This window comes from Ornithodoros turicata, chromosome 1 (assembly GCF_037126465.1).
Source record: "Ornithodoros turicata isolate Travis chromosome 1, ASM3712646v1, whole genome shotgun sequence".
Lineage (NCBI taxonomy): Eukaryota > Metazoa > Arthropoda > Arachnida > Ixodida > Argasidae > Ornithodoros > Ornithodoros turicata.
Window position 1 is genome coordinate 170,340,393 of NC_088201.1, and position 144,179 is coordinate 170,484,571.

At 47.2% G+C, this 144,179-nt stretch overlaps 3 protein-coding genes and 1 long non-coding RNA gene across 6 annotated transcripts; 3 read left to right on the top strand and 1 right to left on the bottom strand.

The window, feature by feature from the left end:
• The first annotated feature begins 5,538 nt into the window (after window positions 1-5,538).
• Window positions 5,539-6,746, top strand: LOC135389751 (tigger transposable element-derived protein 6-like). The gene is made up of 2 exons (XM_064619784.1): window positions 5,539-5,950; window positions 6,064-6,746. The coding sequence occupies exons 1-2, from the start codon at window positions 5,539-5,541 to the stop codon at window positions 6,744-6,746; spliced, it is 1,095 nt and encodes a 364-aa protein (XP_064475854.1).
• A 49,104-nt stretch (window positions 6,747-55,850) lies between these two features.
• On the top strand, window positions 55,851-56,327 carry LOC135389767 (histone-lysine N-methyltransferase SETMAR-like). The gene has a single exon (XM_064619799.1). It carries the CDS (start codon window positions 55,851-55,853, stop codon window positions 56,325-56,327), a length of 477 nt encoding a protein of 158 aa, XP_064475869.1.
• Window positions 56,328-62,651: 6,324 nt separating this feature from the next.
• On the bottom strand, window positions 62,652-117,143 carry LOC135372846 (uncharacterized). Of its 3 annotated transcripts, XM_064606305.1 has the most exons (10): window positions 116,973-117,143; window positions 114,360-114,585; window positions 100,280-100,407; window positions 98,889-99,014; window positions 86,520-86,624; window positions 80,157-80,273; window positions 77,555-77,668; window positions 76,993-77,118; window positions 69,828-69,968; window positions 62,652-62,937 (listed from the first exon to the last, which is right to left on the bottom strand). In XM_064606305.1, exons 1-10 carry the CDS (start codon window positions 117,082-117,084, stop codon window positions 62,738-62,740), a joined length of 1,395 nt encoding a protein of 464 aa, XP_064462375.1. In that variant the 5' UTR covers window positions 117,085-117,143; the 3' UTR covers window positions 62,652-62,737. The 3 variants fall into 3 exon arrangements, with proteins under 3 accessions (XP_064462375.1, XP_064462379.1, XP_064462378.1); XM_064606309.1 differs by lacking the exon at window positions 98,889-99,014; XM_064606308.1 differs by lacking the exon at window positions 77,555-77,668.
• An 8,655-nt stretch (window positions 117,144-125,798) lies between these two features.
• Window positions 125,799-126,542, top strand: LOC135372876 (uncharacterized). The gene is made up of 3 exons (XR_010416152.1): window positions 125,799-125,854; window positions 125,940-126,008; window positions 126,442-126,542. It is a non-coding gene; the product is annotated as an uncharacterized LOC135372876 (long non-coding RNA).
• The last annotated feature ends 17,637 nt before the right edge of the window (window positions 126,543-144,179 follow it).

Consider the following 144,179-nt stretch of genomic DNA (forward strand, 5'->3'; position numbering starts at 1 on the left):
GGAGTATTGAGCCTTGCGCTCGAATGCAATCTTTGAATTCGGATTACTCAAAGAAAAAAGGGATTCGAAAAGAAATATTTCGTAACTGAGATGTACTCTCCCTAGGTTTCACATAAAATCATAAGGTTACCCTGGGTTGAAATTCACTTTACAGTTCCTTTAAGAATAATTTTTGTTTCAATGTAAGTTTAACGTGCGACACTTTATCAGAGGCCTTACTAAGGTCTATAAAAATGGTGTGAACCTGAATACAGTCATTCGTGGCAGCTGCAAGAAAATGGGCGAACTCAAAGAGTTGCGTCGTTGTAGAAAAAGCACTACGAAAACTGTGCTAACGGGCCGACAAGATTTCATTGGACTTGTGGCGCCCCCGACAGATGACGACAATGCTGGCCGGCAGGACATCCGCCGCTGGGTGCGCTCCTGCGTACCCTGCCAGACCACTAAGATCCAGAGGCATACCGTTTCGCCTTTGTCTGCCTTCCTCCCACCCAGCGACCGGTTCACTAAGATCCACATAGATATCCTAGGGCCACTGCCTCCATCCAAAGGCCACCGATATATCCTCACCTGCGTCGACCGGTTCACGCGTTGGCCCGAAGCGACACCCATGACTGATTCTACAGCCCAGACCGTTGCGGCCACCTTCCTGGACACATGGGTTGTCCGTTTCGGTGTTCCCACCGAAGTCGTCACTGACCGTGGCCAGCAGTTTGAAAGTGCCCTCTTCAAGGCGTTCACCAAACTACTCGGAACCACCCGTCTGCGCACATCATCCTATCACCCCGCATGCAATGGTTTGGTCCAGCGTTTCCATCGTCACCTCAAGCAGGCCATCATGGCGCAAGACGGCCGCCATACCTGGACGGACAAGCTCCCCTTGGTCCTTCTGGGCATCAGGTCCGCCGTAAAATCCGACCTCGGCTGTTCCTCAGCAGAGTTAGTCTACGGCGTTCCCCTACGCCTTCCGGGTGAGGTGTTCACTCCCACAGTCGACCCTCCTCCGGACCCGTCCGCTTTCCTCACCGGCCTCCGCCAAGCTTTAGCTACTCTTCAGTTCACCCCCACACGCACAACTTCCGCAAAGACATCTTTCGTGCCTTCCGAGCTCCACACTGCATCACACGTTTTCCTGCGCACCGACCGGCTCCGTCGCGCCCTCGAGCCCGCCTACACCGGTCCTTACCTGGTCCTACGTCGATCGCCCAAGACCTTTCTTCTCGACGTCCGCGGGCGAGCCGAACCTGTCACTGTGGATCGTCTCAAGCCCGCATTTTTCGAGCACGAACCCACATCACTTCTCTCCGACGTCACCCCGTTTTCCCGCTCGCAGCCATCGGCTGCGCCCCGTGCCAGACAGTTTCTTGGGCGCCTGCACTCATTTCTACCCTCCTTCGTTCCTCCGGAGCTCTGAAGGGGGTGGGGCAGATGTGGCGCCCCCTACAGATGACGACAATGCTGGCCGGCTACTCTCGCGCACCAGTCTTGGCACGAGAATTAAATCATTCTTCGACCAACCTTCTACCCCGCTGGTTGTCTCTTTTCTTCCGGCTTGGAGATCCACAGACTTTCGATAATCGACAATGTACAATGTGTAATTATTTTACACAATGTCTAAATACAGATTAATGTCGAAATCATCATAGATACTTATCACGAGATCGCTTGCTACTTAGCCATCCTTTCGATATCTGCGTTTACATGAATACGACAGAATCGTATCGTATCGTATCGTAGTATCGTATCGACTTATCGCAACACATTCTCTGCGATGCGGCCACATCCCCACCGGTGGGGATTGGTGCGAGGAGGTGCCATAACGCGATACGATACTCTTCTTCCACATTCATGAAATCGTGGCTGATGATAAGGATCACTTTTATGAATTGCATGGCAGTCAACATGCTATCAAGAAAAAAAAGATAAAGATACTAGAAACAACGATAAATTAGCCGAGACAGGCTACAAACATGAACGACACAAACACGTAAGCCTCCAGCGACCAGAATCAGTGAAAATTTCCTGGATTCTTTGATTTAGGCGATTTCTTGGCTGTGTGGGGCCATTGCTTTCTGATAAATGGTAATTCGGAATTTCGGGACAGTGGCTGATGTTGTAGTCTTGTGTTGTCTCCCTAGCTGGGTTTCTCTAGCTGGGTTTCTAGCTGGTTAGCTAGCTACAGATTTCTCCACCGTATTAACGACACCAGCGGATGCCTCAACGACTGCGGTACACCGCAGTTTTGGCCAGAGCTTGACGGCCGAAATTCACCAAGACCGCCCAGCGGAGGTTATGGACCGCGACTTCACTCTAATCGAGCTAAAGACAGCGTTGAAGCTTGTGATTGTGGGCACATCCCCGGGACCAGATAACATCACTTACGCCGCACTGCGAAACCTTGACGGCCGGTCATTCCAAGCTCTCCTTCATGTTTATAATACGTGTTGGCAACAGGAATCCCTACCATCTACCTGGAAGGAGGCGTTAGCTGTTCCCGTCCTGTAGCCAGGGAAACCCCCAATTGCCCTGTCCTCTTTTCGCCAAGTGAGCCTGACAAGCTGCGTGGGAAAACTGATGGAGAGGATGGTTTTGCATCGTCTCGACTGGTGGCTCGATAAGGTGCGTTCCCTCACGAAATGGCAGGCTTTCGTCGCCTCCGAAGCTCAATGGATCCAGTCCTCGACCTCCTTTCTACAGTCCAACATGCTCGTGCACATCGGCGGATCGTTGTATCAGTTTTCCTCGACATCAAGCGCGCCTATGATACCGTCTCGCAGATTTGTGTGCTGCATGCCTTGCGCGTTTTTGGAGTATCTGGTCGGCTCTTCAGCTGGCTCCACGATTTCTTTACGAGCCGGACTGTCGCTGTCCGCATATCCCACGGTCACTGCCTTAAGCATCCTGTTTATCAAAGCACACCCCAAGGAAGTATTCTGAGTACTACACTCTTTAATGTGGTAATGACAGGCCTAAAATCGATAATTCTTCACAAAGTAGCATTCTCTGTGTGTGTCGATGACGTTGCCCTTTGGACAACTTGGTATGGACCTTTCGCCCGAGAAGTGCATCGAGCTCTCTTTCACCCGCAAGGCTATGAGAAATTTCCCTCTTTGGGTTGGTGCAAAAAAGCTCGACCTGGATGTTCCCACCCGTTCCTTGGTGTGGTCATGGACTCAGATCTGCGCTGGGCTTGCCACATTAAGCACCCTGAAACCAAAGTGCAGCGACGGCTTCCTGCTGTTCAACATCTTTCTGGCTTAGGATGGGGCTGTGATCAGCGCTCCCTTCTAGCCGTTCATGCGGCTTTGGTGAGGGCGGCTGCGCTTTACAGCCTCTAATCCTGCACAGGACTTTTACAACGTCGTTTGCCTGAAGCCTTCGTCGCTACCTTGGAGTTCCAAGAATGGCTGAAACACGGCAGGTCCTAGCTAAAGCTGGGGAACTCTCGGCGGAGGTTCTCCGTGAGCGTGAAACGCCTCGACAATTCCTACGTTTGCGTGCGCACATTCCCCGTCACTCCCCCCCTCCTCCACTCCCCCCACTCCTCAGGAAAATTCGATTCCGTCCTGAAAGTGATTTCCATCGCGTAGCGCAGAGGACACGCCATGCTCTCACTGGCTTCATAGCTAAGGACGTCACACTGCCGGACGCCCGCTTGTCTCTGCCTGTACCACCCACCTTCGTACGTCTTCCGGACCTCCAGGAACGAAGTGATCAGGTTCCCCCTCAAGTCCTTCGAGCCCAGTTTTATGCTTCAGTAGACGTGAAGTTTTCTAGCTCTGCCGCAGCATACACCGATTGCGCATCTTGAAATGCCTCGCATTCGTCATCTCGCCCGAAGACGCAGTGGAAGCACAGAAGCACAAGCAGTGGAAGCGCATCTTTGCCATACTTTTCTTTCTGCAGCGCATCGTTGATTTTACCCCGCGGGAATGGGTCGTGTTCACTGACTCTACACCTGCGCTGCAAGTAATTGAAAATTCTGGCACCCGAAGCGCATCCGCACCGTTGCTGGTGGATATATATGTTAATGGCTTACCATCTTGTCTACGAAGCAGGGCACAGGCTGGTTCTCCAATGGGTTCCAGCCCATTGCGGTGTCGAAGGGAATGCAGCACCGCAGAAGCATCTCTCTCGTCTCGGAGACGGACGCGTATTGTAGAGCACAGCACGGGCTCGGGCTTACGCGAAAACCCCAGCCCGTCCCGCCCGCAGTTTCGGCGAGTACAGCTTTCTTTTGTGGGCCTGGGCTGGGCTTGTGTTTGACCATTATGGGTCCGAGTCGGGCTCGGGCTCGTACATTGGCGGGCGTAGGACGGACTTGAGACTGTGTTACCCGTCTCTTAGTTACCCACGGTCAAATTTTACAGTCAGATACAATGGGCCGGGCTGGGCCGGGTAGCCCATAAATTTCTCGAGCTGGGGCCCGACTTGCGCTGTACACGGGCTAGGTATGCAGCCATCGGGCCGGGCCGCGTATTTCCAAAACCTGACCGATGCGGGACGGCGGCGGCGGCGGCAGCGGCAGAAAACCCTAAAAACCTGGTGCGTTGCTGTTAGCTACGCCATGGCGGCTGCTATGCTGGAAGGTCATGTTGGAGGTTCGGAGTGTTTACGTTTACGCTGATGGCTGATTAGCAGATAGATTTGTTTAGGGGTGTCGTTGATTGCGATAAGCAATGTGCATGTCCCTCTAACAGTTTATACTTTGCCTTTGCGAACATGAGACAACGGAGGGCCATTTTTTTCAGTGAAGTGTGTATGTCAGTGACGTTGTGCTGCAGCTTCGTGTTGTGGTGGCGTTTAGAAGGAAGAAAGCGAGATTTGCCTGCTCGAGGATGCCATGAATACGCAGTATTCGAAAAAGAAAGTGCGAACAGCGAAAAAACGAATAGCGGCTAAAGCTTTATTGAGTGTGAGCACCTTCGATGGAGTGTAACAGAGAGTGTAAGAGATGGTGGACGGCGGTGTGCAATCGGGTCCTGCGAACACATTCACATGGTGTCTTTTTTTCTTTCTGTGCAGCCATTGCACCACAATGAAAGATGCATATCATGGTGCAACACATATTCCTCGAGAAGTACACTCATGAGCACCAAATATTATAACATCAATGTGCTTTACATTCTATATTCGCACTCAAACCAATATTAGACTTCTAATATTAGAGACAGTCGACCCCCGTTTATCCGGACTTCATTTATCCGGACCCCGCAGTATCCGGACAAAAGGCACGGGAACGGATTTTCCTCCATGTATTTCGCCCTCGTTTATCCGGACTTCAGCTTCCGGACTCGGACAAGAATTCCAGGGAACGAAAGTCGAAAATTCTTGTAATCCAGCTTCAGTTATCCGGACTACCGCGAGTAAGAGGAGACGCTGACCCCGCTTCGTCACCCTTTTCCCTGTGTTGGGGTTATTGCCGTCACACGTCAGCGACCTACATTCCTTCGAAAGGGAGACAACCGTGCACGATTACCCCCTTTTCTATTTGTGTGCGTTGGGTCACGTTGACCAGTCGAGTCCTTTTGAGATATCATGAGCAACTCTCCCGTTCCAGAGGGGAGAACTCCAACTCGAGGGGTGTCGCCTGACCGCCCGCCCTGTGCACCGGAACGTCGAATAATAGGAATCAGCTTCGCTTGCAAGGCAGTGATATGCAAGAGGAAGAAGGACTACCCTTACCTGAAGTTGCCGGACATTCAACAGTGGGCAAAGTCTCAACTTGGTCTCGACATTCCGAAGTCTACGATGGCGGATATACTCAGCCGTTCGGACAAATGGCTTAGCGCAGACAAAGAAAACGTGAACGCCGTGCGGGAGCGTTCCGGACGTGAAGGAAAGCTGGAGGAAGCCCTTCTAACATGGTTCGGAGATCTTCGTTCTTGTGGGGCACCGGTTAACGACATGATGCTGATTGAGAAAGCCAAGATTTTCGGCGCAAGACTTGGTAAGTCATTCAGCTTTTTTTCGATGCTCAACAGGTGCTTCGCTGCACATCACGCTTTCCATCACAACCTTTAACGTACGCGCAATTTCATTGAGCACGTTCTGTTCTTATAGGTGTACCAGACGCGTTCCAGTCCTCCAGGGGCTGGCTGCACCGCTTCAAGCAGCCTCACGTAATTCGCCATTACACCACCCATAGAGAAGCTGCGTCTGTTGACGAGGCTGTCGTGGAAGCGGGGAAAACAGCGATGCGACGTACCTTGCAGAACTTCAACCGCGACGATACGTACAACATGGACGAAACCAGCCTGTTTTTCAAGTTGGGCCATTCATGTACGCTATCTACCCAAGCTGAACCAGCAACGAAAAAGTCTAAGGCACGAATCACCGTCGCTTCGATCTGCAATGCTTCAGGCACTGACAAGCGGAAGCCAATCGTCATCAACAACGCAGGACGTCCTCGCTGTTTCGGCAAGACATTTGATCCTTCTGTGTACTGTGATTACTACCACAACAAAGAGGCGTGGACGACTACTGGTGTACTCCAAACGATAGTCAACGACTTGGACCGTGACCTTCGCCGCAGCAATCGACGCGGTGTTTTGGTTTTGGACAACGCCACGTCTCACAACGCAACTGGACTAGAGCTCACCAACCTAGAGCTGTGTTTTCTACCAAAGAACACAACCAGTCACATCCAGCCACTAGACGCGTGCATCATCCGCTCATTCAAGTCGGCATACCGCAGGGACTTAGTCTCTCTTTCATCGAACGTGCCGAAGAAGGAAAGGAGATGACAGCGGATATTCTTGACGCCATCCGCATCGTGAATCGTGCATGGAGAACCGTTTAAGAATCTACCGTTGTGAATTGCTGGAATCACACCGGCATATTGGGAGCGCCTGCTGCTTATGGCCCGTTGGCCGATGAAGACATTCCCCTAGCTGAGCTGCGATACCTGATGTACAGGCTCACTGCGACTGCCGTAGATGATGCTGCGGTTTCTGACTATGTTGACGTTGATAAGGATGATATCACGTGTGCAGCTATGACTGATGACGATGTGATTGCTGCTGTTGCCTCCGGTGATGTGCAGCAAGGCGGTGCCGATGACGCTAGTGAGAAAGAAGGCCCCGTTGAGGAAGAAGCCCCGGTAGTGACCGTTGAACATGCGAGATCGGCATTAAGGACTGCACTGACATTTTTCGAGCAGCGCAACAACGTGACTCATGTCTATGCAATCAGCAAAAGTTTGCAGGAATTCAGTGCCTACACTACTATGAAACAGCTGTCATTGACGAGCTTTCTGTGTCTCAATTAAACTTTGCTCTGTTGGACGTTTCTCTTCGGTCGTTTCATATATCCGGATGCCCCGACATCTGGACGATTTCGCCGGGAACGGCACCGTCCGGATAAACGGGGGTTGACTGTAATAAGTTAATTATAATATTATAATTCTGTATCGAACGCAACCAAGTGGTCTGCGTCCAGTTTAGTCCATGATTGAAACATGTTTGAAATTCAATGAGAATTAGTTTAAAGGGGTTGGGACACTTTCATAGATGCGGTTCATTACATCATAAATGCATAGTAATGCATGTCACAATACTGTGAAAAGGAATTATTATTGTACATGTCATGCTTAGCGAGACACAAGTCCTTGAACACACTCATGAGCAAAGCGCAGACGTCAGAGAGCTCAGAGTCGCGTCCATTCTAACTAGCAGACTTACCTCCCGTGCGCTTCCTCACTAGCTGTGTTCTTTTTACCTACTGACCTAATGCAAGGAATACAACGGTCTCGCATTCTTTTTGTCATGCACTCACACTGCACGTGTGCGTCCCCATTCTTTTGGGGAAGTGCTGACCTAGTTCTGCATTAGTTCTCGATTTTCTTGCACGACGTATCCTGGTCGTGCAACGGAAGGATGCAGAAGTGCAGACAACAAGATGGAGGAGAGCACTTCGAATAGCGGCTGAAGCTTTATTGCGTGTGAGCACCTTCGATGGAGTGTGAAAACGTGAACGCGTGCGGGAGCGTTCACGTTTGTTGTCTGCACTTCGTTTGCGGCCAGCTGTTGTCGGATAACGGCAAGCATAGAATTCAAGATGGGCAGTATTTACTTGTGAAGTAAGATTTCTATGTGCTTCTTTTTAATTACTTGTCATGCGTCTTGCTCGCACAGTTAACGCAGAAGTAAACTTCCGATACGTATACGCTCGTCACCTGGCTCTTTCGTCACCTCCTTCTGTGTCACAAAACTGGTACAGTCTTCAAAAGGTAGAATGATGCAATCCGGATGAGCAACATGAGTGCACGTTGTGGAAAGGCTCTCGCTAGGACTTCTCATGTCCGTGCGAACCAGAACATTTATGTGCGGAAACAATTATTTGAGTGTTATTGTGAGCGTTTGCTCTGTTAAAAAGAGACTATATAAGGAAGGAAAATCTCCCGATAGCCGCTTATGAATTGTTAGTACAAACAAAGCGGAAGAAAACAGGCTGCAACACAGCCATGCTAACACACAAGAAAATGCTCTGTAGCAGACGAGAAGGTCTGCACTTTCTCATTCATTTTATGAGCCGGTAGTGTCACGTCAGTGCAACTGGTTCAGAACTGTGTCTACACCTGGCGTGCACTTAAGAACTGGCGAAGCACGAGTGCAGCACTTTTCCTTCAAAAAGAACACACCTACTGGCGGCGGCGAGAGCTGTGATGTCAGAGCCACATGAGTTTCGGTATTCGAGGTGCCCATTTTCTCCTCTCCTATTACCCTCTCCACTGGAACACTTTCAGTGCAGCTTCACAGCAATGCAAACAAAAGTCTTTTACGTTTATCTGGAATAACAAGGGGGTGACCTCTCACAGCACCTTTAACCCACATTTCATTGGCACTAATTCTGGCATCCCTTCTACTGTATTTGTGAATCCTGTAGGGAATGCACTACAAGGATTCACTAGAATTTTCATGGGGGTATGTTTGGATTCACTCTGGTGGGTGTAGCACACTAGTATGACAATGAGGAGACTTAAGAAGATGGGTTAACAATCACACTAGTTCTTTTTTTATTTCCGTGTTAGCACCGCGAAGCAACTGTGGCTATGAGCGGATGAGGACAGATGGAGAGAGGACAGCAGGAAGGAGTGGGGTACACTTGGGTTAGTATGCATCCTGGGCCGACTTCAAGGGGAACTGTGCCGACATTTGTCTGGAAAGTCTTCGGAAAACAGGAAAAACCAGTGACAGGATTCGAACCTGTGTCACCTCCCAGTCTCAGCGTGGAAAGCAATCAAACCACTATGCTGGTACATTCACACTTGTGAACTCGTAAACAGCAAGTGAACTCGAATCGCACTTGCACAAGGAATGTAACGTTTCTGAAACCGATTTTCTCTCACACTGATGCAGCATGTAAAGAAAGGGACTGATGGCATAGGTTGCTTGTGAACTCATTGGAGAGAACTACATGTGGCAATTGTGTTAGCGAGCCATTCTTTGTGCTCAGCCTCCTCTCAGGACGTTTCTTAGTATATAAGTGTGGTGTGCCAGTAAAATTTGTTGCTGTGTTTGAGAAATTGTTGTCAGTTAATGTTCCCCTGACTCGGGTCTCCTCGTAATCGTGAACCAGCTTGTCTGCGCCCCTTTCACTGTTATCGATTGCAGCCTAGTATGCAGGCTACTGCGCTATATTCTTACAGATTTTGGCAAAAAGTTAGAATTGTATCACAAAATTCTGCGCGATGCTCAAAGATTTCTGGGGGTGTGTCTGGGGGGGGGGGATGTCTATGCCACAGACAAGACACCAACAACTACTAACCTGGGGCTCTCTTTTTCATACAAATCTAATTCATTGTTGTGTAATAATTTTATTACATTGTCATGCAAGCTTTGTTTTATGACAAACTGCATGGAACTATTCTATTGAATGTATTCTGTATATCATTTGGAAGAAGCATGCTATGAATATAGCCAGTGCATGTACATTGTTCAAGAATACTACACATACACTTTCATTGAAAGAGAGAATTCCTGTAGGCCTGTAAATTTTAAAAAGCACTTTGATGCAGCATTTTGTCTCAGATACCTATGAAAAGGAAAAAAACTGAGATAACTTGGCTTAGAAGCACTTCCGTAGCTGGACTTACGCTGGATCAAAATCATCAGAGTGTACATCTTCTTCTTAGGGGGTGAGTGAGGTCAGTCAAAGTTCTTGACTTGCTACACTTAAAAAAAAAAAAGAAATACCGAAGGCACACTCGCTTTCACTCTGTCGCGCACCACTTCATACACATACAAAAAAAATATATATAAAAGAGAAAGTAAACATAGTCACACAGCACACTTTCACGCAAGTTTGTCAGGTTCGTCCGGTTCTTTCCGGTTGGTCACGTCACAGTTGGTTGAGTTTGCATTCTGTAAGGAAATGCAGCAGGAGTTTTGCTGCTTTCCGGCACTGTTGGTCGTTCGGCCAGGCACCAAGTATCTTTTCGATGTTGAAAGGGCGATTGTCCAGGTTATTGAGTCCTCTCTCCAACTCTCGAAGTGCCTTGTCGAAGAGGGGGCAGTGTTGCAGGATGTGCTCGTCGTCTTCTGGGATGTTGCAGTTCTGGCACATCGGGGAGCTGCTGATGTTGATGAGTGCTTTGGTCCTGTTGGTAAATGTCGTCCCAAGCCTTAGTCGGTGGATCCTGGCTGCATCCTTTCTGGGCAAGTTTCTGTGGCCTTTGTATCTGTGCGGGCCGTCGAGTTTTTGCAGCCGTGGGTGTCGCCAGTTTGGGTCTGTGATGAGCTTTGACATCTCCGCTGCCGCTGCTCGTTTCCCGGCTGCCCTGATGTCTGATTTCGTCAGCGGAATCATCGCCTGCTTGTCAAGGTTGTGTGCTTCTTTGGCAGCTTGGTCCGCCTTCTCGTTTCCTGGTATGTCAGCATGGCTGGGAATCCATTGCAAGTGGACGTGGTGGCCTGCTTTCATGAGTCTGGTGTGGCTTGCAAGTAGTTTAAGTACGTCGTTGGGGGTGTCCTTGGTAGACGGTATGGTGCTGACCGCTGCCCGAGAATCCGTGAAGATGGTTCATCTGTCTGGGTTGTGCCGTTTGATGTACTTCATGGCCGTGTAGATTCCGTGTAGCTCAGCTGATGTTGATGATGTTGCATGGCTGAGCTTGCTGGTGGTGGTTGTATCCAGGCGGGGGTCGTAGACGGCAGACGTTGTGCTGTCTCGGCTTACTGATCCGCCTGTGTACAAAGGACGGGAGGTGGCTTCCAGCGTGGTGAGCATCTCTAGAGCTAGCTGTCTTGCGGCTTCCGTGGCGATGTGGCTTGCGGCTTCCGTGGCTTTTTTGTTTATGCCTTTGATTGTGGTGACCGCGCTGGGCGGCCTTGTTTTCCAGGGAGGGATCTGGGGGTGCTGGTGACTTCGATGTCCAACGATGATGTGGTCCTTGGCTGCTGTGGTGGCCCGTCCGAGGGTGGAGGCGAAACGTTGCTCTGCTACCAGCGCCAGAGGGTGGTTTGCGTGTCTTCCTTGGTGTCTGAGGTGCAGTTTGACAACTTCCTGAACTTGGAGGGCTTCTATGGTGAGTGCATCTGCTTCCTCGATCAGCGCCGTTAGCGGGGTGTTGTTTGGCACGCCCAGTACCAGCTTGAGTCCAGCGCTGTGTATCCTTCGGAGTTTGTCCTGGTTGGTGCTGTGTAGTTCTTGAAGCAGTGGCAGGCTGTACGTGATGTGTGGAAGGACCAGGGCGGAGTAGAGCTGTTGAAGGATCTGTTTGCTCGAGCCCCAGTTGTATCCGCAGACAGCTCGCAGTGCATTGAGCATTGGTCTTGTCTTGTTGTTGATTTCTTCTACTTGCTTGTGCCAAGTGAACCCTTTGTCTAGGTGGATTCCCAGGAATTTATGGTGCGTCACTACTTGCACGTGGATGGGGTAGTTGTCGAATGGCCGTTTGGTGAAAGGAAGAAAGAATGTATTGGAGGGTGACACTTCCAGTCTATAGTCGCCCAGGTACGCTGTCACTGCGTCCATGGCTGACTGTAGACGCATCGTTAGCAGCCTGCGGTCAGTGTGAGAAGTCCACAGGCACAGATAATCTGCGTGCATGGATAGTTCGGTTTTTCCGGGCAGCACCGAAGGGAGGCACATCATTGTAACATTGAAAAGGGTGGGACTCAGTATCCCTCCTTGTGGCACTCCTCTTGTCACTAGGTGGTGGTCGCTTTGTCTGTCCGGGGTGTCAACGTAGATGTATCGGTCCGTCAGGTAGCTGTAGATGAAGTGGAGCAGCTTTCCACTGATCCCGATACGTTTCAGCGCCGTCAGGATTTTCGGGTGATGTACGTTGTCAAACGCACCGCTAACGTCCAGGAATATGGCCACAGATATCAGGCCCGCTTCGTTGTTGTGTTCCACGCTGCTGACGAGGTGTGCCACAGGGTCGATGGTGCTTATGTCGTTCCTGAAGCCAGTCATGTATTCCGGGTAGAGGCCGTTGCGTTCCAGGTACCACTGTAGCCTGCTGTGTACCATCTTCTCGAGCAGCTTCCCTATGCAGCTGCTGAGCGCTATGGGACGGAAGGAATCCAGGGTTGTGGATTGTTTTCCGGGTTTCAGGAGAGGCTTTATCCTAGATAGCTTTCATGACTGTGGTATTTCTCCTGTGTTCCAGATTTCGTTGAAGAGATGAAGGAGCCGGGAGAGCGCCTTGCAGCCAAGGTTCTTCATTGTTTGGTACGTCACGCCGTGCGAACCAGGGGCTGAGTGTGGTGGGCAGGAATCCAGGGCTTGTTGGAGCTCCAGCATGGTGAATTCTTCGTCAAGGGGATTCCCGGGTCGGAATTTCACGGTGATGGAGGCTGCTGGTGCAGGTGAGTCGTCATTTCTTGTCAGCTTTTCACAGTACTCGTCCGCCATCTCCTGGATTGGACGGTTGGTGGCGAGTGCCAGGGCTGTGAAGGGATGCTGCTGAGTAGCCGGTGTCGTTTCTTCCCGGATGCGGTCGAAGAGCTTCTTTGCTGCTGAGTGCTGTTGCAGGCTGTTGCAGAAGGATTGCCAATTTTTCTTGCGCAGTTTTTCGAAGAGGCGTTGGATTTGTCTTTGTATCCGCCTAGCTTCCCGGATGTCGGCTGGTAATTTGGTTCTTCTTGCTGTTCTTTCAGCGCGCCGTCGCACAGCACGGAGGCGCTCGTAGTCACCGTTTACATGCGGCACATTGGTGGGAACAGTGAACACATCTGTGGCCGCCGTCATTCCTTTCTGGATGGTTGTTGCAAGGTCGTTGACGTCTGTGTTGGCTAGGTCGGTATCCTCCAGCCATTTCGTGAACCGTCCCCAGTTTGTCTTGTGCACTTTGTGTTTGCGTCTTTTGTCTTGTTGGTCACATAAAGTTAACAGCACAGGCACATGGTCACTTCCGTGAGTTTCTATGTCTTTCACACAGGTAAAGGCACTGAGGAGGTTGCGGGATAAAATGGCTAGTTCCAGTATCGTCCCTGAGCGCGGATATGTCGGTTGTCCATCGTTGGCAACAAGTAGATCCAGTTCGTCCATTAGGGTTTCGACGTCGGCTCCCCGCTTATCCGTGGTTGCGGAGCCCCACATCGCATTGTGCGCGTTAAAGTCACCAATCACAATGTAGGGGCCAGGTAGTCTCTTCAGTTCACCAGTTAAAGGTCGCAAATCGATGGCTGTGCAAGGTTGCAGATACACACTCACTATGGTGATGTCCAGGCTGTGAATCCTTACTCCTGCGGCACAGGTTTCCCATGTATCGGTGCTGGTGGTAGAAGTCGTGCTGTGTGGGACTGAAGAATTGATTTGTAGCGCGGCTCGGCTGGGTCCTGTCGGCCTTGTTAACTCGTAGGTGAGGGATCCAGGCAGGGCGAAGTCTGCTGGAAGTCTTCCTTCACTGAGGCTGATCACAGGGAACTGATGGCGCTACACAAATTCACTGTAGTCTGGGATCTTGTTTCTCAGCCAACGGCAATTCCAGTGAAACACCGTGGCGAGTCCGTATCGTCGTGTCTGGTAGGCCATGATCGAGTTGGGCGAGAGCACTGGTTAGCTGGCTTTCTTGGGCCAGCATCGCACGAACTTCAGGAATGTCCCATGAGCCAGGTATAGCGGCGATGAGGGCCTTCAGTGTACTAAACAGAAGGGGCACCATCGATACAACGAACATTGCAGAGCTTACTGGCGCGGGCGCGATTGCTTGAATGCTTGGCGGGTTGTTTGCTTGCGTGTTGCCTGATTTCCTTTGTGGGACTGCTTGTGGCGGGGTGGTGGTAGCTGGGGCGTCTGGGGGGATATCCCAGACACTTTTTGGTGGTGGTGCTCGGGCTGCCTGGGCGCTGTTCCGTGGGTCCCTCTTTTCTTCACGGCGTTGCGTTGGTTTCCGCTGAGGAAGAGCAGGGAAGTCCGTTCTTGTGAGCTCCGGGGCTTTTGCGGCAGGTTGAGACGGCTTTTTTGGCTTTTGCAGCATGTCCGGGTTGATGGGACCGCTGGTTTCAGGCATGTCGTCGCTGGCGCGGCTTCTTACTGCTGCGATGGCTGCTCGGCGGGAAGGGCAGGCCTCGTAGCTGGCTGGGTGATTTCCTCTGCAGTTGGCACATCGCGTTTCGTGCCGTGTCGTACAGTCCTTGACAGCGTGGGGTCCACCACAGGCACGGCATCTGGCGTCACGGCGGCAGTGCTTTGCCACGTGGCCGAACCGTTGGCACTTGAAGCACTGGGTCGGACTGAAATGTTCCGTCACTCGGTAGGTGTTGAAACCGAGTGTGACACTGTTGGGCATGGGCCGGTCGCTGCGGAACATCAAGATGACAGTGTCAGTCGTGCGTTCCGTTGTTCTTCACGATGCGTCCTTCCGGTAGACTCGTTGACGACGGGCTTCGATGATGCCTTGTGTGCTGAGGTAATCCAACAGCTGTTCATCTGTGTATCGCGTTCTGACACCATTGATCTTGCCGATGTTCTTGGCGTAGGATTCCGGTATCCTCATCCACACTGCTATGTTGGCCACACAGGTGACTTGCATGAGATCTTTTGCAGCTTGCAGAGTGGCCACTGTCACAGTCACGCTGCCGTCCTGGTTGAATCTGTGACCTTTTATCCGCTCTTGCGTCGATCGCATCACGTCACTGGCAATCAGGTTGGGGTTAACGGCCTTGAGGGAGGCTGCTGGGCTCACAGGTTGCAACACAACTGGGATGCCTGCCTTTCGCGTCTTCTTGTAGATGACGGTGACGAAGGGTGTTGGGTCATCGTCGTCCACGTTGTCTTCCTTGGGCGGTGGAGAAGTGGCGTTGTTGACAGGCTCGGTGAAGGGGGCAGCGTCATAGAGATGTTGCACAGAGCAAACCGTGCTTGTGGTACTTGCGTTGCTCTCGGTTCGCGGCCGTTTCACAGGAGTAGAGGGCATAGTTCCTGGGAGGTCTCCGTTGACGCTCGGAGTTTTCGGGCGCGGCGGGTTGGTGGTTGCCTCCGTGGAGAGTAGTCCAAAAGGCGGTGGGTTCATGGTGACTCGCTGTAATCCACGTGGTAACACGGCACTACACACACGTGCACCAACCTTAGCTATGAAAAGAGCTGTTTTGCTTGAAAAGCGTGAAATTGGAGCTGGTCCGTAGAAACACTCAGGGCGCCTGCTGTTAGACGCGGAGAAGGAACAGCGCTGATAAATCAGCTGCTCTTTCCCTTGGCCTTGCCACCTTTTCCACGACCTGACATGATGCTGACGCTAGAGAGGTTAACGAGAGACTCCTGCAGAGAGACTGTAAGGAGTGTACATCCATTTCTCCCATATCGCTACGCTTGTGAAGCTGGTACGTGTATACGTATCAGCTTCACAAGGATACTGTCACTTAATTTTATTTAATTATTGGAAACTACCCTTGACTATTATAAGTTTCGGATGACTTGAATTGTCGATCCAGAATAACATTGTGTCAAGATCTATTTCGGAATAGTCAAAGTCGCATTTGATGTGGTCACGTGATACCCTCAACTTAGTTTTTACATTTCGCTGGGGTCACCACAGGTTGAGCCTTACCTGGAGCTCTCTGCTTCGTCAGCTAACATGTGATGTGTTATCCTTGTCAGAGAGGTAGAATGTACCCGATCAAAGGAACACATTACAAACTTTAAAAGCGATAAAACTCCCGTGCCGACAAACAAATAAAAGAACGACACAACACACAGCACAGTGCTGTGTCGTCCTTTCATTTGTTTCCCGGCACGGGGATTTTATCGCTTTTGAAGTGTGAAGTACCGAACAGCCCAATGTTTAAAGAAAGAAGGGAGAGGGTGCAGGCAAGTTGGTATAGAGTCATGATAAGGAAACCGCGAGACACGGAACAAGAGAATTTGGCGCCCGTCCTTCTTGTTCTGTGTCTCTGAGTCCCCTTCCATGAGCCCTATTTTTAAACATTTTTTACACATTACAAGTTACGGTGCTGTGCAAAAAAATTAAGTTACTAACAAGGTTAGAGGTAATCAAAAGTGAATGAATTACTTTGGAAAAGTAACTAGTTACCTTCAAGTTACTTGCTACTTGGTTGACGCATTTTAGTTCCTGACCTTTTTATAATTCAGATACTGATGTTGCAATGTATGATTCAAGTTGTTCTGCACTAGCTTCGATACAATGAATTCATGCCAATCTTCGATATAATAAAATAAACTGTGCCTTCATGTGCTTTCGTAGGTTTGCATTTCATGATTCTGGTTGTGCAATAAATTTCTTTAGTAGAGTACAAAGTAGACATGGAAATTTTAGATTCAGTGAATCATTAGGGAAACTAAGCAAGTCGTTTGTGCCCAAATCAAGCGACCGATTCTGCCGATTCAAAAAGCGAATGGGAAGAGAACTACAGAAACTTAGCAAATCGGACGAATCGTTCGTTTCCAAATGTATTCCATGTGGATTTGAGTAGCAACTGGACCGTGGTGGGATCATTCGCATGTTTTTTTGTAGTATATATGACGTGCCACTTTCACTACTACCCTACTTCCAGACTTTTTTTTCCCAGTTGAGGCGAACTACGTCGGTCACCGTGTCGTCAAAGCAGACGACGGCACAGTTGGGAGACTCGATCTAACGTTGATGAATCAGGATGATGTAAGAGGCAGTCTTACTTTCAAAAGGAATAACCACCCGCGTGCGGGTCTCTCTCGGCAGTTACCCAAACAGGAAACGACACAGGGATGAGCACTTCGCGTAGCTTTAATGCGCCCTGCATGTACACACAACTTTCTCACACGGACTAGATGTTCTGGCTGACTACACCTTCTGACTACATGGTTTAAGTAGTTAGAGATGTAGTTAAAATACATTGCAGTAGTTGAAGAAGTAGTTTTAACTACCTCCCCTGAAAAGTAGTTGAACTACTAGCTAAACTACTCTATCGTGAAGTAGTTAGTAGTTATAGTTAAACTACTGTAGAAGTAGTTAGTGGCCATCACTGCCAGTTACACCACCTCTTACCGGAAATCGGAGTGTGTGGTTCGAATCCCAGAGCTGATCTCTCTTATTGAACTGTCTTATGTTGTAAGATTGAGCTTGTGCAACAACAAGGAAGCAGAGTCAAGCTGTGCACAAATCTCCCATGCCATTGTAGAGGTAGAATGCAGCTTGTGTTACCCTGAGTTACTTTGACAAAGTAACGTGAAAAAGGAACAAGTTCCTCAAAAAGTACTGGAGCTGAAAAGCAACGAGTTAGGTTAAGAGCCTACACAGCTCGCCCTAACGGTCCCGCACTGTAGTCAGTTTATAACCAAACTCTAAATAAAGTCTGTCCTCCTCTCTAAAGAGTTACGAGAGAAAGTAGCCTATTAATCGGTTACCCCCAACGCTGACTCTTGTTGTTGTTATCATCCCGGAAAGAAGTCACATAATGGGCTAACAAGCCTCTATGTTCACACGTTTACTGGTCAAAACATAAGGATTAACTGAAAAAATATCCAATACAATTAAACTCACTTGACCTCATATCGAGCATATTCAAACCATCGTGTCACTATTTCCTCAGCTATGGCCTACCAGTGAGCTTCAGGACATCTAATGAAAGTAGGCCATCACCAAGTAGAGAGTAATCTCACAGAAGTATGGGCCTCAGATTACCAACTCGAAGTTATCTAGTGCATACTTCACTTCAGTGTAACTGGGTGTTTCATATGTTGTGCTCCCGTTATGTCCAAACAAAAAAGCTGCAACTTGTCAGACATGAAGACAGTGTAGATCTTATTCAGATGCCTGAGATCGTGTTCCAAATTTCTTTGGCACTCGTCTGCCTTGATGTAACAGTGGCCCTCACAACTTCAGTGTTGGGCAAATGTGTGCCTTGTCTTGAAGCTCTCTGTAGTGACACAGCACTTTTGCAGCGATAGAAAGAAATGTGATTCAATGAGCTGTATGAACTGAGAGTAATAAATTGTAGGATTGTGCGAAAACTGGAGAATGGTATGAACAGGGATTAGATGCCAGCAGTGATAGTCGTGCTACATTGTTCAGCACACCGCATGGAACAGTGCAGTGCATAGCAGGTTATCCCTGAATAAGTTAACATGGCAGTGCTGCAGTGGTAGCGGAGCTAGCACTCTCCTGCGTGATGTTCATTTACTGATAAGAGCAGATTATGAATAACTTTTACAGTCGACCCCTGTTTATCCGGACTTCATTTATCCGGATCCCGCGGTATCCGGACAAAAGACACGGGAACGGATTTTCCTCCATGTATTTTGTTCTCGTTTATCCGGACTTCAGCTTCCGGACTCGGACAAGAATTCCAGGGAACGAAAGTCGAAAATTCTTGTAATCCAGCTTCAGATATCCGGACTACCGTGAGTAAGAGGAGACGCTGACCCCGCTTTGTCACCCTTTTCGCTGTGTTGAGGTTATTCCCGTCACAGGTCAGGGATCTACATTCCTTCGTAGGGGAGACAACCGTGCACGATGACCCCCTTTTCTATTTGTGTGCGTTGGGTCACGTTGACCAGTCGAGTCATTGGGAAATGTCTCGAGCAACTGTCCGGTTCTAGAGGGAAAACTCCAACCCGAGCGCTTGCTGCTTACGGCCCGTTGGTAGATGAAGACATTCCCGTAGCTGAGCTGCGATGCAGTGGCTCTGATGCCCTGAAGCCCTGATGCAGAGGCACACTGCGACTGCCATGGATGATACTGCGGTTTCTGACTACGTTGACGTTGATAAGGATGATGACGCGTGTGCAGCTATGACTGATGACGGTGTGATTGCTGCTGTTGCCTCCGATGATGTGCAGCAAGACGGTGCCCATGACGCCAGTGACAAACAAGGCTCCGACATTGACACTTTGCGTCCGCACTGACATTCTTCGAGCAGCGCAACAGCGTGGCTCAACTCTATGCAATTAGCAAAAGTTTGCAGGAATCGAGTGCCTACACTACTATGTAACAGCTGTCATTGACGAGATTTCTGTGTTTTAATTAAACCTTGCTCTGTAGGACGTTTCTATTCGGTCGTTTCATTTATCCGGATGCCGCGGTATCCGGACGATTTCGCCGGGAACGGCACCGTCTGGATAAACGGGGGTCGGCTGTATTTTTATTTGGCAATACTGCGAGCCCGTCTCGGGCCCAAGCAGGTGTCATTACAATAATCAAAAGCTAGCACAATACACAACTACCAATGATGTAAAAAAAAAGAAAAAGAAGAATGGTTAGAAGCACAAGACTGAGTGTGCAGAGAACTTTCAGTGGTTGCAGCAAGCTTTGCATAGTGTACAATGCTAGTAGTAGATCAATGACAAACTAAGTTACCAGCTGAAATGATCTGATTGCTGCCTTTCCTCAGGTCATATCATAGCTACTGAAAGTATCCATCACAACGGTCAAATTAGCAACAGCAATGAGGATTATCTGCCACCTGTGGTGAGACAGAGTGGATGATCTTGATTTCAATGTTATTGTCAACACAGTGATGAAGACCAATACTTCACCAATGGAGTGCCCCGGCTGCTGGAAGTGGCGTGAAACTGGGAGATTTGGTTTCTTCATGATATCCGATCTACAACTGTTGAATCTGATTCTGAACGGGGTCTTCGTCTGTCCGATATATTGTGCATTGCAGGTGTTACATTGGGTAACGTATATGACATTAGCCGAGTTGCAATCAAAGTTTCCCATTACCTTTGCTTTGAATAGTGAGTTTTAATCTATGCATTAAATTACCCATTAAATAAATTAGTTTCTGTTAACTTTCCTGTAATCTGTCGTCCACGTCTTATTATCTTGCTTTTATTTATCTTTATTTATTTATTTATTTTTATATTCTTATTACCTTTATTTATCTCTATCTTTTGTTAGCTTTAGGAAAAGATATGCAGACAACATATTTTAGGGAAGTTAGGAACACTAGATTATTTGACAGGGAGACATTAACACACCATACTTAAGACGCTATTAACACGCTAAATGGAATAGGGTCGACGTTTTGACAGCGGGACGTATGCTGTCTTCGTCAGGATGAAGACAGTGCCACTTAATAATAACTCAAAGTTCTAAACTATAGCTTCAATTATAGCCATCCGTCGTGATGAATATACTATATTTATATCTACATTTTGAGAATCATCTTTTTATTGTATATGTGTTCGACTCATCCGATGCGAGTCCGTAGGTTCTCTCTCCCCGATTTTACCATACACTGTGTGAGCCATTTCTGGCGCTTTTTTTTAGCCAGTTCCCTCGTCTTGACCTTGGCTGGTATTCCTTATACTTCACATGTGAGAATGCACATGGGGAACATGTGGTTTCGTTTCCTGTTCCAGAGCGTACGTGCTTTTCACCTCTCTCCTTTTTTCCTATTTTCTTTTTTGTTATCCCCGCCTGTCTGTTTTCACGTCACCGCTGGTGCGTTACATAGATATGTCAGTTCTCAAAATGGACTAGGTTGAGTGCAATTGACTTGACAATTACGTGCATCGGACGCATCTGAACCCGAAACGCAATCCGGAGCGGAATCAAAGCGGGAGCGGAAGGGGAAGAGACGCCGAACAAGCTGCATGAGCGCACCTTGTTTGATGTATGCCGCTTTCAGCTTTACACTTTGCGTCATTTGAGCTCCTGCGATGACTGAGGGTAAAACGTTCGCTCACGTACAAGACGAAAATCCCAGCACAGAAGAACTGCAAGTTTTCCGCGCGGATTTGAACAACGAAGCGGACGCAACTGAATGGCTTCGACAGTACAGAATACGGACCAACACCTCGTGGATCGTGTACAAAGTCTCCAAGTCGTACGGTGAGCGTTCAAGGTAGGAATGAGATGGATGATGCACGAGGAAAACGTCTTCTCGAGTTCTGATTTCTTAAAACAGCAGCAGTATACCAATTTGCGTTCGACAGATAAGGAAACCTTGATAGTGAGCGGAAGGCGAACGCATTTCGTTGAATTGCACTTACACGAAACAGAACTAATAATCAACGACAAAAAGGGTTCGAAATGTATGTAAGATCGTATGCAGATGTATGTAAGATTACAGTGGATCGCACAGGTGCAGGAGGGCAACAGGCAGAGAGAAACAGCAGTGTTACAAAACATTTTGAGAGACAAGGGCCCAGTTAAACTGGCTCGCAATTGCTAAAGAGCAAGATATGCAGCAACAATACAATCTATAAGAAAAAGAAAAATGTGCGCCTTGCTAACGGGAGCCACAGACGGCCCCACAGGTATTCAGTCCTGGGACAGTGGAGACAAGACTCACAAAAATGTGTGTAATCATGGCAGAATGACAAAATATGTCCCAATGTAGGCAGTACGCATAATAGTGTGAACTACCAATTTTCTCTTTCCTTTTCCTTTTACAGGATGGTGTTCCATAAAATCTGGAAATGCCAGCATAACGAGAAAAACAAAAGTGAAAAAAGCAGAGCAACACGTTGCCAGGCAACAATTGATATAAAAATCAAGGTGGTTACGAAGAAGACTCAAAAGACGGATGCATTTCTTCGAAGCAACCCTGTTCTAGCTGGAGTGATAAAGTTCTTGCCCTCACACAACCACAGCAGAGAGTGTGCCGATGCTCTCCGTCAGCTTCGATGTGAGCCCGAGACGAAAGTGAAGTTTTTGTCGTACTTTGATGATGGGCTTACTCCTGCAGAAGCAATTAAGCTCCACGAGAGCAAGCTGAGCACGGAGGACAATGGTCCACTATTGTTGGCAAACAGTGCACTTAACCCTATGCCAAGAACTGTTTACCACTGGCATGATGTGTGGCGTAGAGACCACTTTGGCACTACTGTAGATCCCTTGGAGAAGCTTAAAGGTCAGCTATGCCGATATCCCAAATAGTCGAAACGGTTGTGATATTCTGAAAGCCCACATCCAGCTCTCCCCAAAATGCACCTTCATTCTCTCAATTCGGTACAGTACCATGTCAAAAAAATAGATAATTCATTCCGAAACACACATGGGCGCAGCCATTTTTATGACGTAGATGCACCCGAACGGGCATTGTGACGTGTACGCGCCTTCGTACTTGTCAGTGGATTTCAGCTACGGCTTCTCGCGGCTTCGCGTATCTGTGCTTGAAGATGGCGGACAGCCGGGTTCCACCGTTCCGCGATAAGTAAACAGTGCAGCAGCTGCGAACTCATTCGCGAACCAACCTCTGTGCGATGTTGTGACTGGAATTCGTCGTTTGTGTTTTGTGAGCACGTACAATTTGTATCAAGTCGAGTCTGCGTTAGCCCCTTTACAGCACTTGCCCATTGTAGAGACTGACGTTTCGACAGCCGTGTTAGCAAGAAAATGCCGACAGCGTTTTACTCCTGCAGGAAAAAATTGTGCTATGTATTTGAGAAACCGCATACTGCTATGGGACAAGTTTTACGTACGATTTATCAATGTGCAACAGCCTCGACGATGGTATGTAACGACGAGAGACGTAAAACGAAATACAAATCACATTTTAAACTTTTTGTGGGATTCTGTGCATTTTCCAGGAGCTTTCTTTGAATCACACCCCCACGCTGCGTTGTGTGGTACGCTACAAACTACTGCATTTTATGTCTAACATCTGGATATTGTTTGTAATGAGCACCGTCGCACAAAAACATGCACACGAAAGCTCCAGTAGCCATGTGGTTGCGCACTATGCAGACGCAAAAGAAGTACCAGAGCGCATATTGCCACTTAGAAATGGTGTTTTTAGAAATGTGGTGTCTGAAGAGTTAGGGCATAGCAAAGATCCTAGAAATCAGGTGCACCTTATCCTTCTGTAGAGTGCTCTTTCAATTCACAACCCAGCCCATGGGGTGTAAAAGTGTTAGAGGCAATTATGTTACTTGTCGTCCTGGGTGACATCACTGGCCAGCCTCGGAATTAATTCTGTGCTCAGGAATTATTGTACAAATCACTTTGTATGTAGGACATGATAAGCAATATGTAAGGTGCAACCTTGTCTGCAGCATTCTCGATGGCCTCTTACCTTTACAGTTAGAGACACGTTACCAAACCATTTAAAACGGGCACTCTTACAGAGGCCGTGTAACTTGAGTTTTTAATTTATAAAAATATAAGTGTACAATATGTAATATGAAATTTATATAAATTAAAAAATAGCATTTATAAAAAATAAATAAAAAGGCTTCATGGAAGCAATCCGTTAGCATACCCATTGCACATGAAGCAAATTATATATGCTTGGACATCATCTAATTAATCTTCTGAACCATATGTGTGGCTGCATACGAATTTTTTGATGCGCATGCTGTACCTTCCTATTCCTACATGTGCACACGAATAACAGTGAATCTATGTGAAGTGGCAAAAAGGAACGCTAGACTCTACCATCATTCTGCCCCTTTAACTTTTCCACATTTATGTCTGGTGAACAGGGAATATCTCACTAGAAAAGAAGACATTTGTGCACTTTTTGGCAAGCAAATAAATATATTTATTTACATTTCCCATCAATCAACAATGTTGTGACCTGGTGCAAATATTAATGACAACAAGGAAAGTACTTACAAATTATTCCTATGTGCTCAAATGCAGATATGACAATTCTGTTTTTGTACCTCAGCACAGTACAGTTTCAAAATTAACAAACTGCACAGCATCAGCAATCTTAAAGTAGCTCAAGAGGGGAATCACATAAAGCTCCAATAATAGACTGTGCAAACAAAGCTCCAAAAAACAAAGTACTTCAAGAAAAATCTGAATAATCTGTTGCCGTTGTGATATGTACTACTATGAACAGTTCATGAATGGAACATGTTACCTCATTGCATTGCCTCCATGTGAGCACTAGAACAGGCAGCTTTTTAGGTCGCTCTTTTCGTGTTTTTCTATTGTCTTTTTTGTTTTCTGTTTTTGCAATAGCAAGCATGGCCATAGTGAAACACAAGCAGCCAAGGACAGGATGAGACATCTGCAATGCGACTGCTAGTTCTAAACTGATATATTTATTAGCAGACTCTGGAATATACACATATATGCTGCTAAGCAAATGACAATTTAACCAATAGAATAACAGACAAGAAAAAAGGGTTATATATCTTCCCCTCTCCTCATTCTATTTCACAGGCAGCCCTAGTATCATTCTGAGTGTGTCCGTGCGTTCCCTTTGAGATAACGTATCTCGGACAGAAGCAAATCCAACAGCTTACACATGCAACTGTCTTGCATTTCTCTAACCACTTGTTGTTTAACCGCTGCCTTGAGCTGTGTGTTCTGGAAATTTATGCAGCATCCAGAGTCCCTGCAATGTGTATCCATGTTTCTCGAGGGCATCAAAAGTCTGTCCTTGGCTGCCTGTGTTTCACTATATCTCTCAGATACAAACTACCCCATTTCAACACAGCAGAAAACACAGATTTGTAAATAGCACCTGTTGATTGCACTGTACATATCCCCCATATAAAGGATCATAGTGGATACTACATCTCGTGCGATAATGTCAGGAACACAAGAAAGCTAGATTTGAAACCACTCTTACATCGTAGTAGTAGTATTTGTGTGAAGCTACGCAATTCCTGTCCTGCAAATAATTTAAACCATATGTTTCATCTGCCAGCGTGATGATCCCCTGAAAAGCAATTCACACTTGGCGGGAACTGCCGGTTCTGAAACCTATCCCTGACATGTGTAGCCATCAGGGAGGAAACCCAAGGGCTGCGGTGGAAAAGGCAAACACACATGGGCTATGTTCTCACTGTGTATCAGCTGCTCTGGCTACTAAGAAGAACATGGCTTGACATGATACGCCAACGAAAGCTAACCAATAAAATTAGTAGTTAAATGTACAATACGTAAACACTTGCCATAACATGACAGTTTCCTTCCTGCATTCATGCGCTACCATTCAACCCACATAAGCAGTGTACTGAATTTTTTTATAGCATTACACGTCGTTTGACAGAACTTGAAGAAGATTATACAGCACACGATAAAAGCAGAGTGAACATAATGTGCAGAAAAAATGGCTAGGAAGCAAGCAAGCTGGTGAAGATGATGCATATGGGGAACACAAAGGGACGTGATTGTGTCTGTCCCTTCGTGTTCCCTAGTCTTGGGGTTTTACATCATGCATAATGTGCAGCTTTCCATTCACGCTTAATGGCCGTAGCAGTAATGCATGAAGGCCACTGCTAAGTTGTGTTGAGAAACACCACTTTATGTTTGCCATGTCTAAATGAAATGTACCTGACCTGATCCAAATTAACCGTTCTGAGTCTGGAACACACAAAGAGAAAAACGCAACACACGCCACAACATTAACAGATAGGCACACAAATAGGCACAACAAAAAAAGCATTTAATGACAAGAAATGGATAGTCGTATTTACTGTATAATGATCGTGCACAACAGAAAGAAGACTTTCGCACAGAAGGCTGTACTTCTTGAGGTCTAACATCAAGTTACAAAATTCCCGAATACATGACATGTTGTAAGGTAGAGAATAAGTAGAGTTATTGAGTTGTCGAGTTGAGTTGAGGGGGGAGTTGTACCCCCTTTTTATTTTATTGTATATGATTGTATAATTACTTTTATGTCTGTACCAACCCTCGCTCTCTACATTACAACATGTTTTATATATTTTGGGATTTTGTAACTTCATGTTAGACATTAACAAGAGCAGCCTTGTGCACAAAAGTCTTGTCTCATTAAAATTTAGATGCTCTCAACAGTCTTCTTTCTGTTGTGAATCTCTATCGCAGCATACCTGCACATTGCTGTTCTACGTACTGTGACTTTGCAGTAAGAGTATGGACTTTGGGTAAAAAGACTACACAGCACTGCTCAGGTATTTTTGCCTATCGAACAGTATGTATGTATGCAGTATGCACACAGTATTTGTGCACCGGACCCACTTAAAATGTAGTGAATGTGGCATTGCCCACGGTAATGCACCAAGTTAAACACAATTATTGTAGAATCCAGGTATTTTAGCATACATGTCAAGCCAGTACCAGATCCAGTGTGAAGTTGTGACAAATAAATAGTTTCAATTTTTCTTAGCTCTCAGAACACTGACAGTGAATTAATAAGAGTAGACAATGTTAGCATGAATTCTGGGCTATTCTTCAATTAAAGATTCACAGATAGTAAAGGCACCTTCCTCAATGGACGTTGATGACACTGAAAATTCTGAAACGTTATCAGAGGCGACATCAGCTTCTGTGTGTCAAAGGATTGTATGTCCAACAGTAATCCAGCTAACAGTAACAAAAATGTGCAAAAGAAATTAACTGAACTAATGTAACGTTCCTTCTATATCAGACAGTGAAGCTTGTAACACCCCATCCACAGGAACCAGAGTCCAGACAGCAAAAGTGCTTGAACTGGGAGATAGCAGCTAATCGGAATGGCGACCTTTGTTTTCCAACATGAAAGCACAGGTTGTAACTTTAAGGGCAGATTTAAAAGTGGTGTCAAGATGTCTGCATGCGAGTGCACATGAAAAGTTGAATATAGGTGAAATACTCAAATTATAACATCACATTGTCATACCTGTTGGTGGAGGTAGACTGCAACTAACGTGTCAGCAATTACTTCATGCACCAGATGCAAGCCAGATCATGCTTCATTTCCGCCTTCAGCGTGCACCTGTGATAATTCAGAAGTTAGATTATCAATACTATTGTGTTGTTAATCGTGGTTATATCAGAGTAAGCGCAGCAGGACAGCTGTACAATCGATTCATTAAGCTTGCTATTTTTTATATCTGAACGTCGACATACCTTTTTTGCTCTCGTTTTTTGCCTTGATCCTCCGTGGCACGTTCAAAATGTTATGCGTCGGGCACCTCAGATTTTCATCAGACGATTTCGTGCCGAGATTCCAAATTGCCTCTGGAGTCGCGCGTACCCTATGATAACATTCGTGGACGAAATCCTTGCAGTGGAAATTAGCAGGCACCACTGTCAGCCAAGAGCTTCGCACTGCTTGGTCTTTTTGCAGCTTATAATAGGTAACACTTGAATGCTCCGATGAATTGTTCTAACAGCGTAGCACAGTCGCGTCTTCGACAACTTCGCCGTGGCATATCATGTATCATATCGCTCCAGCCCATAAAAGGTAAGGTGAGAACAAGGAAGTGCACTTTGCAAACCACGCTGTGCCAAAAAAAAAAAAAAATATTCACATGCTTTGTTTCCGGCTTAGCAACAACATAACAGCTGTTCGCTTATGTACGATGCACAGAGGACGAAACGAAAGAAGCCAAGCGGCCAAGCCAAGAGTCCATGCCAAGCCAAAGACAGATAAACCGAGAGCAGTGACGTCGGTGCGCCCGTGCGCAGGGTTTGCCGACGGTCTGACGGCCGGGCGTGGGAACTAAAAAAACTGTTTTCTAAAAAACTACGAACAGTTGGAGCAAGATATTTCGCACACATATTCAGTGTTCGGTAATGAACACACAGCGCGAGTATCGCTCAGTTCTGCGACACTTCAAAATCGGCATATCTGACCTTTAAGAGTAAAGTTGTGCTCTACGCTGAACAAGGTAGGTAGGTTCAGACTACATGCCACTTGGCTATTGTGCAGTACACTTGTCATAGGAAGCATATGCTAAACTAGTCCCCCACCATTGCAGAAGTATGTTTGCTCAAGCCATAATCCATTTACATATATATTTTTACAGATTTTGCCGTGTAATTTTTTCAATGATTCATATGCTATTCAGCAGTACCTTTATCACAGCTGCGTGAAGGTTTCTAGTTATGATACATGTACAATATGGCAGGCGTATACTTTTACCCTTTTGTGAACAGCAGTAGGTCTACCATGACGCTTATGCTTGCTATTAAAGTGCACTTTTCTCTACAATGGTAATAAGTGTGCGGTATCTGAAGACTGTGTAACTGGAAAACATGCTCTGCAAATGTAGAAGCAATAATCTCACAACGATTTTGCAGGTATATTAGCGCACACAGCAAGATCTTCAGATAACAGTCTCTGGGCAGTACTCATCATTACACCTATCATGAAAAGAGCACACAGACTGCAAGCATCAATGGAAATCATTTTTATTGACTCTACTTCCTCGTGTGATGCAAAACACAGCACGACAACCCTGTTTCTGGTAGCCACAAATGTTGGAGCTGTGCCCATAGCTGCCATCATCCATACCTCTCAAAGTACTCAGGGCTACTGTGAAGCATTTAGATTGCTACACCAACATTATCCTAACTGCTTCGGGGGACTAGAGGTATGCAGCAAAATAATAAAACCTACCAGTGGTACCTATAGTTTAGATAAGTAATGTAACGATGCTTTTGGTCATGTACTTTTTTAGTGTGCTGTCTCAACATAATATCCCGCTCCCTTAGCCTGTCTGCAGAACAGAAACCACAAAATACGAACACTGGACTGCATGTAAGTAAGCATGAAAGTCGAACTTTCAAAACGCCATCGACCTTGAGGGTAATCAGATCAAAAGAATGTTTGTAGAGTCCTGGCATATACAATCCACACCTGGAAACCTTAATCGATCTGTTGGAGCGTTACCCAGCTTATACGTCAGCGGCCTCCGTCACGTGGCTGAAAAACAATCCGACGAATCACGAAATTCGAACTACGGCAAGAACGCTGCTTCCAACGGCCACTACAGTTACCCCTGAGGAAGGAGCCGAACTGGCTCCGGAACGTCGGGTATCCCCGTCCTGTACCTTGGTTGAAGATTTTCGTTACTATCATAGTTTTCACCCAACCAGACACACTTGTGTCGAATATGTTCACGTTCAAAGCTATAAGATGTGCTGGAAATAAAATATTTACTAATATATAAATCAATAAAGATTTAGATATATGAATCGGACACGACCTGATGCTCTTTACATAAACTCACTCCAGTAGGGGTTGACAGCACCAGTACATGCACCTTCAGTAAGTAAGCTAACCTGCCCTCTGCTTTAAAGCTGACTCAACTTGTGATGATGCATGGTCAACCCGAGAACCCAACTCAACCCACTCCTGTTGGGTTCACGTAAATGAGACTCGTGTTCTATTGCTCAGTCACCATGATGAAGTAACCTTTGAGGAAAGCACTTAGGGATACAGTGTGGTATACCTAGAGCACTTATTGCACGGATGATGCAAAGACAATAGTTTCTTCAATGCAGTTATACTTGTTTGGAAGCTGTTCACTCTACTTCTGGTGCTACTATTTTGCATTGTATTGACTAAAAACTGAATAATTTTTGAAAAAACAAGCACATGTTATATTTGTGTTCTCCTTAATCCTTACCCTCGTAACCAATGAGTTATGTATCAAGATTAACGGATACACCATGGATGGCTCCGATATTGTATCCCATCATAAAATATTTGCTACGGACAACAATAATGTCTTGAGCATTTTTGTACCACACATTTTAGATGCCTGGGATTGAGGTTGAGTAGCAGTCGCTAGCACGGTACAGCCTCCATTGAGGCTTGTGCAATAACGTCACGTTTGGTCACTTGGCTCATGAAAACACATTGCTGCCCAGGAATATAGTAGGAGGGCATACAGTGAGTTGTTGTGGAAAGCATGCAATACCATTATGTAACCTTGAAGTTTGGATATGAAAATAGTCTCTAACATATACAAAATTCTTCTAACCACTAATTTTCGCAAAGTTGCACATGGACAGTGTAAGCATGCACAGTTTGATTTTTTTTTCGCACTCTAGGTTCTCTATGCAAACTCTGAAGAGGAGCTGGAAGCAGCAACAGTGAATCTTCATAGTCTGTCTCATCTAGGATATATTGAAGATTCAGAGCTATGTTTAAAAAAAAAAGGAGGAATTTGTGATGTTTTTCAGGAGCACCACTACAATCCGAGGACATAATACAAATAATTTTGGAGAGGCCTGCATCAGGATTTCAAAAGACATCGTTCTGAATCGTACAAAAGCCTTCAATGCTGTTGCCCTTGTCGACTTCATGAGTAGTGTATGGAAAAAATATTTTGAAGGACGAATACTAAAACATGCAAACAACAGAGTCGCTGCCCATCACCTGCTGTATCACCACCTCGTCAACAACATGCCAGAAAGCACAGCAGACAACGTTGTATGTCTGGACGATCAAGTATACAGTGTCCCAAGTGCTAAACAAGATGGATGTTCTTACGAGGTCTGGGTCGACACTGGAGTGTGCAGTTGCAGAAGCGGACAACAGAGCGCCTTCTGCCAACATCAGGCAATTGTCCATATGCGTTATGGTGGAACGTTCCCAAACGCTCCTGCATTAAGTGCTGATGATCGCCTTGAGTTGGGGAGGCTAGCCCTTGGTGACAAATGTCCACCCTATGAGTTTTTCTGCGGGTTCCAGGAGAGCATGGACGACCCACAGACACAGTACCCGGAGGTACATGATACAGACCCACAAACATGCGTATCCCCTTCTCTAGATGTACAGCCATCAACGTCTGGCTTCAGCGAACCACATTATGTTGATCAGGTATGTATTGAAATCATATGGTTCTTTACAAATACCAGCATGTGAGGCTTTTGCTTTAACTGTGACAATGCATTTGGGTACATTAGGACACACAAGGTAACCTCCAGGCTGTCCAAAACGAGCTGCAGCGACTGTACGCACTAGTTGGATATAACGACACGTTCGAAAAGTGCCTGGGGAAGATTGCTTCACACCTCAAGAGCATCAAAACAGGGTGTGGTGCAGTTGGAGCAGCAATTACTATGAGTGCTGCACTTGGTAGCCATGCACGCAAGGGTGGAAGAATCAAGGTTCAGCCAACAGCTATAGGAAGAAGGCGTGAAAGAGTCACAAGGGGATCAAAGAGGATACCAGCTGGTCGACCTCCAAAAGAGCCCGTATCAAAGAAGGCAAAGAAGCGATGCCACACACTGAGCTCCAGCATAAAAATGAATGTTCCCCATGCAAAACAGCATGGTCAAGGACACTGGACCGGAAAATATAAATAAATAAATAACACAACAAAACGCTTGAGTTAGAACGCCGTGCACCTATGATATGAGAACTAGATTCTCTCTGGCAATGCCTTGAACTTTCTGGTACTTCCTGAAGTCATATATGTAGTTTCAATTTCGTCATCATTCAGAAAAGCAGCTTTAGCCTCCTCCTTCCTTGTTTCCTCTGAGCCTCAACAAAACTGTAAATATGCATATTAAGTGTGATCTTTCTCGAAGCTTCAGATGAAACGAGGGATTCGAAGAGATGCGGCATCGAAGCCGTGCAGACATATTGCACGCATATATCAATACTCGCGCGGCATATATCCTTGCGTGTCGTGCCGACGTTATTTCTTGTGGACGACACCAAACTAAAACTCCTTAATTCTTCGCGTCGATACAGAAAGACCTTTCCAACTTATTATTCAAAAGACGACTGCTGCTTCAATTATCACCACGTTCATGTATCGAACCGCGATCTTCTTACCTAGTGCATCAAGATCATCTTGTTATGTAGTAAGAGTTCTTGGCCATAACGTAAGGCTTGCTACTCTTCAAGATCGTCACATCCACAGGAGTGAAGGTTGGTGCCTTCAGATAACGCAGATGGGAGAGGCTAGATAACACAGACACTACAGTACACTACACTACATAACAAAAAACTTGTTTTCACCTTTTTTCGCCTTGTTTTCACCTTGGTGCCTTCGCCTCCTGTCGTCTGCAAATGCGTCTTATTATTATCCGTTCAGAACTGTCTCAGGTTTTCCGAGTTTCAGGCAGGCGCCGCCGCCGCCGTCCCGTATCGGTCAGGGTTTGGAAATACGCGGCCGGGCCCAGCTGGGTAAATCAAAGGAAGGCTGGGCTAGGGCCGGGCCTGGGCCTAAAAATACGGCTTGTGCAGTTCTCTAGCGTATTGTGCTGCTGAGAGGAGATCGTCGTTCCGTACTTGGACGCCTCGTGACTCCTCTGGCTTCCCGCCAATGGACCAATGACAATCTCCCCCCTGCCAGGCTGAGCAGAGTTGATCCAGCGCTCGCTTTCCGCATGCCTCGACATACCTCTCGTGAAGATGCCACATTAGTTCATCGAATGCGCCCGGATGTGGCTTTTACAGCACAGTGGCGTTACCGCTTGAGACAAGTTGACTCTACCCGATGCAGTCACTGCCCACACTACCAACCGTCCCGAACCCTCTGGATCCCTTAACGAGCTGGACTCTCGCCCCCTCTCTATCACAAAATTGTTTGGTCCGTGGCACATCCAGCCCACATACACTCTGCCCTCAAAGCTCTCTTCACCTTTCTGGATACCATAGGACTTGGATCCTTGTTGTGAAGGGGCTCATTCTTTAATTCCCGGCATCACCACCAGCAATGGGGTAGAGTATCGCCCCTGGCGATGAAACTCCCCATTCATCATAAAGTTGTTATTTGTTCCCACCCTGGATGCCAATTGTGTGAGGTCAGTCGGTGGCCTGTAATGTGCTAACATGTACATGGTTAAAACAGCTATGGTGTTTGTATTGGTTTGAATGTGGTTGGTACAGTGCATTGTTCTTGGTTTTTATGTGTGTTTTCTTGCAAATATAGACAAACGAGTTCTCTAATCTGCTAGTTTCGTGTGAACTGTTAGGAGCGTCTTCGTTTTTCACTGCAAGCCAGGGGTGAAATGTTGTGAAACCAACGTTGAAGGTCTCTAAAGTCATAAAGGTTTAAAATATTACATCAGTATGCGAGAGCGCTGGAAATATCGTTTGGTATTTCTAGCACAGTTACGCTCATGGTTGGTGGAAACACAAATAATGCTCGTTAAAACCAAGGGGTGCCATTAAGCGACCAACGTAGGTGGTGGTAGTGATGGTGAAAGGGCTTGCCGTTGTCGGCCTCACGTATATGGGCAACGCCACGACTGACGCCCTGGGGAAATGTGCGTCCTGGGCCGACTTCTAGGGGAACTGTGCCGACATATGTCTGAAAGCGTCTGAGGAAAACCCAGGAAAAACCCCAGACAGCACAGCCGGCACCGGGATTCGAACCCGGGTACCTCCCAGGTCCCCAGGTGACCAACGTAAATGAATATACCAGCTGGCTCTCAGCAAATTAATTTCATGGTATTTTAAGTTAACATTCCTTTCGTGGAAAGGCTGCTTTGTCCTTTGTCTCCTGTAACCCAAAAATGTTAGGTCTTCAGCGTGACCAATGTTAGTTGCTGAGCATGCCATTATTTACGTAGAGCGCCGTGGTTTCATATTGTTTCTTTGGACAAACAACACCGGGCTTCTCCATTTTGGTAAGATTCTTTCAGCTTGGAGGCGACATTTGTGGGCCAGGAGATCACTTGCACTCCGTGCATCCTGCTACGAAGTGCTGAGCACAGCCCAAACCATTTCCACCGGAGTTACTGGGTTTGTGACGAAGTTGATATACCCATTGTCGCTGACGATTTTGACGTCAAAGTTGCCCGAACGGCAGCTGTACAGTTTTTCAGCAGGCGCCGTAAAGGGAAACTTCAGAAATAGTAAGTGCTGCCAGTTTGAATACGTGGAGTACACAGCACGCTGTCAAGTTCCTTATTGTGGCTAATGTATCGACACTCTTATTTGCATGACAGTAAGTTTCCATGACTCAAGTACTGACAAATGTTGCTCTACCCGTGATTACACCTGTGGCCCAGCAAACAGGATACTTATACGTCCCGCAAGTACGCTTTTGCGCAGCAGAAGAGGGCGACATTGTATAATGACGTGTGCGGCGGCGTCCCGCGCTCCCATTCTCCAAGGCCCCTGCCGCCTCCACATGCGAACCAGAGAAAGGTATGCAGTAGGGAACTCGCCATACGTTTCGTGTGTTTTCCGTTTCGCTAAGAGATATGTTGTTAAATACCTGCTGTGTATTTATGACTGAACTTGGTCGCATTTTGATGTAGTGTCACTTTTTTATTTCCAAAGCGCACACGGCTTCATTGATGTTGGGAGAACGCGATTAACTGTTACTGCTGTTGGCGGGTCCAAACGGCATTCTACGGCTGAGGGAGTGTTTTTGTGCTCGCGTATTGTGCTGTGTTTTACGGTGGCTACAGAAACAGTTCAAACTCTGCCTTCGTGGCGGAAACGAAGAGCACCACGGCAGGTCACAGTTTAATGCGCTGTTTTGAGCGGTCCCATAGAAGTTCTAACGTCTAATAACAGCGGCGTGTCACACTTTACCAGGAACGAGCCTGATAGTTGTCCGTACCGTAGTACGGCAGTAGTCCGTTTGGGTGCCACTGCCGCAGTATCAGGCTCCAGTTGTTTCACAGTGGAAGATGCAAGTTCATGCAAGTGCTGAGGCACGGTTGTCGTCGTCCTGTCTCTCACGGTATGTGCCACGTGACTAAATTTACCATTTCTACGCAGTTCGCCCCATATAGCTGTCGGCTCCGCGAGCCCGTAATTTGAACACAATGAGAGAAATATTTGCAGGATGCCGGCACGAACTTATAGGACAGCCGAACACACATGCAAACATACTGCGTTCAACTTCCGTTTGTCTTTCGTCGATAAACCAAGATAATTCCCTACGAAAAGTGAGACCTCTAATGCAGACATCGGAGCTGTTTTCGCCCTCCCGGGGGCACTCTGTGCATCGAATTTTCCTTTGTTTCCCTTCTTGAAGCGCGCACATGGTTCTTCCGGCCAATCAGGAGCATCCTAGAAACGTCACAGTGACGTCATGTGGATTGACCTCTGGGATGTGCCGAGCGTGTATATGGTGTTAAGAAACAATGACTGACGTCTAAGCAGTATTCAACGAGGTGGAGTCCAATGTAGGTCCAGTGGAGGTCCAATGTAACATTGTGAATGTCTCGTGGCTTGTGTGGGTTGGGCCATGTACACACTCAAGAAAAACATGCAAAAATACATAAGGGCTCTAGATCAACATGTCACGACGTGCTCTACAAGTGAACACTTTTGTGGGGAGCAACCCCAAAGATCACTTTCATATAATAAAGAACGCAATTCGTATGGTCGCAATACACCCGTACGACATCGCGGTCGGCCGAGGATGCTGGAGAATATATCCGGGGTGCGGAACGCATCCGTGTCCGCGGGCCGCATTGAGGTATGGATGAACTACGCGGGCCGCAGACCACGACTTTGAGTTTGGGGTTGCCAGTTTCTTTTATAGACGACACAACGCAGAGCTTAAAACGACATAAAACGTACGTAGTATTTGGGTTATTTTGGCGTTACTCAGTCACAGGGACAGCAATCCTTTTTATTTTCTGTGTCATGAAGAACCTTGGCACATCATGTTTTTAAGTATTGCGTCAACACAGTGTGAAAGTGATTACGCAAGTGCAATCTTAAGGACTACGTTGAAGTGTTCGTTTGTTAGCTCTGAGCGTAACTTTGACTTATTAAGGTTCACCACAGAAGACTCCTGCTCGCAGACGCATGTTGAAACAGTTATCTCGCGAAGGAAAGGCACTAATTATTAATGCGTTAGCATTAGAAGCCCCATGTTGAAGAAGATTCGGCGTCGTAGCGCGGTAAGTGAGATGTCCGTGTACTGCGCTGCACGTGACGGAGAATAGCGAATGAGGCTGCGCTCCGGAAGCTGATTCACTCTTCTCCGTCACGTGGAAGCCCGGAGTGGCGGTGCAGCCGTCGCAGACCTCGCCAGCTCGAGCCGTCGTCAGCAGGCCTCCACTAGAGGTGTGGGCCGCGCCGCCACGCCGCCGCCGCCGGTTCTCTGATAGGCTCGCCGCTGTCGGTGAACGAAATTTTAATTTATTCCTGCGGATTTTACAAATCAACGGGATCAAAAACATGAGTTCCTGGAAATAATATTGTGACTGTCCCACAGACCGTCCAGCTATTATGGCGAACTGGAGCTTCAGCTCTCAGCAGCAATGAAAGAGCAATGGTATTGGCACCACCCGCAAAAGATGATAGCAACTTCGAGGAGTGCATTGGCAGACACGGAGTAAAAATTGGGAGAAAGAAGACAAACATTCTAGTATGAAACAGGGTGTCGAACCGGAACGTTTTTCGTTCCGGTTTTCGTTCCGGTTACATCAGAAACGATCCGGTACCGGTTCTGCTCCGGAGCAAAAAAATAACGGTTCATACCGGTTTTTAACCGGTTCCGCTTCTGCTGGGAATATTCATCCCCCCAAAAAAAAGAAATCAATGTTACAATATGTAAACCCGTTTATTCCGCATACATGGTATTTAATATTAATAGACAGCTGTGAAATTTGTAGCTCCTGGTTCCTGTAGGTTACTGTCTGTTCAAATGGGCTTTCTCCTTTCTTGAAGCGCATGCTACAAACGGACTTGTTTGTCGTGATGTCATACGTAAAGTACTTTCTTGCTGGGCTGGAGCGATTGCGTCCCATCCGAATGTCTGTTACTACTGTCTAGCCAGCAAGCACCACCGCACGAGTACGACGCAAATCGAGAAACACCTTCACTCACAAACGCGCTCGACGGCTCCATTTTATTTTCTTCGTGTCCTGTCCACAAAAGAGTTGCCACTTTGCATGGGCTTGCCCTCGCGTATACGTAAATGTATTCAACTTAGCTGCTCTCAAACAAGCGACGCGCTGCGCGACATTACCGATAAAGAAGCCGTTATGCAGGCCCCTTGGTGAGGAGAGTTTGGGGGGATCAAATTAAAACGAACACTACGGCACATTGCTCTAAGTCACATGTACCTCGAAGTCTGTGTGCGTGCGCGAACGATAAACCATTACAAAGGGAGCCTAAGGGTCATACTATACCGACATACATTCCACATGACATGACTTCAGAGCACACGACGTCTGTTTCATTCGCCTATCCGTAGTCCAAACCGGCGAAGTTTTTTCTTGGACCGAAAACCGTTAAATATATTTTTCGGTTTCCCTCTTGAGCGAAAAAAACGTATACGGTTTCGATTCCGTTCCGGTTCGCACCACAATAGCGTTTTTTTTTTTTTGGTTTTCGGTTCCGGTTCGCTCCGACACCCTGGTAGTCTCCCACACAAATGCCTATAGTACGTTCGCGATTTCTCGTCACACTTTAGGCTAGGCTGGGTTGGGTTGGGTTGGGTTAGGCTAGGTTAGGTTAGCCAAACCAAATCTGAAGATGAACTGACACAGATTCCAACGGCGACAGAAAAAAGAAAAAGAAAGCGAAAAACTCTTTATATCAAGAGGCAGACATCACAGAATGAACATCGCGATTATCATATTCGTACGAGAATGTTCCCACCATCTGAGTCCGTCACGCGCTGCAGAGAGCAACCCGAATGGCAGATTCCAGGAATACATCGCATTCAATAGGTGTTATAAGGTGTTTTAGGTGTGATAAGGTGTTATAAGGAAATTTATTTTCTAATTTAGATGGCGTAATAAAAAAGTACGGGTTTAGGAAGCAGACAGTTCGTGGACGCGAGTCTGAAATAAGCAAGTAAAACGACTGTATCAAGAAATGATGGTACACCGGGCCGATTTTCACATTTCTAAATTGATTCATATACGAATCAGGCGTGGACCTAAGCGGAGGGGGCATGGCTTGGTCCCCCTAAATAGCTGTCAATAAATAGCGCTTCAATTGACTTTAGGTAGCGCATGTGTGTAACATGTTGTCCAAGGTCGGAGCCCTATACCGCGAGGAAAAATCCTGGATCCTCTAGCACACAGGGTACACGTAAAGGACAAAGGAAAACAAAATATGGGTTTCACCGAATGATGTGAGACATGAATAGCATGGCGACGACAAGCATAGCCCCAGTGGTCAGTCGGGGTGCATGGGATTTCGTGTCACGGGCTTTCTTTCTTTTTCTTTTTTAATGTTCATTCGCACGAAGCATGCGACTTGTCGGATATCCCTCATAACCTTCATCTTGACTGTCAGCAGGGTAGACTTCTCGGAGGGGGCCAGGCCCTGCATGTGAAAGTTCCGGGGGGGGGGGGGGGGGTCAGAGGACCAGAGCTCCCCACGGTCGGCGCCGGAGGTTACAGGTTTGGTTACCTTTGTGGAAGTGATCTTCCCGCAGTTCGAAACGTTGTTGACGCAATGTAACATTTCATGCCTCGATTATATACCCTGCTGTGTTTAGTTTCAATCGAAAGTCACTCACAGAGAGGCGGACGCAGCCAGTAAATGTGCAATTTGACTAAAGCGCTGAGTACAAAAAACGCTTTTATGCACAGTGAGATTACCTGCGCCGCCATTGTGCGTCTGAGAAAGAGAAAGAAATACATGGCGCCATAACGGAGACGCGGAAACGGGGGACGCGTCTCGAAGATTCCAGTATATCGCGATGCATAAGGGTGGAATGAGTAAATGTTATTAACATAGCCCAGCAAATTTAATATTTGAGAAACAGACATTTCGCGGAGTATTCCAGTGTCCGATTTTTAACAATAGCTAGCGATAGTGGTTCTCCTTTTAGCTCATTTACAGTTCTTCTTTTTTTTTTTTCTGTCTCTTCACGTTAGGGCTTCTGTATAGTGACCAGAAACCGTGACAACGCGTTCCTGCGAATTCCTATTAAAGCGCGCACGCTGGAAGCATTCATGTGTGACGCGACCAGCATAAATACAAATATTGATATGAAAATGCGGCTTGGTGACCTACCGAGTGTCTGAAATAAATTTGAGGACAGATGTTGAGTGCACCGCACTGACTACCAAGTTTTTAATCTGTTATGGGGGCTGATTGAGTCTTGCAATAGAGACGACGCATGTAGCACCAGCTTGAACGACGGCTTGACCAAATAGTGCAACTAGTTTTCACAGTTCTGAATTGGTGTCATATCTTTTGTGGAATTGATTTCCCTGCAGTTCGAAACATCGTTGGCATAAATTACCATTTCGTGCCTCGAGTAATGCCTGTTATGTTTCGTATAAATCGACAAATAATCTCACATAGAGGCGAACGCAGGCAGTAAAACTGTTATTTGAATAAAGTGACTTAAAGGTGCTCTTTTATGCGCATTGAGATCGCGGGCATCGTGCCTCCGGGAAAGAAAAAATACATCCCATCCCATAACCACCATAACTGCCGACGCAGAAAGGAGACGCCTCTCGAAGGTTCCAGTACATCGCACGTTTCCAAAACCGCATTGTTTTGACCAACTTGGACCAGTATAGTTATTCCAGAAAGGAGGATAACCAGGGAAGGACGTACGAACTGATAAGAAAACAAAATAAACAAACACAAAAAAAAACAGTAATACGGAGGAGAAAGATTCGCCATTGGTGGTCACGCAGTGGCTTCGGCCTATCGGGCGAATTAGGGGGGGGGGGGATCCCCCCACTCGTTCAGAGCCATGCTCCACGCCCGACGCGTAAGTGGCGTCTGACAAAGGTATGTACGTTTCTCGTGCGCATTGCGATTCCGCTTCGTTAGACTCTTGCATTTCGTCGAAACCTATTAGGGTGACGGACACTATACACTGCCTGCCAACTGTGTTTGTGAATACTTCATTGTCTATAGCGAAGCAGATGCTACCCTGCCATCAATAATCATACTTCTGCAAACAGTGCCCCGGCAAGGCTCTAGGCAAGGCAATAGCCACAGGGAGAGAGGCTCTTGTACTCTTGGAGACTTTGACAATTGCGTGTCTACACTCTTGGATCTGGAGCATATGGTTCGCGATGAAGTTTTAATAAGACTTCAAGATTTTCCTGTTGGGGGAGGGAGGTCAGCAGTGTATGTGTTGGTCATGTTTCCTGTTTTCAATCTTTTTCCATGACAACGTCAAAGTTATGCAGAATGGGTCCCCTGTATTTTGTGTACACTCTTAGGTGATCTGGAGCATGAGTTCTGCGTAATCCGTTTTGTGTACGCTTTGCATTTACTGTTTGCAGTTTCTTACTACCTGCCATTCTACCTTCAATAAATCCAAGATGCACCAATTCGTTGTGCTCCTTCAATATATAATTCTAGAGAGATTGTTAAATTGAAGCACTAACATCAAATGTGTGGGTATTAGGGATCAAGCAGAAGCTATCTAGGAGGGCATGTCCAAGTGGACGGCGTTAAGTCTCAAAACTAAAGGTAAACTCGCACTTTGAAACTTATTTATTCAGGCTCTAACAATTCAACGGTGCGTAGAACCGCATGACAGTGTTACTTCATATATTAGCAATTCATGACGAGGCTGTGTTTCACAGTACATTTGGTTAAATATGAAGACAGTGAACTAGTTGCATTTGGGGGATCTTCTTTATCAGTATTCACTTTATATTTCGGACCATTAGGTGTATGACACCAGCTCGCTTGCTTTGTCGCTAAAATGTCTTTCGTTAATGCCATGGAGGTAAGGTTGGTAAGGTTAACGCGCGGATGAGCACGCCGCCAATCTGCGCTGAACGACGCCGCAGGCGATGATGCCGCCCGCTCGCCGATTCTCGCCGCCGCCGCCGGCCCAAAATAGACCCAACGCCGCCGCCGACAAAAACGGCATCGGCGCACATCTCTAGGCTCCACAGCTGCCCGTCTTCGTGGCACGGAAAAAAACGTCTTTACGTCATAACCATGTCGTATTACTGCGTCAGGTATCATTGTTGATTCCCATCGGCCGCAGGAAATTACGCGCACTGCGATTGGTTGGCAAAGTTTCGAAATAACATTCCTTCGCAGGCAGCCTGTCTGGCGGGCAGTTAGGAGCAGACTCACGGCGTCTGGGCGATGTCGGTTGACAGCACAGTATGACCGTATTGTTAGTGCGTTCAAAGACAAGTGCGTTCGCAGATTTGTTCGCGTGTTGAAGTGACTTCGCGCGTGTTGTGATGTTTCCCGACACAGGTGTCATCCTACGAACAGTCTCTCCAATTCAGAACTGGAATGGAGTGGAGAGCTGACGCCTGAGGAACACTTCTGAGCGCCGTCGCGTTTTCAAATGCAGTGTGTGGGCTGCCACTTCCGGTTCAGACTCGTGTACACCTAGAGATAAGGTTTGTGCGATAGGGGGAGACGCCCCTGTGTCCAAGATGTTACTTAAGCGACAGTGGAAGGCAGCGGAGGTTAGTTTTTGCCTGAACTGGGTCTTGCGGCGACACGACCGACGCTGCCCTGCGCTTGAACATGTAAGAGAATAAACACAATTGCGGTGTTCGTGTTCTTCGGGGTTGCGGCGGGTCGATTACGGAACCACCCCGGGTTTGTGGGCCGAAGTTCCCACAAAATTGGCGACCAACAGTGGTGTTTTCGGCTCGCCGTACCGTTTTCCCCGAAGGGCACAGCATAGTTGCAGGTAGTGTGCATTTTTGTTTTGTTTGTTTTTTTCGTTCTGCCGCTGACTGCGTTGCAGCGCAGGTTCTTCGACCGGAGATGCCTCCCAGGAAGAAGCACGACCCAGACAGTGACGAGGACGAGCCTGCGCCAGTGGCTGAGGACTTGCTTCGACAGAGGCATCCCTCTGTACGTTACTGACGCAGCAGCTTGGTAGCAGTACGTCCGCCGCCCAGCCGTCCCCGGACACGCCGCTACGCCTGAATCTGACGGTACCGACATTTTCGGGCTACAGCGACGCGAAGACCGTCGAATAATTCCTTGCGGACCTGGAAGCTTACCAGACAGCCGTTGGAGCATCCGACGAAGCCGTCCTGCGCCGGATACTACCCGCTGCATTGGTAAGCTCAGCTGCTGTGTGGCGCCGGTCTCAACCCGCATTTCCGTCTATGACCGAACTTCAGCGGCTGTTTCGGGAGGAATTTCTGCCCCCGGATTACAAAATGCGTATGCGCGAAGAGTTGCAGCCCGAACGCAGCATAGTGATGAGAGCCTTTTGGAATACATTCGGGCGATTCAGGAACTGTATCGAAGAGCGGACACTCTCGTAGACGAAAAAGAGAAGGTGGCACGCTTTATCCGACAGTGCCACCCTCGGTTCAAGCCATATTTACGGGGTCGAAGTTTTACTTCCCTGTCGGAGTTAGCTACAGAAGCGCGCAGCATTCAGGCCGACTTGCTAGCTGAACTGCGTTACCGCCCACCCCTTAGACCGGAGGAGACTCTTGAGCCTAGTTGTGCATGGGGCGGACCGGTACAGGCAACGGAGTTGCATCCCCGTTGGCCTGCAGGACCGAATAGCGGAGCGTCGGCAGGTCCTTCACACCGCTCACGTGATCCTTTTGCGCACGAGCAAAGGAACCGAGCGAGGCTTGTTGAGGAGACTTCGAGCGCATGACAGACCGGTAGCGAACGTCGCCGAACGTCAGGATACCGGCGCAACGACAGGACTGAGGGATCAACCCCACCGCGCTCTAATGGACTAAACGTTGGAAGACCACGTTGTTACGGTTGCGGGCAACACGGACACATCCGTCGGGACTGCCCACATCGTACTGCGGCCACCCCCGAAAGAACCCCCAGGGAAACTCGGAACGCCGACGGCGGTAACCGCAGATTACGAATTCCCGTCGTCGGCCGGAGCGACCATTGATAACAGGCAAGTTACTTCTAACCGTGCTATCTTTCCTGATAATGCAGTGGCCTTGGTCCCTCTTGCGTGCCGATTGCAAGATGACATCTGCAACATTGGACCGTTCATCGTGGTGCGCGTTCTGGGCAAAGACGTTGCAGGTTTGGTGGACTCTGGAGCAGCTGTTTCCCTGGTCGGCGACACCATCCACGACTGGTGCCGGGAGCGGAACATCTCGGTACGGACGACCAGGACTCGCCTAAGGCTCGCCTCTGATGCGGTTGTACCTGCCGGTGGCGCGGTGCGCCTTACCTTGACTGTCGATGGACATCGGGTCAGACAACGCTTTGTTTACCTTCCTGGGCTGGCAGGAGCAATGATCCTGGGACGCGACTTCATTATCCGGATGGGACTTGTCCTGGACTTGCGTCGCGGAGGCTACCAGCATGCATCCAGCAGTACCTTCTACCCATTCCTGGAGTGGACAACCCCTGGAGCGGACCAACACCGGACTGGTGAGGGAACCCAGGACGACTGCTCAAAGCGAAACCGGGAACCGACTGGCAACAGCGATGTACCTAAGCAGCAAGCCGCTCGAGTACTTCGCGGCGCTGGACAATCACTGCCCGTTGGAGAGCATCACGGAGCGGGATACCAAACGCCTGTAGTTGCAACTGCTGCCTTGCATGAGGGTCTGCAAGGGTTTCCAGGAACCTCAGAGCAACGAGAAATGCTGGAGCAAGCATTGCTACCCTTTTCCCGGATGTTTACGGAAAAACCAGGTTTGACCGAAGTCTTGGAACACGGCATAGACACCGGCGACGCAAGGCCTTGGAGATGCAACCCGCGGCCGCTTAGCGTCCACAAGCGCAAGTTGCTCGATGCTGCGCTGAACGAAATGATCGAGACGGGTGCTGTGAGACCCTCGCGCAGCCCATGGGCCTTTCCGGTGGTACTCGCTCCGAAGAAAGATGGAACCGCAAGGTTGTGCGTGGAGTACCGCCGGTTGAACGAGGTGACGGTGAGAGATTCGTATCCATTTCCGTCTATAGACTCGATCATGTACACGTTGGGATCAGCCCGTGTGTTTACAATCTTGGACTGCAGTCGAGGATTCCTGCAGATACCGATAGCACCTAATGATGTCGAAAAGACTGCCTTTACCTGTCATAGGGGACTGTTTGAGTTCGTCCGGCTTCCCTTCGGATTGTCCAATTCCCCGGCTAGTTTTCAGCGTATGATGGACGAGGTGCTCGGCGATGCGAAGTACAACTTCGCCATGGCTTATATGGATGACGTAGAAAGTTTTTCACGTTTATTCCAGGAACAGCTTTCACACCTGAAATTGGTGTTGGGACGTATGCAAGCTGCTGGGTTGACGTTCAATCCTCGAAAGATGCAGTTGGCGACTAACCGCATCGACCTGCTCGGGTTTACAGCGGAGTCCGGCACGGTCAGACCGAACGAGGACAAGCTGAAGGCTATCCTAGACTACCCTCGCCCGCATGATGTACAGAAATTGCAGCGCTTCCTTGGTATGATTGGATTTTATAGACAATTCATACCGCGGTGTTCGGACATGACACAGCCACTAACCTGGCTATTGCGGAAAGGTGCGCGCTGGTCACGGGGAGAAGCACAGGAGAATGCATTCTCCGCCCTGACCCAAGCGATAGCGCAGATCACCTGTCTGTAGCTCCCAGATCTTAATCGCCCATTTGTAATGCAGACAGACGCGAGCGATTATGGACTGGGCGCAGTGTTGTTACAACAGCACGAAGGTGAACTTCGGCCGGTGGCATTTGCAAGCCGCACGCTGATATCACCTGAACGAAATTACACCATGACAGAGAAAGAGTGCCTAGCTATCATGTTCGCACTGAATAAGTTTGACATGTATCTGGATGGTGCGAAATTTGCAATCCAGACTGACCATCAGGCACTCACCTGGCTGAGTAGATTGAAAAATCCCGCCGGAAGACTTGCACGTTGGAGTCTGACGTTGCAACGGTACGACTTCTCGATCGAATATCGGTGAGGGACCTCTAACAAAGTGGCAGATGCGCTGTCTCGAGCACCTCTGCCCCTGGAGGACGTCGTTACCACGCAGGAGCTCGTAGCCGCGGTTGGACAAGCCGGAACGGACAGAGAGCTGGCATGGGGACACATCGTGAGCCGGAAGGACATCGTGGAAGCCCAGAGGACGGACGGACTCTGTCAGCGTGTAGTAAGGTGGCTGGAGACAACGGGCCCAGCGGACGCCGGAAACGCTGAAGAGAGGTTGGACTCCTGTCAGCTGAGCGAGGATGGTCTTCTGGTGAGGTACATCCCCCAGGCGGACGACGAGGAGGCCGGCGGCAACCCTTTCAGGATCGTAGTACCACGAAAGCTACGTAAGTTATTCCTCAGATATTTCCATGACCCTGCTTTGGCAGGTCACGGTAGCGGCAGCAAGACTTATTCTAAGTTATTTCGTATCGCGACGTGGCCAGGCATGAGACAGGATGTTTTGCGGTTTACTCGCAGCTGTCCAGTGTATCAGAAGTCGAAACCTAGGGGCGGACAGCCGCCAGGATTGCTGCAACCGATTGTCAGTCAGGAGCCTTGTCAGTCGCATGCGACGTAATAGGGCCATACCCCAGAAGTCCCCATGGTAACTAATGCCTGTTAGTCATTACAGATCACTTCACGAAGTGGGTTGAGCTGTATCCCCTGCGGAAATTGGTGTCAGCTCGGATCTGGGATCGACTGCTGGATGTCTTTTCGCGGTTTGGATTCCCGGACCAGCTTATCACGGATAACGCCTCGTACTTTACAAGTAAGGTGGTTGTCGACACATGCTCGACATTGAGTATCCGACACAAGAAGACGTCCCCCTATCACCCTCAGGCAAACATAACTGAGAGGGTCAATAGGAATATCAAAATGATGATGGTAACGCTTACCAGCAGGCATAAGGATTGGGACGTGCGTCTAACGGAGATTGGCATCGCCACTCGTACGACGGAAAATAGGTCCACTGGGTTCACCCCTGCCTATTTGAATTTTGGACGGGAAATAGCATTTCCACTCGAAAACACGCTACGAACACTGAGGGAACAACCCCGTCGCCCGTATGCACGATATGCGGAAGACATTCGCAACCGTCTCTCAACTGCAGTTCGTTGTGCACGTGAGAATCTTGAGGTCGCACGACTGGAGCAAGCATCCCAGTACAACAAGGGTCGACGCCAGGTAACATACCGCGTAGGAAACTTAGTCCTGAGGCGGACGCATCCACTTAGCGACGCGGCGAAGGGTTTCGCAGCTTCTCTCGCGGACCGATGGGACGGGCCTTACCGGGTGAGTGCACAACTTACACCCGTTACTTACAGACTTGAACATTGCAGTACAAGCGAAGAGACTGGCCCGGTTCACATCACAGACCTCAAGGGATTCATCGATCGCATCTTGGAGCAAGATGAAGGGCGAGAGGACCCCGGCGCAAGTTCGTCGCAATCCCAAACCTTCCACGGCCCCATCGACACGGAGGCACAGCCCGCTGATGATGGGACAGTTCAGGGCGGGTTACCGGGGTCCCCTCGTTATAACCTTCGCCCTCGTAAACCTCCAAGGTGATGGTTTTCCTTTGTTTTTCGCAGATGCCTGGGGGCCGTTCTGCCCGGTGTCATCCGCCACCCTCCCGGGGACCCCCCACCTCTCGCCGCCGTGGCAGTGAACGTCGTTGGCTTGCTCAGCGCAACGCCGCCACGCCTACCGACCGGGATTCGTCTGAGACTCCTCGCTCCATTAGCGTTGCGACGTGGACTGTACTAGTGGGAGATGCCAGCGTGGTCTACTGCTCTCGAACCCGTTGGAGGAACCAGGCCCGCCCACTGAAGGGTGACCCGCCATCCCTGAACCGTTTCGAGGACTATGCCTGGACGACAGGCATCCTACCGAGCCAGCGCCCACCTACACCAACGAGGAATGCTCTCGTCTGTGCTCTACCTGCGGGACATTACTGATCCACCCCGAGACTCATCTGGCCGGCGCTCTCCATGTGTCACGCTCCCCCCAAGTGAACCCTCAGCGCGACACCCTCTTCCCTGTGGCCCCTCAGCTTCAGACCACTCCTTCACCCCAGGATATGACCATGGCGATACACCTCGTCACTCGCTTCGCTCCACAGTTGTTGGCTCTGCCTCTGACTTCTCGCAACACGGAAGATATCATTCTGGACTTACCGGACTTAACGGACATTTAAAGGGAGGGGAAGTGTGGGCTGCCGCTTCCGGTTCAGACTCGTGTACACCTAGAGATAAGGATAGGGGGAGACGCCCCTGTCTCCGAGTTCTTACTTAAAGCTCAGCTCCGCCGATTTTCGACTGCGACAGAATGGAGCCATGCTTGGGCTGTGCGTTCGTTTCCGCACAGGGAGCATACATGTGAAAAATTTTCACCCATTTGTTTGTAGTTTTTAAGAAAACAATTTTTTAAATTTCCCTGGCACGGCGGTCCTGTGGTCGGCAAACCCTGACCAATCCCGGCTTCGTCCTGGCTTAGCCGCGCTCGTGGATTGGCTGACGCCAAATCGTCGATGCGATGGCGGAGATCTATGGGCGAAGGTGAATGTTTTGGGTTTGTTCCGTGATAATTGCTGTCGTTAATAGCCTCAAAGATAGTTTTGCCGGTCTTCTTTAACAAGCCTTACAGGATGGCCTCGTTGTGCAACGACGGCCGTCGTGAGCGGACATTCTGTGCCCGCACTGTGCTTCATGCTACCAACAAGCTACCAACATGCTACTAACACCTAACGTGTGACGTACACTTACGCATTCTCAATAGCTTTGGCAGCGCACTATGCGCGGACTTGCTGCGCGTGCACAAAGCACCGCCAAAGCTATTGAGAACGAGAACGTGCTCGAAGACGAAGTATTCCTTATAGACTCTTTTCATCTGACGTCACTGTCGCAGACGGCATAGCCTTTCCCCCTGCTTGTGGCAGCCATACTTTTGTGCATGGCGCGTGCACGCTACCAGCTTTAACTGTGGTGCGAGCGCGTGCGAAAACAAAAGTATGGCGGACGGAATGAGGTCAGTGAAAAGGGTCTATAAGAAACATGATAAAACGGTGCGGCGGTCCCAGATAGCTCGTGACAGCTATTTCAGCACGATACAGCGGCCATGACGGAGTGTAAACACAAACTGGTTGCCAGGCAGAGCTGGCTAGGTGTGGCTATCCAATCCGCGCAGTTCCTAGTATGACGTCACAAGTGGAACCGCCGCCCGGTAGTTTTTCTCAAATTTCTCACGAAGGAGTATGGAAATTTGGAAAGCAATGTGCGTTTATGAATGAAGTTGGGACCACGGTTCTGAATATCACAACGTCTTCATACTTTCGGAACAGCAGCGGAGCTGCACTTTAAGCGACGGTGGAAGGCAGCGGGGGTTAGTTTTTGCCTGGACTGGGTCTTGCGGCGACACGACCGACGCTGCTCTACGCTTGAACATGTAAGAGAATAAACACTGTTTCTCTTGTTCAATTGCGGTGTTCGTGTTCTTCAGGGTTGCGGCGGGTCGATTACAGAACCACCCCGGGTTTTTGGGCCGCGGTTCCCACAAGTGACAACGGAGACAGAATTCGGTGTCTGTGCGACACAAGCATTTCTCGTTTCGTCGTAACCTCTGATGGACTGCAAGCAAGGTGAGAAGACGCGCACCGTGAAATCTCATGCACTTATATGAGCGTCGTTCGCTTCTACGTAGGAGTAGACTGTGTGTGTTGTTTGCGGGTTTGGACTTTGGTTTGGTTGCAGTCTGTCAACGAAAGCAACGCTTGGTGCTGTATACGCACGGTGAATATTTGTGTCAGACTTTTGAGTTAATACGATGCAACAAAAAATGTGTATTTCGTCCAAATTTGCCGAGCTGTTTTGAAACAGGGAATAACGAGCGTCAGGCATGAAATCCAGTAAAAGTCATGGTAACTAGGTCCGGCAGGAAGGCTAGCCAAACTGAGAGACTCCTGATTGGCCAAATGGTAGGCATCATTCTTCATTTTCATTGGTTGCATGCCCAGTGTTGCCTGGATTATCTCAAAGTATGGGCTGTATGGCGAAGGAAAACGAAGTGTACATAGGCTCCGGCCCGAGGAAGAAGAAGGAAGATATGTCCGAAGGCGCGAGGGAACCTTTTTTTGTTTGTTCTTTTTGACTACTACCTGTAAGCGTTGAATAAAATCGCTGTGTTCGTTAATGCAATTTGGGAGTCTTCCTATCTTAAGGCCTGGCTTAAGGCTTCAAAAGAACTACGAGAAGAATTGGTGTGAAACCCGGGAACAGACTACAGCTGGGAGATTTCGACTGCCTACAGTGGAACATCGTGCAACTGCTAAGGCCTACGAGAGGAAAATGGAACGACCTAAAGCGCCAACGCCGAGGTTTGCGCAGTGCTCTTTCTCGGGCTATCAACGAGGCTACGGAGAAGCTAGAAGAAGTTGATCTGCTTGAGGAAGACATAGGAGTAGTGTGCGCTCGAGTGAAGAAGCATATGGAAAACCAAGAGAGAGTGCACGCCGAATTGGAGCTTCTGTGGTCTGCGGAAGAAGTCGAAGAGGAGCAACAGGTGGGCTTTGAATATATTGATAGAGCCACGGCGGTGTTGGCAAGATTGTAGTTCAGACTAGGAAGGATAAGCTCTTCAGGAATTGGCACAGATGGACTTGGTTCAGAAATGAGACCCATGGAAGGCACAAAGGTACCAAGCGTTGAGGTCAGACTGCCAAAATTGGAGCGCATCAAGTTCAACGGGCAAAGAAAGAACTGGATGGTGTTCTGGGAGCAATTGCTACAGGTTGTACACGAGAAAGCGACATTGTCTGCGTGCGACAAGTTCAATTATTTAAGAGGAGCGCTCACTGGCGAAGCACCGTCGGCCATTTCCGGATTGCCCCCAATGGAAAGATGCTACAAAGACGCCCTTGAAATTCTCAAAGGTCGGCCTGGAAATGAGTGTCTGCAAATAGAGGACCACATGACCAGACTGATGAACTTGCAGCGTATGAGATCACAGCAAGATACCAGAGGCCTCAGGAAGCTTCACGACGAGCTGGCAGCGCATGTCAGAGCGTTGACAACACTCGGGGTACTCGGGGTACCTGAGGAGTCTTTTTCATCAATGCTGTACTCCCTCATGCTTCAACTCATACCTCAGGCGCTAGTTAGCGATTTCAACAGAAAGGAGCTGGAAGCGGAGGATGAAGCTGCAATAAGGAACAGAAATGACCGAGGAGACGGCAGAACGGATTCAGGGCTTTCGGGAACGCAACACGTAACAAAGGTGAAGAACTTCATGAAGTTTCAGAGAGTAGAAGCTGAGTGCCGGGAAAGACTGCTCGTTGCCCATGGTACAGCTGTAGCAACATCACAGTCATCTCAGAAGAATGAGGACAAGAGAAAGTATACAAGGAAACCAAAAAGACCATCTTCAGCGTCTGCGCTGCTTCACACGACAGTACAGTCATCGGAATGCTTTTTTTGCAAGGCACGGAACATTCGACTAAAGACTGCACTGCAGACATTCCAATGGACGAAAAATTACGGAAACTGGCAGAAACTGGTAGATGCTTCAGATGTACCGGAGCAAACCATATCTCGAAGAGATGTTGGCGGAAACTACAGTGCACGAAGTGCCAAGAGAGACGCGCTTCGTCGGTATGCAACCCAAAAGCTGACAAGTTGTCTACTCAGGACAAAAAACTCAGATGGTTCTATGCAAATGAGCCTAGGGTTAGTAGAAGAGACACTGGATTCCGTGGCGGTGCTGCAGAGATCCGTTGCGTGGTGCGAAGGAGAATTGGGCAAGGCTAAGTCCAAGGTTATGTTCGACACAGGGAGTCAACTATCCTTTGTGACCGAAGAAGTCACAGAGAAACTGAGATACAGAACTGTGGCAAAGAGAAATTGAGGGTCGGTGTGTTCGGAGGACAAGGAGCGGAAAGGTCTTTTCGACGTGTTTCTCTGAAGCTACAGAGTATGAGCTCTGACAAAGAGTACAAGATAGAGGTCCTCGTGACAGACGTGATCAGTACACAAAGAACACCAAAGCCAGGACCAGAAATCATAGACAGCATGACAGAGAAGAACCTTTCCGTTGAACATCTACTTTGCACAGAGAACAGACAGCAAGTACAAATTCTGGTAGAGGCAGATCACTACTGGGATCTGGTCACAGGGAGAGTCGTGAGACTGAGGAGTTGTTTACGAGCTGTAGAAACCCGTCTTGGATGGATGGTGTACTGAACCAGAGCTGAAAGTAGTAACAGCTAGCATTGTAACCAGGCGTTGGTATTCCGACTCTCAGTCGACGACGTGGAAAGAAGTTCATCGCTCGGACAGTTCTGGGATCTCGAAGCCATTGGAATAGCCGCTGAAAAGGACAGCGATGCGGAGGACTCGGTTCTACAACTTCTTAGGGAGACGGTAGAACAGAAAGATGGACGATATGAAGCGTCAGACGACGAGCAATCTGGGAAACAAACACGAAGTTGCTCTGACGAGGCTTGGTCAATTGACAAAGAGGCTTACCAGAAACGAAGAGATGATGAGGAGATACGATCAAGCAATAAGAATGTACAGCGTCATGGCTGAAAAGGTGTCGTTGACGGAAGGTCAAAATGTTTAGTACATGCCAGATCAAGTCGTCTGCAGAGAGTCTAGCAGCACAACCAAACTGAGAGTGGTGTTCGACTGTTCATAAAGCTATGGCAATGCGAAGTCACTGAATCAGTGTCTAGAATATAGACCAAATTTGCACACTGACGTAGTCGAGTTGCTGGTGAATTTCAGACTCAATAAGGTTGCATTGGTAGCAGACGTAGATGAAGCAAAGAAGATCGCAAAAGAAGCGGAGATTCTAAGCCGGGCGCACATGAAACTACACAAGTGGGTATCGAACGACATTGACGTACGGAAGTTCTTGCGAGCCGACTTGGGAGAAAGAAATTGAGGAGATACGAAAGAGACGCAGAAAGTCCTAGGACTGTCATGGGCATCAGAATATGACATCTTAATGTTTTCTAAAAAACGATCTGTGGAGTCTACGGCAAGCCCGGAGTGAGACAAAGCGATCGGTCATACAAATGACAGCACGTGCCTACGATCCCCTAGGGATGCTGACCCCGTTTACCGTTCAAGGAGGAGCTATTTTCCAACAACTATGGAAGATGGACGTTGGATGGGGCACTCCGCTGCCCTCGAGTACACAACTGAGGTGGAACCAGTGGTGTTACGAGCTACAGTACATGGAAGATCGAGATACTATGGAGCCAACCAAGAGACAAAGGTCGTGCATAGTGAAATGCACATATTTTGCGACGCTAGTCCCACGGCGTATGGGGCAGTTGCGTATACCAGTTATGGAAAACTCGTTACGTGACGTGAGAAAAGTGCAGTATTCTTGATGGCCAAAGCTAGGCTTGCGCCTTTGAAAGAACTAACGATTCCTCGTCTGGAATTGGTGGCATGCCTAGCAGGAGCAAGACTCGCGTCTTACTTGACGAAGAAACTTGAAGTCAGTACATGTCGACTTCACTTTTGGACAGACTCAAAGATTGCTCTTTGCTGGATACGCGGAGACGTTCAGCATTGGAAACAGTTTGTTCATAACAGGGTGCTGGAGATTCAGACATTAACAGCGGAAGGTGACCGGAGGCACTGCCACGCTAAGGAAAATCCTGCCGATATGTTAACAAGAGGCATCCCGGCGAGGAAACTTATTAACGCTGATCTGTGGTGGAGAGGACCACGTTGGATTCTAAGCAGCGAACAAAGCTGGACTGTGTGGACTACAGAGGTCGAAGACTTTGAGAAAGAAGAGTTGGAGGAAAAGGCATTAGTAGTCACGTTACAAGTACACCCAGTAACAGTTTGTGATGTGGAGGACGTGGAAAAATACAGTTCAGCAAAGAAGCTACATCATGTGGTAGTCTGGATCCTGCGCTTCGTGGGTAAACGTCAGAAAGCAACTCAGGAACGTGGATCTCTCACAGAAAAGGAGCTCCAACGAGCAGAAGACTATTGTACAAAGGTTGTGCAACGAAGGGCATTTGCAGAAGAAATTTTTGCGATTCAAAGCGGGAAGCCGCTGCTGCGAAGTCAACTCTTAAAGGAAACAGGCTCTTTCTCGATGACTCAGGACTACTTAGGTTAAGAGGCCGTGTACAGGAAAGTGATTTACCCTACACACAGAGGCATCCAGCAGTTCTGCCAAAGAAAAACCACTATTTCGAAATTCTCATGGAATGCGGGACACACTCGAACACTTACGTGAAAGATATTGGGTAGTGCAAGGCACACTGACAGTGAAGAAGATTATAAGGCGATGCGTGGTATGCCAGCGATTTAACGCTAGTAGTTCCCAGCAAGAAGCAGCTCGACTGCCGTCACCTAGAGTAACGAAATCTGAACTTTTCAACGTGGTTGGTGTAGATTTTGCAGGACCACTTGTGGTGAAGATGTAAAGGTCAACGAAGCAAATGTACTTCTACTGGAGATTTCAATGGCGTTACAATGCTCCATACGCTCCCTGGTGGGGCGGGTTTTATGAGATATTGATAAGGTCAGTGAAGGCACTGAAGAAGACTATCGGCGGAAAGTGTTTGAACGAAGTGTTACTCAACACTATCGTCACGGAAACAGAAGCAGTCCTCAATTCACGGCCGATCACCTTCGTGTATGAAAACGAAAGCGTACAGCCGTTGTCCCTCGGTGAGTGTCTTGCAGGAAAGAGACTCGTGACCTTCCCGGACTGCACTACAGAAAGTTTGCCAGAAAGCACAGCCACTAATTTGCGAAGGTTTTGGCAGCAACGGACGTCAAGTTTAAAATCCTTTTGGGAACGATGGTACAAGGAGTACCTTACGGAGTTGAGAAACTTTTCCACCAAATCACGGGGACGACAACTTCACGTGGATGATATAGTAATAATCGGAAAAGAACACAGTCCGGGACAGCGCTGGCCAACAGGACGTATCGTCTGAAGTTTTCCAGGAAGTGGCGGAAGAGCGCGGGTATTCGAGGTTCAGCTGCCCAACAAATCCACGCTCGTGCGCCCGGAAAAATTACTGTATAGGCTTGAAGTTTGAAGACCTTCTCAGGTTTTAAGTCTACAGTTCGGAGTGACGAAATTGGTTTCTTCGGGGGGGAGTCTGAAGGGAAGGGAAGAGTACGTGGGCTCCGGCCCGAGGAAGAAGAAGGAAGATATGCGCGAAGGCGCGAGGGAACCTTTTTTGTTTGTTGTTTTGACTGCTACCTGTAAGCATTGAATAAAGTCGCGGGGTTCGTTAATGCAATTTGGGAGTCATCCTATTTTAAGGCCTGGGCTTCAAAAGAACTACATATGGGGAGCTGTGCGGGCCTGGCCAGTCCTCCTCAGGTGCCCGAGGATACGGCTGTAGAATATATACCACTGTGCCAATCTACAACGTTGCAAGCTCATTGGTCCAGACTCTGCGCGCGCGCCGATTGGTCGACAATGTTTTGAAAAATGCATTTTGTACGCGCGCATGTGTGTGCAGTGCCCCGGCGGCCGTTTCAGCATAGTGTCGAAATAAGACGTCTCGGTCGGCAAGGCGTGCTCTTGTGTTCCGTGTTTTGGTGGTGTCAACCGACTGAACCAACGCCTGCTCTAACTAGATGCCTGTCGAGGCGAGCGCGCCATCTGCCACCTGTTTCCGCAGTTGTCCGCGGTATGGCGCAGCCTTCTGCACCGACAATGTGGTTCTATGTGGAACCGCGGAAGAAGCGCAGTCTTTTGGGGTTTTCTGTGGTTTCTTTTTTATAATTTGAGCTGTGATCGATACAGTAGCCAGATTGACCCCGTAGGACAAAATTCTGACCTCAATACCTGAACACGGAGCAGTAATAAGAGGAGAGCACAGATGAAGCGACGCTCCGCACGGCCGCAATTTGTCAACAATTTGATATAAAAAGTTTGTTCGTACCTGGAGTTCTCGTATCTTTGTTTGCAGTTATCACAGGAACAGGGCTGCGCAGTGTTCCATGGACGATTTTGTCATCTGATCTTGTTGATGCGTGTAGCGGCCGCGGATAACGAGGAAGTGCACCAACGATGACTCGGGCCGAGCCATGGCCTGGGGCGACGCGCCGAGAAGCTTCGCACAGCTGCAACATCAGCATCGGAGCAGCACCTCCGCAATTCATCTGAACCTGGCTCTCGAGAGCATTCCATCACCATCGGTCGGCACTCGTGCGGAGGGATACCGTCGTTTCCACATGCACATTCAGTTTTCATGAAGGCGGCGCCATCCCAGTCAAATCATCGGTCTTGCTGGCGCAGCTGGCGTATTTAGAGCTTCAAAACTTTGCGGGAGAGCGGTTTTCTGTTAAAATATTTTGCCACGGCGTTTCTGTCAGTAATGTCCAGCGCATGGTTCGAAAGCAGTGGTTTCATGAATTTCCTGCAGATAAGTTCTAACAAAACTGTGCCCATCGTCATCATCATCATAATAATTGGGGGTTTACGTCGCGAGACAACTGAGATCCCATCATCATCGATTGTAAACCGAAGTGTGGCAGTACGCTTGAGTATCGGGATGCTGTTTTTGACACACGTCTCGAGGGGCCTCTTTAGACGCTCAGTATGAGAGAGAATAACGTCCACAAATTTCTTGAGGGCATGGAGGACCCTTATCAGTTCTGGAGTTGGGTTGGACAGCCCTCCTCTGTTTTGATGCTTGATCATGCCGTCCAAAACAGAATTTCCCTTCGCTTTCAGAACTAGATTAACACAGTTCTCACATGGGATCTTCTCGGTCACCACACGAGATGTACGAGGGGTGTTCAAGTCAAACCGGAACTTTCTGTCTCCTGAGTCTACAAGTGGCTCGCGCTACTTCTTTCTCGTCATTTTCACACGCGACAGGCCTCCGCGTTCACCACGTGGTGGTTCAAAGTTTGTGGAAAACAGAAGACACGTGCTGGACAAGATGGCCGACAACGAGGTGAGCGCACACATCGAACAGCGAATTGTCATGGAGTTTCTCGTGAATGAAGGCGTAAAGTCATCTGAAATTCACACATGACTTCAGGCTCAGTATGGCCACGATACTTAGCCGCAGCAAAGAATTAGAGTGGTGCAAACGGTTCCGAGACCGCCGTACATCATTTAAGCACGATCCCGACCGGGGCGGCTCAGGGCCCAGTGTCAGAGTTCCTGAGAACATCCAACTTGTGGAGCGCCTGATCCTCAAGTATCGACGGGTAACTTGTCTCGAACTGGCTCGGAAGACGGACCCTTCTGTGGGAACGTTGAACACTATCATTCATGAACACCTCCAGTCTCGGAAAGTTAGTGCCCGTTGGGTCCCGAGGCAGCTCTCCGTGTTTGACCGGCAGAGAAGACTGGAAATCTCCCAAGAGCTAAGGTACCGTGTCGACAACGAAGGACAGCCGTTCCTTGGTTGGATCATCACGTGCGATGAAACGTGGGTGCACCATTTCACTCCTGAGTCTAAACGCGCATCAAAACAGTGGAAGCATCCGGGCTCGCCAGCTCCCAAGAAACGGCTATGATTCAGCGCATTCAAAGATTATAAAACGGGGGATCGCCAAGTTGTGCTTGCTTAGCTCGTTGAATAAGTCATGTGTGCATTGTGTCGATAGTACTTTCAACAATCAGGCGTTTAGGTTAAGGGATGCCGGGTTCCCCTGCGGTGTTCTCTCATGTGTTGCAGATACGATTTTTAGTGGGTTGTATGGGAAGAGAGTCCCGGTTGAACGGGCGGGAACACGTCCTGTGGTAATTCCGTATATTCATACTGGGTCACACAGGCTTAAGAAGGTGTTTTCGAAGACGGGTGTCAGTGTACTATTTTCGGCCCTGAAAAAGTTACGGAAAGCGGCGGGGCTTCGACCTCGTTCTATGGGTAGCACATCGGAGTCTGAGGTCAGACATAGGCGGTAGTTCATATCGTGTTTATCTGGTGTCGTTTATAAGATTCCCTTATCGTGCGGTAGGTGCTATGTAGGGCAAACCAGTCGGCGTGTCAATCATACGTGGAGCGAATACAGTAATAATGTTAATAATAAGAGGGATGGATGGCTGGCCCAACATTGTAACACGTGTGGATGCCAAGCGGGTTTTTTGGAGACGGAATGCATTGGGAGACACAATGACACATTAACCAGGGAGATAATGGAGGCTGCTGAGGTAAGCAGAATGGGGGAACGGTGTGTTGCCACGCCGTCTATCGGTTTGTCCATCTAGGAACTAGGTTTCGTCTGTCCATCTAGGTTTCGTCTGATTCATAGTGGGCGTTGCGAAGACCAGTGCTTCGGTTCCTTGTTTGTGTTTCTGTGTAGTAAAGACGTGTTGGAAGTGCGCTTTGTTTGTCTGTCTAACTTCAGCTGTTTCTTTCTTTTCCGGCGCGTTGCAGTGGCTTCCAAGAAGTTCCGGAGCACCCCGTCTGCGGGTAAGGTCATTGCCAGGGATTTCTGAGACAAGGCTGGCGTTGTTCACGTTGATTTTCTTCCCAGTGGTACCACAATCCATAGTGCATTATACTGCCAGGTTCCCGGGGATGTGCATAAGGCGCTGAAGCAAAAGCGGCCGGGCCTCATCACCAAAGGAGTTCTCCTACTACAGGACAATGCACGCCCGAATACCGCGCATCTCAAGACACGCACCTTACAGGAACTTGGCTGGGAGATGCTGCCACATCCCCCTTACAGTCCAGACATCGTCACCAGCGATTTCCATCTCGTCGGGCCACGGAAGGCGTTCCTTGGGGGTCGCCACTTCAGCTGCGACGACGAGGTCAAGAATGTGGTTCGATCATGGCTGCTACGCGCCGGTAAGGATTTCCACGCTGCTGGCATCCAAGCCCTCGTGAAACGCTGAGACAAGTGCATTAGTGCAGCTGGATATTACGTTGAAAAATAAAACTAATTTATCGCTTGTAAGATCATTTTAGTCTTGCGAAAAATGAAAAATCCCGGTTTGACTTGAACAGCCCTCGTATATCCACCAACAAGTGCAATAGGTGCCATGTCTGGGCTTGTCACGAACGGACGCGACGACGCGCACAGGTCCCGTAATACCTGTTGTGCGATCACGATGGTCTTGTCGGCCGTTGACACAGTCGTGTCAGGGACCGTAATTAGAGGCCGCGACGAACAGAATGGAGTGGGACTGCTAACGTTGCTCTTCTCGAAAGATGCCACAATTCCAGTTTTAAACATTTTCTCCATATCGCACAGCGCGCTTTTTACGCCGAGCATGTCATTGCATCGCGCGCTGCGCCTGATTATGTCGAACAGGGATTCAATGGGATCACTGGAGAATATGCGGGTCAGAACGAACTGGAAACCTCGTTCGCTTAGGAGAAACCGGATGCATTGCACGTTGGAAATCGTCCTGAAAACAAGCGCGTGGTAGGTCTCCTTGCTGAAAAAATGTCCTTGCGGACTGGAGTCCTTGATGCCATTCAAATATTCATGGAAATCGGTTTCTAGCCAGTGAAGTCTTGGGTCTTCAGTATCAGAGAACTGCCTTGCATCTGGATTGTTCTGGTGAATGTGCTGTTAACAGTTGCTCACATCTATCATGACAAACCATCTCTACATGGTGGACATAAAATCGATAGTCGGGCCTGCGTCCGCAAACTGTAAGTCACAAGTATGCCCCGCTTGGTCCTTCACAAAGCCCAAGGCTGCTGTCACTGGAGGTGAACAGACTTGAATTGCAGTTTTCACGTCCATCTTCTCAATATTCGATGAAAAGATGTGCTTCCGGTGAGGAAGCGCACTGGTTTTAGTGTGGACCCCTTTTGCATCTTGTACAACTCCTCGAGGTACACAGATGAAATTTCCTTGTTGGCTCCCATGTCCTTGGCCAAAAACTGGGAACGGATGTTCTTCATTATATGGCTTTGGTCGAAGGCAAGCATGAGATTTCTCGAGGGGTCCGCAGGGTGTGGCACCCGGGTTCGGGGCTCCCCTTTCTACAATACCTCCATGGCTGCAACGTTGACCTTATCTGTTACAAGTCTTACGACGTCATATCCTATCTCCTCTGTCCCCTTAATGACGTGCCTCACTATTTCTGCTAGCAAGTCACCAGTGCAACCCTTTGTAAAAAAGCAACCCACTGGGATCTTAAACCTCGCGTGGAGTCCACACAGCAAGAAACATAGGAGTGAGTTAGCGAGCTGATCCTTTTCAGATTTGGGCAAAATATGCTCAAGATCTTCGCTCATGTCAACATGCCCAAGAAAGGTGTCCCTTTGTTTGTGATATTCAAGTTTTTGTTTTATGTGCATTTCGTCCACGACGAGGCTACACATTCTGGACCCAGGTGTGTCCAGGGATTCAAGCTCAGTGCGCAGTCTTTTCGTCACCAGGTCGCTGAAGCCGACTTCGCCTGCAGAGCTGCCCAGGTACTTTTGAAGTGTGCTCCTGCAGGGAAGAAAAAAAGAGGTTTTCTGCCCTCATGTATTCGTACGACTTCGCTGAAAAGTTGCGCAGGACTATACAGTGTCGGATGATCGCTTCGGACCACTTGGGTTGCTTGGTCCATGAGAAGCTTCGCTTTTATGCCGTGTTCAGAATTCCTTGCTACAGCAAGAAACATGTCCACGTGGCATTCTTTCTTCAGGTGTTCAAGTTCTTTTTTGTAGGCATCCACCGTCGCTAGCAGTTTTTCATTCCGTGATTTCCAGGCTTGTTCTTTTTCACGGATTTTTTTTCTTTCCCTTAAAAGAGCTGGCGAATGAGCCCATGATGTCTGTGACCTCATGCTCATCATAAAATGGTACGCACTCATGAGACTGCCTCGGTATTAAGAATTGAACGGTGTGTTCGTTTTGCTTCAAGTTCGAACTTGTATTGTTGGACTTTGTACTCACAGTGCACCCATGTATCAGATCTTTGAATCAGTGCTTTGGGTCAAATAAATATTTCTTTTAGCCAAAAGAAGCTTCAGTTATTTTGAATATTGGGTAACGGCGGCAGGCGTGAAATCCAGTAGCGGTCGATGGTAGCCAGAACCAGCCGAAAGGTAAGGCAAAGGTTAAGGCTCCTGATTTGCCGACTGGCTATGCATAATTAACGTTACACTCTCATTGGTCGTGTGGCCAGTGTTGTGTGGACTACCTCAAACTATGGGCTCTATAGGAAGCCGTTGGTGCCTGCCCTGGCCGTCAGTTGCGCCCCGTCTCTGGATGTGTCGAAACGTGTCTACCGCGTTCTCCGAGAGTTTCTCGAACGGTTGAGCGGTCTCATGTCGTGTAGCAGTACTAACAGCAACGTTCTCGAATAGATCCCGAGCCTCCTACTAGTCAAAGTATATCAAAATATAAGAAGCAGAAACGAAGCATACGAGAAGCAATTAGAAGCAAAACGAACGTCTGATACTAACGCACTGTCATCGCGTTAGTTATTGTTGGATGTATGTTGTACGAACATGCACAGCAGCCTTGTCCGCGATAATATACGTATGTTCTGATACTTCTGTCCACGAATAAAACGAAGACGCACCAACTTCAGCGAATGCGTTCTTATGGGGACGCCGCACTGCAGGTCAATCAGTTCATATTTGTATGTGTTCATCAGGAACGTTGTCAGTAACTGCGGAAAACGGGGAGCAAAAAAAGTAATGGCAAAAGGGCAAGGGTGCAGGCAAGCTGGTACATGGTGAAAAAATTTGGAACCCGAGAAAGGGACAGAGGAGGGACGACACGACACGTTCTCGAACACAGCAAACCCTTCAATACCAGCAACACCTACGTACCCAACAACTTCCGAATTGGTGGCGAGGGAGCAACCGACGCCACACTTACACAATTTCCCCTCGTGATAATCTCTTTGTACTTTGGCTCAGCGAACACAAGAGAAATGCGGAGTCGTTGTCTGGGAATTCCGAACTTGTCGCCCATCTTAGACTTTGTAATAATTGTTCCCCGGCCTTCGACGAGACAAGTGTCCTAGATTCTATTCGGGACCCTGTGGCCAGACTGTTAAAAGAGTACAAAGAGATTGTCACGAGGGGAAATTGTGTAAGTGTGGCGTCGGTTGCTCCCTCGCCACCAATTCGGAAGTTGTTGGGTACGTAGGTGTTGCTGTTATTAAAGGGTTTGCTGTGTTCGAGAACGTGTCGTGTCGTCCCTCCTCTGTCCCTTTCTCGGGTTCCAAATTTTTTCAGCAAAAAAAGTTCCGTTTCATGTCTCCTGCACACGAAGAATCTTGGCCCGAATTCACACGGGAGGTCACTAAGCGTGCGGCTGAACCGGCCTGTTTGTGGTGGCATTGAAGGTACCAATATTGGCCATGTAAGGTTTGCTTACAAATTTTTGCAGGAATCTACACACGGCAGTACTAATCAAGTAAAAATCAGACGCAGCGACAGCTTTAGAGACACATCAGCGAAAACCACGAAACCAACACAGAAAAACAACTTTATTTCAAGATGATGAATGGGGAATTTCATCGCCAGTGACAGTAATGCCCTTAAAGGTTGCTTGCTTAAAGGTTGAGTATGATTAAAGGTTGAAAGTTCGACGTTCCCTAGGTGCCTCTGTGTTACTCTTGTCGTCTTCGTTGTTGTCCTATGCCAACCCACACCGCTTGTATCTTAGAGAGTCATCGGCGGTTACAAGTCACTGGCAACCCAGATAGAGCCCAATGAGAGCCCAATGATAAAGCTATGACCGTTCGTTAAAGGGACTATGAAACAATTTGTTTTCTCGTTTTCATCAGAAACAAACCATTTTCCTGAGTCTAGAACCAAAATTTCACTATTTCACATGCGAAGAGTATTCCGGGATCAGATTTAAACTGAGCGGCGAAGGCGCCGCACTGTGGCGATCTGCCGTGTGAAGAAACAGCGAGCAACTTGACGCAACCACAGTCGAGTTCCAGACACGACATCCTGACGTGTCGTAGTCCCGGCGGAGCATGCGCCGCGGGATCCCGCGTATGCGTTCAACGGGAGTGGAAATGTCCATGACGCCAGCTTCCGCGATGGTCGCAGTCGCATCGTCTGGTGTTCGCCGACATGCCGAGACGATGTTGGATGGTTGGTTGCCCTAATTCACATATGCGCGGCCATCCTATGTCATATGCTTCTCAGTGACGAGACAGACAGCTTTTGATGGCAAGAAGTAATCGGAACGCCGGAATGGAAAGACCATCGACTGCTTGTGTTTGTAGCGCACATTTCCATGCTTGCGATTACGAAGGGGACGCTGAATCTTCTCTTCAGGGTATTGGATACCCAGGTCAGTGTCGTTTGTAACAAGATGTAGCGCCATCACAATACCTGTCCACACCGGGGAAAAACATCCATCTAAACGGCGCAAAGGCGGGAGTACTTTTCGTTATTGGGGCTAACGAGCCAATGTCTCAATCCGAGTGGGCCAAATGCTATCACAGAATTCACGATTCTGTAAATGCGTTAATTCTCATCTGCGCGACTTTGAACGCTAAGGCAGGTTGTGCTTTCACGTTTGGGGGCAAACCGAAATAAATGAATAAATCACTTGGTTCCTGTATCTTCTACACAGAGTTTGCGCTTTGCTGACGGTGCTGTTTCTGTTATTCTCCTATCGCTTCGAATCACGGCGTCAGAAAAGTGGTGATTCACGGTACAAGCCAACTTTTTAAGGGTGCAGCAGAGACGTGAGCGTTCTTGAAAACATCTTAAATGAAGCGCAGGTCAGGGTACTTTTATCTCTTACTTTGAGGGTTGGCATTTCGAATATAGTGTAGGGGTTATTAGCCGTTTTATAAGAGCGGAAGAAGCAGGCATGACAACATTTGGAAATGTTATAAGACATGATCCAACCGACGTACCATTGCAGGGAAGTAACACGTGCACAAGAAAGAACATAAAGACATTGCTTGAGACACAAAATTTATTTTAGTTCCTTGGTAAGATGAATAAAATGAATTAGTCAAGTACTGCGTGCTATTTAAACTATTTTTGGTCAGCCGGAATCGCCGGCGATTTCGAAGTCTTCGGTGACTTGAAGCTGCTGGACCAGGGCATCAACTTCATTCTGCGCTCTCACGTGCATCACGTAAAGACATCCACCGAAGCACAATAGCTCCACTACAAGTCCCACGAAGACCATGGTTACCCAGAAGACAACCTTCAGGTTCAGCTTTCTCACCTTCCGAGGAATATCTGTGGAAATTAGATAACACAAGTGTATATAATAGCTTGGTAAGACTACGTTAAGGTAGTGAGGTAATACTAATTTACCTCGTACCCTACAATCTGCTCATCGCAACCACCTTTACACAAATGGCATGCAATAAACATATGAAAGGCTACGTTAGATCATGCGTAATCATGTTTATGCGGGAGCATATCGAGTCACAGTCACATCCGGCGCGGTATCCGTGCATTGCACCGGGTTTCTTCTGGTTTTGGTTGAACTCGATTTGCAGGTACTCTGCCTTTGAAATCAAAGCGCGACAGAGATGCACAGAATTACGGCATTCCTTAGGACCTTGTGCCCCGTCTGTACATCTACTCCGGCAGTTACGCAGCAAACCGCCCTATCACAATCGAACACTGCGGTCCAGTTTCACCAACCAGATAACGCTGGAACCGAGATTAGACAACCCTAAACTTGGTATTCATCCTCGTCCCTGTGTTACCAACGGCTCTGTGACGTTTGTTCAACAGGAAATCTCGCTATCCCGTGCTGGTGAAACAGGGTTGGCGTTTAACACCAAGTTTACCCAAGTCTGATCTCGGGTTTACGCGTTAACCCGTTTTCGTGAAACCGGGACTACGACTCGCGATACCAAGGGTGCACGCATTTTTTAATCCAGTGATGACAAAATGTAATGCCAGGTACACGAAACTCTTACAGTTGCATTCCACCCAGCTACTCCTCTCTCAGTCGACGAAATCACAAATACGGTGCAGACGACCTCTTCACTTCTGGACATCGTTCTTCAAACACAACCGTTTCCTATAGAGAGCTCCCGAACCTCAGGTCTACCATCTTCGAAATCCGCCTCCAAACACCCGTTGCACATCAAGGAACCTTGTCAAGGACACTCTTTACCTAACGAATATTCATGATGCCCCGAACCAGCGCCCTCACATGTCGAATGGCCGGTACCTAATCTCGCAGTTGGATTCCACTCCGCTATTCCCTCCCTTAATCGGCCAAATAAAATCTGCTGTAGACGACCTGTTCACTTCTAAACACATTTCTTCAAACAAAACAGTCTTCTATAGACGGCCCCCAAGGCCGCGTCCAAACAGCGGATAAATAACATGAAACTTTTCCTTGACAGAGACCCCGTTGCCAAATATGAATGCCCATGCCGGCGCAAACCACTGCAGTAACAGCTCCAAAGACTGGCATGCCAATACGTCTTGCCACAACGCATGCAAAATATGCTATCTTATGTTCAATCGTCAACCTAACCTTCTCTCGGAACCTAACATCGGTGAAGCTGAACGAGAATGAACTCCAGAAACTGAATGAAAACTTAAGGAGTAACTCTGTGAACATCGCTGACTCGTGGGTATACAAATATCTGAAGAGATAAGCAACCACCAAACAACTTTGACTTCGAAGCATTCCTCTGGTTGTGGGCTTGCTATAGATAACATTTCGCGTTGCTGTCCTCTGCGCCGGTGTCCATCCCTCAAACTCGTGAAAAGGGGAAAAAGTCATCTTATCCACTATCTTATCACTACCCATCCAAGGTCCTCAATGAAAGACTCGTTTTAGGTTTCTAATCACTGCTTGACGGGTGTTACACATGCTGCTCTAAGAGAGCATTAATGCGAGCAAGTTGGATGCGGTTAACGACAGACATAGCGGGAAGAACGACGAGGGAGGAAAACAGACAACATGACAGTAACAAGACGGTCGTGGTATGTGTCTGTGTTTATCGTCACGCGTCATTCTTCCCGTCATGCCTTTCTTTGATGCTGCTCTAGTTTGCAGCCCCTTCATGCAGCCCCTTGGCGGACTGGCGGTATGTTAAGCAGCCTCCGTCACTGTCTTTTGTCTGGTAAGGAGCGTTGGCTCGAAACGTCAGCCTCTATTTCTCCACACACTCATCGTTTCTGTCCTTGGGGTACACCGGTGCTGGTCTTTTAGCTGGGCTATTTTTTTATGTACAGACGTATTTCTGTACAGTCGAGTGGCACAGCTGACCAAAATTACCAGCTTTTAGTGCAAGTCCGACAAAAAGCCCACGTGGAGGTCAAGCTCGCGCATACAGATATAAAAAACTCTCACAAATGGTTCACAAGTTGTTTATGTTGTCTTTACCAACCATGTCTCAATTAAGAACCCTTCCTAAGAACAGCATAATGTTTTTAACAGCCAAATTACTTTGAAAGGTATCGTACCAGGAAAAGTCATTCGGGAAGTGTGAAGCAAGAGAGAGCGCGCGGAAGAGTTGGTGCATTCCCAAGTAGGAAACCTTGGCAAATTCTTCCAAACGTCTCTTGTGTCGTCTCTATCGGCTTGTAGAGGGGATCGTGTTCCTCTACATGAGTCCTGACCGGCGGTGATGGAATGTCCCAGCGGCCAGATATTCGTGGCCTCAGGTTCAAGGACTGAGCCGGTGGAACTGTGGAGCAGGTGGTCCAGGCGCGTGTCTATCCTCGTCGTTGTCCACGGTGCGCCACATCACTCGCCCACTCAGACGTGGAGCGAAGATAAAGCAGAACACGACGACGTCTTCACTGGAGAAGGACAGCGAGGGGGTATGTGGCGTGCACGGTTGAACATGTTCACTGCACTGAACACGTTGGCGAAGGATAACAACGACGATCCATTCGCCCGAGACGTGCGGGGAGACCCGCTGTAGAAGACGTTGCCCTGGGGTGCTACGACCGCCCCAGGGGCAGTGAGGCTGAGGCTGTGTGAGTCGTAGGGATATACCGAGACGCCTGCTGAAACGTGGTGCGGCATCGGCTGCCGCGGCTGCTACGACCGCCACGTGAGCCCCAGGCTCGAATATCGCGGCCGGCAGTGAAGGTGTGGTGCCCACCGATGATGACGACGATGTGCCCCAGCTGCCATGCGCTTCTACGCTGGCTTGTCAGTTCTACCGGCACCGTTCCAGCGTGAGGCCACGACTATCTGCCCGCTGGGACATTCCATCATCGCCCGTCAGGACTCATGTAGAGGAAAACCATCGTCCTCTACATTTGGTGACCCGCACAAAGACCACCATGTTCGGCGTAACTCGGCCTCTTACCATCCCAAATTTAGATAACCACCGTCATCATCAGGCATCAATTCGGCCCACCTCACCACCACCAAACTCAGTGCAGACCCCAGTCAATGGGGCTACGGCACAACTCGTGAGTCCACGAGCACGTCGTTCCACCGGGGGCTCGTAATAGGACGCCACACTATTCTCATTCTGACCCGGCACCCTTCGGCTTCGATGCCTCATACCGGTCGAGGTGCGCCGTGGTTCCTCACACTTCGCCAAGCCTCCACGTACATCGCGATGGTATTCCCTGGATCCACCAGCGGCACCTGGTCGAGCAACGCGCTCGGTTGCCGCATCTCCAAGCCGCTGGTCACTCGCCCTGACGACGCGTCAGCTTGGCAACGCCAGGACACGCACGTGACTACGGCTCACGTCGCCCCCATCGCACACGCCCTGCCTGCCGGCGCCACCCTCCTCGACGCTCCGATACTCGTGGCCACCAGCGTCCGCAAAGTTAGCCGTCATTCCTGCGTCACGCCTCTTGTCACCGTGTCTCTACCCGCTCCGCGTCTGAGGTGGGGGAGTACTGTGGTGCCCACCGATGATGACGACGATGTGCCCCAGCTGCCACGCGCTTCTGCGCTGGCTCGTCAGTTCTACCGGCACCGTTCCAGCGTGAGGCCACGACCATCTGCTCGCTGGGACATTCTGTCATCGCCGGTCAGGACTCATGTAGAGGAAGACCACCCTCCTCTACATAGGAACACCGGGATGCGGTGAATATCGGGCATGACTGAAGAGTAGTGAAGCTGTGAGGGGGAGGGGGGGTGCCGGTTGGTCGTGCTTTGCAGGTAAGCGTCAAGCAGAAGACCACTTGCAGAGCTTTGGAAGTCATTAGGGAACGAGTACAGGATGTTGAATCAATGCGTGGATGAGAGCCGTGGGGGTGGGTCTGACCGGTAATGTTACCGGAGAGAGCATCAGGCTCGATCGGGTGCCGTGTCAAAGCGCAGCGGTCAGCGAATGGCAGAGGGGCCCTCCAGGCTGCGCGGCAGCGTGCTGTGAGTGCTAGACTTGCGGGAATGTGGCCAAATTTAGATTGCTAAAAGGGGCGAATTACGTCGAACACGGTGTCCATTGTTCGCGTCACCAAATGTAGAGGATATGATGTTCTTCTACATGAGTCCTGATCGGTGGTGATGGAATGTACAATAGGGTAGGTGTGCGTGGCCTCACGCTAGGACGGCGCCGGTAGAAGTGAGGAGCGGGAGCGTCAGGCGCGTGTACATACCTCATCGTTGTCTACGGTCCGCAACAGGTTGAGTAGCGGTAGTTGAAGAAAAGGTACCAGTAGTTGAATTTTTTCTTCAACTGGCACTATTCAACTGAAGTATGCAAGTGAGCATTGCGAGGTTTGTGTTGTGTTTGTGTGTTTCTTACTTTCACCCAGTAGTACTACACCTCTCATCATCTACATCCTACTTATCTACTCATGTTACCTGTGGCTCGGGGTTTTCTAATTCTTTACCCGAAGTATGTCCTACAACAGCGTCGTATTGATAAGTATGTTGCGAACTATCTCCTCCCGGCACAGAGGACGACAATGAAGACGTGCCTGCGCTGCCTCACGCCGCTGCGCCTGCAACCCCGGGGCCCTATTCCGAGCCGCTGTCGAGCGCCAGCGACGGTGTCGATAGAGAAGTATCGATAGAAGGCGATAACGAGCACCGGGAACGACAGCTGTCACGTTTGGCATTCCCATGTCGCTTTTAACGACAGTACGATTGGTTTGTTGACTGTCGTTAGAGGTTAAGGCGTCTGGGAACGAGACTCCGCGCTCTCAGCCAACACTGTAGCAGGAAGAGAATCACGTGGAATGCCTTGTTTTGGAAGCAGACGACGACGCGTTGACGACGGAGAAGAAGTCTCGCGCTTCTCGCTCAACGCACGAATACTATAAAATTGTGTTGCAGTTCGTGATAGAGCACCCAATTTATTCACGAACATTTTGCTGACCCTACACGCAATTAGAATCCGCGGGCAGAATTAATCGCGATATTAAATTCTCGGGGAAAAGCTGTCAGGACAGTTGACAAGTGGAGATATATAAGTGTTAGGCAGGCCTTTGTGTATTTTGCTGGTAATCTGGACATAGATGATAGTGAGGAATTGCCTCCGCGGTGAAGCAGTTTCAATAAAGACGTTTCATTTGATACAAACTCGTTGTCGCCCGATCTAAACACCGGCCCCAACCGTGGGGGCGTTGATAAGAGCCACGCGAAGTAACATTGCAGCCATCGTGATAGCTCTCGCTCTTGTTTGGTCCCTGGCCCCGTCCAGCCCAGGAACGATCTGCGCTCAAAGCTCTTTTGACATTTCTGGGCACCATCAGACTTCGATCGTTATTGTGAATGGGCTCGTTATTTCATTCCCCACATCCCTACCAGCAATGTGGTAGAGTATTGCCTCTAGCGATGAACCTCCCCACTCTCCATCTCAAAATAAAGTTGTTGTTGTTGCTCTCGCTCTGCTTAACGACAATATGACCCACCATAACGACAGTGTGGAGGCTGTCGTTCCCGTGAGCGGCACCGTCGCTTACGGGCGACGCGTTTGGAGCGCGGGGAATACCAAATTCTCACCGCTAGCGTTACGCTGCGTCACATGCCACGTGTTCTCCCTCCCGAACGACACGTTCGCGCTCCCGACATATATCGGAATAGGGCCCAAGTTCTAACAGCACCGTCCTAATGTGAGGATACGAACATCTGCCCGCTGCGACATTCCCTCATCACCGGTCAGGGCTCATGTGGGGGAACACAACTGCCTCAAAGGTTACCGGGGCTCAACATACAAGCTCCATCATCTGCTTCGCTGTGTACGTATATCAGTGCACTCAGGAGGCATTGATCACCCTGGAGGGGGAGTTTGTAATGTCCCCATTGGAAGATGACCGATCCTTTGGTTGTGTGAAGTTATAGTCTTCGACAACGCAGTTAGCAGGCGAGGCCCGTTGTAGGACCAGTGCTTAGGCAGAAAAATATTTCGGGAATGGTTCTACTTTACATAGGGGAGGAGGATTTACCCTCGTTTCCCTCCTCGAAATGCGCTACCAAGTGTACGATGTCGGGGGTTTCAATTCCTTAAACCACCCCTTGGCTACGCCGCTGTGTACGACTGTGTATGGACCGAATTAGCGGCGAATCAGCTTTTCTGATAGACCTGACTGTGCAAACCACATCTTTAAAGTCGCCTGGGTGGTACTTCACGTTCCTACTGGTAATGTCATACTGGGTCCCTACAAGATATAGGTTCGTGCGAGTTGGCGACTTTCTTCAGTCTGGCTCATCAGTTCGGTGACACACTGTAACGATTTCACATCCCCGGATAACAACAAAACTTCTAAATTCTTCCTTGAGACATTGAGACATGAGTGTCTGATCACGATGCCGGTTAAAGTGGCCTAAATTTAGGGGATATTGTAAAGAAAAATTCACATTGAGAAACCTGGAGTGTGGGTACACCAAGAAATGACAAAATGCTGTCCAATTGAAATGTTTAATTTGAAGTTCAGTTAGCATTGCATACTGACTATGGATTCATGTCCACATTAGGCGTGGATATTTGAAAAGTACGATTAGGTATGTGTGTATGTCGTACAGCGATGGAAGGCTTGTTGGACACGCATCGGGATCAAATACACAGGAACCACAGGTTGGTTTTGCGTTCTTTTTCTGGGTCGGTTTGCGACCAAACGCATTCTCACATGAATATCGGGTGCAGTCGGCATTAGGACGAAAAAGTCAGATTCATGAATGCTATTTTTATACACGTTTTACCCGTTTACTGTAACCTGTATGGTGTCCTTACCTACGCATTTGAGACCTTGGAGTTGCTTGTTTTTTGGGCAGCGGCAAACGCCTCTATCTTCACCTTCCACTTCTTCGCATATCTGGCCTCCAGTTCCACAGTCTTCGTCCGTCGTACATTCCTGCTCCGACGTCTGTTCCTCTGTACATACAGAGATATATCAACGTTTTGTTTTCTCTTTTATACGTTAGCTACATGTAGATTTACAGCAGAGAGTTCTAGCGGCCTTTAATATTATTGGAGCTCTTGTACCTTGTGCGTCCTCGCTTTGCGAGAAACTTTGCGGTGCGATAGTTTTGCCAGAGCTTCCTGTGCGGTTTAAGGGCACCATAGCCACACCCTCTGGAGATCACTATGGAGCAACCAGTCCAAAAAAAAAAAAAAAAAAAACTACTGTACGGTGCTCATGTCACGGACTCACTTTTTAAGAAAGTCTATAGGGAATTTTTCTTCGCAGGGTTCCCGTAAACATAGCTAAATTTCTACACGAAACAAGTGCGGGCGTGTTCCCTTCGAGTTTATCTAGCGAATGACTTACTTTTGAAGGCCTGATGCGGTCCACTGATTTTTGGCGAATTAAAGTTTGCGAAATTTTCAGTACATGGAACTCTAGGGAAGATGTAAGAAAATCGCATCCCTCGGCACGCCCGCCTGCGTATTTGGGCCAAAATGATGTCATTTTTCTTTCGTAACAGTCAGGGAATTGATTGCAAACAAATTTGACAAGGTTACTGCAGTTTTCTATATGCCTGCGAATGAAAATAACGGCGTTGACGTTTGCTAGCATGTTCTGCACTCTGGCGCAGATTACTTCCTTAAAGCAGAAAAGCAAATCGAAGAAAACAATTTTGCGACGGTTCAGCCAACTCTCTTCGGAAGCGAAAGTTAACTGGACCGCATGAGTCCTCCTTAACAATGAAGGACCCAAGTCCGGCAATCTCGCGTTGCCACACAGTAAATACACAAGCAGCACACAGCATGCACGAAAAATTATAAACGAAATGCGTGCGTACGCTGGATACAGAAATGGCTTTACGTACAGTGCAGTGCAGCAACGCTATTTACGTGCAACCCCCGAGATAGATAAATACACAGAGAACCACAACCGATTCTCGAACACAGTAAATAGTATATTCTTAGCTTGGACCTTATAGATCAAGGAAGTTCAACTCAGGGGGAGAAGGCGAAATCGAGAGAATTCTCATTTGTCATACCTGTGCACTCTTTGTACAGTGCTGAACACGCGAGTGGTGTATTTTCTCATCGGTGCGACACCCTAGCGGCGGAAGCGGGCGATGTCACGCATTCAGGGGGATTTGAGAGTGCGCTTGTTACGCATGCCACAGTTTTGGTATCGTTTGAATGTGCTCGCGAAGCGGTTGCTGTGCCCACCAGCGCTCTCCTTGTCTCTGCCTTCGAACGAGTAAACCAGAGTGAAATCCCCCGCTTCCGTTCGCCGCTAGGGTGTCGCAACTGAGACACGACTGCCGCCTCACTTTTTCCTTTTTTGTCTCCTCTCCAATTTGCTGCTGTGCAAACCAATGGCGCGCCGAATAAGATGTGAGAAACGACGCCGTGGCCGTGACAAAAGTTTCCTCATGCAGCTATCGCTGTAATGATCCGCTAAGAAGACAACAAAAGGACTACTGTCTCAACGAACACAGGCTGAAACTACTCGACTGGGTTGCTAGTCTCGGAGAAGAGAACACCAGATACTACAAAGGGGTGATTCCATTTCAACTCAGCCAGGGTGCTCCGGGCACCATCACCGATTTCCTTTGAAATGTTATATGTTGTACCGCAACACGCATACACACAGGAGCAATAAATATTTTGGCTCTTTGTGTTGTGGTTCACCAGGAAAAAAATCCCAAAGAAATTGACCCGGCGACGGAGCTTTCTGACGGAGCGACTTTGACATTTTATTCCTCGCCATCGGACGGTCCCAAACTATAGATTTTTTTGCACAATTTGTCAGGTACAACGACTTTCAATGTGCATAAACATCACGGGTCAATTCTATTTTGATCTTCAATTAAAATCGCTAAATTTGCAACAAAATTCACATTTTGCTCATATTTGTCTTTGCGCTGCACTTCTCCTATACACGCCATCGAGATATATGAGGTACCGGCGTGACGGTCGAAGCGTGCTCTTTAAATTGATGTCAAATTTACATGTCTGTACGTTGCCGCCTTTCGAGAAGGCGGTGTAGAGTACAACTATGTTCTAAAAAATTGGGCTTTTTGGGCTCTCGTTTCTCAAAAACCCCACCTCCGATTTCCTTCATATTTTATAGTTATACAGCCCATGGTATGACCTACGTGTGTTCGCAAAACGGAAGGTTCCCTCTCAGCACAACTCGGGATAGCCCGCAACAAACTTGGAGTGCGTTGCAGACTATGTACACAACATGGAGGTAAGAAACTAAGGAGAGGGCTATAAGATCGGAGGGCCGTGGGACCCCTCTAGCGGTCGCTCCTGGCAATACCACGCCCATCTAGTTGCCCGGTCACGTGATCCCGTGATCGGCGTTATGGCGGTCTACGCGGAGGCTTGGAAGTTTAGCAAACCTCATCTTCAGCAAACGTCACCTTCAAGGAGTCCATTCGCACAATACTTTGAAGGTTATGGGTTGTTTCAACATTTTCCGCGTGATAAATCACAACAAAACTTGAGCAAAACAGAAGAGAAGCCAGGCAATGTCACGATGACGTACGTACGTCTTCTAGCGATTTAGTGATCCATTGCTTCCACACTGAGATTATCTATCTTGTGTTTCAACGGGTGTGATAACTCCTAACTCCAAAGATGTTATGAAAGTGGAAACAAGTTATTCGGCCGCGGCTCGTCTCTGTATTCAGGTAAGATACGCCGCGGACATGGAGGACGCCATGTTTTATGACGTCTTGCCGTGACGTTTATGGGTCACGTGTGTGGGCAACTAACCACAATGCCATGCGCGGGTCACAGCACGCTCGCTTGCATTTGGAGAGGCGCTTAGGGCACCTCCTTAGTGTCTTACCTCCATGGTACACAGCGACCCAGAGAACGACGCCGCGGAGTTAACAGGGTCAGTGGCGTCTGCTACTGCCGACGTCTCCGGCCTTGAATAACAGAGCTCAGGATGCAGACCTACCGCAATTCCCATCGTAGCAATATATTTTGAGTCTTTCTGGCTCGTTTTTCCCACAGTCGAATCTCAATGCCGTTCACTTGTAGTTCAGCGACGTTCTCAGTCGGTGGCTTGTGTTTCCGACATGAACACCAAGTAGAGTATGGATCGCCTGTACTGTGCCGACTATGCTCTGCTATGGCAGGCATCTTAAGCCAAAAAATCGAAAGAACTACGCTTTTGTTATTGGAACTAAGTTCTCTAGAAACATACCGGACCTCAAAGAAGGAAGAACGGAAGGCAGTGCGAGCGGAATCCAGTCTTGATGTCATATTTACATGTCTGTACCTTGCCGCCTTTTGACAAGGCGGTGTAGAGTACAGCTATGTTCTCAAAAATGAGATTTTTTGGGCTCTCGTTTCTCAAAAATCCCACCTGCGATTTCCTTCAAATTTCTAGTTATATAGCCCAGGGTATGACCTACGTGTGTTCGCAAAACGGAAGGTGCCCTCTCAGCACAACTCGGGATAGCCCGCAACAAACTTGGAGTGCGCTGCAGACTATGTACACAGCGACCCAGAGAACCACGCCGCGGAGTTAACAGGGTCAGTGGCGTCTGCTACTGCCGACGTCTCTGGCCTTGAATGACATAGCTCAGGATGCAGACCTACCGCAAATCCCATTGTAGCAATATATTTTGAGTCTTTCTGACTCGTTGTTCCCACAGTCGAATCTCAATGCCGTTCTCTTGAAGTTCAGCGACGTTCTGAGTCAGTGACTCCTGTTTCGGACATGAACTCCAAGTGCAGTATGGATTGCGTGTACTGTGCCGACTGTGCGGTGGGATGGTAGCCATCTTAAGCCAAAAAATCCAAAGAACTACACCTTTGTTATTACAAGAGAGTTCCCTAGAAGAATGTAGCAGAAGAATGTGGCAAGGCGGTAGAGAGTACAATCATGCTCTCAAAAATGTTTTCTCTTTCTTTCTTCTTTTTTTGCTCTCGTTTCCCAGAAAACCCCCATTTCCGATCTGCTTCGTATTTTCTAATTACATAGCTCTGGTTATGACATACATAGGTCCGCGAAACGGAAGGTTCCCTTTCAGCACAATTCAGGCTAGCACGCAACAAAATTGGGAATGTCGGGCCTTGAATCGTGATACCATCAAAATGTAATAACCGCGTGTAATAAAACAGCATTAAACACCTTTTAAGCACATAATAGTCCAAAAATCGCTTATTTATATAAAATATCTTTCAGAAAAACGATAATACAGATCACGTAACTTGTAATGTATAACCTGGCTGGACGCCGTTATGAAAGTACTCTGGTCGTTCCTCGGAAATTCTGGACATCTTGACAGTGATGCGTCCATCTCCTTCTACGTTTTTCGTCCACGTGGCAAGACTGGATTCCGCTCGCACTGCCTTCCGTTCTTCGTTCTTTGAGGTCCGGTATGTTTCTAGAGAACTTAGTTCCAATAACAAAAGCGTAGTTCTTTCGATTTTTTGGCTTAAGATGGCTACCATAGCAGAGCATAGCCGGCACAGTACAGGCTATCCATACTCTACTTGGTGTTCATGTCGGAAACACAAGCCACCGACTCAGAACGTCGCTGAACTACAAGTGAACGGCATTGAGATTGACTGTGGGAAAAACGAGCCAGAAAGACTCAAAATATATTGCTACGATGGGAATTGCGGTAGGTCTGCATCCTGAGCTCTGTTATTCAAGGCCGGAGACGTCGGCAGTAGCAGACGCCACTGACACTGTTAACTCCGCTTCGTGGTTCTCTGGGTCGCTGTGTACCATGGAGGTAAGACACTAAGGAGGTGCCCTAAGCGCCTCTCCCAATGCAAGCGAGCGTGCTGTGACCCGCGCATGCATTGTGGTTAGTTGCCCACACACGTGACCCATAAACGTCACGGCAAGACGTCATAAAACATGGCGTCCTCCATGTCCGCGGCGTATCTTACCTGAATACAGAGACGAGCCGCGGCCGAATAACTTGTTTCCACTTTCATAACATCTTTGGAGTTAGGAGTTATCACACCCGTTGAAACACAAGATAGATAATCTCAGTGTGGAAGCAATGGATCACTAAATCGCTAGAAGACGTACGTACGTTATCGTGACATTGCCTGGCTTCTCTTCTGTTTTGCTCAACTTTTGCTGTGATTTATGCGGAAAATGTTGAAACAACCCATAACCTTCGAAGTATTGTGCGAATGGACTCCTTGAAGGTGACGTTTGCTGAAGATGAGGTTTGCTAAACTTCCAAGCCTCCGCGTAGACCGCCATAACGCCGATCACGGGATCACGTGACCGGGAAACTAGATGGGCGTGGTATTGCCAGGAGCGACCGCTAGAGGGGTCCCACGGCCCTCCGATCTTATAGCCCTCTCCTTAGTTTCTTACCTCCATGTTGTGTACATAGTCTGCAACGCACTCCAAGTTTGTTGCGGGCTATCCCGAGTTGTGCTGAGAGGGAACCTTCCGTTTTGCGAACACACGTAGGTCATACCATGGGCTGTATAACTATAAAATATGAAGGAAATCGCAGGTGGGATTTTTGAGAAACGAGAGCCCAAAAAATCTCGTTTTTGAGAACATAGCTATACTCTACACCGCCTTCTCGAAAGGCGGCAACGTACAGACATGTAAATTTGACATCAATTTAAAGAGCACGCTTCGACCTTCACGCCGGTACCTCATATATCTCGATGGCGTGTATAGGAGAAGTGCAGCGCAAAGACAAATATGAGCAAAATGTGAATTTTGTTGCAAATTTAGCGATTTTTAATTGAAGATCAAAATAGAATTGACCCGTGCTGTTTATGCACATTGAAAGTCGTTGTACCTGACAAATTCTGCAAAAATCTATAGTTTGGGACCGTCCGATGGCGAGGAATAAAATGTCAAAGTCGCTCCGTCAGAAAGCTCCGTCGCAGAGTTAATTTCTTTGGCAATTTTTTCCTGTCGGACCACAACACATAGAGCCAAAATATTTATTGCTCCTGTGTGTATGCTTGTTGCGGTACAACATATATTTTTTCAAGGAAAATCGGTGATGGTGCACGGACCACAGAGGTGGGCAACGTCACGACTCACGCTCTTCTTGGGGAATGTGCGTCCTGGGCCGACTTCTAAGGAAACTATACCGACAGATGTTTGAAAGCGTGTGAGGAAAACCCAGGAAAAAATCCCAGACAGCACAGCCGGCACCGGGTTTCGATCACGGGTCGGTGTGGATTCGTCGAGGATGCCCAGTGAACTCCACGGCATGTACGGTGCCCGTAGTATTGTTGCCACGATGGTGACGATGCTAAACAGGATGGTGACGTTGTCGCTTACGGGCATCACCATTCTGCTAAGCATTTCATAAATGTTATTACTTTCAGATTCAGATTTTATTTGTGCACAGTAAACAATGTATACACAAAATACCAACTGGATTGCGAGGTCAAAGCCTGTAAATGCAATCCATCTAACACAACACAAAAGTGAAATAATACAAAGTACAGCCTTGTGCGGTAAAATTAAATGTCAGAATACAATTTCCGATTGAACCTGTCGAGGTGCCTCCAAGTTAGTGAAATGAATAACGTAATCAAAGGTTACGGGAACCAGCTTTCGTGGCATAGTGGTTAGGATGATCGCTTTCCACGCCGAGACTGGGAGGTGACACGGGTTCGAATCCTGTTACCGGCTGTGCTGTCTGAGGTTTCCCCTTGGTTTTCCGAACACTTTCCAGACGAATGTCGGCACAGTTCCCCCTGAAGTCGGCCCAGGAGGCATACTAACCCCCATGACCCCACTCCTTCTTGCTGTCCTCACTCCATCTGTTCACGTCTGTACGCCGCTCATAGGCAGAGTTGCTTCGCGGCGCTAACACAAAATCAAAGAAAAGGAAACGGGCATGATCCTAATGCCGCACGTGGGGGCCGACTATAGCAAACACACCCGAGGCACTGGTGCGCCACGGAGTTTTGGCTTATCTCTGAAGGAGGTTCCCGAACTGCATAATGTAGTGGCACACTCCATACAAACCTTTCTTGGCGCATGACCTCGCAATGCCCCATTTCTGGGTGTAGTCAGGCTTGCATCTGCATAGGCCTTTGTCGCATTCGGAATTGTCAGTGTAGCACACACCATAAGGACACCATCCCAAGTGTTCTGTGAGTAGTAGACATGCAACACAATTACTCAGCAAAAATCCACGTAAGGTATGATCGTGTCTGTGCCAACTAACGAAAGCGCAACTTGACCACTCACAAGACGTGACATTGCCGATTCTTACTGCACTAGTTAGCAAATCAATCCACACTTTAAATTATGCGTACTTGAACGAATGTGCGAGGGACAGTTCTTGCCCCAATGTGTCCAAGCGAATCTTGTGCGTGCATATTGAGTATCTCATCAATGGTGAAGTAAGCGCGCAGCATAACTAGAGCGTCTCGGAAACGGCAGTGACACAAATTATTCCGTCGGAAGCTAACGAGGGGAGGGAAAATTATTTCCTTTGTGGACCCGCCCCAAAATTCTGTCCCAACGACGAAGGAAAAGCATGGGAGAGACAACTCAAGATGATGGGGAGTGAGGTACGGCTTACGATTTGGAGTACAGGAGCCGTCGAAGAAAGTGGAGTTCTTAAAGCATTCACATCTCTTGAAGACGGTGCACAACATGCTCCCCCAGAATGCACAGTCACTGTGATCGGTGCAGGCTGAAATGTGGGACATTACATCAAAATCTAGAATAGTCTACAGCAGGCACCTTGCTATATGCGCTACACGTTGGTGTCGCGCGTGAACCGTGCTGTTCGTCACTCTTAGAAGTGAATTTCACCGCATAATGCACTTTTAGCCAACCATAATCTCGACTGATGTCGTTATCTGCATTGAGTCATTGAAAATGGAAGGCGTATACCTTTTTTGCAACAATTGTGAATGGCATCAATGTCATAAAAAGACGTACGCCCCCCCCCCCCCCCCCCCGTTTCAACAAATCAGGGCAGATGCCCTAAGTGTATTATTATCCGCGGTGTATTAATTTTCGCGAATCACGGAGGCTATCATTTTCAGACATATTCGCGTGTACTTAATTTCGTGTTTCGAGGACAGCCCCTCACTCCCTGGGGACAGCACAAAGGCCGGGTCAGAAGGCCGTGAGTTTTATTTTCTTCTTCTTATTGTGACCTGAAAAGGCATCGTCTCACAATGGAGCTCTGTTATCTACACCAGCTCCCTAGCAGGGAAAAACACTGGCACCCGCGTTCTCTGACGTCACAACACTTGAAAGAGATTAGCAAATTCCTGACTGGTCATTATATACCACAAGGCCACCGGCGTCCAGTAGTCCGAGAGCAATATCATGAAAAAGTTCTGAAACTGGTGCGAACGTCAGCCCCAAGTAGCGCCGACGCACCGCGACCAGAGCCGCAACGATGTCACGGCTTTGGTATTTGAAGCCCACAGACCAGCAACACGGACCATACGCTTTAGGTGCCATCTCCAGAAAACTGCCGAACGTCGCATGAGAAACGCATTGATTCAACTGCCAAGCTCTATGTCTACGAGGCTGATTCATTGGCCGTTCGAGGGAAACGAAAGCGTGGCTCCTACTGTTTCTACGATGAAGAGCTCCCGTATAAGATCGGCAGGTACGCTGCAAAGAATGGCAACCTCGCTGCAGTTCGAAAGTTTTCTGAAGGCCGTGAAAAGCCACTTAGAATGCAGTGCGATCCATGACACCCCTTACTTCCGTGACTCTCGCGTAGCTATGGCTGCTGGACAACAGCTCCAATCAGCTTCAACAGACTTTGTCCCGGGACAGTTCACCGGCGAACTACTGCCAAATGCCCTAGGTGTGAATTCCTTGCTAAAGTGCGTCATGCGTAAAAATTTACAAGATGGTACGCCAAGTTCGTCAAAGCTACGATGAACAAAGGTTGTTCACCCAACGACGTCCATGTGGACCTGCGAGTTCCTGCTGTTAAGCCTATCCATGATGCGTGGCCCCCCGGAACGTACGAGGAACTCTCCAGGCGGCCTTCTGATAGTCGTTTAGGTAAATTTAAAATTTCAATATTTATCGATAAGGATATCGATGTTACATCGATACAGATATCGATATGCATGGAACGTTGCCTGCCTACGTACTGCTGACGATGGCCCAACAAGATCGAAACAGCTGTAACGGTGACTGAACTCACGCCTTATTATATGATTGTGGTCGTGAGTTTCCAGACCCGAAATTCCGAGCTTTGCTGCTGGTGCTAACTGGTTTGCAGTGAAGGCCACTAACTTCTTCTTCAGTAGCTTAACTATAACTACCAACTACTTAGCGGTGGCGTAGTTTAACTAGTAGTTCAACTACTTTTCAGGGGAGTATTTAAAACTACTTGTTTAACTACTTAACATTGTTCATCAACACCAATCTTTTGCAGTGTTCTTGGGCACCTAAATATGAATCACGAGCGGTGATAATGATATTTAAAACATACTCTTCTGCCTATGTCGCTTAATTCACATACTGTCGTAAAATCCGCTGCCTGTCTCTCGTATATTATGAGCTGACAAAAGTGCTTGCTGCGGAAATATTTTCTATGGAGTGAAAGCTGCCCCTATAAAGGTACGCACAACATACGGAAGACCATGTGCGAGATTTATACTCAGGCTCCTTCGTCACAGGTCAATGTTCCGCACACAAATGTGTGTTGGGTGCCGATTGCGCCACTGTGGACCGTAAAATATTTTCGCTTAGCCACGATGATCGATCACGTAGCCATCGTATGCGGTTTCAATGCAAATTCATGCAATGAGGCTGCACTAGAGAACCATTAAATATGAAGATTTAGTGCACATGCACGGCACAATTGCTCTGCACCTCCGCACTCATCAAACAAGTAGCTCAAGGTAAAAGTCGGAAGCACAATCGTGCCGTAAGGCTTACGGCAAAATCGGAAGTAATTGGCGCCTGCGGTAGCTAACTACTGTAGTTAACTACTCGAAATAGTAGTTCAGCTAGCAGTTGCCACTACATTGCTGCAAGTAGCTGATAACTACTTTTCAACCGCAATCAGGTAGTTTAACTACATGTAGTTAACTACTGGCCATCACTGCAGGTTTGTACGTCTAACATTCAGCGACAATACATTATTGATCAGACTTGGTTTATCCGCATCGTTTCTCTAAGAAGCGAACTCAAATTACCGATAGCTGGTTCACAGTCTCCCAGGTTGCCCGTCTTCGTGTAGGCACCGCCGCAACGGCAGACCCCGCTAATGCAGCCGGTGTTGACTCCAACACAGTCAGAGGTAGATGAACACTCTGAAAGACAAACAAGGAGTCGCGAACTGTAAGTAGTGTTCACTGTTAGTAGCGCTAGAAAAATCATCTGGCTTACAAGAGCAGTAGAGAGAAATACCTCTGACAACACAAAATCAACCACTGTTAGCAATGGCATATGTCAAAACACTGCCCCCCTACTGTTATGCAATCGTTTCTTTTTTTTTTTTTGCGATCCGAGCGGTTTCATTTTGCGTACAAAGGAAACTAATAATCTCTCTGGTAACTACTTCTAATAATAACTTGAGATGATAGTATGCATTCAAGGATGATCAGACGCATCCCAAGCAGCACAATGTACTGAAAGTGGAGTGCAATAGGGGTGGACGGGTAGGTGGAAGACCTTGAACAAACTGGTGAAACTAAAGAACATACCGTCCACGCATATTGCACTCGACTTTCGGTACATTGTGCTGCTTGGGATGGCACGGGAGGGGGGGGGGGGAGCGCATGGTATAAGAGGGGTGGGAAGCCCACGGTAAAAGAAAATACAGACAGACGACGATATACTCCGTTCGGAAGAGCTTACAAATAATGTTCACGGCGCCCGGCAGTTCGCACTTGTTGGTAACTGAAATACTCTACCCAGGTACTCTATTTTAAATACTGTTGGGAGTTAGTTGGTATCTTACAAATACATCTAAAAGGTAGTATTTAGTACCTTGACCTAAATATTGTTGGCGCTGTCATTTCTGTAGGGTTACACTAACTTTAACAATAAATCCTTTGAGAAACACTCTTTCAAAATAAATGTTTTTCAATAAACCGCGTAAAATTCATCGATAAAGAATCAACCGCGCAAAAATTCCCTCCCAAAAACAATGGCTAAAAAATATCCGTTGAAAACTAAACGTTCAGAAATATACTGTCAAAAATAAACAATTAAAATATATATGTCAAAATCTCTAATTGAGGATTGGCGCCTCCGTCACGTGGAGTAAATGGCAACCAATGTCAAACTGCGCTGCCGCAAGTAGTTCCCAAGTCCTCGAATTTCATTGGCAGGTGAGTGTCAGAAAATCGTTCCACTGCTGTCTGTGTTTACAGTTTATGCGTTGGCTGTGACACTTTCAATGAATGTAACAGACGATTTTAAAAAGATGCGTGCGGCGCAAAGCAGCATGGGAACTTTCAAGGACACTGCTCTCTCATCTGCTTCTGGTATAGTTTACCCTAGCTGACGCTGCTGCTGCGCACATCGGGAATGTTGTTGTTGTTGTTCTTCTACCTCTGGCCGACTCGTAATGCTCTGAGGCGCTAGAAGTTCCCATGAGCCCTTGCGCGCCATAGGTGGCGCTTGCATTTCTAAAAAGGTGTATTCTAACTAGCCACGGCTAGCAGTAACACCACCACCACCGTAACTGGAAGGCTGCCACTTGACCACAGGCGCTGGCAGGGGGGTTATTAGGAGTGGCAACACCAGCTAGACAGAGAAAGCCTGTTCACTCGTCGATGTAATGTAACGACCAAGAGTCAGCCAACCGGAATCGTGTTTTCAACGGCCAATCACGAGCGTGCTTTCAGCGGTCGTAGCCATGGAGACGAACCACCGTGGTCTGCGAGTAGTGATCGAACGTCGCCGCGTACTAAATGGGACAACTTTAAAATAAACGGCCCCATATGTTTCTTAAGGTTGATTTTCTGGAACGCATGTTGCACTTTTTGTCTACAGATTCAACTCAAGATAGCTGCAATCATTTGAGAGTTCTTGGATTCGCAGTGCGGCCAATCGCTGTAGCAGACCAATTCTGACTTTATGTGTCCACGTAGCGAAGGAGGGAGGGGAGGCAATAAGCAGGCCTTGTGTATCTAGGTGGCGTTGGCAGTGGTCACCGCCGCCAGCGACACAGCAGTGAAACGAAAAGAGAGAGAGAGAAAAGAAAGAGAGCAAAATCGGGAAGGTGTGTTTGGTTCAGCCGTAACTTTATTCGCTTCCAAAAAGGCAACAAAAGTGCGCTCGGACACGGCAGCAAAGACACTTGTCAATTTCGCACTTTACCACGTTTCCTTCAGTATGATAATAATAATAATAATTCGGTGTTTACGTCGCGAGACAACTGAGATCATCCTTCAGTATGAGGGGCTAAGAGGAGAGATAATGCACAGCGACTTCTCTGGTCTGGGTGTAGGCGATATGGAACCGTTAAAATTAAACGCTCAAGAATAAACGGCAACAGTCTACCGTTAAAAATAGAACGTCCACAATATAGCCTGAAAGAAATCCACGGTAAAGATAATCTGCAACACTATGCAACTTGAATTACAAATCGCCAAAAAGCTACGCTTAAGAATATACCTTTAAAAAGTGAGGTGAAATCGGCTCTCAGTCTTATGCCCGCACCTCCCAAAGCATGGCGAACTGCAGGCAAGGGAATTGAACGAACCTCACAAGAGCAAACGAGCCTAAACTAACCCGTACCAACTGAGGCTAAAGTAAGCTAACCTGCTATAACCTGATCTAACCCAACGCAGAATACAATAAATCTGACTCCGTGGTGGCTTTCCAAACCGTTTGTTTTTAATGGTGGATTGGTAAGCTTTGATCTTTAAGCGTGTATTTTAAGCAGTTTATTTTTGGAGATTCATTTTGAACAGTCAAGACGCAGCATTAATTCATCGAATACGACTCGATGTAGTCTTTACAGCGCAGTAGCATTACCGCTTGAGACAAGTTGACTCTCCCAGATGCTGTCACTGCGCCACTCTAGAAGATCCAGCGGACATATTTCTTCATTGCCCACACTACCTACCTTCCCGAACCGCACTCTCCGTATCTCTTAAACTGCTGGACTCTCCCCCACCTCTCTCAAAATTGCTTGGCTTATGGCGAAATCCAGCACACTCTTGTCATCATAGCTCTTTTGACCTTTTTGGACACCATAGGACTTATTGGAGCTTGGAAGGGCTCATTATTTCTCAGGGGCTCACTATTTTGAAGGGGATTATTGTTTCATTTTCCACATTACAACCAGCAATGGGGTAGAGTAACGCTCTCGGCTATGAAACTTACCGTTCATCAGCTCAAAATAAAGTTGTTATTTTTAAGAGTGCGAATTTAAGTGTTTTATTTTTAAGCGGTTTATTCTTAATGGTGGATTCCGGGCACATCCCTCTCGTCTCAGCTTCAACGTCTCGTGGCACCAATGGCTTCCCGCCAATGGACAACTGGCTTTCTCTCCCGATCTATGTTTGCAAGAGTCGACCTAACGTTCGCTTGTTGGATGCCACAAGACACCTGTCGTCAAGACGCTGTATTAATCTATCGGATACGACTCAAAGTGGCTTTTACAGATCACCGCAGCCACCGCTAGCGACAAGATGACTTTCTTGCTGGGATCTAAAAGATCTTGAGCACACTTACCTTTAAGCAGCACGAGGACGACACGGACAGAAAAATGAACAGGAGTAACGCTTTTCTTACAACCAGAAGGTAGAGAATTCATATTTAAGAACTTGATGTGGAGAATCTTGAACCTGTTCTCATTGAGGAATGTTGATCTTCTAGGAAGTCTAGCTATCTTATCTCCGAAGACAACAAATCAGCAGAAGGTCAGCTTACACACAATCCTTTGGCCTCCTTTCCTGTTCCATGTGCTACTTGTATCCCCCTTGAACGTTGACCTTTAAAATGTGGTTTTGCAACTGAGTCTCTGAATTGAGGCGCGCACTTGCAATCCTTGCAATTTAGAGCCAACAGTCCTGATGGTGTGGACTTCTTTATCGTGTATTTGTGTTCCTTTAGTCTAATGTTTAGGCATCTCCCTGTCTGGCCTAAGTATATTGCCTCGCACTCAATTCAGAAAGAGAGTTACAAAAGCACGTTTTAAAGTTCAGCTTTCGAGGGAGATAGAAGAATTATATTGATTGTTGGCTGTTGATTTGTTGTCTTCAGAGATAAGATATCCAGACTACCAAGAAGATCAACATTCCTCGAGAGGAACAGGTTCAAGATTAGCAGCACGAAGTTCTTAAGAGTGTATAATAATGAGAGTTGATTCGTTTACCCTTTAATTGTAAGTAAAACTGTACTCCTGTTCAGTTCTCTGTCCGTGTCCTAGTTGCTGCTTCAGGATTACTGTGCGTTACCAAATACCCCACTTCAACAGTTTACTGATCTAGAGCACATACTCGTTTATCCAATTGCACGCGCTACCAACCTTTCAGAACCGCATATTCGGCGTCTTTAAATCAGCTAGACAGTGCCTTCTCACTATATCAAAATTAATTGGTCAAATCCAGCCTACCAATGCGCAACTCTAAAGGAATTTCTCAAGTTTTCTGACACTGTGGTACTGCGCTACACACTGTGAGGCGACACATTATACAGGGTATTTGCTGTCATGTGTCCAGAAAAACAAGAAAAGCAAGTGATACTTTTCTGCTACTTGAGTAAGAAACACGTTCTGCTTCACTAGTCAAACAGATGAAAAGTAGCGCTCGTTTTTCTTTTATTGCTCGCTTTAAATACAATTTCTGAACACGTTAGAGCAAACACCCTGTATATGTAACCACATTACCGCAAGCGAAGGGGTAGAGCACCGCGCTTGGTTGTGAAACACCCCAATCATAATCATTAAAATAATAATGTTGTTGTTGTTGATTGAGTCAGCAGGCAACTGCACACTGCGGTGCACGCATGATTGATACAGGGTGTCCCAGTTAAATGCGAACAGATTTTTAAGAGATATATAGATATCACTTTTTCGAGATGAAGTCAATATCAATATAGCATGTGCTGAAGGGCACTCATTAAGAGGGCACCAACAAACTCCTAAGGCAATGTCCTATAAATAACTTCTTAATTATAAAATATACCAAGTTGTCCCAATGAGAACATCTGGTCCCTTCGTTCACCTGATACCGTAACCGTTTTCAGCATAAAAATCCGTTCGACAGATCGTCCGCAAAAAAATTCGAGGAGGAACACCATTTTTTTCTTTTGTTTATTGCGCATCTTCGGAGACGCGTCTATGGTGGCGAGGGTGACAGAGCACACTATCTCCTCGCTCTCACCGGAGCTCTGAGAGAGCTCTTGCATCCTGGAAAAAGATAAGGGCAGTTGCGATAGCGTCACTTGATACGAGCCGCGTTTACATGAACTCGACAGGAGCGGGTTGAGTTGAACTGTCGAGTTAACTCTTTCATGTAAACGCTGTCGGGTCGAGCTGACTCTGCGTCGTGTCGAGTTAAGTCAACTCGACAGCATGGGATGTGTTGACGCGCTCGACTCGACGGGCGAAGTGCATATAAACGCTGTCGGGTCGAGTGAAATCGAGTACAGCCATCGCTCTACGCAGGCGACGGCAGGCCTGAGCAGAAACGGGAACCGGAAGACGCTTTCACTGCGCTGACAGCTCGACTCGATCCGCTCTGTCGAGTTCATGTAAACGCGGCTACATTTTTTCCCGCAAGATAAAGCTCATCTTCGAGGCATGAGGCGGCATTGTGCTCCTTCACCCTCTCACATTGGGAGTGAAGGTAAGACGCGTCCCTGGAGACGCGCAATGAACAAAATAAAGAAAAGAAAAAGGTGCTACTTCACGATTTTTTTTTTGCGGACGGTTTATTGGACGGACTTTTGTTTTGAAAACGGCTACGATATCAGGTGACCAAAGAGATTAGATGTTCTCATTGGGACAGCTTCGTAGCATTTTATAATTAAAAAGTTAATTCGTACAGTGCATTAGGAGTTTGCTGGTGCGCTCCGAGGGAGAGCCCTTCAGCATATGCTATATCGCAACTGACTTCATCCCGATAAAGGTGATAGATATATTAGAAAAAATCTCTTCGCATTTAGCTGGGACACTCTGTACATAAAATTGAAGCGTGCTAGAACCTGAGCCGCTTGATGCCAAGTTTTGCGAGAATGGGCATCTACATCCACAGAAATGAAGCGTTGAAATGGCGAACAATTTTTTTTAAATGTTACACAACATTCTATCACATGCGCACCAAAATTTAAGTTTGGCTTGTTGCACTCGGTGTATACAAAGGTATGAAAAAAAGCACAAGAATGCCTTTTAAAACAACATGCGCGACATACGAGGACGAAAACGGTCAAAGTGGAACATTCAAATTCAGGGTCGAGTACTTTCACACCATGCGATGCATTACCGTTGTTCATCATAATTTTGCACGATATTCTAAACACATAAAAGCATTGGATATTCAAGGTGTGACCTCCCTTCCTCTGAATACGTGAAATAGGCCCCAATCAAGTTTAATTACCGGAAGACTGGCAGTTCCCGCTCACCGGCTTTTTACCGGGGTAGCATGAGCAGACTCCTACCCAGCAGTCAGCGGATGCAGGGCATAGATTGGTTTGTGAGCAGTCTGTAAGTAAACGAAACGACACTTTTAATAACCTGTAGCACGCTTTGCAATATTTAATTCAATGCATAGTGCACTATAGTTATGTTCAATTAAAAAAAAAATCTAGTAGTCCGTCTACATACGCCGTTGGAGATAAGGAGACACAACAGCGTGCCAGGAGAAATACTGCAGAGCCACAATGGGGAAGGGCTCACGTAGTGTCATGCGACCGGTCTTAAAGGGACCGAAAAGTGAATATAAACCTATCGAAACTTTATGTTCAGCGAAAAGCTTGAACCTTCAAAAGTTCAAATATCAAAGAGCTCCGCTGAAATCGCTGTAGTTTTTCTGAAATCGAATTTTTCATAATTGCATGTCCAGGGACCTAGTAGGAAACCGAGCAGTCTGTCAACAATTGCATGACCCCGCCCCATCTGTCGAGGACGCATGTAATACGCGCACTTCTGGGCGCTAATCCGGCGAAAACGAAAATGGCAGTAGGCATTTGTGACCACTTTCTACGTCGAGAATGTCGAGCCTCTTGAACATGAGTGCGCTGGAATTCCGCATTCGACAACTGTCGCTCACACAGAACTGTTGTTCGTGCGTTAGCGTGGTGGAAAGTGTGTTCTTCGCAGCAGAAGATTTCTCGTCCAGAGATTAATCGGAGTCACATTCGTCCTCAGCAGTAGCTCACCGTGCCGTGAACATGCACTGCTTTGTGAAATTTCCGTGTATCAGGGAGAAGCACTTGTGTAAGCCGAAACAAGCGCTGTTTTTTCGTCATGCAGGTGTTCATGTGTGAAATGCAAACCGACGGATACTATGGATGGATACTACGGTTTTTGCTGCCGAGAGGTAGAGAATGCGTGTGGAAGGCAGACAGACAATTGCATCAGAACTAACGAAATACTGTGCCTTGACATCGAAGTGAGTATACTGCAAGTGTCTTTTACATGCATCCGAGAAACCGAAGAGCAACATACACGGCAGCGCCGTGTGGTCTTTACGCGCTACTTGAACGGCAAACTGGACTGGTTATTTTTACTTATTTTTACTGAATTTAACGCGTATTATAAAAAAATATTGAATTGTTAATGGCTTCGTCGCAAGACATCGTTGGAGGTTTGTCGGAGGTTTCGCAACACCCCACAGAAGAGGCATTGTGGGTTGCCATTGATGCTTGCACGCAGGGCTCGAAACCGTTATTTTTGGGGGGTTCGGTTCAATTTCCGGTTCAAGGTCATTGGTTCGGTTCGGATTCAGCGCAATCGAAATAACGGTTTAAGCCGATAGTAATCGGCCCGAACCGGTTTACGTTAGGTGTACCACATGTGAGAATTGGTATCAGGTTCTGGCGATGGCTTGTTCCTTCTTTTTTCGTCTTGCTCCCTCGCCTCTACACTTTATAGGTACAAAGAACCGCGCAGTTCACAGCAGATAATCTTTTACTGTACCGAAAAGTGTCGGGAAATGGCGAACAGCTGGCATATCATTGAACTCCGGTGCAAAAGGTTATCGCTAAAGAAAAAAAAAGGCAAGAGAGAAGAAAGCGGCAATGTGGTAGATAGGTGTATCCCACAGTCCCATGCACAGGACGACACGTTGCGCCTCTCCTGTGTTTCCTTCTTCCATTCTCTACTACACGCCAACCTCTTTCCTGTAGCCGCTAGAGGCCTGCGTTGCTTGCGGATGTCACTCTCTGAAGCATTAAAATGTACGTCGCCTTCACACCGCGACGCTGAATGAATGCAAGCAGCCGAGGCAACAATGCAAGGTGTAGCTGTCGTATAGCGCATCTTCTTTTTCTTTCTTTTTTTACACCTCGATTCATAACAATGTACAGGGATGTCGTGAACCTTTTGGACGGGAGGCTGTAGAAGGTGCATGGACTCATGGAGGTAAGAAACTAAGGAGAGGGCTATAAGATCGGAGGGCCGTGGGACCCCTCTAGCGGTCGCTCCTGGCAATACCACGCCCATCTAGTTGCCCGGTCACGTGATCGCCACATGTTTCGGCGTTATGGCGGTCTGCTCGGAGGATTGGAAGTTTAGCAAACCTCATCTTCAGCAAACGTCTTACCTTCAAGGAGTCCATTCGCACAATACTTTGAAGGTTATGGGTTGTTTCAATATTTGCCGCGTGATAAATCACAACAAAAGTTGAGCAAAACAGAAGAGAAGCCAGGCAATGTTACGATGACGTACGTACGTCTTCTAGCGATTTGTGATCCATTGCTTCCACACTGAGATTATCTATCTTGTGTTTCAACGGGTGTGATAACTTCTAAGATGTTATGAAAGCGGAAACAAGTTATTCGGCCGCAGCTCGTCTCTGTATTCAGGTAAGATACGCCGCGGACATGGGGGACGCCATGTTTTATGTCGTCTTGCCGTAACGTTTATGGGTCACGTGTGTGGGCAACTAACCACAATGCCATGCGCGGGTCACAGCACGCTCGCTTGCATTGGGAGAGGCGCTTAGGGCATCTCCTTAGTTTCTTACCTCCATGCATGAACTCAACACAGGTTGCCTTAACAATTTGTCCGCTCTATGGATTCGACAAGATTCCGAGAGATGCAGGGAGCTGGTGCTCGGCAGTGGAGTGGGAAGGTAGACGCGTTTTTACCATCTGGAGAACCGGTTACCGCATCGAATTTTTTCGGTTCAGTTCCGGTTCGTTCAAGGGGAGAGAAAGAAACGTTTACGGTTCGGTTCCGGTCCGGTCCGGCAAAAAATAACGGGTCTTTGCAGTTTTCGGTTCCGGTTCGGTTCCGGTTTCGACCCCTGCTTGTACGTCCCAAGTACACACAGGAAGGAGAGTAGCTCCGAAGTTTATTTGAAGTAACTCCGACTTCCCAAGTGCTTGTAATATATGCTTTCGAAACACAGGAGAAAAGCAAAAGCGTATAGAAATTGTAGGGTTGAGCTGGGCTTGATGAGCCAATGTCAGTCTTCGCAAAGAAGTATTTGAAATGACCATCAGCTGCCGCAACCTGGTCCTGCAATCTCCATGTCAGTGCCAATGCTAAAGATATCAAATGTTCGTCCCATAACAAGGCTGTCCGAAGCGAACCTTTGTAGGTGGTCAGGTTACACCCATCGGTGCCGAACAGTGTGCCGATTGCCGAAGACGTTCGCGGTAGCCCAGAAACTTGGTCTATCAGATGCTAGTTAGTTTTCACGCAAATTCCACGCAGTACCACGTGCGTACTTAATACAATAATGTTCTCGCGTAAAACAAGTGTCCCACGAAAAGATGTCGTTGTAATGGAACTTCATTGCTGGGGCACATGCTGGCAAGCTCATGCTCCAGTGCTTCACAGTTTCCTAGACAATAGACCTCTACCCGAGAAACGTCATCATGACGTTGGTAGACAGACTGAAACCAAAACAAATCGGAAATGGAGGGATGGGTTCCACGAATGGGCACTTGTTCGCTGCCTCCTATTGAAAGAAAAGTATAGGACCGAAGGTCGCGTCCCTTTCAGGGACCATCGTAATCCCCTCAAGACCGTGGCTTTCGGGCACGACCTTGTTCGCCCCCCTAGCTTCGAGCGTAGTTCAACACTACCAAATTTGTGGTGCTGTCGAACACTATGAGGTCATTTGTTCACAAACAGGGAGATGTCCATAGGTGCCTCCGTTTCAGTGACGTTCGGTAAGCGTTTACTGGCTGAAAATATAGTGGCGATTTTCTGAGGCGCCATTTTCATTTTCAGAATCACAGACACTACTGCTTTAACAACACATTAGTGGGAATTGGTAGGTTGGAGTCCTAGAGGGAATGCCACTCGTTGACACAACTACATGGTGAACAGCGTTTTGGAGCAGCAGATAACCACCTGTAGTTAAACTATACTGCTGAAACAAGATTGTGGTAGTTAAAGAAGTATTCGAAATCTATTCATGGAAGTGCAGTTAGATTCACTAGCTAAGCTAAACTAAATTTTGCTGTAGTTTACCACAACGCGTATGTTACTGCAAGCTACTGCTACTTTGTCTTCTGCTTGTTTCACGGTTGTCTTTGTAGCTCATTGAAACTCAGAAAAAAAGAAAATTCTACAAGTTCATTCGGAAGCTTATCAGGACATACATAGCCTCCGGCGTATGAGACCGACACCAACACATAATGAATCTCAAGAAGGACGTTGCTTCAACGTACATTTCAAACACGTTGCTACGTATAACATCAGGTCACATTATCGCTTCCGTGGCTTTGCGCCATATTAGAGCTGAGTTTTGTTACGTCGGTCTCGTTTTCGTTTCGCTTCTGAGCTCATTAATCATTAGCGAAAGCTATTGGACACGCCCCACGGTTTTTCTTGTTCTTTGTTTCCTAGTGATGACAATTCCAAACAACATTCACTGGAAGCGCGTGTACCTGCGCGCTATACGGTGAAGTGTGTTGTGTCTAAAAGCGTACTTCCTATGAATTTTGTAGTATCAAACGCCAAATGTGTTGTTTTACACACAATAAAAGAGCGAACAAATCCGAGGCAGCATAATGCCCTCCACTATCTGCAAGCTTTTACGGATTCCGATAAAGTTTGGCATTTTTTCGTGGCATGCCTACAGCACAGGAGTGCATGGGGCTCCATTTCATATGTCAATATTACGGGTTGGTATCCGATCGGATGTAGATAAAGGACAAGAAAGTATTATACAATTCGAATCCCCATTTGCACAATACATCGACATTCTAATGTAGCATATATTTGAGGACGTAAGCGGAACTAGAGAACCCATTCACGTAGGTACGTAAGAAGCTCATGCATGCAGTAAAGTGAGCTCAGAAGATAGGTCCACGATACGAATATTGATTGATTGATTGATTGTGTGTTTAATGGCACAAAGGCAACAAAGGCCATAGAGCGCCAAAACCATGGTGAGTGTGTCGGAGATGATTATGGGAAAGATGATGTGAGAGAGAGTGTGTGGTAGTTAAAACCTATCTACAGGTATGAGGTATGAGCGATGAGATTGACCAGGATAAGAGAGAGAGAGGGGGGGATGACGATAGCAAGCGAGCATGGCAGTTAAAAGCTATCTACAAGTGTGACAATGAGACATTTACATGAGGAGTTCGGTGATATTGGATAAAAGCGGAGCAATGCTTATCATCTACATCTGACTAAGAACCCACACGTGGTCAAAAATTTGATTACGTTATCAAACGGCACAAGAGGGGTGTCACCCAGTAGAAGGGCTGGGTGGAGTGGGACATGGTATCTGTAGAATGCGGTGAAATACTGTTGGCGTTGGTGTTCGAAGTGAGGGCAGGATGCCAGTACGTGCAAGACAGTCAAGCTGTCACCGCAGTGCGCACAAGCTGGCGGATCCTGACCTCTGAGTAGGTGGTGATGCGTGAGCCATGTGTGTCCAATCCTCAATCTCGCGTAAAGAACCTCCGATGATCTGTTGATGTGTTCAGTCCGATGCGGGGAGGAAACGTGTGGCTGTGTGAGGTGTAGCTTGTTATTTTCTTCCATGTCCCACTCCTGCTGCCACTGTGTGCAGACAGCTCTCTTTAACACTGGCAGGATGTCTTGGTAGGGTAGTCCTAGAGCTGACTCCTCTTGTGCCAACGCTCGCCGAGCCTCACGCTCGGCTCGTTCATTCCCCGGGATCCCAGTGTGACTGGGGACCCAGCAGAGACAGATTGAAAAGCCTCGGGAACAAAGTTGAGTCGCAAGCGCTCGTACTCGCTTGACGAGGTGATTCTTGGTGTCATAGCATGGAAGCAGCGCACGCACAGAGCTTAGCGAATCGGAATAAATTACTGAATTTTGAAGGTCGTTTTGTTGAATGTGCCGCAGAGCCAGGAGAATCGCGTAAAGCTCTGCGGTGAAAACTGTGGCGTTCGTGTTCAGGCGCGCCGTCACAATAGAATCACCTTCAAGGGCAACGGCCGCCACACCATTGCTTACTTTAGTCCCATCAGTGTAGATTGCATGGTGGTTCCCGAAGTTATGGTGAATCTCCAGGAATTCCTGGAGAATGACAGTGTGTGCAGTGGACTGTTTGTCAAACTGTGTCATTTTTAAATTTGATTGTATTAGATGTCTCTGCCAAGGCGCAGCATCGAGGACTGCCTGCTGCAGGGGAACGCCAGAGGGGCTGAATCCCACACGGGAACTCGCCGCCTGCACACGAAGCGGGAACGAGGGTACAACAGAGGGCTTTGCAAGGAAGAGTCGCTCCAGAGCGGGGTTCACACTAGAGTGTACAACTGGGTCATCGCCCTGGCATCTGTACTTTAGCGCAGCCTTCACATGTTCAAATTGTCTCCGTCTCTCGAGCGACCATTCATTGCCCTCAACATACAAACTCTTCACAGGGGACGTTCGGAAGGCACCGGTGGCGAGTCGGATGCCTTCGTGGTGGATGGGGTCCAACACCTTCAATGCCGAAGGCCGCGCCGAGCTATACACGACACTCCCGTACTCAATTACTGAGCGCACAACCGAGTCATAGACCCTCAACAGTGTGACTTTGTCGGCTCCCCACGATCGATGGGATAAAACTTTGAGTATGTTGGAGGATTTCAGGCACTTCTGTTTTATATAATTTATGTGTGGCACAAAAGACAGCTTCTTGTCAAACACCACCCCCAGAAATGTTTGCTCATCAGAAACTGGTAGTGTGTTGCCACCGAGGAGCAGCGAGGGCTCAGCAAATGTGCCTCGCCTCCTCGTAAAGACAACACACGCTGTCTTTTTCGCGGAAAACCTGAAGCCGTTTACATCAGCCCACTTAGATAGACGGTTGATCGTGAGTTGCACCTGCCTCTCAGCTGTTGAAAGACTTGATGCCGAGTAGGAAACCTGCACATCGTCTACGTAAAGGGAGTACTGGACGGCAGGTGGGATGGCTCTCGCTTCGTTTTCACAACGAATAGCGTAACGCTCAGCACAGAACCCTGTGGAACCCCGTTCTCTTGTACAAAGACGTTAGATAAAGTGGAGCCCAGACAGACACGAAATTTTCTATCCCTGAGGAAATTCTCAATGCACCTGTACATGCACCCTGTGATACCACATGCGTGTAGATCTTGCAGAATCCCGAAGCGCCATGTGGTATCGTATGCTTTTTCGAGATAAAAAAACACGGATACGCAAAACTGCCCACGAACAAAAGCCTCTCTGATTTTTGATTCTTGGTGGAGTAGGTTGTCCTGGCTGCTCCGGCCGGAACGAAAACTACTTTGGTGTTTGTCAAAGATGCCTGCCTCTTCCAAAACATATACGAGCCTTGCATTTACCATGCGCTCAAAAGTCTTCCCAAGGCAGCTGGTTAATGCGATGGGGCGATAACTAATAGCAGCAGACGGGTCTTTCCCTGGCTTGAGAACCGGAACCACTTCGACTAGCTTCCAGGACAACGGAAGAGTTCCTACGAATATGAGCTTATTACTAGGGCCTGGAAATGTAGGCACTAAAAACGATGGAATAGGCTGGCAATTAGGCCCTGAAAAATAGCAAAATAGGCAATAAAATATCAAAATAGGCCTGTCAATCTGGTACACTCTCTGACTTTGTTGGTGCTTCAGAATTTTCCACCCAGGAAAAAAGGCTTCGGCACCATACAGGCTTTGTCTACTTCTATAGGAATGCCGGGGCGGCCTAGAACCATGCAATAGTGAGTACTACTTTTAGTTTCCAGCCATCAAATCTCTGGAAAGTCCAAGAGAGTCCAAATATGTTGATGAAATATAGGCGAGCTGCGCTACAGCTTTGAAGGGACGCGAGCTCCACGCTGTGGCGGGAGCGCGCATATATCTGCTGTCGCGGCGGCGATAGCTCTCTTCTGTTTCGCTGGCTCGTTAGCTGTCACATTCTCTGTTTGTCGAATTCTTCGTATGTTGTGCCATGAAAAACGAAAATCCTAATCGAAGGTCGTCGAGAGGCAACTATTGCTACACAACAAACAATAGATACGCGATGATATCCAGGCCTCGTGTAACCCGTTCGGAAAGCCGCACGGGAAGTATAGGAGAGAACGTTGGATCTCAACAGTTCATTGGATTGAATAAGCTCATCTACGCCTAGAAATTTACAATGTGCGGCACATTTTATTTCACGGTGAGGAGAGTGCAAAACTTTTAAACGCGCGTTGCAACGAAGTGAAAAGTGGGTACCAACGAAGAGAACTGTCGTATGTCGGTAACAAGACGAGCGATTTTGCAAATAGCCCTTTTTATATATCCACGAAATCTCCTGATGTATACTGCCAAGCACATTACGAGGTGGACGCGGCTGACAGGAGGCATGCTACTACTCATTTCGAAAACGTAGGGTGGCTGGGCTACATATTTCTAAATCATTGTGAACTCTGGCTTCCTGAAGCATGCGCAAAAAAAGGCCGTGTAATTCTCGGTGACAAAGATTTAAGGGGACACGTGCAGACATGGAATCAATCATCATCCTCCTCTCAATGAACGTCGTGTTAGTCATGCCACCCTTCTTAGTGGGGCACCTCAATTTAGTGGAGATAACATGGACCTGGCGTGCCATATATCACAACTAATTATACGTATATAAATAAAAATACGTAAATACACGTAAATATACGGAATACTCGAATTCTGGTCACACTTGTGCCCTACATGGGCGACATATTCACGTGTGTTTCGTTTTGATGAATTTGCTTAGCCTTGTGCCAAGGCAATATTTTTGTTCAGTATTGTAGTGTAGGGAATAGGAGTTGTTAGTATGACAGATACCCAATATGCGGAACGCTGCATGATATGGATCTTTCCATTTCGTACAGAGCCGGTCTCGATAGCTCAGGTAGTAGCCTGTAGGCTTTTGCTGAGCACCCCAGGTGCCCAAAATTGTCCGCAGCCCTATACTTGACTACACGTGCAGACCCCTCTTACGTGTAAATTTCCCAATTATTAATAGTGTAACTCATGCAAGCTAAAAAAAAAAATCTCAGCATAGAAGATTTCAGCCATACCTAAGCGCAAACACAACACACTCGCCTCGTCACTCTACAGCACGACTATGCGCGCGCTTTCCGCGAGAGGCGCTGTAGCACAATACCTAGTGGCGCCTCTAGCAAAGCACAGGTCGCCTATACATGAACCCCATCTACAAAACCAAAATACTGAGGAACAAAAGGTGCAAACACGCAGAAACGAAAATAAAAATGCAGCATGAGCCTTAAAGGCGCACTGGCCTTTTAACCTCTAAAAACGGCTGTTATGGCATCTCAAAATGTTCAAAAAGGCTACAATTCAATAGAGTCGATAAAAAGGCAAGCATTTATTTAAAAAGGCAATTATTAAAAAGGCAAGCAAGGCGTTTATAGGCATTTTTAGGCAAACGCCTAAAATTCCGGGCCCTAGACTTAGTACCATATAAGACGTGTCTTGATGAACGGCAACATATTGATCTTAAATCATTGTGTGTGTGTCTCTCCGGGGACTGATGCACATAAAATACTACATTCAGAAGTGAAATACTACGAAGACTGGTCACCTTCGCTATAGCTAATTGTCGTCTTGTGGGCATATTTTGCTAACTTCCTGTACTAGAGCGTCGGGACCCAGAAACTCACAAGCAGTAAGTGAAGGAAAGGAGTATTATAAGAACGAACCACGGAACAGCACGAACTATGCTGGTATTATGTTCATACCCTATAAGGCCCCTCAGAAGGGGGTATGAATTATTGGAGCTAAATTAAAGGAGCATGGAAATGATCAGAATAAAATATGAAGATCTTCGAACTGCACAGCTTAATGACCCCGATCTCGCTCGCATCATGAATCACCTCGAAGGAAATCCAATTTCTTCCGATAGAAAATTTATCCGGAAAGCCAAGAACTTCGTCCTGGTGGACGGTGTGCTCTACAAGCGAAACTACAATCCTGATGGTCAGCGCCATCTCCTTGCAGTACCTAGGAATCTTCGGCCACAGGTGTTGCGGGCTCTTCACGATGACCTTACCGCGGGACATTTAGGTTTTTACAAAACCTACGCCCGAGTCTACGCACGCTACTTCTGGCCCCGAAATGTACTCTTCGGTCCAGCGATACGTCACCTCTTGGCTGCCCTGCCAATCTCGAAAACGTCCTCCCGCTTCCCCTGCCGGCCTGCTTCATCCAATTCAACCTCCTCACCGTCCTTTTGAATGTGTCGGCATAGATCTCTTCGGACCTCTCCCGGCAACGCCTTCTGGGAACCGCTGGGTCATCGTCACCATCGACCACTTAACGCGTTACGTTGAAACATGTGCATTACCATCCGGATCTTCGGAGGAAGTGGCCAACTTTTTCATCCGGAATATTCTCCTTCGCCATGGCGCCCCTCGAACGCTAATAAGTGATCGAGGTCGCCCCTCTCTCGCCCAAATCCTCCAGGACGTCCTCGCCGCCTGCTCAGTTGCTCATCGTCCCACATCCGCTTACCACCCGCAGACTAACGGACTCACAGAGCGATTCAACCATACTTTAGCCGATATGCTCGTCCTGTACATCTCCGGCGAGCAGACAAATTGGGAGTCTCTACTTCCGTTCCTCACATTTGCGTACAACACGGCTGTCCAGTCGACGACACAGTTCAGTCCTTTCCACCTGGTCTATACGGCCGTGAACCAATGACCAAGCCACTTGACTGTGACTGACAACTCTTACCCCCTACAAAGAAGAAGAACATCGACACCATCTTTCCTTACCAAGATAGCACGGACCGAAACCTCACACTTGCGGAAGCCATCTCACGGATGGAAGAATGCCGCCAGCTAGCTCGCTTTCGTACGCTCGAGTCACAGGCCCCGTCTAAACTTCGCTTTGACGAAAAACGCAGAGCGTTAACGTATGCCCCTGGCGATCTTGTGTGCCTTTGATCGCCCGTTCGCAAACTGCACGTCTGCGAAAAGCTTATATGCCGCTACCTCTGACCTTATCGCATCGTGCGCCGCATTTCCGAAGTCAGCTATACTGTCGTGCCCCTGGACCCTCCCCACGACAGGCGCCAACGAAACGTCGAAACCGTCCACGTGTCGCGCCTTAAACCCTACATTTCGTCTTCGCCGGCCGAAACCCCTTCCTCCTCAACCCCTGTCCAAACTGCTTCATCACCTTCGCCTGCTGCCACTTCTTCGTCTTCGCCTGCCGAAATTCCTCCCTCGGCCCGGAGCGCCTCGACCTCGGAGGGGGGAAACAGTGAGGCAGAATCCGCATCGTCATCGGACTGATCATCTTCATCCTAGGCGCTCGCTACGCGCGCCTCAATAAACCTGTGTTCCGTCGCTAACAGTGCTTCTGTCTCCTAACAATATCAGTTTTATTTTAGATGAAATCAATTTGAATATAGCATATGCTGAGCAGCACCTCCTTAGGAAGGCATTAGCAAACTCCTAAGATAATGTCTAAATTAACTTTCAATAATTAACCTTTTAATTATAAAAGCTACGAAGTTGTCCCAATGAGAACATCTGTTCCATTTGGTCACGTGATATCATAGCCGTTTTCAGAACAAAAATTTGTTCGGTAGATCGTCCGCGAAAAATTCGTGAAGGAACACGATTTTTTCTTTATTTTGTTCACTGCGCATCTTCGGAGACGTGTCTTTTCTTCACCCCCAATGTGAGAGGGTGAAGGAGCACAGTGCCGCCTCATGCGTCGAAGATGAGCTTTAACTTCTGGAAACAAAACAAAAACAGATGTATCCGGTGACTCTATAGGAACTGCCCTTATCTTGGGTTGCATTTTCTGTTTTCTTTTAATCTCTTCCCAGGACGCAAGAGTCGATATGGTGCTCTTTCATCCTCTCACATTAGGGGGTGAAGGAAGGACTCATCTCCCAAGATGCGCAATGAACAAAATAAAGAAAAAATCTTGGGTCCTTGACAAATTTTTTGCGGACGATCTATCGAACGGATTTTTGCTATGAAAACGCCTCCGGTATCAGGCGACCCAAGGAACCAGATGTTCTCGTTGGGACAACTTGGTAGCTTTTATAATTATACAGTTAATTATTTAAAGTTAATTAAGACATTGCCTTAGGAGTTTGCGAATGACCTCCTGAGGAATGACCTTCAGCATATGCTATATTACAATTGATTTCATATCGGAAAAAGTGATACGGATATATATTTCAAAAGATATGTTCGCATTTAGCTCAGACACCCTGTATATATCGTACAGTATATCCAACGTTCGTAAGAGCTGCTCTTGCGTTGAAGAATGTCAGGTTTTGCTACGGCGGCAGATCCTAATGCACAGGTAGCATTGCAATCGACGTCGATGAAATGTGCTATGAACAAATGTCTACATACTCTTGAAGCAGGTATTGACCTTAGGGCGCCATACGTAGTCCGGCTTGCAAAGACATTTAGAATTCTTGCATTCCGTGCCCGTGTATGGACAATCTTCAGGTTTTGTGCAAAGCATTTCTTGTCCCACTGCAAAATATAGCGAAAGCAATCGTGCTAAACAATGCTGACAATTGACAGAACAGAAAAATCGTCGTTGAAATCTGCGATAGAGGTCCATAGCCTTGTTCTAACGGGACGGCCGTCAATCTCGATCGGCAGTCGAGCTCTGCGGACGTCCTTACACAAATGTGTTCGTATTTCACTCAGTAATGTCTCGCAGTACTACGCGACAAACACAAATGTACATCAGATTTCAGCTAATGTCCAAGTCACGCGGGTCGCGGTGATAGTGCCTTCCATTCTTGAGCATTCTACGTGTGCGTGTCAGTGGTAACCGTAAAACTGATCACTTGGGGTGTGATACATGTGCCGGTACTATGCAATCCGCCGCTTCTAATTTTGTTTCAGGCATACGAATAAGTGGAGTAATCCACAAGGCGCGATATCCACATAAAAACATCAAACACCATACACAGGTCATCTGTTTTTTGCACACCCCCTGAAGCTCAAAAAGGATATAAACTCTACCAAACTAGCATAAAAGGAGCGGCGGCGAAAGAAGGATGAGACTGCGAGCAGGGATCGGATTTTTTTCGGTCCGATTCGGGTTCGGGTTCACGCATATTGGTTCAAGTCATGTTTAGCTCCGCTGAACCGAAATTATCAGCTTGAACCGGTTCAGGTATATCGGTTCGGCTTTGGTTCGGCTCAGGCAGAAACCCCTACCCCCCCAACACACACACACACACACATACGCAGACAAAACAAAAAAAATTGGTCAGCGGTCGGGACATTTACAGGGATTGGAACCGTTACTTTTTTCGGTCCCAGTTTAACCGGTTCATGGGCAGTAATTTTGCTACATGAAAGCGAGCTTACACTCCCTGTACCCGGTTGAGAAAGGTGTGAGATAATCGTTTCGGGTGAGTCAAGAAAAGGTCGGTCAATAGTACAATTATTTCACCTCTGAACCGATTCCCGAACCGGTAACCGTATGACTTTTTTTCCGGTTCAGTTCCGGTTCGGTTCCGGACACGCGGAAAAATTGTTCTGCTTCGGTTCGGTTCGGGTTCGTTTTTTTTCCGGTTTTCGGTTCGGGTTCAGTTCCAGTTCCGATCCCTGGCTGCGAGACGGCACCGCGAGGCTGAATCAGAGGAAGTACGAGAGGCTTGTTTGACTGCGGATGCTGTCTTGAAGCCTTTACTCAAGCTAAAGGAGATTCAAGTGCGGGATGATTTCCAGTACCACCCCTTTCTAGAGTCTACATTAAGAAACGTTGCGATGGTACTCACAGACATATGGATAAAGCTTGTATGTAACGTTGGCATAGAGCGTGGTTCCATCACGGCTCGTCAATTCAATCACTAAATCATGCTCTTGCTTGGTCAAGATCAATGTGTCACTGTCGATTTGGATTGTCCTGAAAGGGAGGGCGGTATTTTTGTTAACTTCGCTGGTCTCATCATCCTTAACCTCTGAAATCCAAGTGAGGATCCCTGTTTTTAGGTAATTGTAACATCAATATTAATAATAATAATAATTTATCGAAAGACGTATGAAATGAATCTGAGAAAAAAAGTCACCGGATACGATTTGATGAGGCCCGTCATCAGTACAGCGGTGCTGCAGTCAAGAGAACATGGTAATAACAACGTAATTGCTAGCGTGACTCACGTGGGTAATAAAGGCGAAAAACTGCTATCAACTACCATTTCGGTTAGTGTGCACACTAAAGCCCAATTGCGTGTACCTATACAAGGAAAAGGAAATGACTCCAGTACGCCAAAACAGAGAAGAATATCACAATATAAACCACGTCAATACGAACGTCTTCAGTTGATAAAGAGACGCACAATGAGTTGAGATCTGGGGAATAGCCGAGCTGATGCGAAGACAATACGGATGATAGTATGTTGAGTACGACTTGTGAATTACTGATGAAATAATTGCGTTAATTGCTGCGCGGTATGTCATATAACGTGTAATTCTATCGGCTGTATACCGAAATAAACCGTCGAAAAGAAAACCTTCCCGATGCAGATCGTGTTAAAACAAATCGTTTTAGAACAAATGGTGCCAAAATAAATCCTATAATACGAGAGGAAGACGTAGAGGCGGCTTTTCGTGCGGGATTTCGAAACTGGTTGGTGTCGGCACAGCTGCCGACGATTGTCTCGTCGGTGGGGGGGATTTTGAAAATCGAAGGACTATTAATACGGTTTATTTTGGCACGATTTATTTCACAACGATTTATTTTAGCACGATTTATTTTGGGACGGTTTGTTTCGGCAACCTCCAATTCTTATCACCTCCAGGAATTTTTCTCAAGAGCCATCTCCTGCTATGGTGAAAGATCTTCTAGTAGTACTCGAACCTGGCTAGAAGTAGAGTTAACTTCAACGCAGCCACCACAGACAGAATAGGAGTAGAGCCACCGTGGCGGTGCATACACTCTAAGAAAAAAAGGAGTAACTTTACTCCTTGTGGGGACTAAATGCATTGCCACAAAAAATAGTCCCTTTCGGGAGTAAATGCACGGGAGTAAATGAATGTCGCAGAGTGGAGCCTGCATTTCATGTTCTGTTCTAACAGTTCTAGGAGTTCGTGTGCATGCATGAAAATACATTAAATCAAACCGTCAACCGTGACGCATCGAGTGAGATAAAACCTTGCGACATACATTGGGCATAGTTGGCTGAGTTATACAGCCTTATGCCATCAAATTGACCAAGAGCACAAATTTACGTATACTGTTGCATTCGGAAGACCATTCGCGAAGTTTATAGTCACAATTTGCAGTCCTGGGGAGTAAATGTCCGGGTTAGAGGGCTAAAATAGGGTGTAATTGCAATCTGGGGGACTTGAAGCTACAATTGCTCCTGATTTTACTACTTTTTTCTTAGAGTGGAGCTGCAACCAAAATGGCATGTGTTTCGGCATTCCCATTCTAGTTAGAGTGGTGCCTGTTGTGTGCGTCAGAAAGTGCGCAAGTGAGCTGGTGCTATCAACGCTGTACTTGTGCTTTTTTTTCTTTTTGCTATTGTGCCTGATGAATGCTAGTGGTTGTAGTGATGTCGTGGAGAATCATTGTCGTCCCGTTGGCGCAACCACTGAGTAAGTATGTACATTCGAACCTGTCATCCATATCTTTCCCTGGTGTGAGTAAATGGAACGAATGACGATAGCTAAATTTTATCTCAATTTCGTTCAGCTCAGAATAAATCAGGATGCAAAAACCTTGGCAATAATTAGGAACGGTGTCGACACGCCTGTGCCGACGCGCATTAAAACGATAAAAATAACGACATTCACGGTGTCACACCTCACATCGTGTTTTCTCGGGATATTTTAAAGTCCAGTTCACCGTGGAAAGATATAGTACCTGTATGCTGGCACACTTGTCACGCAATTTGTAAACACGTCACCTGTAACACCTTAGTGGGAACGTGAATAAGGCAGAAGAGTAGGTCCCTCTGGTCGCAGTAAAGTATGCTACTCGTAGTTAGGCTTTAGTGAATGCTCAGGGCGTCTGAACTCGTCGTTACGCTCTTGGACAGGGACGCTACAGTTGATTAGGTAGGGCGTTGATGGATGGTTGTACGATACTTTGCTGGATGATCAGGCTGAGGGATTCCACAGTCTGCACTGTAAAATTCTCAGCACCCTTCTCGGTGCATATGGGGTGTAATTTGGTTGTAAAGCGTTTTGCACACCCCTGTTACACCCTTTTGGGGAAAAAAAGTTTGCGTGGGGGCGTTCTATGGGTGCAATAGTTACAGAGTCTGATCTTGAGGGTGTATCTGTGGCTACTGCTGCTGCTGCTGCTGTGAAAATGGTCTAAGTAAGGAAAAAGTTTAAGATTGTCCTAGAGTATGAATGTCGTGTACGCTGAGTCTTAGTTTTCCCTCATACTAAAACCAGTAAGAAACAGTTATCTTAATGGTGAGTTGATATTCCAAGGAATGCCTCACTTCAGTGTTTTTTTGTGTATATAATCAAATTACACTGAGACACCTCACCCTTCGTTTTGACTGGGAAGCGAGCAGGGCTATTAAATTTGCAGACGCGCGCAAGACCAGCAGTGTATATGGTATCTGTTTTCTTTTAGAAGGGAAATGCCTTTCTAAGCGAGCTTTTGGTTCGTTATGCCATTTATGCGATGTTCCAAATTTATCATTAACTCTAAGCGCGTACATCCTTATCTGCATACCAGACCGTATATTGGTCCAATATGGGACCAGTTCGGAATTGATATATTGGGAGAACCCAGTGCATTACATGTTCATGGAATGTATTTGCTTGTTACACTGTAACCCCAGGGTTCAGCAAGAAAAATAGCAGGCAAGTCGAAGCTGACGGTGACGGCCGCCGAGGTTTAATGATGAGAGAATGTGAACACGAGACATGCGGTGGTATGCGCTAGAAGCGCGTGAACACAGAAAACGAAACTGAAAGTAGACGACATATTGTCCATCTTTAACACTCCCCTTTGAGATGTCGTCTACACGCCTTTTCGAAGGCCCAGAGAGTCGCATAGTCCACGAGTCCTCTCCCAGTTTAAAGCTTTCGTCAGAATATCTCCTGTATTCTCTGATGTCTTGACGTACTGCAGCTGTATTTTGCCTTCTTCGACCTTTTCCCGAAAAAATAAATACCGCAGTTCGTTGTGTTTTTTCCGCCGCCGGGATCGCCGCGCCCGCCAAAATGAATGTATAGCCGCTAAAAGAGCGCCTATGAACCTTGTCGCTCGCCCAATCTGCATCACAGAGGGCCTGCACGACTTTCCCGGTTTTCGTGTACGTTAAGGCATACTTCTTTGTCTGCTTGACGTACCGTAGGACCGTAGGACGTGCTTTACTCCATTCTAGTGTTCTGTTGTAGGGTGTTCGTTGAATTGACTTAAGTAGGAAGCAGAGAAAGCAAGATCGGGTCTCGTGCTCCCCGCAAGGTAAAGTAAGCCACCTACTGCTTGGCGGAATCTGCGAGACATGTCTTCTGAAGGATGGGCCTCTTGAGATGCTCTGTGCACCTTCATCCCTGGATCTTGCGGTGTGGACGCTCCCCTTGAGTCTCTCACTTAAAAGAGGTCCACAATCTCTTTGGCATACCTGATCCAGAGTCAGGCTCCCATCACCATTACGTCAGATCCCCATAGAGAGCATATGGTGCGCTTCTTCGAGATCCTTGACCTCGAATTCAGCCCCTATGCTTCCCTTGAACGTGTTTATGTCCTGCTCACTTTTCGCAGCAATAAGGATGTCGCCCACGTAGACACTAACGATGATGCCTCTTTCGTTGTCGAAATAGACGCACGGGCCTGCCTTCGACCTCGTCAAACCACCTCTCTTTAGCAATTCGTCAAGCCTCATGTTCTATTGTCTTCCGGACAGGCGCAGACCGTAGAGGCTATTCCTTAATAGGTAGACGTCATCCCTGCTTCCCTCAAGGAAGAGAGCTGGTTATTCCATGAAGATAGTTTCCTCTAGTGACCCGTTTAGATAAGCAGCTGTGATGTCGATCTGATGAACCGGCCAGCTTCTTTCGACGGCCAGTGCAAGTAGTATGCGAAGTGACTTCACCTTTATCACCGTCGAGAAAGCCTCCTTGAAGTCAATGCCTTCCTCCTGGGAGCAAGCAACCAAACGGGCCTTGTACCTCTCTAGATCGCCGTTTTGCTTATACTTTTTGCGGAGTACCCAGTTGCATTTCACAACACGGCGACCTGCGTGCCGAGGAACTATCTCCCAAGTGCCATTGGTCTTCAAGTTGGTCAGCTCATCCTTTATGGCCTCGTGCCATTTGCGTCCGTCTGGCGCTGAGAGCGCCTCTCCAACAGTCTTGGGGTCGGGGGGAAAGTCTGTCCTTTTAACGACACAACAAGAGTTGTTCGGCCTTGGCTTGGATGCTAACCTATCGGAACGTCTGAGTACTTACTGCTTCGGGGTAGCCATCCGAGGGATCCATGTCGCCCCCTTTTAGCGTGTCCTCGTGTTGTGACGCCGTTGCGTTGTCTTCGATCAGGTCGTCAGTGCTCAATGCGATACGTTGGTCACGCTCGCCCGGAACCGTTCCGTGCGAAGTTTCCAGCTTGTCGACTGGGTTGGCGTTTCGGCACGGAAAGCTATTCTCGTCAAAAACTACGTCGCGACTAACGAAGAAACTGTCGTCTTTCTGTCCCAGAGCTTATAACCGGTTCATAGCGCTTCCTGCACTTGTTGGCCAATTGAACTGGAAGGACATATGTTTCTTATGCATCAGGCTGTTGCCAAAGCGTCGGCCCAAAGCGTTTTGGTGAGTCCAGACTCTATCAGTAAACACCTCGTCATATCCAGTAGGCTCCTATTCATCCTTTCGGCTACTCCGTTCTGTTGCGCAGTACCCGGTACCATTAGCCCTCTTCGTATGCCGTACTTTTGCAGGTACCGGACGAAATCCTTCCCGACATACTCCCCACCATTGTCGCTACGGAGTTGTTTAATGGTTGACCCATGGAGGTTCTCTGCCATGCGCTTGTACAGAATAAATCTTTCTAGTACTTCCGCTTTTTTTTTCTTTATTTGGTGTACCACTGTATACCGCGTGTAGTCATCGATGAAGGTTACAAAAATGTTTGACCATCCCTTGGAGGTCGGGGTGACACTCCCAACGTCTGAGTGCACCAGGTCGCACACAGTGCTTTGTGGGTTACTTCCCTGTCGGATAAGATGGGACCTCTCTCTGCATGGTCACTGGCTTGATCGTCAGAATCTGCTACGCAATGCCTGGCGATATGCCCGAACTTGCCGCACGCGAAACATCGGACAGGTCGCCTCGTCGTGGGGTGAGACCCGCGATTCCTCCTGCCCGCGTTGCGGACCTTTCTGTCGTCCTGTCTCCTCCGCGCAGGTTTCTGAACTGACTTGTTCTTGGTCAAAAGAGCTGTCGCCTCGCCGTGCGGGTCTGTCGACTGTTACTCGTTACGCCGGAGCTTCCTCTTCTCCTCGACAAGGAGTCTGGCTTTCACTTCCTTCGTGGTAAGGGTGGCTTCGTCCTGCTCGAGCTTGAAGATAAGGGGTTCATAGCTTTCGGGTAGACCCAAGAACGTTACTTGTGCCAATTCCTTGTCCGTAAAACCGTATCCTGCATTGAAGAGCATCCTGTGCTAATCCATGAGCCTACTCAAATACGCCTTCATGGGTTCTTCTTTCTTCATTCGAACGTTCACGAAATCACGTAACAACTGCAAAATGTGTAGGAGTCCGTATTTCGTGTCCATCTCACGCAAGATGCCCCATCCTTCTTTTGGCACAGGCACCAATGTTATCTAAACAACTATCTTCCACCACCAAGAGAAGAAAGGTGAGTGCCCTGTTATCGGATTTCTTCCGTCGTTCGTCATTTCAGTGCCTGAGTATCCTGGGTCGACAGCCTCCCAGCAGCCCTTCTGCACGAGTGCAGCTTTGGTCTTGATTGGCCAGGCATGATAATTCTCCGACGTCACCTTCGCAATCTTAAATTCGTCTGCGGACGCCATTAAAGATCGTCATGCGACAAACGTCTTACTGGCTGACAGCGTAACCACGGGTACTTGCCTTGCTGGTCCAATGCTAGTCGTCGTAATGTCCTGGGCCCATAACCTGTTACACTGTAACGTTACTTTGGTTGGTATGCATGATACACTCACTATGGAAACAAAGCTGCACACGTTACGCCATTGTTTAAGGGTCTTGATTTACACCGAAATTGGATTCAGTTATGGTACCACTCAGTTACACCCCAGATGGTGTCCAATTAGCACCTCTCCTGGAGGGCGTACTTCCATTTTAAGGTGTAGATTTACACACAAAAAGTAATCAGTTATGGTATCATCCAATTATACCCAAGAAGGTGCATAAAATTTAAGAGTGTGAACTCATAGAGCATCGTCCGTTGCGCTCTGTCTCTTGAACGTTGGCCGTACGTCTAGGGGACTCACGAGGCATAACCCTGATCCGATCATTCCATTCTAAATGCCTGCATTACGTGGTTCACTACTGGCAAGGAACAGCCTGTCCTATGGACAACCAGAAGTCAGACAAAGCTAGCCCGGGAAAGCCATAGAGCTCAAGAAATGCTTGAATGCTTTAATTTGTGTATGTTGAGTATACTGTATGATGTGCTCCGGCTGTAGGTGCCAGAGGCCTTTGCCAAGGTCTGATAGAGCTTTTTGTCTCTGGCTGCGCCACGTTTGTGGAAATAAATACTATTATATATTATATATATATAAATATGCCACATGGACGTGGTGCTCGGTAAACTTAACAACGAGGCAGTCCTTTCTTAATGCTACAGGTAAAGCAGACTACAGCACTGCTGGACACAACTACAGAGTTCTCAGCACGTATTGTCTGAACGGACTATGCTGAAGGACTACGGACTACGTCTCTCAAGCAAGGTTTCTACATTTGCAATTACTAGACTGTAGATACTGGTCATCCTCGGATAAAGTTGCTATTGTTGTTGGTCCCATCGACACATCAATGGTTTTCGAAGGCCATCAAACAATAACATAATATGGTGAAGCCGTCAGACACAAGACATCCTTATAGTCCATCAAGCCATCACCACTGATGGTTTGATTTTTCTCAGATTACAGGTTCTGATGACCCATCAGGAAGTTACGTGGTGTTTTCTTTTCCTTTCTATAGAATCATCGTTGGTTTGCATTTTCGAACTGCACAATTTTTGCATAGGAAACAGGTATAAGTCATTGCATGGCTTTTCTCCTTTTTTTACTTTTGCATTGGGAGAAGAGCAACTCATTGGTCCAGTGCAGCTGTGCTTTCCAAGGACAGAATAAAGGGTGGTGGAGATTGTGAAGCGCCGCCACTACGCGCCGATAATCAGTTTTCATCAAAAAGATAAGTAATCACCTCCGGCGTTGGTATCTCAGTCGGTACGTAACCAGTTTGCTCGATGAGCACCAGATTCCAATTTGGCAGAAAACGCGAATTCTACATCTGTCACAGACTCAGAGACACTGCAGAAGCAACGCCAGGTTCTCATATGTTTTTATGTAGTATTGGGAGCCCCGGGTAAATTTTGCAGACCGCAGATTAAGCGATTTTTTTTACTAATACCGGGATACTGATACCGGGAATTATGTAACACCGAAACAGCAGGCATGCACATCCTTTGTGTGGTAACTCTGACGATTCCTGTGTGCGTGTTAATCGAAACGTTCGTTTTTATCCAAAACTTGAGCCTCTGTATGCAATAAGGGGAGAAGTCGAAAAATCCCAGACCTGGAAAACTGCCAGTGAATATTTGGTAAAATAATTGCAGATGAGTTTCCTCGAATAACGCAAATGCAAAATGTGTAACATGTATGCCTGTGTCTACTCTACATGCACGTCCCGTTGGCATCGTTTCTGGATGTGGGATTTAGCAGAAATTGAACAAAACCCAGGAGCGTGACATATCTCCTTTTTCTATATAACACCGCACGCACAGGGTTTTCGTGCAGGGCAAAACAGTTTTCGCGAGTCTGACTTTCATGGTGAGGCCAGGACGGCCGAAGTTACCTTTGTGCAGTGAAGCAGCCTAGATATTGATTATCGTGCTGCTAAACGAGCATAATCTTGAAAAATAATGTTCTGTATAGCCAGGAAAATATGACTTATTAGCATAGTGCACACGTTTTTCCGATTACAACGCTCAGTAGCACTGTTGACATGGTCACGTGATGTAGGAAGAACATGTTTTCAGAGTGGAAGTCCAAGTTGATTTCCACATCGTAGCAAAATTTAGGCTACACCATTTGCATGCGTGTGTAGAAAAGGAGCCTGATCTGGCTATCCATCCCATTGACACGCATGCATTTCCCGTTTCTTATCCTCCTATAGCGAGTCAATAAATTCCAATACGGTCCTAAATTTTCATTCACAAGTACATACTGGAATGTAGATGTCATTGCAACAAAAATACTAAAAAGGGGATGATTAGAGTTATCCCTAGGGTTCGTGGTTTTCGGCATTTTCCGAAAAATGCCGGAAAACACCCCCCGAATGATTTTTTTCAGATTCGGAATATTCCGAAAAAATACGAATTTCTCGTATCCTGACAGCTGCCATTCCTGGAACCGCAAAGGGAAATCCCCTTGGAATCTCCCTTTGTCGACTATTTCTCGTGCGTGGCATTATCTTCAGGCTGTGCCCTTGTTTCGTTGTGCGTAAGCGCTTATAGGAGGATGACCTCAGCTCTGTTGATGAATCTCGTATGGATGATAAAAAGCGCGAGTTTTTCGAATATGGTGCATGCCCTGCCACTCAGGTGGATATATCTCCTATTCAGTTTTGGACAACCCGTTCCAGCACATGGCCTTTGTTATCGCAGTGCGCCTTAAGCATACCGGCTATTCCTGTTTCTAACGCTAATGTTGAGCGCGCGTTCTCTAAACTGCATGTTATCAATCGCAAGGAGCGAGCGGCTATGACAGATGCGAGCATGATGATCTACGCTTGCATCTATTACAACAAGAGGCAGTCTCATTGTTTGCTGGTTTGGGACAGGCAATAAAAGACATTGTTAATGAAACCATGAATCAATTCACTTCTTTTCGGTTCGTTGTTACTTCGCCCGCAAAATAGGCTCTCCTTCATGCGAAATAAATAGATGCCCGTATTCGGGCATTTATTTTTTGGGCGGAATATAGATGCCGAAAAAATCCGATTTATAGTCCCCAATAAAAATGCCGATAAACACCCCCCGAAATGGGTTGAAAATAAATGCCGAAAACCACAAACCCTAGTTATCCCCTCACTGCATACAGAGGTTCAATTGATAAGGCCCGTTTATTGGTCTACATGACAAAAGGATCGTCTTTATTCCCAGTTATCGTGCATAGTGCCCAAGATTTATTTCATATACTGTCACGGAATACGAAACAAAGATTCGACTTCCCAAGGTGAATCACTGATGCATCAACAGAGGGTAGGTGCCCCTGGATGCTTCATGTTGAGAAAAGGGCGCGTCTTCGAAATACCTTTTTATGTGCTGTTGTTTATATGCGCGCCCCCTATAAAAGCAGTTGGGAGCCGCTGATGATCCACAAACGACAAAAGTAACAGTTCCGGCACATGTATTTCATACGTCAACCAGGGTGGCCTGCATGTCGGCATCCCGCTAGGAATGAAATGAGATGCGTACCCCTCCAGAGTGATAATCAATTATATCATTCGAAACGCCTGCTAGAAATTAATCAACTCGGAATTCTTACAATGTTCTGCGTCGCGACGGCGCTAACATTAGGTTTATGGTATTCACCGCAAATTCCGAATTTGCACAAGTTTTTTTTCTCCAAAAGTTTCGAAATTTTGGGAAGTGAAAAACAGCCGGTATCCTGGGATTTTGGGATATCCGGGATCGCAACACTCGCGCAATGTGCTGTTTTGGACACGTTTGTCTAAAATCTCCAGTCCGTGGCGGAGCGATCCCCTATCGGCGATGTCGCGCACGAAGGAACTAGACCAATACAGTCTACGAGGCAACAGAGCCGTATATTAAAAGGAAGTCTGGCCATTGGGATGAGTCACAAAAAGAGGCTCGACCTGTCAATCACAGTTTCGCTCCTCTGATAGGTTTGCTTTTTACCAAGGGGGGTCGCCACGACACCATACTGCCACCCAAAATGGCGAAGAAGACAAACGCACTGAAGCGGGGATTTCGTCACAAAATTTTTTCACAGACTAACCTGATTTTACGCTGCAAATGTACATCCTAATATAAGTTTCTCGGAAGTCAGTTTCAACTTATGCTCATCCATCGATATCTAACTAAAAGACACCAATGACTTTCTCCTTCAGGTCAATTCGATTAATAAGCAGAACAGCGATTTGAGCAACGTCATCTCGGCTACTATGGATGTTACATCCTTTTGTACAAACATACCACACGATGAGGGTCTCGATGCGGTGAAAGTTTTTCTTGAATTTTTCTCGTCTGAAGTTCTCCAGACATCAGCTTGCCTCTCGCTTCTTGAGCTTGTGCTCATGTACAACAACTTCATATTTAACGAGAAACATTCTGTCAAAATTCAATTTTGAAGAAAAAACATTAGCATCCTTCCCTATCAAACCTTTAGTCTTCTTAAGGAACATTGACGACATTTTCATCGTATGGTCGGGTGATGAACCATCCTTAATTGCGTTTTTCGAGCATTTTAACTCCGTACATCAGGCCATCAAGTTCACGTGTAACTTTTCTCAAGCATCAGTGAATTTTCTAGACGTGACTGTCTCTATACAGTCTGGTAAGCTGGTCACGAGCCTATACAAGAAATCCACTGACATACGCCAGTACCTTCATTTTGTCAGCTACCATCCTAATACTCAGAAAAGGAACATCCCATTTGGCCAATTCACACGTCTAAAACGGATATGCTCTAACCCAGAAGATTTTGAGGCATGCGCTGAAGAAATGTCGAACAATTTTAGAAAACGAAATTACCCCCCCCCCCAACCTTAAACAATGCTCTCTCCAAGTGAAAATCTCTAGACCGGGATAAGTTACTTTCACATGAACCACGGCAGCAAGAAAATCCCTTATCCTTCGTTACCGCCTACATGACCAGAATTCAGGGACACGACACAGAAAGCCGGCTTCGCAGGATAGCAGACAACCATGTAAGAAAGCCGACTTGACAGATTTGCACGAGGATACGGGAGGAGGAAAAATTCGGGGAGGGACGAGGAGGAGAGATAAGAAAGAGAACTTTTAACGTCATCTGCACGGCAATAACACCGTGGGCACGCGGGGCACGCACAAGAGCTCGTGCGCAAGTTAAAAATAAAAAAATGCAACGCGTGGCTCAGAAATTGATACATGCACCAAGCCTTTTCTGTTGGTTGAATGTCGTTGCGAAATCAAAAATCGCGCTATAGAAGCTCGTGAAGCGAAATGATTGGTCCGCGTGAGAAAGGCACGATCTTAATATTAGTAATTGGTGGCGACGACTATGATCATGAGCGACGCCACGGTAGATAGATTGGTCTATTTGTGAACAATTTCATGATGCAAAGGCAGCTATGGCCTTAGTGTAACCTTTAGTGGAAATTAATATATACATGAACGATGTACTCGAGAATATTTTCTATTGCAATTAAAAAAGAGTAGACAGGGACGTCCAGAGATCGTTATTGCAGACCAATCAGTACCAATGTAGCAACATTTATGGGATTATTTTTAGTACGTACACGACGTAACAACTCGCGACAGTAAGCAATCAAGAAAATGAGCCAGCTGGTGAGAGTCATTTTTCAATGTGGTCGCAGTTATGCCTCATATACTCTTTCTTACTGTGATTTTGTTAAGCTGTGCGACCTTGTACAAATTCCCTGACGTAGCGCTTGTACTTCAGGTATAATAAATGAAATAAAAAATATATGATATGTGTATAAAAACAAAAGCACCACACCGAGGATTGAACCCAAGAACGCAAATCCGCAACGCGCTCACTATACCACGAGACCAGCAACGCAACAACACAGCGCGAAGAATTTGGTTAGAAATACTCTGAAAGCCATCGTAGGCCTATCGTGTACTTTTTTCGTCGTGGGAAAAAAATTAGGACCTCCTGCAACTGCGCATAAAGTTGCAGAGCGCACAAGACAGGTCAGTCTTTCATGTCCGATGTGGACACTTCTTGGGGAAGCCCTGGTTTTTACGTAATTAAAGGATTAAGACACGCCAATGTATTCTGCCATGAAGCCAACACGGCGAAAATAAGTCTCTCAGGAAAAAAGTGTGACGGTCTCGAGCTACCAATCTACTTGTGGACAATCGAGGAACCTTCTGCCGTCACGCCTAGATGTGGACACTTCTTTCAAACCCTCAGCATTAAAGGATATTTAATGGAAAGCAGACGGAATGCATAGCTTCAATGGAGGGCATCGAGTTCGCAGGTTAAGCCAACATTAAGAGTAGGTGTCCCGCAATTCTGGGAATGTAACAAAAGACTCAGTGGCGCAGGATCCATCTTCACCCGCCATCTCAACATACTTCACACTTCACAGCGACGAAAGACTCTCAGCACACTGTAAAACAACTCAACATTTTTTTCTTTCCATATTCTCTTCGTTTGACTCTCTCCTGAGACCACCTCTGTCTTCACGTTCTCATGGTCCACTGGTTACCTTTGTACTCCACACCTGTGTCCTCATTCCGTCGCCATAACCCCCCTTTTTATTCTTAGTTCCTGGAACGTCACCTACATGCGTTCTCGTTTCCCGTGTAAAAGCCTTTGGACTCGCGTTATGTTGCGCTTCTGATCCCCCTTCGTTTGTATTTATGTTCTTTTCATTTTTACCTGTATTTACATCCTTTTCATCAGCTTGTTACCCTCTCATACCAAAACTCCCCCGCCAACTGTATATATGTTCCTGTACCATGTTCATATTTTTGTAACCTGAAGAAGTGCAGTCTCGTGCACGAAAGTCTTGTTACCATGTGTAAATAAATAAGTTGCTCCTACCGTTTAATATCACTCTTTGATCTACTCATCACCGACAACTTGACATCGCCTGTTTTTCTGTCGTCGTATCTTCTCGAAAATAATACGTTTTGTCGCCGGTGTTAGGCCCGGTGAACACGGCAATCACAACGAAATCATAACAAAAACGGCGCTGTGCTGTACAATCTTATGTTTAATTGCTGGATTTCATGGATATAAACATTCTTGCCTCTTATAATCCAACTATTCATGTAGATTTGTTTACGAATCATGCCAACAACGGAATGCGTCCCAGCAGGTGGTTCTGCCGGCAGCGGTACAACGACGGAAGCAGACAACAATTCCCGACATGCCTTGCGCAGCCTAGGTGGTGTACATCAAATTTGCACCAACAATCCACTACTTTGCGAGAGGTATCCATTTCAATCCCCTCCAATCCACTTGCCACACAAAATGGCGCTGCCCATGTTGGATAAGAGGGCAAATAGTGAGGATAGGCTGATTGATAGCGCCCCATATTTCAAGACTTCATTGGTCGGAAAGCTGAAAAAGTGGGTGGAGCATCAGGTATAGGCATGACCCATTAATGGCCAGACTCCCTTTTAATATACGGCTCTGCGAGGGAAGGCAACACACCGCCACCTGTCGGGTGGATATTTAGCGTCGTCTGTGGGGAGAGCAGTTGAGCAGGACCTCCCCTCGGGAGGCGTATTGGTATGGTTTAGTCGTGCACGGCATCACCGATAGGATGTAGATAGGATAGGTTAGGATGGTAGATAGGATGTCGCTCCGCCACGGGCTGGAGATTTTAGAGTACCGTGTCCCAGGCAGTACGGCAAAAACTCTGACACTCTGACAACCGTCTACAAGACCGTTGATTCCATATGCATTAAAGGAGTACTTACGGATTAAGAACATTGTCGCATAGCCGTAACAGTGAACCCCGTTTAATCGTGGGACCGTAGTGAGCGTTGGCCGCACAATCTCCATTGAAGTTGTTGAAATCAAATTCAAGAAAAAACCTGTTCTGATGACTCAGTGGTAGGCGTTCTTCAGTAGGAGCACTGTTCAGGGTAAGTATTTCGCGGGAGGATAACCGTAGATGGTTCCTCAGCGTGATCTTCTTATTTTCTGCAAATATTTCAAGTAAAGTCGGTCAGTCCCGCGTACACCGGGAGTGGTACGACAACTCCTACAACGCCCTAAATAATTGACGCCAAGAGCTATGTGGTGCCCAAAAGGAAAAGAAGAGCCATCAAAAACGCTGTACAGTCATGTGGACTGGCGTTCCAAGACTCCACAATTGTCCTTGTAGCTTTTTCCGTCTCATCAATACAGCATGTCAGTATACACCCTAGTAGCACAAAACGTCTTGTAAACGTCGAGGAAAGGTCTAGCCATAACCACATTTTCATCTAGGAGACGTCTTCAATCTGATCTACATAACGTCTTCTATCCCCGGATAAGTTGACGCTTTCCCGAGTCTTGAAGACGTTCAAAAAATGTTTAGAACACTAATTTGAATGTGAGAAAATTCAGCCCTGTGGATATCCACCGGGTACAGTTTTCCGGAGATCTGCCTCTTTTTTTCATTTTTCAACCTCAGTCACAGTCACCACACGTCCCATTTTCTGTCAGAACTGCAAGCAGCACTGCCAAGTGGCATTTTGGCCAAAATCGAAGACGCGGGTGGACCGCGTTAGCAGAGGTCCTCCCACCGTAAGAACAGCAGGCTCCCTCCACGGCGTAACACGTAGGGGAACCAGAGCGTAGAGGTGGTCTATTCCCTTGCAAAGGGAAAACAGATACTATACATTGCTCGTCTTAGAAACTCCCGTAAACTCGATAGCCGTGCTCGCCTCTCAGTCAAAATGGAGGGTGAGGTGTCTAAGTTTATTTCAATTACGCACACAAACAACACTGAAATGGGAAATTTCTGGGAGTATTAACTCACCGTCAACTCAACTCCTGTGTTTCCTACTGCTTTTGGTTTGAGACAGTCAGTAGGTCCACCGAAAGTAAACTTATTCAGTGCACACAAATCGTCCTCGTCTAAGATACGTCTTGAACACAGTTGGCGAAGACGTATTATAAATGGAAAGTTGGTACGTCTTGCAAACGTGAACGGAAGATATTCACAGGATGTCTTCCTTTAGGATATCTCTTCAACAGAGATGCCGAAGACGTATTATAAACGTTAAATCGGCGCGTCTTATAAATATACTATAAATTACGGCTTCTAGACGTCGCGTTGACGTCCTGATCGTCTTCTATCCTAATTTGACCAAATAAAGACGTGTCCGCGACGTTTTGTGCTACTAGGGCAGCTCAAAGTGACCGCCGATTTCGGGAGCAAAATTGTGCGATAAAAACAAATTAACCAAGGTCGTACAATATATTTCAGAAGAATGAAAATGGTCTTGTTTCCGTTCTATTGTTTCCCGCCAACTGGATATAGTCGCGGTTGTCGTGAAAACGCAAGAATCGACTTGAGTACTCGAAATGGCCGGCCCACGTGAACGCAATCCTACGGAAGTCAAACACTGCGTGCGAACTGAGTTTTGTCTTTCGTCGTGTTACAACGTAACTGCAGGTATAACACCACACTTTTAGGTACGCTCCATAACTTCTGCTGCTCGAATGCTGCTACTGTTATAGTGAGATGTGGGTCCCATGCACTTCAAGTTACAAGGGCAGTATACCTGCTGTGGATTCTATTCAAAACGGTTAGCTTGATCTGAAATAGAACTCTACCCGAGAAACGTCATCATGACGTTGGTAGACAGACTGAAACCGAAACAAATCAGAATGGGGGGCTGGGTTCCACGAACGGGTACTTGTTCGCTGCCTCCTACTGAAAGAAAAATAGGACCGAAGGTCGCGTCCCCTTCCTTCAGGGACCATCGTAATCCCCTCAAGACCGTGACTTACAGCTGCGTGACTAGCTTCCAGCGCAGTTCAACTCTACCAAACTGGTGGCGCTGTTGAACACTAAGACGTCATTTGTTTACAAACAGGGTGAGGTCTATTGGTCAGAGCACGCCGTGAAGACCGTACGGATCATACAGTCTCATGTTATTTTCTCGCGGCGAAAACATTGCACGTAGATATATAAGGAAACGTTGCATACGACGATCGATAACATCTTTTGTGGCGCTGTCACTCTATTTATGACCACTAAGGCGAGCTAGATGAAGCTCATTTAGTAGACTCTAGCTGTACACTGAGAGGTTCGATTGATATGTCCAATGAGTACGCATAGCCAATGAGCCCGTTCCATCCGTCCAATGAGCCAAAGCCCAATGAGTGCGCAATGAGGCCGACTAACCAGGACTTATCCTACCGGCACGCTTGAATTTCCTAGCCTTCTTTCTAAGCCCCAACAAACCAAAACATAACTGAATATTAGAGCCGGGACCACTTCCTTGCCACGCTGCAGCCGCAATATTAGAAACTATAATGGGCAACATCGATCTCATACAGCTCCTAATATGGCGGTAGCCACGGGTGCACAGTACCTTGTACCGGGTCCACTCTCTTCGAAACGGGTCCAAATGCCGATGTGCCCCTGTTCCGATCGTTGCCCAGGGCTGCCATGACAAATATGGCAACTACAGTCCCTAGTTTCATTCTGCGAAGGATGATATTGGAGACGAATCTGTTCTGTCCCGTTCGTTGTGATTGCGCACTATCACGTTGACACTTCGTCGTTGTCCAGTCACATTTCTAGGAGCATGGACGTAGGGTGCATGTTCGGGTGAATGTTACACGATAGATTTTCAACACTGGTTCCTTATACCATGGTCTTCTATAGAGGGTGTCCCAGGTAAATGCGAACATATTTTTTATATATACATATGCATATATATAAATATATAAAATGAAAAAAATAGCCGGAGCTCTTTGGCTGCACGTATAGCATATGGCCAAGGTACGTGACCTTCTGACGCCATCCACTCAAACGTTGCCTGCCTGCGTCCTGTTGATGAGGCCCAACAAGGCCGAAACAGCTGTCTAGAACTGGCATGGCGACGTTTGAGTTACAAATATATAAATATATATATATCACTCTTTCCGAGATGGAAGCAATTGCATTATAGCGTCGGCTGAAGGGCACTCCTTAGGAGGGCATTAGCAAACACCTAAGGCTTAGTCAACGCAAAAAAATGTGAAGGAACACGATATTTTCGTTATTTTGTTTATTGCGCATCTTCGGAGACGCGTATTTCCTTCACCCGCAACGTGAGAGGGTGAAAGAGCACACTATCGCCTCTTGCGTCCTGGAAAAAGATTAAAAGAAAACACACAATGCTACCCAAGATAAGAGCCGTTCCGATAGAGTCACCCGATACATTTGTTTTTGTTTTGTTTCCGCAAGTTAAAGCTCATCTTCGACGCATGAGGCGGCACTGTGCTCCTTCATCTTCTCACATTGGGGGTGAAGGAAATACGCGCCTCTGAATATGTGCAATGAATAAACAGAAAAAAATGTGTTCTTTCACGAATTTTTTTGCGGACGATCTATCGAACGGCTTTTTGTTCTGAAAACGGCTCCAGTATCAGGTGACCAAAGGGACCAGGTGTTCTCATTGGGACGACTTCGTAGCTTTTATAATTCAAAAGTGTATTATTGAAGGTTAATTAAGATACTGCTTTAGGCTTTTGGCTAATGCCCTCCTAAGGAATGCCCTTCAGCCTATGCTGTAATGCAATTGGTTTCATCTCGGAAAAGGTCATATATATATATATATATATATATATATATATATATTATAAAATATGTTCGCATTTAGCTGGGGCACCCTGTGTATATACGCAGTAAATTCAAAAACACCCTTTCCGGGTAAAAAAAGGTGCATGAGAAAATACACTCTTTATTACACCAAGTGCTGTATCAAAAAGGGTGTTTTTATGCGTTTACACCTGTCTCTTCCCTTTTTACACCCTTCAAGTAACACTGGTGTAGAAAATGGTGTTTTTATGTAGCAATAAGGCTGACCGCTCTCTGGTCTAACATGATGTGTGCAGGTGGTCATGTACAGGAAAACGCAAATAGCCACTGACTGTGAAATTTATCACGTGGTGTCCAACAAGTTTATTTTACACTTTTGAAACACGAGCCCGTAGCAGCAAGCTGACAACAATGTGGTTTGCAAGGAACCAAGCCGACAAAGCTAGTTCTAAGCACAGAGATCAATAGGGTGACAAAACCGAAAAAGTAAAGGCAAGGAAGAAAAAGGCTGGTGTGAACAAAATTTCTGCACATAAGACCGGTACGCACAGTATGACTGTATTGCCTCTTTCCTTGTATGGTGGAGCAGTCACACTCTGAACAACTGTATGATACGTTCAAAACCTTCAGTGTAAGAGTCATTCTACACAAGAAACAGCTGCTACAAAACTGCATTATAATAGTGTCACCCTGTTGCTGTTGACGCTTAGAGAAACAAAAACTATGTATCATCATTGTGCATACATATATATTGCTGTGAAGCCTCTTTAGTCAGAAACGGGGAGTATATATTTATGCTTAGTTCAAACAAACTGTGCTGCATCATATACTGTAACTCAATCATAAACTGCCACGGGCCAAATTACTGCTTAAGTCAAACAAACCGCCCTGGAGACTGAGCGTTTGAGTTGAACGTACATGAATTAGGTGGCAAGGAACATCCACAGAAATTTAAGAGCTTCCGGGAAGGGGCTGCCCTTCTTCAGGTGTGTGCCCCCCACCCCATCACCTGAACAAGGGCGGTCCCTCCCCAAAAGATCATCAAAAATTTCCATGGATGCTTGTTGCCGTCTCACTCACTTGTTAAGCATGTAGTATTTCCTCATCGATTTGGTGGAATCACTCCACAACTCTTTCAAACATATATGGGTACATCTAGTTGTGAGTATTGTTACTGTTGGTGAGAGAGAAAAAATTTATACACCTACAAGTACACACATATTTTGACATACCACAAGTGGCAGTATGGCACAGAGGGTCCAGTTGTAATTTCTACTTAGCAAGTGCAACCCAGCTGTTTTGTTCTATTGTGGTATTTGAAATATGGCATCCAGGTAATGACGTGAAGGAAAGAGATGCTTAGCACATGAATGTTGAGGTCCCACTGCTCCGCTATGTACTTGTGTTGCATTTTGGGGCTACATCTTACCCCTGGCCTACACAAGTTTCCCCGTCGTGTAATATGCAAGGGCTCTGATGCAAGAGCCAGGTTGTCACTCACAACAAAGAAACTGTCTGTAGGTGAAACAACATAAACATGGAAATGCCTGTGAAACTCAACACTCAGCATTTCACGTACTTCGAAGATGATCTCTCTGTCGATGGAGTAGATGTTTCAGACCTCCACGAACTTGGGTAGGTCATCGTCACTGATGCAGGACGGCAATGTCATTCCAGGCTTGTAAGTTGCTGCTTCTCATGGAAGTTAGCGTGGAAACATTTGCAACTTCCGTACCCTTCTGTGTCACAAAAGATCTCTGTCTGTCCCTTCGTGTTCCCTAGTCTCGGGATTTTTTTACATTATGCATCATCTTCACCAGCTCGCTTGCTTCCTAGCCATTTTTTCATTGACAAAAGATCTGACCACTTCTGACAGATGTTCCATAAAAACCGGCCGACTTCCTGTAGTGAAAACATTGTTCTCCTGTGAGGCTTCAGACAGGATGTAGGCATGAAGGTATTGATGCCTTACTGCCAAAGTATATGTGATGTTCTTGAAGTTGTGCAGTTTTCGTGCAAGGTCTTCGAAATATTAATGTTTTGACTCAAAGCGCATTGCCCAGACGTGAATTAACGGCCCATACTTATTAATGTATGCCGGATAGTGAATCAAGTAATGCACTTTACATGGCACTTTCACCTGTGGAAACAGTGCTTGAAAGTCAATACAAAAGAACTGAATGAGCCGTTGCATGTAGGGCACGTAACCACTGGGTAGCTTGCGGATAACGAGGAGCTCCAGCTCACGCAGTAGTAGGTACAGTTCCCACACCCTATTTGCAGGCGGCACGGAGTCACCCACGTACAGTGAAAAGTGTCGGAAAAAACAAAATATTTGTGAGGCACTGCCCTTCACTCATTTTTTCCTTTTGATGGCATCTTGGGATACCTTCTCTGGTTTATTTTTCCTGTCACTCACTTCATAGTTGTAGCTTTCGATACACTTGTTGAGGTGACAGAGGGAAAAGAAGCCATTGGACATCAGGTAATCAATTATGTGCATCATCACAAATGAGATCACGCCTTCCAAAATGTCATGCATGATGTCAGTTGGAAAGTGTTCCGTTGGATGAAACCCAGTGAAGTTGAAAGTGCAGGGCTCCCGAACACCATACAATGACAAAGTAGGCATGCCACTCTTGAGCATATCGAGATGATGCAGGTGGCCTTCTGGAGTCCTAGGCACAAAGACGGCTTCAAGGTGCTTATTACTGACCTCATACCGTAGTGCCAAACAAAAGCGGCATATTCTTCCTCCGCTGAAGTTACACTTGAAGCCTCCGAGCCTGTGGCATGAGAGATTGTCACCTGTCACTATTAAGACCGTTCCCTTCAGTGTTTGTCCCTTCACTGTTAGCCCCTCATTTTCCAGTGACGCAACATCCTCCATCAAGGGAGCAAAAACTTTGTCCAGGCCATAGGCTGAGGCATGCTTGTCATTTACAAGTAGCACAAGGTGGATCTGCGAAAGTGAGGACCTTGTCCCTTGGAGAAGGTTCAGAATGGAAAAGTAAACACCAAGGAGCTTATGCTTCCCCCTCTTGCTTCCTAAGGGATCGCACACATCGAATTCATCTGCGTACAGCTGTATGCAAATCATTTCTTCGTCGCCCTTGAAGTATGCGTGATCGCGGAATGCTGCCCCGTCAAAAGCTGTTTTGAGGTAGCCATCTTCCTTGTCTGGACAGCAAAAATTGCTGTATATATCCGGGACTTAAAGCAGGTTTTTCAGGACTTCAAGTATCGGAATGTAGTGGAAAACATTTCGTTTTCCACGTTCATCAGTTCCAATCACTATGGTTCGAGGTTCCACAAATGGCAGGCAGGTGCTCCAGTAGTCAGTTCTGTCTCCCTTTGTAGACAGCATCTCCATGCCATCACCAAGAGAAGACAAAATTTCTGCCCGTTGTTGTGTTGGTTTTCTTGATAAGTCCTCTGTGAGACCCTGGACGTAAGAGATGACATCATTGGCGAACTCATCAACGGTTGCTTCAGGCAAGCGCTTGCTCTCCTCCCACTTTAGAAAGAGCAGTGCAAACTGCTTCACACGATCAGGCTCTCCAGCAGAGGAGCTGCTATCATGGTCACTTTGAAGGCTGTGTTGCTGCTGTTCACCGTTATTGGCCCCTGTTGTCGTGTCATCTGATATGTCGGCATCAGTTGATGCATCCGTGTGTGTGTCAGTTGCAGGTGTGCCATGGCAGGTTTCAAACTCTGTTGACAGGTCTCTTGTTCCTTTCTGGAGGAGGTCAAGGTGCTTGCGATAAACATGCTTCCTATATGAAGGTGTAGCGGGCCGTGGACAACGACGACGATGGCCACGCGCCTGAAGCACCTGCCTCAGTTCCACCGGCGCGGCCATGGAGATAGGCCACCGTCATCGCCTCTCCGTGGCATACCATCATCGCCGGTCGGGGCTCATGTAGAGGAAGACCACCGTCCTCTACATTTGGTGACCCGAACAACGAACACCATGTTCGGAGCAATTCGGCTCTTTACTATCCCAAATTCCTGATGACGCCTTCGACGAGCACTACCACAGCGCCCTATACATGGACCCACCGCCTGCAAACCCCGCCGTTCACGTACCCGGCGCCTTTCCGTCTGCGGCCTCACCGTCCAGCACGGCCCGCCCACCTCTGCAGCCGTGCAGCATTTCACCGTCCGGCTCACGACGACAGCATCACGACTGCCCTTCTCCTGTCGACTGACGCGCCGACGCTCACGTACTGCCCCCCTCCACGGTACCGATTCGGACGACCATGCAACGCTCCAACCGGTCACTGGTCATGCGATCCTCTAACCAACCATCGCTTGACGGATCCCGGGGACCGCCCTGCGCTGTGCACGGACCCCGGCACACTCACTACCCGCCATTTCCCTTCCGCCTCTCGACGCACATTCCCAGCCGGCCGCGACAACAGAGCAAAGTGCTCGCCTGCTGGTTTCGGCAGTCGCGGCCGCCGACGCCACGGCCCGCATTAGCCAGCGTCTCGGCAGTCTTCACGGCAATCCTCACGGGTACGCAGCATCACTTCCTGGGACCCTATGAGCTCACGCTCCCGTGCCGGTTGCGGCACCCCAGGCCACGACTCTCACGCCCAACGATTCGCCCTTCATCTGCCTCGCTCATCGAGAGCTTCACGCAACGGGTATTGTGCCGTCCCACGAATTCGTCCTGTAGTGCACGTCATCCACGGCCGCCTTCGCTCTCTCCCTCCGGTATAGACTTGATTCTTCCATCTTTCTTATCGCCGCTCCGCGTCTGAGGGGGGAGCCCTGTAGCGGGCCGTGGACAACGACGACGATGGCCACGCGCCTGAAGCACCTGCCTCAGTTCCACCGGCGCGGCCATGGAGATAGGCCACCGTCATCGCCTCTCCGTGGCATACCATCATCGCCGGTCGGGGCTCATGTAGAGGAAGACCACCGTCCTCTACAAAGGGAAGTGGGTGAAGGACTGCATGCATCCAGATAATCCGCAAATCCAATTCTTTTCATGGCCATTGGAGCCATGGAGGTGGCGAAATAAATCCTTCAACGAAAGCACTCTCCAGTGACATTTTGGGCAGGTGAACTGATAGACGGGTGGCATCTAGAAGAGCAAAATTACCAACGGATTAAAAAGAAAAGCAGAAAAGCAACAATATTTACTGGTGACAAGCTTCCCAGGTGAAACTTGTCTGCAATCCCAAGTGGTTTATGAAAAGATTTCCGCTTGAAACCACCTTGAACCACTTTGTACGTAAGTGGTTTCAGGTGGAAATCCTTTCATAAACCACTTGGGATTGCAGACATTTTTCACCTGGGTTGGGATGGATATACTGGAGGCTGTGAAGGAAGGGCACGGTAACTACTTCAATAGGATACAACAGTGCTTACCATAAATAACGTTGTCCTATGAAGTGACCTATGCAGAACAACCACAACGGATTAACATGTTGAAACGTTTGACAGAAAGAACAGTATTCAATGTCGCGAAGCGATCACGTCATGTCGGATGTTCGGACGGCAGCATCGCACAGTTCACTCGTCAACAACGTCACTAAGGTCATTCACAAACGAGCAGTCATTATTGGGTTCGAGAACGTTTGAGGTGTATGAGGTATAGAAAAATGCTCACACCCATAACTCAAAACCCGCAACGCTAGGTTCGAAATCGAAACCAAAACAATCTGGTGGATGTCGCTGGGATATGTTTCATACTAAACAATGTTAGAAGCGTCTGTTCTCTTATTGACCAAAATACAGGCGATAATTAGAACAATTAATTTTGATTCGTTCAGATACTACGTGCATCCAAATGAAAATAGTGACGTTTTGAATGTCAGTCTGTTAGCCAAGTATCCTAGCCAAGAGTATTGACGCCAGAGAGACAGGAATGAACGCGGGTGGTTGTGCCGGTTGTACTGTATGTTGTCCATGTTACGCAGTGTACCGTTGTTGCGGAAATCTATTTTAGATGTAATTTTAAAGAATGTTGACTGTGACATGCTTGGTAACAATACCACACGGCGACGTCAGGCGCAAATGCCGGTTAGAAGACGGCACGCTATCAGCCCAGGCGAAAATCTGGACTGGTCCCAGAATGGTTCCAGTTGAATCTGGACTGGTTCCAGTTGGATGTTTGATGGTCACGGAATGGTTCCAGTTGAATGTGAATGGTCCCAGCTGGATTCCCAAGTGGGGTGGCTGGTTCCACTTTGGTGACATCAGTGGTACCACTCTGGTCTCAGATGGTTCCAAAAGTTCTAGCTGGTGCCTCACAGGTGCCATTTTGTTCTCAGAATGGTCGCTGAGACTCCAAGTTGGGCAGCTTCCCAGCTTCCCTCTTTGAGATTTCATCTTGTCCACACTTGCCATGTTTTGTTTGATCTGTTACTCTCATCTATTTTAGCACAGGCATGGTCTCTTTTTATTGCTGTTTATCCAGGTGCGCGCGTCTGCGAATGCTGTAACTCCAATTCGTGCACATTCTCATCTGAGGTGAATATCATAACATATTAAGTACCAGGGAAATGTAAAGAAATACATCTCAACAACAACAAAAATTAAGCTAAATACTAGAAGAAAGACAACAACAAAAAAAGAAAATGTAATTGCAGAGGCTGATGCAATGTGAAGACGCCACGGCAATTCAAACTTCAAACGGCGAGAGCCGAGAGGGAGAGAGAGAGAGCGAGAGGCGAGCGACGGAGCGAGAGGGTGAGAGTGGCAGGTGGCAGTTGGAATTTAGAACTTCGACGCGTCGCAGCAAGTTGTTTTGTCTTCAGTAACCGTCGCAAGGATGGTGATGGTGTATCTCCTGTGCAGTATTTACGTGTGTTTCAGTGCGCTTTGTAAGACAATGCGATGACAATGGTTCCTGTGCAACACATTGTCGATTTCCCGGAAGAATTTTGACGAAAAGAAGACGTAAACGGCGTAGAGGCAAGAACGCACTGTGAAACGCCTATCGGACTGCACGTCGCGAATGTTTGCAGGTATGAGTGATGACCGTGATGTTTTGGTTACTATTAATTAGATGTTTCATTTTAGAAACTTCGGAGGAACTTGAAGAGAAACAGGATAAGAAGATTCCGAACGTACGATGAAGAGGAATGGGATGTATGTCGCGACCTGCATGGAAAACAGTCGTGTCATCTTCTCTAAGAAAATACAAGATGTGAGGTGGCTGACGAACGAAAGCTCCCTGTGGTCCGTGAGTGCATCGCACAGTCAGGCATATGCTTTGTCTAGACACAGTGAGTGATCAGACTTATACTACGTGGTATGTAAATGTAGAGATGTATTGATTATTTCTTTCTGCTCAGTGTATGCTTTTAGCAGAATAAACGGTAATTACTTGAGCAATATGTGCATTTCTACGCATTATTTTCGGTCATGCATTCAGTGGTCCCAGCTGCTAAGTGGCCGGATCCCGGACCACTTAGCAGAGGGGACCACTGGATCAATTCCACTGGTTCCACTTCAAGTGGGACCATCGTGAAGCTGGTTCCACTTTCAACTGTTCCTAGTCACTAAGTGGTCCCACACTCAAAGTGGGACCTGTCCAATAAACCACTTTGAAGTGGTCCCACTCCAGATTTTTGCCTGGGAGCACTGAGGGCTGCGATTGCTGGGTCGAGCATTTTGGCGCCCTACGTGGAGGACAGTGACAGGTTTCCGGTATGTTGATCGCTCGTTTTCCTCGTACAGTTTTTACAAGTGAGCTGAGCTGTAGCTTGTTCTCTTACGGTATTTTTCTTTTCAGATCTTTGACGCAGATTTTAACCAGTATGTGGAACTCGATGAATGCGACGAAATCCCAGATATGTCTACTGTACGAGTCTTCCGCCCTTTTGCAATGTGCACGCCAAATAATGTACGTTTCTGTGGTTTCCTATCGCCCCAACGAATGTAAAACGATAGCCGTGCCAGTAAACGGTTTATTCTAATGAGCGAGCGCTGCAGTATTATGACACCCGCTGCCGCGCAGTTTCATTTCTTGTCCTTTGTTCGCCACATGACCAGGAAGGTCGTGCAAAATGTACATTGTTGTTGATAATTTCTGCCCATTTCCGACTCGAAGAGCATGAAACCTTAGTTTGGTTTAGTGGGTCGTACGCTGATGGAAATATTGGTTGCAAATGTAGACGCTACGTATGCTAATGTAGACGACGATGAAAAGTTTACCGGCGCAAGGATTTAGTGCATTACTGAACAAATGAAACTAAGGGTATTTTATACGTCTGACAAGTTATTTTGCGACCTAGGACCAACTTGGAAGCATGCTATGTTCTACATCTGCACCACCTACTGTCGTTCCTGCCTTGGAACCTGAAGCAAGTACCAGTGGGGCCTGGCCAATTGAAATCGTCACGTAAGTGTTTTGGCAGAAGTTGCATGTAATTTGATGAAAGTGAGAGTTCCGCCCCTTCCCTCAATATGACGGTAAAACACGTTAGCAGCAGTGATGGAAATGCTTCGCCATTTGTACTACAGTGTGCCATTGCTGATGCCCTTTACCAGATCTAGCAGAGCCGGGAAAATTGTACGCAGGAATATGGAACGCCAGTTACGTCCAGCGTGCACGCCTGCACGCTGGACGTAACTTAAACTTCGTACAAACAAGAAAGCGAAGGAATGTGAAAAAAACGAGCCAAAATTAAATATGCAGTTATGCCAAATTCCAACTCTGCTGCCTTCGACAAAAACACGAATTGCTGATACCGCAGGAGACTCCCTGCACAGTTGCCATGCACAATCTCCCCTAAGTACAGTTCGAGCAAAATAAAAGCTCAAAAAGTCCTCCTTATTTGTATCATGAAATGCTACAGAATAGAACAGGCAGTATGTTTTTCACCTCGATTTAACGAAAATTCAAGTTTATTTTTTTTGTGCCATATAATGTTGTGTGCAAGTAATTGTTTTAGTATACCGGAGACACTACTACCACATCTACTGGCGTGCCCCCCTCTTACCGTCTCAATGGACACCGGTACATCGTGCTGGTTAGTACATTGTGTTTCCGTGCTGGTAGACTCCGCAGCAGCAGTGCGTCATAACGGGTGTGCTCAAAATGGAATACTTGAAGGAAACTGCACAAAAATGCTTTAAAACATGTTATTAGTCATAGCTAGAATTCAGCAAACGTGGAAGTCGTATCCCGTACAGACCAGTAGGGGCTGCTGGTAAAGCAGCACAAGAAGAGCGTAAACAACCTCAACAGACAGTTATTTTTTGTTCCCGTGCTCTTGAAAGTAATTCATATCACATTAAGATGTCACAAGTAGCTATGTTACGTGCAATCTTTAAAAAGAATGCAGCTAAGTGGCCAAGTACCCATGACGAGAAACAAATTACAATATAGAAGTAATCGAGAAATAATAGTTTTTGAAAGTGCTTTTTGATGCAATTGAGACATTTTTTTGTTTTTTTTTCCCCGGAGGATGGTCAGTTAACCTTGCCACTGTGGTTTCTTTAGAACTTCAGAACCATATTGACTGCCTTAATTTATTTGTATTTGTAGTGAGTTCTGAAATGGTCTGTACACTAATGGCACGATAGTATTCATTTTAAACTACAGTGCATGGGGTTCCTCAATCTTTGTGATCCCGATTGGTGTGGTTGAGTTATGAAGCTTGCAATGGTGTTTTTACACATTACATGAGCGAGTGAGTCAGCTGTAGGGCTTTAACCTAGTCCAAGGGAACAAAGGAAAAGGGGAGCACTAGTGGCCTTATTGCCCTCTGTGACGTCCACGTATTTGCACGTTGGCTGTAATCCTTCTTGGTAAGATTCAAAATACTTACAATTCACAAATCGAGAACACATTGCCTGGGGTTGGGAAAAGAAAGGAAATATGCGGACGCTGGGCACACACACACACATGCACAAAAATTGGGACAGCTACCTCAGACGCTTCAGTGTCTCATCATTTCGTTGAGGGCCTTGATGAATGCAATGACTGTGCAGAATGCCACATTGTGATGTCACCTGAGAACACATAACCGGCCTCGGTGGCTCAGTCGGTTGCGTGTCCGCCTTCTGATCCCGAGATCGTGGGTTCGAACCTGGCACGCCAGGACGCCAGCAACTTGGTGGCAGGGTACAAGTTGCTTACACACGCCGTCTTCCGCGAGGGACGTTAAAAAGGGGTGCTGTGTGATGAGCTTTCATCGCACGTTAAAGAACCCTGAGGTGGGCAAACGCAATCTAAAGACCGACCGCTGTGGCGTCGCTCATGAACTCAGTCGTCTCGCGACGTAAACCCCCATTTCTTATTATTATTGAGAACCCATATTCAGATCTTGTGAAAAAAGTCATTCCCTTTATTCTTCGTGTTTGCTAAATGTTGCAATTCAGGCAGCATTCTCTGCCCCTTACAACTAATGGCTACCCTCACTGTGCATGTATAGTCTGATCCATTTAGTGGTATCACAGTATTCACTTCGAACTAGAGTGGAGAGACATCCCAACCTTTTGTTTCATACTGATAGCTGTAGCCACGTTTCTGCTATTTTAAGATGCTCACAAGGTGTTGGTAAATTGCGGCAGTCAGTGTGTTAAATAATGTCCGATAACTATAAGAATTTTGGCAGACTGTAACGTACATTTAGTGGCAGGCGTTATCCTTTGTTTTTACAGATCAGTCCAGTTAATGTTTATCTAGAACCTGCTTTAGTGCCTTTAGGAACTCGCCTCCTGTTTTTTTTTCTTCTAAAATGAGTACCACATGTGTTGCATTTTTGTTGGCCAGATCTGAAATGAATTTTGATGAGCAATTTGAGTTTTGAACGTCCGTTAGCGAATATCCAAGAATGTTGATAGACTAGGCTTACAAGCAATGCACCCCACGAGGAAAGTCATATGCACAGTGCTGTTCTCCATTTTGCCGTTTGTTGTGAGGAGGCACAGAGCGCGTTGATAGAATCACAACATTTTTTAGTAAACGAGAAGAGCAAAGGTATGGACTTTTCGGTGTGTTCACAAATTTCTTAATTGACGTCTTAGTTGTAATTATTTTGAACTTTAGTCTGGAAGAGTAGAGTGAACGTGTAAATGTAAATGTGTGGGTGTCGCAATGAACGATGTGAGGCCCTTAATTGAGTTGTTGGTGGTCTTCTACCTCTTGTGTCTTATCTTTTGTGTCTTCCTCTCCCCCGTCTCCTTGAGAACTTTTTCTTTGTTTCTTTTACGTAGGTTTAAGCCCTGCAGCTGACTCGCTCACTGATGTAATGTGCACTAACACACTGCAAGCTTAATACCATAGCCACAGCGTGCCTATAAGGCTGGAGAACACCATCTACTTTACTTCAGAACAAATATTGTGGTGTCGTCAACAATATGGATGATTCCGGAGTGCACAAAAAGTACACGAATAATAATACTGGAATTTCTTGCACTGTGGCGAGAGGGAGCCATTGGCTGCACATTGGCAAGGTCAGCTGACCATTCTGCGGGGGGGGGGGATCTCAATTTCATCAAAAACACCTTCAAGAGTTTTTAATACGATCTAGGGGAGGATCCCCTCGGCGATTTGGTGCTGGGCTTATTGTTCCAGCTGACTTCCTCATGGTCAATTTTGGGCTTGAATATGTGAAATTTCAACAAAAATGCATACTTTGACTTTTTTTATTCCTGCAAGTAACAGAGATGGCGGTGGTTGGAAATACCTCTCAGGAGTGGGGCACGATCTTGCAACCTCTCGGCTATGTTTGTGGTTCTCCCGCTATGCGTCCCTCAGCCTCAGAACTTTCCATCGTGTCAGAGTAAAGTTCTACTATGTGATCATGAGAGCAGGCTACCCTGCAGGAGGTATCGGAGGGGTCACAAGCGGCATGCGTGATTGCATGTTGAGTGCAGACGGCAAAAAATGACAACTGCTGACACAATGTCAACCACCCTCGACCCTTTCCACGCCTTTTTTCGGTTGGAGAGTGGCATTTGAAACAGCCAGGGTGCACTCTTCAATTAAGGCTACGGTCTCACCGGTCTCACGGTAGCCATGTTGAATTTACTTACGGACTTCCTACGGCGGGGCGCCACCGTCGTGGTTTCCGTGGATGACCCCGTTAGGGAGAAACGCGCGTGGGACAGCGCTGACTGGACCCTTTGACCTTGAGTCTCTTCTCTATGCTATTGTACCCGGTGTTTATACGCGTGTAAAAGGGACGATTGTCTCGAAAAAGTCTTCTGAAATTGTCGTGCAAGACGGCGAGTTGATTTTCATGCTTTGGTGTTTTGAGTAGCACGGGGGTAGCTGTCGCGCGCGTAGCGGGTGACGAAGACTGTGCAAAATATAATATATTTGAGATATATAAAAATATACATCTCAAATGCAAAATGGACAAACAACCGTCATAAAAAATGGACGCAAATACTAAATAATTGCAGTCAGCTGTGAAGAGTCTGTTCACGTGCCGATCGGTAGCAGTTTTATCTCAATACAGCTTACAGAAACAGGATTTCTTGAAATGAATTATGAAATTACCAGTTCTATCGAAAGCAGAAGTTCAACTCACAGTGCGCACACAAAATGATAAGAATCAAAGGAATGGCATAACCGAAGTAAAATAGGGAAGTCGACAATTATACTCTATGTAACCTGTCCGTATTCGGCATAGTAGCGGCTGTGACTAGTACGCAGTGGCGTAGCCAGACCTCCAAGGTAGAGGGGGCTCGATAGGAACCCCCCCCCCCCCGCTGATCCTGTGTCGACAACACACACATACTTGTACACACTGCAAACTGAGGATTAAAAAAAGGAACGAAAATACTTGATTTAGACGTTCACAGTACGATTACATGTATAGGCTGTTATGACCAATGAGGTGCTGTCACGAGATCGGAAGTATTTTGAAAAGCTCATACTTTGAAAACCATTCAAGAGCGCTTCTTAGATAGACGCCATGAACTGCAAGAACTTTCGCGATCGTCACACTGGTCCCCCCCCCCCACACACACATATATTATGTTCTCGGATTTGCACGATTTGTGTGGGTCGGTCCGTGGCAGGTAGGGGGGGGGGGCTCGAGCCCACCCTAGCCCCCCCGTGGCTAACTCCACTGCTAGTAGATGAAGATAACTTTTTTTTTTTTATTTGGCTGCGGTTCGTGTTATCGCTTTGTGAGATGACGAGAGGTGTGATCTTTCGCAACGCAATGTGGTCATCGCTAGTTTATTTCAGTCGTCTCCATCGCATTACGCGGCGCTGATTGCCCACAGTTTGTCGTGAGACGATCGTTGTACTTGCGAGTAGACGGAGGATCCGTCTACAGACTTCAAAGTTTAATCCAAGAAATTGCATCTGCATTGCAAGATAGTTATAGTGTGACAAAAATTCCTCGTAGCAAAATGGATGCGACAGCACTCCTTCCCCTTGCCTACATAATAAACATTTACCGTGGTGCCCCCTCCTTCCATGCTGCGGTTCTTCGTTCAGTTCCCCCACGTGTAGAAAACAAGGAAACTAGTTGGAAAGAAAAAGGAACGAGACAAAAACGCGCATGCTCTGGGGAAGGGGATTGGCTTATATTCTTTTCTCTCTGAGCAATAGTATTCACGCCTAGCACTGACAATTGTTTTGTAACAGCCTGCTTTGCGCCCCTAACAGGCTTCGCTGTCATAGAAGTTGTCAGTGGCATTGGCAGACCGAAGTTGATTTGTCATGCGCAGCGAAGGACGCAATTGTTATGATGCGAGCCTATTGTGATAATCGCAGTTTCATTGTGATAAGTATTATAATAATAATCAATACAGTTCTATATGCCATTTGACAGCAGGGCTGCTTGTCCGTCGCGTAGCGAAAAGATTGCAACGAAACAGCTGTTGTACGAAATGCCACAAGCGTTCATTGTACACGCACGCATTGCTTATTGGGGCAAAAATAGGATGCTACGATTTTTAGTTCTGTCCACAACAGTTGTTTCGATCCAAAGCCAATATGTTACTCTGTGGAAACCTTGCAAGAATGTCAGAAATACAAGCGAAGAGACACTCAAGTGCCAAGCTCTTAACAACAGCTTTGTTGCTTTCACCTGTGATTCTCTCTTACAATGAGAAATGAGATACAACAACCGAAGTAATGTCAACGCGTGCGCATTCTCGTTCTTTTTCCTCGGTCGTTCGTCCTGTGGCCATGTGTCACGTTGACCCGGTTGCAGCAGCACAGTGGACTCCCGTGAGGTGGTCTATTTCCAGGTCTCGCGTAACGGACTGTTACACTGGTTACACACTGGTCATTTCAGATCTATCCGCTGCGCCGTGGAGCACTACGTAGAAGGTAAGAGCATGTTGGTTGGAACTCATCAAAGGAAGACGTCACCTTTGTCGAGAAACACGCCCCCCGGGTAGCGGTAGGGAGCATTTGTGTCAAATAAACCTGGGTTGCTAGTTGAACGCCGTCCGTGTCTGCCGTGTTTGTGTTCGTCCGCCACGATGCGTCGCCGAGAAAGCACGAATTCAGCTGAAATCGCCCGCAGAGCGCTGTCGTCACTTCCGCACTTCGTTCGCAGACCATGGCGCAGACGATATCCCTAGGGTTCAACTGATTTCGGTATTATCGCTGCTGAGTAGACTTTTCATGCTGCTCTCATTTGTTTTGAGCAACGACCGCTCGTCAAAAACGCTTAGGAAACGTTCCTGGGTGGGTTTCCGCGAATCTGCAGTTGTGAATGTAGAAAGGCGCGAGTAAAAAAAGGAAAAATAGATCTCCCCCATTTCCTGTCTTTTTTTCTTTTTTTCGCTAATAGAAAAATCGGGAACTCAGACTCGGTGAAAAGCATGGCGGCAAATGATGGGCAATGGTTCGTTGTGCTTCGTTTCTATGATGTTGTTTTACGCTTGATACACATAACCAACCAGCCAAGCAAATACAGTCGACACAGTAGTACGAGAATACAGTAGCATTTTAGTAGTTATATTATTTTTCTCCTTGGAATACAGCGTACTGAGGAACGTAGACCGGGACAACGTCACACGCGAAATTGATACATTAGGGAAACGGCACAGGGAAATGTGACGGGGTTTTCATTTCGTCATTTCGACTGGGACATTTTACCTAACGCCGTTTCATCTAACGCCGATTTATCATCCCTTGCCTTTCGTCGTCCCTCGTCTCGGGATTTTACTGTCACGCAAAGACAATTCTCCAAAGCATCGGGGTGCACAATCGGTTATGAAAAGCAGAAAAGCGTGAACGCGAATACAAGAAAACGTACATCTGGTAAAAACGTCTGTGACCTTGTCAGCCTGCTGGCCGGCATGAGCCCCACGCCATCATCATGTCTACGTGTGCGTGTGTTGTTGTAATCTTGTATTTTGTTTCGTTAGAACGGATGCGGAAATGTTTTCTTCCCTGTCCCGCAATAATTATACTTGAGCCACTACACGAGGAGTTCCTCGTGGCATTCGCACTTTAGGAATTAGCTAACTCTGAAATTAGCCGCAGGAATACCGCTGGTAGCCTGAATAACGCGGTCAGTCGGGGACATTTTTGGGGCGGGAACGGAACATTTCGGTGTGGAAGTTTCGGTGTACAGACTTTTTTTTTTCGGGGATATTGTTTACTACAACCACTCTTCGCTGTTTGCGAAGGCAACGCCGATAGCTATTGTCATAATAATAATAATTCGAGGCTTTACGTCGCGAGACAACTGCGATCAGTTACTGTCATGACACAGGTTCTCCGTTCATGGGCTTATGCCCTTTACTATATACTGAGCCTATATGATGTATAGCCATATATTAGGACAATAACGTGAAGGTAATGGCAAATCCTATGAGCACGATATGAAGAAATGCAACGAAATAAAAGCAAGTTTCTCACAGACACGTAGCTGATTGACTTACTGTCAGTGTGACTTCCCTGAGAGAAACATGCGACGCATATGACACGCTACTGCTATTTCCTTTTCATGTTCTCACCCCCAAAATCTAAAATTCCCTTTCCACATCCAAGGTCACCGAGTATAGCTTTAGAACAGGTTTGCTAGCCAATTTTAGATAGCTTTTAATTATGACACCCAAGTACTCATAACGTTGTACTCGCGCGCTTTAGCCCGAAGAGGAAAAGCCAGTTCGCCGCGTGACTCAGAAGAGGCACCCGAACATATGTATGTATATCCAATATCTTGTACATCTTCGAAGGAGGAGCAGCAGTCGCCAAGTAAAGATGCTCCAGAGCAGTCGTGCGTTTTGAGCATCTAGACGAGCGAGAGGTTGTCTACACATTGAGCACGTGACCATTAGGATATCCCGCGAAACGTTCGTCCTGAGTGTCAGCTGGATTGACTGCTTGGAGGGGACCTTGCCCCAGCATGATAAAGTTCCGAGGGGCACTGGGACAGACACTCAAGCCCCCACGTAGTTGTGTTAGTGTATATCACACAAACAAATGTCGTTGACTAAAAACGCAGTGTGGGGTTGGTATGACATTTCAGACGCGACGGAGCTACGGCAGACGAGGACAATACGGAAAAGGGCGGTGTGGTGCCTTTCCGTCCTTTCCGTACTGTCCTCGTCTGGCGTAGCTCCGTCGTGTCTAAATGCCGTTGATCACACATTTTCCGCGGCACCCTTTTTTGTTATTTTCTTCTTGTCTTGATGGGAAAGTTATGCATCAACTTGTACAACTTCAGGAAGATGAATTGCATTGTTGCATTTTTGGTGATACGATATGCCATGTAAAACAGTTGACATGGTTGCAGATACCATGTTCTTATTGTTATTTTACTAAGTTATTTAACTGACTAACCACGTTTTTGTGGCTTCATAAGAAGAACTATTAGCTGGGAAGCCACATATATGTAAGGACGCGTACATGTTCACTTGCAAGAGTCATGGACGTCGGCAGATGGAATGAACGTTATACGGAAAGTTTTCGACATCGTGCAATGCGAAAGACAAGAACACATAACACAGAAGTAGTCCCACAGCATATGCCTAATCTAATTTTATGAATCCCCCCCCCAAAAAAAAGATAAATTTTATCACGATTTGCTGTTTCTTGTTCTCTCTCTTTCTTTTGTTTTTCTTTTTGCTTTAAAAAATAGGATTTGAGCGAAAAAATCCCCTTGGGCCTACATAACGAATGTTTATCATGGTGCAGACGGTACCTGAATTCAGTCATACGCGTTATATTACGGCACACACGTGCGTGATTCGGGGACGGTTTTTTCTTTTGTGTGTTTGCGTGTGTGGCTGGGCACGTTTCCTTGTCGACAGACAGTGCTGTGCGTAGCGGCGCTACTAACAGAGCAGCTCTTTTCGCTACTTTTTCAGTAGCGGAGGAGCGCTCGCGCTAAATTTCTAACCAATAGCAGAAAAATAAATCCCGCTACAAATGTTGGTAACGTGTCCGATGCTGCTACTTTAGGCTGTTACTTTCCGGCTACTTTAGTGGGCAAGACAAAAGAAGTAACTCGTATTCCACGCCATTTCACTTCGAAAAGGCAGTATCCGTGTCACAATCCGGCATGACCAAAGTGATATTTTCCAATTTCTGTACGCTGTTATTCTGCCTAGAATAAAGTTCAGAGCTGGTATCGACATTTTTCGTGCTTATATTGTTCCTGCATAAAACAATATTTTATTGCCTAAACGTTGTGTGGGCTCTACTTATCATAGATTGAGAAGTTACCCGTCAAAAAGAACTCGTTACAAGTTAAGTTACCATGTGAAAAATGTAACTAAGTTAATAACGAAGTTCTTCAGCCTGAAATGTAACTCGCAGTTACTGAGTTACTTAAAAAAAATAACGAGTTACTTCCAAGTTACTTTGGACACAAAATATCATTACGCAGGCTCAGCGCGCGTGAGCAGTTGAGTTAGACCTTGAGTTGCCTGCGGAGGTGTGCAACACGCTTAGATGGTTTTCGTTTATGTACAACAATAGAACTCTCCCTGTTTGTAAACAAATGACGTCATAGTGTTCGACAGCGCCACAAATTTGGTAGAATTGAACTACGCTCGAAGCTAGAGGTGAACAAGGTCGCGCCCAAAAGCCACAGTCTTGAGGGGATTACGATATTGTCCCTTAAAGGGACGCGACCCTCGGTCCTGCTTTTCTTTCAATGGGAGGCAGAGAACAAGTGCCCCTTCGATCTATTCGAAGCTTTGCATCTTACTCCCTGTGGGTGCACAATGGTTCAGCTTCATTTCAATGGCAGCGGTTCTTACTTCATGAATAAAATGCATGTCATTGATTGAATATCATGTTTTATGGCAAAAAATGCCATGAAGGAACCGGAGGGAAAGCAAGAAAATATGTGGACGTGAGTGAAAAGCGAGTTAAAAGTAACTTCGAACTTTGCTTAACTTACTTTGGCAAAGTTACCTGAAAAAGGAACGAGTTCCCCCGAAAGTTACCACGGCGCAAAAGTAGCGAGTTGAGTTACAAGTTACCAAAAAAAGGAACTTAGTTACAGTAACGAGTTACCTCGAACTCTGCTACTTTTTGGTTATCATGGTTACATGTTCGTCATGAAAAAATATCTTACGAGGCAGCTTGGCAGTAGCGCCGGTACATATTTCCTTCCGGTAGCGGTACCGCGCTACGTTTCGGAATGAGTAGCGGCGTTTCAGAGGAGTAGCGAATAGCGGTACTCTGCTACCTAACTGCCGACCGAAGGGACAGGACGCAGGCAAGCTGGAGCATAACCCGGTTCCTTCCGTTCGACTAGAAACAATGAAGCAAAAATAAAAAAGAAATAAAGGAACAACACGAAGAAGCGTGTGTTTGGGAGACGGTAGAGAATTAGCTCGTAGCCTTTTCTGTGTTCACATTCATTGCCTAGCAGTGACAACTCTTTTGTAGGAGCCTGCTGGTTGCTTTTAACACCTTTATCTAACACGCAGGATGTCAGTGACACTTGCAGTAACCGAATATGATTCAGCATGCGTGGCGAGGTGTGCAACTGTTCAAACGTATTGCGATAATTAGGTTCATTACGATAATTATGTTGATGATACCGATTACAGTTTTATATTCCCTTGAGACCATGGCTGCTTGTGCACCGAAGATAGTGCTGCACGAAATGCTACAGTCGTTCATTGTACCGCTAGATTTGGTCCACAGGCACACTACACGCACGTATTGCTCTCTAGGCGCAAACATAGGCTTCTATGATTCTTAGTTCGTTCACAACAAAGATTATGAGCCAAGGCCAATATGTTAGGCCGAGGACACGTTGCGAGAATGCGAGAAAGACAAACAAGGAAGCACACAAGAGACACGTTTCGAATAACAGCCTTACGCGTTCCCCCACGATTTTCTTTTACAATTAGACAGGTGGTACAACAACCGAAGGAATGTGAACGGGCGCGCTTTCCCATTATTTGTCTCGGTCATCTGTCCTCTTCTGGCAGTGTGCCATGCTAACCCGATTGCAGCTGGTCAGTGGTCGGAAATCTCGCGCAAGTTGGTCTATTTCCTGCTCTTGCATAACGTACTCAAAGTGTTAGAAGACTTTTGTGGGAGAAGAATCTATACGATAACTTCTCACGAGACCACGGGACGTTGGAGAAGGTAAAAAAAAAAAGAAAAAGAAGAAGACGAGAACACATGGTGAGACTAAAGGAATGTACGGGTTAAATTTCAAGTATGTTAGTACGGGCATTGTGATATCGCTATGAACATGCCCATGCTGAGTTCATCGTACTGCGGTAGCGGCCATTCGCTTGGCGAGGGTAAAACAACGGGATGAGGCAGTGTAGCAAACACAGAAAAAGGGGAGATGGAACACAGCCATTAGAAATTGGTAAATGCATATAATGTTTATGATAACATCCGGGTCGACCTGAACCGCATCACATCGTACGCTCTTGGATAGCCGCAAGTGAAAGTTGGCACCACTGTGGTAATCTGAAAAAGTCAAAATGCACAAAAGCTTGGCAATGCTCTCATGGGCAGAAATGAAATATCGAAGTGAGATACACAGCAGAAGACAGTTCCAAACCTAGAGAACGCTGTCCATCCTCACCCTTTTACTCCTGTGCTGTACCTCAGACTATAAAAAAAAATAATCGTGGGAGAGTCGTAATACAGGTGCTTCTCAGTCCTGCCCCCAGAGTCAAGGCAATGGCACTAGACTAAGACCACTGATGTCTAAGACTATAAAGGGGGGAAAGGCCACAGCTTGGATTACCTACGGGGAATAACAAATAAATAAGAGCAAGCGCACTGGACCAGTACAAAGTTACAATCACTTGGTTACAACTTACCGTTTCTCTCTCGCCAGCCGCCGATGCAGCTTGCGGAATGATTTCCGACCGCAACTCCGCGGTTTCCGAGGATTCTTGCACGGCCGTGTCATTGCCGCGCGTTTCCAGTTTGTGCGAAGCGACAGCAACAACGATACTATGAACGTGCAGCCTACCGCAGTATCAACAGTTCAAATCAGAACACGACAGTCAGCACCTGTCAGCAGGGCGTGAATGAATGCGCCCCGCAGCACAGCGGCGGCACAACCAGAGCAGTACGCAACCAACGTGACGTAATGAACACAAGTGATGCAAGCGCCACCTTTCGCAGAATACTGGAGTTGATCACACGGTAGTTATATGATCCGCCACGATGTGGCCACCGAAAATCCTGTATAGTTTCGGTTTGGTCGGAATGTTTTGGAATGGCTTGGGAACGTAATAACCTGCGCTGTGCTCTTCTAATCATGCTGAAATTTTCAGCAATCGTTTTGCGCATAATTGCCCATCCACTGCCACTTCTAGGCTGGTGTGGTGGCATTAGAACACCTCGAAACAGGAAGCCAAAGAAAGGAATTTTTTTCATGTTTTTCTGAAGGCGCTTCCGGATTATCGGCGTCATATATCAATAACAGCGAGACGGTCCACCCTCCACGTATCACAGAATAACACAACGCAACAAATTGTGCGCCGCTATCTGCTCTCCCTTTTGCGCCAGTTTCGTACAAAGACCACCCATAATCGGAGATGTTGGCATGTTCCAGGCCTTATGGCGCCGCAACCGCATGCCTGGCCGAAAATCTGAAGACGGTCCCCCCGAGTCAAGAATTATAGCTTCCGAATGGCACCAGTTTCACCACCAGTAGACGAAAATGAGAGCTACAGGTCTGGTACAAAGTTGCCTCTTTCTAAGAGGGGAGTGAGACCATAGCCTTACGAAAAAAATCGAGCACCACGCTGTGATTCTTGACAAACTTCTTGACAAAAGAAGGACTTTCGCATAGGGACATTAAAGCACGACTGGACAACGTGTACAGGGAAGCCTCTCCGTCGTACACAATGGTAAAAGGCTGGGCTGAACAGTTTCAACTGGGGCGAGAGTCCATTGAAGATGATCCACGCGATGGTCGTCCAGTGGAAGTGGTGACACAAGAAAATTTGTCTCTTGTCGAGGAGGGAATGCTGAGCGACAGGCGTCTGAAGGTGAAGGAAATCCCAGAAAGGCTAGGGCTTTCCAAAACGACCATTTTTCGCATCATCGGCGAGGGCCTTCACATGAAAAAGGTCAGTGCGAGATGGGTGCCACGACTTCTCTCTTCAGTTCAAAAGCAAAAGCGCGTCGTCTGTGCCAAAGAGTTTATGGAGCTCTGCCAAGAAAACGAAGAAAAAATATTGAAGTCAATTTTCACAAAGGATGAGACTATGGTGCTCTAGTATGATCGCCTTTCGAAAAAGGAGTCGATGGAATGGCGCAAACCAGGAGAAGCACCCCCAAGAAAAGCCATGATCACACAATCCACAAAGAAGATCATGGCAACAATGTTTTGGGATTGTCACGGGATCCTCCTCGTCGACTTCGAAGAGAGGAACACCACAGTGAATGCGACTTATTATGCTTCACTCCTGCACCGACCGCGAGACGCCATCAAGGAAAAGAGGCGCGGCAGGTTGAGTCGAGGTGTCCGGTTGCTCCTGGACAATGCCCCTGTCCACACGGCTTCCGTTGCCAAGGCTGCACTGAAGAAGTGCGGCTTCGAAGAAGTCCACCACCCACCCTACAGTCCAGACTTGGCACCGAGTGACTACTTCCTGTTCTCAAACTTGAAGAGGGATCTCAGACGACAGAGATTTCAAAACAATGGTGAGGTGCGCGCTCCAGCATTGTGCGGACAGAACTTCGGACTATTTTTTCAAGGGTATAAGAATGCTGGTTGAAAGGTGTCAAAAGTGCATCGAAGTAAGGGTGACTGTGTCGAAAACTGATACACTTGTTTCGTCTCTATGACTATTAAAAGTTGGTCGGGCCGGAAACTTATGGAACCACCCTCTTGGTGTTATGCTCTATGAATAAAGAGAATATACATTTTTCAAGTTCACCATTTATTTCTTGTACTTGTGCATTTCAAGATACAGTGAATGTGCAAGGAGGTCACAAACCAATACGTTTATTTTTTGTGACCTCCCCGAAATAACAATATTTACTTCAGAAATGACAATGTACAGGTACACTATGTAAATCTGTTGCACCCAATTTTAGGTTCGAATGAGCAACGAATAGCAACTGCCTTCCTTTTATTTTCCTATATATGCCGAATTTTAAATTTTTGTTTTGCTGTTTATGCGTTCAGTGAATTAGAAAGTGCTTAATGTAAACAACACTTTGTTAATTTCAAGCTTTTTTCTCCTTTCTAAGATGTTCCTATCCTGAAGGAACCACCATCTCGAAACCACAAAATATTCAGTAGGTCTCACGCTGGCAGGCGCTGCCACTGAAAATTTCCTGGATTGATATCCTTCGAACTGTGTCATATTCTTCAATGTGTCAATACCTTTGCAAGTAGTTTACATGCTGGAGCGCACTCCTTCTGCGCCTAAGGTAACTACAGAGAGTTCCAAGGGGCCGAAGGTAAACTTACAGCAGCATAAGTGGGATCAACAGTAGATGTAAACAACACCAGTAACCAGAAAAGTGCATTCCCACGAAATAATTTTCTTGTCAAAGCACATATGTATATGTGCTTGCCTATTAAATGAAACAATAATTACAGTTTCCCGACAAGTTTTAATTACTGAGAGTGTATATTGTAGACGTTGATCAAATCTACAACACTTAATACAAGGTATTATATACTATGAATATACCTTGAAAAATCTCATGTGACACATATGCTTTTACCTTTTGGAGTTGCTGTGGTAATGAAAGTTTGTGTGCACTGAGCAGGTCCTGCACCCATTTCTTGAGTATGTCGAGGCGGCTGTAAGAGGCTGTTACATTAAAGCTACAACCTGTTTCTAACACAAGCACAGGTTGGGACAAAAGTTTACGGAACACACGAGCGACGTACTTTTTCTTCGGTGCGACACCCTAACGGCTGCCGGAAGCGGGTGAGTTCACTGTTTCGGAGGGATGATGTTAGCGACGCACAGCGGTAGTTCCGGTGTCGCTTGGGTGTGCCTGCGAGGGAAACTGCCGCTGTGTGTCGCTAACAGCGCTCCCTTCCACCCCTCCGAAATGGTGAACTCACCCGCTTCCGGCGGCCGCTAGGGTGTCGCCGCTAACGTGTTCCGTAAACTTTTGTTCCAACCTGTATCACAAGGATAGCCTCTAATTTCCTTTTATCGCTCTCTTTGTCAAACGCTCGTGAACGCTTAATTTTGTGCACCCTGTATATAAACGTATTATATTTTCTTTGACCCTCCACGGTTCGCGCGCAGCAATTCAGTCTCCTCATTATGCCTTACCCCGACGCTTGTTGGGGCTGGCGCTTTGTGGTAGCAGTGGCAAAGGTAGATGACGTGGCAGATTCATTCCCCTCTTCACCAGGACCCTCCGCCACGGACATCACACAGTCTACGTATATCTGACATCACACGACCGCAAGCCCATGTGTGGCTTATACCCTTGTCGCACGGGCACATTTACTGCCTTTTATCTCAACTGTTTAAGTAGATAGGGCAACAAGTTTGATGTCGCATAGAGCGCGAAACAGTGCTGCGTTGAATGTTTTCAATTGCAATTGTGGAATTTCCAAAAGGCCTTGAGATAAGAGGTCCTGAATGTGCCCGTGAGTCAGGAGTACTACACTGCTTCATTCAGACTGGAAGAGTTCGACGTGTGTTGCCTTTGGGGTGGGGGGGGGGGGGGGAGGGTAGGAGAACGCAGACGCCGCGTACCCAAGCAGCACAATGTACTGAAAGTCGAGTGCAATAGGGGTGGACGGGTAGGTGGAAGGCCTTGAACAGACTCGTGAAACTAAAGAACATTGATAAGACACATACCGTCCACCCCTATTGCACTCGACTTTCAGTACACTGTGCTGCTTGGGCAGTTTCGACCGACGTACCGCCTGAAACCTTCGATTGACTGACTAGCGGGGAAGTTGTGCACCAGGCAAAAATGCTGGTGCTCTGAAGGCGCGCTCTTGGTTATGTGCCTAAACGCTTGTTTCTGCGTGCCCGTCTTGTTCGCTTCTCGGTGCCCGATGTCGTTTTCTCCTGAGCCTCTTTAACATGTAGGACTTTTTGCTACTTGACGCTCTACTCCTTGACACGGACGTCGCGCCTTCCCAGTCTTCACCCTTTTACCGAGTCTTTGCCAGTTACGATTACCTCGTACCTCCTACACTGCTTTCGACGGCTTGGGTGTCCGCCTGAGCTGCTTTCCGCTTGCGGACAGCATCCGTGAGCGCCAGTGGTAAATGCGGCATTGTCGGCGGCAACCTGAAGGCTGGAGCGTGAATGCTCGTCGTCGGTTCGCCTTCAGCGCAGGGACTGCACCCCTCTCCGCGCTGCACCCGGTGCGGCCCGCACCCCCGCGCCCCCCGAGTGACGCCAGTGCCTACAGTTACACCGATTTTCCTGGTCACGTCATTTATCTCACGCAAAAGCCTAGAAAAAGCGGTCTACAGTACAAAATAGTCTTCGCTAGACTTTACCGCTACAAGCAAGCGCTGCAGTTTCGGACTTTGGACTTTAGATGTGTTGTTTAGTAAAACAAACGAAAGGTGATCTAACTAGCCCTTCTGCAGACGCGACATCTATCGCCTTCGATTTTTATGACGAGCGGAGGTCCTCCACTCAAAGCACTTACGTCACTATCTTGTGCCCTACACAAATTTTGTATTACTGTGCACAGTTCTCTGTAAAAGAAAACTTGAGCTCCCGTGTTGACGCACGGCGTTCTAGTTATCGCAGTTGTACAATCAATCCAGTTCGGGCACTCCTTAATCTGCCTGTCAGAAGGCAGTTTCGTCAATATCTGACGAAGCTGTTGCGAAACGACGTCACTCACTCCATTCGAATCTAATGTCACCATTAGGTCATTAACCAGTTCCCTATCATGCTGTACAAGGCTGGCAAGTGTTCCGTTACCGTCCTTCAGCGTGCTCGCGTTATGATTCACGAGCACGTTATATCCGAGACACGAAATTTTATGGGGGACGTCCTTGATGTCGCGGACGTGTAACGCCCCTATGTCAAGTCCATATTCTGCAAGCACGTCTTGCACGGCGTTTTTCACGTAGTAAGCCGCATTTCTCAACTGCCGACAGTGTGTTCGCTTGCACCTCTCTCCATTCTTTTTGCATGTGTTAAGCCCCGTGGGATTAGTTATAGGGACTCCAACTAAGCGTTGAGTTTGGAACTCAGCCCTTGCAATTGAATTAATTCAGCATTGTCACCGCTCTTTGGTTCACTGCCTACCAATATACTCCACTGCTGTTGCTGCTGTATCCTATGCGCAGACTTTCTATCACTCCCTGTGTCGTTCCTATAGGAAATTGGTACATACCTTTCTGTAGAAAAGCTGTGGTCAACTTGTGGCCCAGGGTGGCAAAAAATAGTAAGGAAGTACACACACTGTCTACAGGCCCTGTCATCCTGTGGCCGCAGAAAGGCTGCAGTCGCTCAGCGCTTTTACAGACCAAAATTTTGGCTGCTGAAATAGCGATACAAAATCACAGGAGACAGATATGATATCGGGTGAGCTACTTTATTCACTGGTGTTATGCTTTGCATTTATTTTTTTGGGTATAGAGCTCAGAGTCCTCTTTACTGGCCCTTCAGCACACTTGCAGACGACGCACGTTCG

Coding starts and splice junctions, on each gene's coding strand:
- LOC135389751 (XM_064619784.1), top strand. CDS start 5,539: ATGAGCAACTCTCCCGTTCCAGAGGGGAGAACTCCAACTCGAGGGGTG. Junction 5,951..6,063: donor GATTTTCGGCGCAAGACTTG/GTAAGTCATTCA, acceptor CTGTTCTTATAG/GTGTACCAGACGCGTTCCAG.
- LOC135389767 (XM_064619799.1), top strand. CDS start 55,851: ATGGCCACGATACTTAGCCGCAGCAAAGAATTAGAGTGGTGCAAACGG.
- LOC135372846 (XM_064606305.1), bottom strand. CDS start 117,084: ATGAAACTAGGGACTGTAGTTGCCATATTTGTCATGGCAGCCCTGGGC. Junction 77,669..80,156: donor AGACTGTGAACCAGCTATCG/GTAATTTGAGTT, acceptor CCCACATTTCAG/CCTGCACCGATCACAGTGAC. Junction 77,119..77,554: donor CGGCTCCTGTACTCCAAATC/GTAAGCCGTACC, acceptor TACTACTCACAG/AACACTTGGGATGGTGTCCT.